At 47.2% G+C, this 144,179-nt stretch overlaps 1 protein-coding gene across 2 annotated transcripts; it reads right to left on the bottom strand.

The window, feature by feature from the left end:
• Positions 1-74,148: 74,148 nt before the first annotated feature.
• On the bottom strand, positions 74,149-112,895 carry JCAD (junctional cadherin 5 associated). Of its 2 annotated transcripts, XM_040248037.1 has the most exons (4): positions 112,753-112,895; positions 98,111-98,452; positions 82,256-85,854; positions 74,149-76,778 (listed from the first exon to the last, which is right to left on the bottom strand). In XM_040248037.1, exons 2-4 carry the CDS (start codon positions 98,392-98,394, stop codon positions 76,744-76,746), a joined length of 3,918 nt encoding a protein of 1,305 aa, XP_040103971.1. In that variant the 5' UTR covers positions 98,395-98,452; positions 112,753-112,895; the 3' UTR covers positions 74,149-76,743. The 2 variants fall into 2 exon arrangements, with proteins under 2 accessions (XP_040103971.1, XP_040103970.1); XM_040248036.1 differs by lacking the exon at positions 74,149-76,778 and having other exon boundaries at positions 81,553-85,854; positions 112,753-112,834.
• Positions 112,896-144,179: the final 31,284 nt, after the last annotated feature.

Genomic DNA, 144,179 nt, shown 5'->3' with positions numbered 1-144,179 from the left:
CCTAAGGATGCCACCAGCTCTTTTCTCTTGGGATTTTATGAAAGGATAACTAAAGGGGTTTGTTGAGTTGAATCAGATCTGCCTTATGAGTATTAGAGAAGCTAAGGCTATTTTGTTCATCTGGTCACTGTTATCTACAATGTACAGAACATTTCAGATACAATAACAGTCCAACAGAGCTCCTGCCCTCAAAACACCTACAGTATGGGGCAGGGATTCCCAAGCTCTGACCCATAAACTCAACCATTTGCTTTTGTAAATGAAATTTTATTAGAAACAGCCATACTGTTCACTGAAGTATTGTCTGTGGCTGCTTTTGCAGTCTTAACAGCAGTTTAGTAGTTGTATCAGAGACTTCAGGGCTCAAAAAGTCTAAGGTATATCTTAGTTGATCTTCCACAGAGGAAAGGCTGCCAACTTCTGGCCTAAGGGCAGAGTCCTATGAGAAGGATTATATAACTGGCATACTATATAACTCATACATTAACCAAGTAGGATTTTGGTATATAACCACAACACAATTTTAAGGTTTATTCGGTGTGGTAAGTTATTTTCTTGTTGCTGGATTAAAATTTGAGCTGGTCTTCTGACTTAAAAAAAAAAATTCTTCTTAAATAATAAAATTCCTCCAGTCATTTTAAGTTGTAAAATACAGTCCCCCTTCTCAATTGCCAAACCCATATAACATTAGAAACTTACAGTTTCATGCCAAGTTGCAATTCCTTTCCAGCCTCTTAGAAAATGGATTCTTTGGTCTTTCTGCCCTAGCTTTTGTCTTTCTGGGGCTGGTGCAGATTCAAGGGTAGGAGTGCAGAGGACAGGTCATGGGAGTAAGGGGGTTTTTATTTAACTGGCACTGTCATGACATGGTTTTGGGCTTCCTGAAAAAGTTGGCTTAAAGCTCAACATTCAGAAAACGAAGATCATGGCATCTGGTCCCATCACTTCATGGGAAATAGATGGGGAAACAGTGGAAACAGTGTCAGACTTTATTTTTTTGGGCTCCAAAATCACTGCAGATGGTGACTGCAGCCATGAAATTAAAAGACGCTTATTCCTTGGAAGAAAAGTTATGACCAACCTAGATAGCATACTCAAAAGCAGAGATATTACCTTGCCAACTAAGGTCCATCTAGTCAAGGCTATGGTTTTTCCAGTAGTCATGTATGGATGTGAGAGTTGGACTGGGAAGAAGGCTGAGCGCTGAAGAATTGATGCTTTTGAACTGTGGTGTTGGAGAAGACTCTTGAGAGTCCCTTGGACTGCAAGGAGATCCAACCAGTCCATTCTGAAGGAGATCAGCCCTGGCATTTCTTTGGAAGGAATGATGCTGAAGCTGAAACTCCAGTACTTTGGCCTCCTCATGGGAAGAGTTGACTCATTGGAAAAGACTCTGATGCTGGGAGGGATTGGGGGCAGGAGGAGAAGGGGACGACAGAGGATGAGATGGCTGGATGGCATCACCGACTCGATGGACTTGAGTCTGAGTGAACTCTGGGAGTTGGTGATGGATAGGGAGGCCTGGTGTGCTGCGATTCATGGGGTCGCAAAGAGTCAGATATGACTGAGCGACTGAACTGAACTGAACTGAACTGAAGGTTGGCAGCTGTTGAAAGCTCTTTATCCTGTGGGGTCCTTGTGAGGGTTGTTTGGAGACCCTGTTTCTCATCCCTCTGTGCCTACTCTGAAATCTCACACCTGGGTGGATGTTCCTCTGGTTCACTGGATCATTTACTCCTTCTGCAGCCATGAAAATGAGGGTTTGACAACTTGTCCTAAGCTGACGTCACTGAGTTGCTTCTGGTCTTGCCCACATCAGGTCCATAGAGAGCCTCTCATTCCATCTGTCCCCACAAACTCCGGACATGCAGGCTGATCCCAGAGCCTCCGCCTCTGTTCTGACTTGCCATCAGCAGCTAGCCAGTCTGTATTCTCTCCTGTTTAGATTCTCAATAGACAGTCAGACACCAGCCTAGTCTCCACCCTCAAATCCAGGGACATGTTGAAATCTCTGGGGAGCCACCTGTTCTCTGCAGGTGATGGGGGCTCATCCCCTACCTATCATGCTTTGCAGGGAGGTCTTCTAGCACAGCTGTCTCCAAAGAAATTGTTTTTACAAATCCTTCTTTGAATCTACTTTTGACTTATTTTGTAGCCTTGAAATTTTGGGTTTCCCTGGTGGCTCAGATGGTAAAGAAGGGCTTCCCTGAATCTACTTTTGACTTATTTTATAGCCTCAAACTGAGAACTGGAACTTGAGAGTTTGACCAGTTTTTTGATTAATTCTCCAGGTGGCGCAGTAGTAAAGAATTTACTTGCCAATACAAGAGACGCAAGAGATGCAGTTTTGATCCCTAGGTTGGGAAGATCCCCTGGAATAGGAAATGGCAACCCCCTCCAATATTCTTGCCTGGAAAATTCCATGGACAGAGGAGCCTGGCAGGCTACAGTACATGGGGTCACAGAGTCAGACACACCTACCCATGCACACTGGTCACTGGTTAATTCTTTCTGTAAGTTCTCACTTGGAAACTGCTATTTACTATATCTTGGTGAGTCAGTAAAAATCTCTAATTTCAAAAACACACACATAAAATAAACAAACAAAAAAAAGCAAACTTACAATTTCATATACTCTACAATTAGATTGCGGAGAAGGTGAAGGCATTCAGACCAAACAAGAAACAGATAAATCAAAGTGAAGTTGGATCCAGGCCTGAGTCAACTTTCTAAGATAAAGAAGAGAAATGGGGTCACTGAGTTTCCATAGCTGTGAGACGGGGGCTGGAGGCATTTTAATCTACAAACCAGAGGTCAGGGTGACATTACTAGTACAGAAAACTTGGGAATATACATCCAAGGTAATTGATACTGGGTTATGTCTTGAGGGCAGGTGTGGGCATATTTGCATTTTTGGAAGTTCACCGTGGCCACAGTCTGAAGGGTGGAATGAAAAGGCAGAGGTTGGAGACCCGGGAGAGGTTATTAGAGTAAACCAGATGGGAAACCATAAAGAGGTAAATCATTGCATTGGCTTTGGAAACAGAGGGGAAAAGGCAGTTTAAGGCAGTTAAGAGGCAATTCCTCCAGTAATTGATGATAGGATGTCCAGGAAGGAGTTAAAGATGATTTCAAGTTTCTGCCTTGGGCAACTGGGAGAACTGTAATTCTATCCACTGAGATGCAAAAGAGCAGATATGTGGGGGAAAGGTGCCTAATTTCTTTGATGGTCAAGGAGGGGATTCTGGAAGAAAGGCAGTGAAAGGATCATGGAATCCATATTTAGACCAAAATACCTAGAAGGGAGGAAATTCTGAGTAAGGTTTAAGTCTTAAACTGGACTCTGTAGTAATTCTTTATACCAATAATTGTCCATTAAAATATGATTGCTTAACTTTCACTGGAGAAGATAAAATTACTGTAGCACCATTAGATTACTGTTAGTTCTATACTATTAATCCTATCTAATTGGAAGTGGAAATGACACTAAAAAGTACAGGTAAAAGAAAAAAGGTGTCAGACTAATCCTTCTACTAAATCTCTTTCTTTGCATTTATTCTATATATGTTTCATCTACAAATTCATCCCTCCTTCACATCTAGCTCCACTGGGAGCTCCCCCGCCCCATACACTCACCCCGCAGGGATAGGCACATGACCCAGGACAGCCAATTAGAATACCCTAGCCCTCTTGGATCCAGTGATTGGTTCAGGAGTAATCCGTGTCCCAAGCAGCCCCAATAAAATTCTTCCTTCTCATGGCTGTAAGGATGTTGGAAAAGAGCATCTATCTCTCTGCCAGGCCTGCTAAGCACCACCTGGGGAGAGTCTGTGGTTGCGGGGTACCATTTTGTCTTCTCGGATGTGAAACTGAAGCAAACAACAGCTCTCAGTTTCCAAGTTATGCTCGTCAGAACACGTCTCCTTCCCCCCTTTAAAATTTTTCTTAATATAGTTTGAGATGTTTTTCACTTGCAAAAGAGCTCTGACAAGGTTCCTTGGTGTCCACAGACAAAGCCCATGGCCCTCCCTTATATGCCCCTACTGCTTTATTGAGATATCATCATACACCATGCCCTTCACCATTTTAAGTACAATTCAGTGAACTTTTTTGTACATTCACAGAACTGTACAACTACCACCATTATCTAATTTTAGAATATTTTCATTGTCCCCAAATGCAATCCCACAAGTATTAGTCATGTCTCACTACTTCCTTTGGTAATCACTAATTTACTCTATGTCTCTATGGATTTTCCTGTTCTGGACATTTTGTGCAAATGGGATCCTACAGTGTATGGCTTTTGTGTCTGGTATCTTTCATAGAGCATGGTGTTTTCAAAGTTTATCCATATTATAGCATGTATCATTATATCATTCTTTTTTATAGCCAAATAATAGTACCCATTTTGGTTATCTATTTATCAGTTGATAGACATTTGGAGTATTTCCACTTTGAGACTACTATTAAAATGCTGCTATATTTGTGTAGATGTTCTTGTGTGGACATATGTTTTTATTCTCGGGTATCCATCGAGGGGTGAAATTGCTGAGTCATGTGGTAATTCTGTTTAAACTTTTGAGGAACTGCCAAGTTATTTTCCAAAATAGATGCATCATTTTATATTCCCACCAGCAATGTATGAGGGTTCAAATTTTTCCACATCCTCACTACACTTCTTATTATCTGTCTTTTTTACTTTGTCATCCAAGTGTGTATGAAGTGGTACCCAATTGTGGTTTTGATTTACATTTCCGTGGGGAAATATTTCATGTGCTTATTGGCCACTTGTAAACCTTTTTTGAAAAATGTTTAAAATTGAGTTATTTGGTGTTTTATTGTTGGGTTGTAATAGTTCCTCATATATTCTGGTTATAAGTCTATTAGCTATAGGATTTGCATATAAATATGGTGACTGCAGCCATGAAATTAAAAGACACTTACTCCTTGGAAGAAAAGTTATGACCAACCTAAATAGTATATTCAAAAGCAGAGACATTACTTTGCCGACTAAGGTCTGTCTAGTCAAGGCTATGGTTTTTCCTGTGGTCATGTAAGGATGTGAGAGTTGGACTGTGAAGAAGGCTGAGTGCTGAAGAATTGATGCTTTTGAACTGTGGTGTTGGAGAAGACTCTTGAGAGTCCCTTGGACTGCAAGGAGATCCAACCCGTCCATTCTGAAGGAGATCAGCCCTGGGATTTCTTTGGAAGGAATGATGCTAAAGCTGAAACTCCAGTACTTTGGCCACCTCATGCGAAGAGTTGACTCATTGGAAAAGACTCTGATGCTGGGAGGGATTGGGGGCAGGAGGAGAAGGGGACGACCCAGAATGAGATGGCTGGATGGCATCATGGACTCAATGGACGTGAGTCTGAGTGAATTCCATGTGATGGTGATGGACAGGGAGGCCCGGCGTGCTGCAATTCATGGGGTCGCAAAGAGTCAGATATGACTGAGCGACTGAACTGAACTGAACTGATGTTCTCTCATTCTGAAAGTTGCTCTTTTACTTTCTTATTGTGTTCCATGAAGGACAAAAACAAAAAATTTTAATGAAGTCCAATTTATTTATTTTTCTTTTGTAACGTGCTTATGGTCTTATATCTAAAAAAAAAAAAAAAAAAAAAAATGGCCTAAGCCAAGAACACAAAGATCTCCACTTAGAATGTTTTCTTGTGAGAGTTTACAGCTTTAGATCTACGACCCATTTTGAGTCAATTTTGTATCCTGTTACTTCTTGCCTCTCTCTCTTTTTGTTCTTGTCCAGTTGCACTATGATTTCTGGTACACGAACATCCTAGGTATATTTTTTAGAGGATGTGAATAAATATGGATCCCCAAGAGGACTTTGAACTTAAATAAGCTTAGAAAAGTTTGCAAAGTATATTTCCCTCTTGAAGATTCATAGTGTATATTTGTTCATTAGAGGCTTAACGTCAGCAGCAGGAGAAGAACCCGTTGTGTTTTGGTTCATCTTGTGCTTACAGATACCGTAGTCTGGTGGTGGAGGCTGTGCTGTGCCTCCCTGATGCCCCTTTGGAAGAGAACTCATTCCAGCTGCTGACAGTGCCCCTGGGGGCCACCCCTCAGCTGTTGGCCCCCTAGGCAATTGGCTCCACTGAGTTTAACTACCTTATCCAAGATCGTGCTTCCTTCCGGGAATAGACCACAGCCAAACCTGATTGGCCTAGGGATGTAAATGCCTGGCTATCTCCCCCCTCCTCAAGACAGATTTGCAGGCTCATTTCATCTTCAGAATCCCTGCTGCCCCAGCTAAGGCTGCCCCTTAGTCAGCTCTCCTCTCTCTGTCTGATCTTGCTTTCAGCCCAGCCCTTCTCTTTCTCAAGTGTTGATCTTAAAAGCATGCCTTCAGAACTGGCTTCCATGCAAAAGAGTATCTCAGCAGCTGCTTCTAGGAGAACCCAACCTGTGACCAAAAAGAATTTCCCAAACACATTGGAGTACCAAATTTTAGTTTTTAGGAAACACTTACTACCAGGGTGGCAGTCAAGAACACCACTTTGGGAAATGTAAATTTAGCAGAAGCAAGACTTGCAACCAAAAGAACTGATGTACATTCAGACTTGTCTGCTGATTGGCTATTTGATCTTTTTAAAAAACACATTTATTTATTTGGATAATGGATCTTTAGTTGCGGCATGGGGGGTCAGGTTCTCTAACCAGTGATCCAACCCGGGCCTCCTGCACGGGCCCCCTGCATTGGGAGCATAGAGTGTTTGGCTATTTGATCTTGATCCAGCTTCCTATTTTGCTGGAGCTTCAGTCTATCCTCAATAAAATGAGCACCATAAAATCCACATCCGGAAATCTGAACAGGCCCACCAGTGCTTAGTTGATCCTTCCAAAGTGAAAGTGTCAGTTGCTCAGTCATGTCTGACTCTGTGACACCATGAACTGTAGCCCGCCAGGCTTCTCTGTCCATGGAATTCTCCAGGCAAGAATACTGGAGTGAGTTGCCAATCCCTTCTCCAGGGAATCTTCCCAACCCAGGGATTGAACCTGGAGTCTCCCATATTGCAGGCAGATTGTCTACTGTTTGAGCCAACAGGCAAGCCCGATCCTTTCCAAAGAGCTCCACAAAGCAGGGGGTTTGTGTAGTTTATATACTACTATGTCCCAAGGGCCTAGAGCTATCTGATACATAGTAAGCATTCTATAAATATTTGAATTCATTAAGTAAATAACACACAACTAACCGTGGAAAGTTTTATTGAGGTATATTTCCTGTCCATATTGTTGAATAGGTCATTTGTGAGAAGGAAAAGTAAAGATTACTTTCACAAGGTCTGCTAGCTGACCTTTCCCATACTCACTAGGAGCCATAAAAACACTGGCACCATTACTATGAGATTTCTTGGGCAACATCCCACAAACCTTTACAGCCACCAATTTAATTTGCTGACCTTTCCTGTAATTTCTGGTGTAGGTCACAGTCTCGAGCAAATAAGCTAAAAAGTCACTTGCATTGACTATTGTATTAGATTAAAGCAAGCCTCATAAAGTCCCAGTGAAATGCATTTTGAAGGCTTATTAATTTGAATTGGAAAACATCTTGAAGCTTCCTGAGAAGAATCAAAATGTCATGCCATGTTTGCCGGCTGTAGCATGAACAGGGTGGAGACATTCTACTTCATTTAGCACATCCCAAGGCTTGGGTTACTGGATTAAGACATGGCAACCCACTCCAGTATCCTTGCCTGGAAAATTCCAGGGACAGAGGCACCTGGTGGGCTACAGTCCATGCGGTCACAAAGAGTCGGACATGACTGACGCAACTGAGCACACGCAGGCGTATGTTGTTAGCAGTTTTTCCTACTGGCAGTGGCACCGAAGAGCAAGAGTGAATAAAATTCCTCAGGGCAGCATTGTTTGTGTTGGATTTTATGCATAATTTTGCTAAAAGACATAGTCTCTTCCCATAGGAAGACTTCAGGGGGACTAACACCCTTCTAGAAGCAGGAAAGGTGTGGGATTTTGCTCTTGACACTCAGGCATGATTTAGGGGGAGGAAAACACACCGCCACAAGCTCCTAGAAGAAGAACAAAGAAAAGACCCATTGGAGAGATTCAATCGGGGAGAAGAGGGGCCCAAGGATGCTGCTCGTTGTAGCTGGAGCTTAGGAAGACATGTTGAAGAAGCTGTCACCTGAATTGTGTCCTGAAGACTAAATATAATTTCTGATGGTGAGGTTGTGAGGGCAGGGCATTCCAGAAATAGTGCAAATGGTACAATCCTAGAAACCGGTCGAGACAGGATACAGGGTGCCAGAGGCTAATGTGATGGGCAGTGAGAATGCACAGATGGCGATGGGAATGAAAGAGTCATGAACATTTTATTACATGTGATTAATCACTGAGTTAGCAATTCTCTTCTCTAGTTCTCACAGTGTATCTCATGCCCCAATTCTTGAAGCAAGTTTTAAACTGTAAAACTACATTGGAAACAACATATCTGAAGGTCAGGCTTCTGAAAAGTTTGTGTCTCTGGAATAACACCTTGAATGTCAAAATAACTGAAACAAAAGAGAATAAGTAAAGAAGAAAAAGATAAAGGAGGAGGAAGAAGAAGAGAGAGAAAAGGGAAAACAGAAAGATCTCCAGGAATCACTAAAACCTTATTGCAAAGGATGGGTTTAGGAGTTCAACAGTCTAGGCTTGAATCCTGATCCTGTCACTTATTAATCCTAAGTGGGACCTCACTAAGGTCCCATGGGACTTCACGAAGCTCCATTTCTGCCTATGCAAGTTGGCATCACAGTCTCACCCATCCTGGAGGTGGGGACCGAATGGAGATAGTCTTAAATCCTCTTATGAGTGACCTCAAGCATGGGGCACTCAGTCTGTCTACCTGCTCAGTGAATCTGCCAGCTGCTCTCACTACCTCCTGGCCCTAAAGCTCAAGGCTTTTCTCAAAAGACAAAGTTCTTCTGTTCTCAATCTACTGTCTGTATTCAAATGAGATTTTTGCTCACCTTGTTTGTTGAGCATTGGGCACTCGGGCAGAGATGTTATCACAGGGGGAGACTCCTGGAAACATACATGATCACCCAAGCCGGCAGCAGAGGGTGGGACCAGCAATGCAGATTGCATGTCTACACTGTGCTTGTTTGGCTATGTCTTAAAGCATCAAAGGGACGTAGTGGGTGTATCCTCGAGTTGGAATGAAAGGCTGAATTCCTTCCTTCAGTCCACGTACCTTCCATTACCAAAGCTTCAGGGCTGATGTGGGGATAATAGAGGGCAAACACGACAGTTGTTTTAAATGGAGCTGGTAACGAACCAGGCAGTCTCTCACATGGCTAGGATATTTGCATTCAAAACAGTCAAAACGAGCAAACGTTTGAGTCATCTGAAAAAAAAATTTTACTTGCAAAGGAAGCTGTAGATGACTCATTTTCCAGGCATGTTTGATAATGAATCGTCAAATCTGCCGAGTGAGGTGAGAAGCAGGTGCTCACAGGTTGTTTGCCGATTGAATGGGTTCTATTTTGCTTTTGCTGTGCACAATGAAACAGATAAAACCACCATTTTTTCCTTCATTGGTGCCTCAACTTCATCCCAAGGGATGAATCCTCCTATCCCAAAATTCCCTGTTCCAACTCATGGCACTGCCATCCTGAGCCTTCCAGACTGGAGACCGGGGGATGTCTTCAAGTCTTCTCTGCCCCTCATCCCTGCATCCAGATGATGGGCCAGTCTACAAACACTTTTCTGTAACATTTTGTCTATTTGTGCCCGTCTCTTGAGTCCTACATAAGCAGGTAATTCTTTTTCACCCTGAGGTTGCAGTACCTTCGAGAAGGCAGCTATCCTTTAAATCCATCCCATTCTACACCCCACATGAAAATAATCATCTGAGAATCTGGCTGAGACTTGACCACAACCTGATCATGAGCACCTCTCCTAAAGCACTTCCAGCCTCTGCTTCTCAGCAGCAGGGTGAACGCATACTTGTTGGAAGCATTGTTGGAAAGGGCAGGGTCACTTTTGGGAGGAGCCCTCCATTGCTGGGATGAGAGACCCTCCAGAGCTTTTCTCTTCCTTCTCCCACAGTGATCAGTGTGTCCCAGACAGTAGCAGCACCAACAGCCTGAGTCCTGGGGTAAGGGCAGTGTCAGGACAGTGTGCAGTGCAGCCTGTAGCTGCCCCATGAATGTAACTAACGTATATGGCAAATCCAACTTGTAGTCTTCCATCATCAGGGTTTAGTTGTATATGGCAAGTCCAGCGTGGTCTTAAGCCATTGGGGTTTAGTGGTTGCTCAGAACTGAGCCCATCTTGACTGATGCATCCCTCCCCAAAGGCTTCAAGGCTCCCCATTATACTGAGTGAGACTCTCTTCCAAGCCCTTTGACATAGCATTGAAGGACCTTTGATGCAAATCTACCCTTCTACTTGCTCTCCTGAGCTGTCCCTTTACACAGTCTGTATCTCAACTGAGCTGGACCAGTTTCTGCTCCCCAAGACTCCACACCCTTCCCTCTCCTCCCACATGTGTGTGGGTGCTAAGTCACTTCAGTCATGTCTCCATGTCTTTGTGACTTTATGGATGATAGAGCACCAGGCTTCTCTGTCCATGGAATTCTCCAGGCAAGAATACTGGAGTAGGTTGCCATGGCCTCCTCCAGGGGATCTTAAAATGCTTTTCCCCATGCTTCCCATCATCAGTCAAAACCTGTGCCTCCCTTAATACCTCCCTCAGACATAATTTTTCAAATGGAGCCTTTCCTGATTCCTCCTGCCCCCACCTTAGTCCCCTGAAGTGTCTCTGTTCTCTGTCACTCTAATCACTCTGTAAGATCCTCGGGTGAGAAACCTGCCACCCTGGGCACTATACCATTATTACCTACAAGCCAAGCTCAGAAACAACACCATTCAGTGTTCCTGGAGGGAATTCCCTGCTGTGGATTTTACAAATAAGACACCTCTAACCAATGAGATGCAGGTTTCTACCGGAAAAGTTCATCATAACTGATTCCTGGACCATAGGGGATCATTTTTTTTCCCCTCTGGTTTGTGTTTTGTTTTTAACAATGGAGCTCTGGTCACAATGAATAAGCCCTTTAGAGGACACTAGTTATTTCCTTCTCTTTCTCACGTCTCCCAAAAAGAAGTGGGTAAAAAGCCCTGCAGGGTGAACGGAAGGTTTACGAAGACATTTAATTTTTCAGAATTTTCTAAAGCAGACTACAAATCAGCCTAACTGATTCCAGTTGTGGGCTGATGTGAGACTAGGCTCACATCTTCTCCGCCAAGCAGACTGGGTAAAGTTTTAGCCAAGTCTCCATATGGCTGGTGTTCGGTACATATTTGTGATGGATTGACTGCATTCTGGGTGCCAGATCCAGGCGTTTCCAAAGTGAAAAGAAATACCGATGGCTCTCTCTTTTCCTGTGTTAAAAAGTACAATGTGTACAGCATTCCGTGGGTCCCTGGGACTGGCCTGAATGTCTTCCAGTGTAATCAAACCCCCGATTGGTCCGCACTCAGAAGATGCAGTGGAAAAGCAGAAAACAGAATTTTTTGATGTCACACTCGGGCACTAATGAGTCTCCATGAATCCCCTGGTTTCTCCTGCCTCTTGGATACCAGCTGCCCTCTTTATCTAGACAGCGAGGTTCTGACCTTCACAAATTAACGTCTATCTTTTCTAAGTCAGTGCTCTTAAAAGGAACTGTGAGAGCAGAAATGGGATTCACCAAAAGTACACCAAGAAGCTGAAAGAATCTGGAAATGCGAGAATCAGATTCAGAGATCTCACTGCCCTCCAGAATCAGCTCATCATGGACCAGCCCAGGGCGAGACTCACCATCTTTCCTGCTGGTCTAGGGTTTAGGCTTCTGTCCTCCTGACTAGAATTGTAGTCACTCTTTCTCTGCCCCTGGAATCTTCTTCAGGGACCTCTGCCTCCAGCTATGGTGTTTGGCTGGTCCAGCTTGGAGAGTATCTGAAGGGTGAGGCCAAGGTCACAGGCCCACACTCTTAGTTGGCACCTGAGGACCTGCCATTCTCGGGGGGCCTCACTACTCACAGTTTGAGCCATGAAGGAAAGTGTGAATTTTGCATCACCTGTCTCCCACCAAGACTCAGGTGGGGGACCTCGCCTTACACAGGCAGGAGCTTAGATGCAAAGTCACAAAGAAGCGTGATGATGGCCACACTTCTTAACCAGACATGTAGCACTCACTGCATTGTGTGTCTGTGTCCATCGGTCTGTGCACTCCTTCTGGAGCAACTGGAAACAGGATGTGAAGGGGGAGGCCGAGGTGACCCTCACACTCATTTTGGGGACTCCCATGCAGTCCCAGCAGCTAAGGCCTCCGAGTGTCCGCACTGTGCCTAGTATGGCCAGAAGACCCTCGTTCTGTGGGACTGTTCGTACCCTGGTTGGTACAAGTCCACCTCTCAAACCAACTGGAGAATTGGGACAGTATCTCAAACTTGGTACCAACCCCCTGGGGACCTTGTTAAGGCACAGATTTAAGGGTTGAGGCTGGGATCCTTCGTTTCTAATAAGCTCCCAGGTGACACTGTTGCTGTGGTTTGTGGATGTACCCAGAAGAGCTAAGAGCAAGAGATCAGCATGCCTGGAGTGCTACAAACCAGGAGAGCACTTTGACGGATCACAGCACCGTGGAGCTTCTCGGTGGGAGGCAAGATCCTAGCCTTGACAAGCTGGCAGGAGTTCATTAGATGGCCTGGCTTGAGCCTGGAGGTATAATAGACCCAGACTGATGCACCATCCTGGTTCACCCAGATCTGTCCTGATTTAAGTGCTGAAGGCCTTGCGTCGCGGGAACAAGTATCGTATTTCTCTGATACTTGCCCAGTCACACCAGCCAAAGGCACACAGCAACCGCGTGCCATTTGCTCAACAGGTTGGCCAAGTTTACCCTCTGGAGGCTGAAGTCACAGGGAGTCTGTTTCATTTCTGGTCTTAGCAAAGCCTTGGAAAGGAAGCAGTGAAGTTCTGGATTGTTTTTTCCTTAACATCTTTGTGATATCAACCTTGACATCACTGTTTTACGGTAATAGTTCTTAAGGCTTTCTTTCATTACGCAGAGAACATTGTGTAGTTGTTATTCAGTCGCTAAGTCATGTCCAACTCTTTGAGACCCCCATGGACTGAAGCAAGCCAGGCTTCCCTGTCCTTCACTATCTCCAGGAACTTCTTCAAACTCATGTCCATTGAAGTCAGCGATGGGGCTTCCCTGGTGGCTCAAACGGTAAAGAATCTGCCTGCAATGCAGGAGACCCAGGTTCAATTCCTGGGTTTGGGAAGATTCCCTGGAGAAGGGAATGGCAACCCACTCCAATATTCTCACCTGGAGAATTCCATGGATAGAGGAGCCTGGCAGGGTCAGGAAGTCCATGGGGTCCATGTGGTCATGGGGTCCATGGGGTCAGGAAAAGTCAGACATGACTGAGCGAGTAACACTTTTCATTTTCAGAAAACTTTACATTCCTATCATGTATTCCAGCCTGCATATGAAGTTTCACTAGCACTATTAGAGGCCCCAGGAAAGCCAGTCTTGGTGCTGCTCAAACCAGGTCACCACATTGCAGCACACCAGCTGTTCCGGGTCACTGTAAAGCGTCTGAATCAGCCACGGCCACGGAGACCTCACCACATCTGGTTGAACCTTAGTGCGCATGTTCAGTAACCCAGCTTGTCCTCACCTGTAGAGTGGACCGTCCCACAGCTGAGACTTTTCCTAAAGAAATGGGTTTATTTGCTTTGATTAGCTTTCTTCTCATTCATAATCATGTTTTTCATTCTTGGTGAGCCAGAAAGATGCTCATTAAATTTGACATCTAGATTCCCTGCCCAAGATACCTGAGCAAAACCCAAAAAGGACAAGCTGCCCCTTTTCACAGAGTGACTCCTCCAGCCAGCTGATGAGCACATTGGCCTGTGGGTGGGTTGGGGAGGAAGCGGGTCACCTGCGCGAACAGCATCCAGGTTCTGATCCTGCAAACGGTCCCCACCTGCCCCAGAGCTTCAGGCCTTTTGCTGGCCTATTGGAACATGGAAGCCTGGGTTCAAGGGCACAAATCAGCCTCTGCTTCCTCTCCTATCCCTCCTCCCCTTTCCTCCTCCTCCTCTCATTCCTCCCATCTCTCCTCCCCCTCTTCTTCCTCCTCTTCCTTCCTCTTCCTCTCCCTCCTCTTTCTCCTCCCCTCCTCTCTGCTCCCTGCCCTTCCTGCCCCTGTCACTGAGTGCAAGCTCACTCTGCTCACCACATGACAGGCCAATAAACCAAGAGACGAGGTGTGGAGGCCAGAAAATATGACTTAATTCAGAAAGCTGGCAGGCCGAGAAGATGGCAGACTAGTGTCTCCAAAAAACCCATCTTATTGGGGTCTGGATGCCAGGTTCTTTTATAGCACAGAGAGGGAGAGGAGGTGAGGAAGTAATGTAAATAAGGCCATTGGTCTTGCAAAATAGGAGGGAATGTGTTCTTTTTTTTCTTTTTTTCCTCTGCAGCCATTCACAGGTGGGCAGGGTCAAGATTATCCCCTAAGAACTGAACAAAGCCACTTTGGTTTAACATTCAGAAGTGAGCCGACTCATTGGAAAAGATTCTGATGTTGGGAAAGATGGAGGGCAAGAGGAGAAGGGGGAGACAGAGGATGAGATGGTGGTTGGATGGTATCACGGACTCAATGGACTTGAGTTTGAGCAAACCCAGGGAGATAGTGAAGGACAGGGAAGCCTGGTGTGCTGTAGTCCATGGGCTCATAAAGAGTCCAGCGCAACTTGGTAACAGGACAACAATAAGAGGGGCAAGGTTCCCTGAGGCAGGCCACTATGTATGGTTATAATAATAAAAGCAACATAAAGCAAGGGTAAAGTCAAAGAAGCAGATTCAACATGGAGTCACAATTGACTTCTCCCTGTTACACCCTCTGCCTCCCTCCCAGCCTCACACACAAGTCTCTCTCTTCCCTTTCCTCCCCCAGAACTTTGAGGCTGTCAGCTCTGGATCTTTCAGTTACCATTATCTTTTCCAAGCGTGACCCCCTAGGAGCTGAGAGACCTGTTTTGGTCCATGCACAGATTTTGGTTTGAATCTTTAACTTTCTGAGCTGTGGCCACACCAAGTCTTAACTGTCGTGGTCTGTGCCCGGGTTGGAAAAGAATTTCCAGACCTGAGGCAGAATGAGAGGAGAACAGAGTTAGAGTGGGAGATGCTGGTAGAACCATGGGCAGGCTCAGGGGAGAGCCAATGTCTTTTGCAGGCTAGTAGATGGGACAAGTGGACTCACTGGAAAAGACCCTGATTCTGGGAAAGATTGAGGGCAGGAGGAGACGGGGGTTACAGAGGATGAGATGGTTGGATGGCATCACTGACTCAGTGGATATGAGTCTGAGCAAATTTCAGGAGATGGATAGTGAAGGACAGGGAGGCCTGGCGCACTACAGTCTATGGTATCACAAAGAGTCAGACATGACTAAGCAACGGAACAAGAAGCCAATTTTTATAGCCTCAAGACAGAGAAAATTCCTACTGGAAGGGTGGCATTAGGTGATTGGTTAGGACACTACAGGGTGGGTAATAGGGTGGTTTTGTTGTTTAGTCACTAAGCTGCGTCTGACCCACAGACCGTGACCCTCCAGGCTCCTCTGTCCATGGGATTTCCCAGGCAAGAATACAGGAGTGGGTTGCCATTACCTTCTCTAGGAACTCTTCCCAACCCAAGGATCAAACCCAGGTGTCCTACATTGCAAGCAGATTCTTTACAGCCTGAGCCACCAGGGAAGCCCAATAGGGTGGGTATTTTATCTAATATGGGGTCAGGGGGCTAGTTGGTTTAGATCAGGAGGCTCATTGCAACAGTTACTATGGGGCTTGGTTAAGTCTGGACAGTTTTGTTCTGTGACCTTGGTATAGAGCTCCACACTAAACTAAACTACAGCCTGATCAGAGAAAATCCCTGTGTCTCCCGTTGGACCTGCTGGTGACCCAAACCCCACAGTTCATTGGACTTTCCTCCCGGGGTTACTCCTCTCAGAGCTACTTAGGGAAGTTTCCCAAATCATTTTCCACTGACTTTTAGAAGATGGTGGGCAAGATTAGGGAGTGAACTGAGGACAAAAGAAATCTACACATCAGAGTTCGTCTGGGGAGACTGTGTGCTTTCGGAGCTGAACACTCAAGAATTTGGGTACATTTGAGAATCAGTGCTCAATACAAAGATTCAACCGTTAGCTCTGCTCAGGCCTCAGCCTTGACCTGGATTCCGTCTCCTATGTGGCCCCTGGCTCTGACCAATATCACAGGAGTGCCATCTTGGCTAATCTTCAGTGACGGGCCCTCGCTGGCCAGGGCAGCCGCTTGCCTCTGTGAGCAGGGACTGTGACCCTCCAGCGGCAGGAGGGACCAGGGTGTAGAGGGAGGGGCCAGTGAGGAAGTGAGCGGTGCGTCCCAAATGTGGGCTGGCTCCAGGCCTTTCTTCCCACCTGAGAGCTGGCGGTTTCTGCTGAGCTTTTTATAAAACATGCAGAGTCGGCTTTCTGTCTGATCTTGTTAGAAGTCACCATTTCCTTCTCTCTGGGGCTGCTTTCACCTTTGTGACTGGGTTTGGGTTCCTGCTCTTTCTGTAGGAAGAATTATGGTTCATTTCACCAAAACCTTGAAGTTGATGGTGGTGCTGCAGCAAGGGAGACCATTCCAGGGCTCGTAAAGGGGACTCTTGTCTAACACTTGGAAATGCATTGTCCAAGGAGACACGCGCTGACAAAGCAAGAGGCTTCTTTGGGAAAGGGCCCCCGGGCCAAGAGCAGGAGGGTGAGGGATCCCAAGAGGACTGCTCTGCTACATGGCTCTCCGTCTTGGGTCTTATGGGATGGGATTAGTTTTCAAATTGTCTGTGGCCAGTCACTCTGACTCAGAGCTCTTTCTGGTGGCGTGCTCATTGCTCAGCCAAGATGGATTCCAACCAGAAGGATTCTGGGAGGTAGTAGGCCACATGGCATCCCCTTTCGACCTTTACTAAACTCTTTTGGTTGGTGGTGGCTTATTGGTTCTGTGTTCTTTACCAGGACTTTCTGTTGTCAAATAACTCACACGAATGATTGCTATGGTGCCTGGCCAAGGTAGGCGGTTTCAGTCAGTGTGAACTGACTTTCCCCTTAACAGTGATGTTGAGCATAAGTACCCAGGAAAGCAGGGTCCTGGGCCAGCAGTGGATTCCCACACCCGGGGCCCGGGGGGCAGGAGTGGCTTGGAGTCCACGAGGCGAGAGTTGGCAATCGGAGAGCACAGCCCTGCCTGGGACTCACAGGCCCTACAGGACACTCTACCAGAGCCATCCCTGCTCTGTTCTGGTGCCCCGGGCCAGCCTGGAAATGCTGTGTGGAGCTGTGCAGGCTTAGAGGAGAAAGGGACATAAGGCCAGACCTCACAGGGCTCCATTCTCGACCTTGACATACACTAGCTGTGCAGCCTCGGTCCAGGTAGGCACTTCTCTGTACCCACATTTCTTTCTTTCTCTCTCCTTCTTCAGGGTGGTTGTGACAATCGGATGACAGCACCTGTACACTTAACCCCGGAAGTGCCCAGTAACTGAGTCTTGGCTTAGGAAACAGAAGGGAGAAAGAGGCAGGAGGCAGTGAGAAGTAACAAGGAGAGTGAGGAAAGAGCAAAAACCTCAGCAGAAGAGGTACAGGAATTAACCTTGACCTTGACCCTTACGTACAATGTTTGCATGACGGATGCAGACAGAAACAGCTGGCTTTAGCACCACTGGGGGTATCAAGAAAACTGCATCTGAGAGCAGAGGCCTCACCACTGACGCTGTGGGAATGAGGGAGCTTGATTTGTACAAAGGTCTCAAGGTCCTATTAGGGGAGATGCCAAGCCCCTTCTGGACATGAGGTTCATGGATGGGCTTCTCTTTTCTCTGAGGCAAGCAGCAGTTTTCTCAGTTTAGAACTTGGAGCTGATAGCCGAGAGTAACAGCGTTCTTTAAACATTTTTCTTGCCCTCCATCTGTCCCCATCTCAACTCACAGGCTCCCCTAGAAGTGCCCGGCCTGCGAGGAATTTCTTGTAACAATTCCAACCATCCCAGCTGTCGCCTCCAAGAACCACTATTTTTGATAACAAGGGTCAGAGTGCTGGGGGGCCTCTTTCAAACTGAGGCCGCACCCTTGTGCTGGTGCTGCCTACACACTGAATCAGGCCTGTGGTGCAGTGTGTGTGTGTGTGTGTGTGTGTGTGTGTGTGGTATTGGGGTATGGGATATCGACCCTCCTGCAGCTTCCAGCACTGTTCACTTCCAAGAAGGTAGGGCTGCATGGCTTTGAGGGGGAGAGTTTGCCTTTGAAAAGCATTTCTGGTCGTTGGTGAAATCTCTCCCACTTCCTCTCTCTGACCAGTGTAACTTTTTGCAACCAATTTCAATCAGGAAGGCTGAGTTTTAAGTCTACACGTTTATTTGCAGACAAATTCCTCTATGGCTGCATCCTCGAGGCTTCAGTTCAGTTCAGTTCACTCAGTTGTGTCTGACTCTTTGCGACCCCGTGGACTGCAGCATGCCAGGCCTCTCTGTCCATCACCAACTCCCAGAGCTTGCTCAAACTCATGTCCATTGAGTCGGTGATGCCATCCAACCATCTCATCCTCTGTCATCCCCTTCTCCTCCTGCCTTCAATCTTTCCCAGCATCAGGGTCTTTTCCAGAGTCAGCTCTTTGCATCAGGTGGCCAAAATATTGGAGTTTCAGCTTCAACATCAGTGGCTTAGAGAAGGTATATTCTTGCTAAAGTGCTGTCTCTGGGCTGGGATGGGGTAAGGGGGCATGTGTGGGCATGGCTGTGTGTTAGCCACTTTCCTCTCCCTTTCCCTTCCGAAAGCTTTAATTATGTATCTTGGAAAGAAGATAGAAGGGGCGTGGTAGACACACACACACACACACACACTCACACTCACACACACACCCAGCATGTCTTCTCTTGAAAATTTCGAGCACAGCACTGCTGTTTTTAAGGGGCACTTGTATCTGTGTGATGGCTGAACAATGCAGGGAGATGTTTATGCCTAGTACTGGCTTAACACAGGCCTGCCCAGGATGCCATCATGTTCAACTCCATCAGGAAAGCATGTGCTGCATCATAGAAGCTTACCCAGGGCCGGGGGGTTGGGGGAGACCTCCAACTGCAGGCGAGTGAACTGTGAGAGCTCCGACCTGCAGTGTTCTCTTGGTAAACGGCAGGCCACAGAGGGTCACTGGGCCCTGCTGCACACTCCTGATGACAATTACAAAAAGGAAGCAGGATGCAACCCATAGGATGGAAGTACTGGGGGCCCTGACAACATCGGACAGTCTTTGTTCCTGCCCTGTTTCCTGCTTCTCCTTCCATCCCAGCCTCTCTGCCCCACCCTGAGTGAGAATGTCTCATAATAGACTGTCTCTCTCGCTTCCCATGGTTCGACCTCCTGGCACACACGTGACTGTGTTAGTCGGCTCCATCTGCCATAACAAAAGACACCAGAGTCTTTTGGAGTCTGGAGACTTGAACCACAGACATTTTCTGCAGGCTGGACATTCAAGGTCAAGGTGTTGGCAGGTTTGGTGTCTGTTGGTCTGGTGTCTGCACCTGGCTCCCTACTGGGCTTGCAGACGGCTGCCTCCTCGCTGTTCTCTCGCAAACTTTTCCCTGTACAGCTACCTACCCTTCCCCTTGCCTCTTCTCAAGAGAACACCAGCCTTACTGGGTTAGGGCCCCACCCGCCCCACCCACCCTTATGACCTCATTCAGTCTTCACCACCGCCTTAAAGGTCACGTCTCCTTACACAGTCACAATAGAGATCAGAGTTTCAACACCTGGGCTTGGGGGGAACATGCCCCAGCTCTGGCACGGGTGTTCCTGAACTCACATGTGGACGCAGCACAACCACAGATGACACACAGATGACATCCCTCCCTGGGTGTGCTCCCGTGCAGGCCACAGCAGGCCAGGACAGAGCCACGTGGGCCCAGGGACATGGCCCACAGTGACACAAGCTGAGCTGGCCAGTGGGGACACAGGTGTAAGATGTCCAGTGACTCCAACTCTGGGCAGGGCCCCGGAAAGGAGACCTTTGCCCTTTAACCGGAACCCAGAATGGCAATGCGGGAGTCAGGGAGAACTGTCAGTGAGCAGATATTCCTGGGCTAATTGGAGCAGGGACAAGGGGTCTCAGCGTCGGGTCATCCAGCCTGGACATGGCCCCTTCCTCCTCCTGAGAACTCTGTCCTGAATGGATGGCTGAAACTCTGAGGGAAGGAGGTCCTCTCCTGGGCTTCAGGTCTGGGCTCCTCACCAGGGCTTCTGGTGCCAGAGCTGCCTTGGGAAGACTCCCTCGTGCCCTCCTTGCAGGAGGGGCATCTAGGAATCAACCCCGGATCCCCAGTTAATCTGTAGGGAAACCAGTGAGAGGGGCTGCCTAGAGTCTATTGTCTGAGACAATTGTCCGGACTTGCCCTGTAGGTCTGATGGTTTCTGGGGGAAGGAATCAGATGGAGAGGAACAGAATCCTGCCACCTCCCAGGCAGTGATGGTTTGGTCACTAAGTCCTGTCCAACTCTTGTGACCCCGTGGACTGTAGCCTGCCAGGCTCCTCTGTCCATGGGGATTCTCCAGGCAAGAATACTGGAGTGGGTTGCCATTTCCTCCTCCAGGGGTTCTTCCCGACTCAAAGACTGAACCCGGATCTCCTGCATTGCAAGCAAATTCTTCAGGGACTGAGCTATGAGGGAAGCCCCTACTGAGCAGGGTACCATCCCCAAGAGAAACGCCTGGCCTGCGTTACCGCCATCGGCCAGCAGGGGGCGGTTCCCGTTTGCCTGAGCGCTTACAGACCTCGATTTTTCCGGTCTTTGTATCATCTCTCTGGAAGGGAAGATAGTGAAGTATTGCAGAACATTGAAACAGGAACAGACTCTGTCTTAAATGCTCCCTTAATTCTCTGAGAATCTCAGGATGCCGCTGACGGTGATGTTCCCTAATTGTTCTTGTTTTCTCCCAGTTTCTACCTCTTTAATTTTCAAAGATGGAGTCCTAACGGGGCTCTAGCCGCTCAGAGTCAATGCCCAAGTCCTCATCACGGCCGCAAAGCACCGCCCTGGGGCCTCTCTGAGCACATCCACAAGGACGCCCTGGCCCACACCATTCTGTTGTTGTTTTGTCGCTAAGTCATGTCTGACTCTTTGCGACCCTGTGGACTGTAGCCCACCGGGCTCCTCTGTCCATGGGGATTCTCCAGTCAAGAATACTGGAGTGGGTCGCCATTTCCTTCTCCAGGGCATCTTCCCAACCCAGGGGTCGAAGCCACGTCTCCTTCATTGGCAGGCGGGTTCTTTACCACTGAGCCGCCTGGGAAGCCCTCACCCCACTCTAGAGCCTCAAAGGTCAGATGTGCCCCACCCCAGGATCTGTGAGCCTGCTCGCTGTGTCCGCTCCCACCTGGAGGCCCCCCACAGATACCCCACGGCTGCCTTCTGCCCCCTCCTCAGGTCAGGCTCAAATGTCTCCCTCTCAGTGGGGCCCCCGGCCACCTGCCTGAGCTCTCACCTAGGCTCCCCCACCCCCAGCCCCTCCGCAGCACTCTCCATCACCTAACGTTTCTGCATTTTACTTATTTATCATGTCCTCCCCACCCCCAACCCCCAATTAGAATATTAACTCCATGCATGGTTGATTCCTTGCAGCATCTCCAGGGCCCAGACTTGCAGCTAGTAGATGTATAAACATTGTTGAATTAAAAACACAGGCCAGTTCACTCCCTGCTTGAAAGTCTTAAGAAATGTCCCAAACCTATAACATGCTAGAATTCGTGCTGCTCTTGCGGTGCCCACTTCTCCCCTCATCTCAGGATACTGGTTTCTCTCATTTACCATCCCGCAGCCCCATCGGTCTTTTTCCTGTTCCTCAAACAGGCCTCAGGGTGTATGTGCAATTTCCACTGCCTGGGGTCCTTGGGCTCCTGCCTCATGATGAATTCTGCCTAAGTTCTCCCTTCGATGCTTGGAATGGTCCCACTCCCGAGAGGCCATCCCCACTGTGGTACCCCCACCATGAGCCGCGTTGTCTGTTTTAGCCTCTCTTTCTCTCCGGTCATTCTGAGAATCACGATTGCTTTGCTTGTTTACATGTTTTTTTCTTCCTCCATCAGAATGTCAGCTCTGTGGGAGTTTCAGAAACTGAAGGATTTGAGTGTTTTTTTTACCCTCCTCACAAGCTCACTGGCTCACCTGTCGCAACTGCGTGGATACTGGCAGAAGACATGAGACTCCTGGGTCAGAAACACGCAATGAAGCAGCTCAGGGGGCAGTGTGAGCTTCAGGCTCCTCCATCAGCTCCCCTCATCTGTCAAGTTCAGGTTGACAGTGCCCACACAGGGCTGGCATCCCAGCTCAGGAACTCTGTGCTTAAGGAACCCCAGTCATTTATCATGGGCTGCTAGCAAACCTGACCTTGGCCTTGGAGGGAGTCATCTTTACTACATGACATAGTACAAACTTCCTTTTTCTCAAAAGGGAGATCCCATCTCTTTTTTCCCAAGCTATTTGCCATACAAACATCCTTGAAAAGAATAGTGCCTCTGCTGGCAAGAGGTACAGAGATGTGAGGGACCATGGAGAACCGTCTCCGTGCAGAGGGCAGAGTTCATGAATGTGCTCATCACTGTCCCAGCCCATCACACCAGCCACCATGCTCTAAGCCACAGAACGGAAGCCACGGGGCTGCATCAGCCAAGCAGAGTTGGTGCCATTTTCAGAAACACTGAACAGGCATACAGACCAGCAGTGGTTCTATGGAGAATGCACCTTCTTTATTGCTTTCTGTATCCTGGAGTTTCATTCTGGAATTTCTCTTGGCTTGCTCCTGTCTGGAAAATGAGATAAAAGCACCATTTAAACCTGACATAGCCATGATGGAACAGAGTTGTCTCTGGGAGATGCTTAAGGACTGTGGTGGAAAATAATAATTTTAAAGATGACTTTGTTTAGGAAACTTCAAGGTTAAGACAGACACTGTGTAAGGCGAGAGGGTGAGCCTCTACAAAAAGAAATAACTGGGGGAGGTGTTTGACAGGCTATAAGAAGAAATTGTTAATCTCTGCTGTCCATATACATTCAGAATCTGGGGTATCTACCTGAACAGATCCTCAGACATGAGACCAGAGGCTGACTGCAAACTTTAGCTGACCCCCACGTCCCACATCCAGTCAGTCACGAAGACTGGTCTTTCCAGATTCCTGGTTCCTTCCTGTCCCATCCCCGTGGCCCCTACCAAGTTCACAACATTCTTGTCAACCTCTGACACCATTTCTTCAGCTTTCTAGTAGATTATCCTCCCTCCAGTCCATTGTCCACACCTCTGCCTTGGAGATCTTTCCAAAATGAAGTTCTGATTGTGTCATTCCCCTTCTTCAAACTTTTTAGTGATTTCCTATTTCCTTTAGGATAAAGCTCTAATTCAAAAGGGCTCATGAGATGAGACCCTTCTTGCATGACTTCTCCCCTTCTGCTTCACTCTCACTGCCTCTCCCCTTCATCCTCTTTGTTTCAGCCACAGTTCAAGAGTTCCCCTGGGCAAGAATGCCTTCTCCACCATTCTTGGGAAAATGTTCAGAGTTCCAAGAAAAAGCAGCCGAGGAATCAGGAAATAATAATCTTAAAAGAATTAAGGCTTAACAATCAGCAGAGGAACATTTTTGCTCCGGAGACATCCAATGCTACCAAGTGGAAAGAGAGAGCAGGAAACGCTGACATGTATTGGGTAAAAAGCTCATTGGGGTTTTTCTGTGAGAGCTTACTTCTGAGAGATTCTTACAATAGAATCCAAAGACAGGGTCAAATCGCTGGGAAATGGGCCCAGAGTGAATAGGAGAGTCGTGATGGAGATTGAGTTGGTCTTGCTGGCAGCTGTGGCCCTGTGAAAAGTGCGCTATGTCTGTGTCTCCTGACAGTTGATTAATTCTTGCAAAATAAAAACAAAATAACTCTATGCATAGTATACTTAATACAAACCTTATGAGTAGCTTTCTGAGAAATAAGGATAAAACGATAGATATCTTTGGCATGCCGCCTGATCCTTCTCCTTTCAGTTAAGGTCTGTTCTTCCAGAAAGTCACCTTGACCTTTAAATCTGAGGTTTGTTGCCCCTCTGGTGTTCTCCTTACTGCTTTCCTACTATTTACTAGACTACATGGAGGATGACTACATTGGTAACCCCGAGAAGAAACACACCTCCTATTTGCATAAATTTACATGACCCCTCCCACACTGACTGTGGGAGTGATCGTGTGACTTGCTTCAACTACCAGGACATTAATCAGAGTGATACAGATAATTGCTAGGACCCGTATCCTGGGGCTTGTTTCCTTGGAACCCTCCTCCTTGGAAGCCAGTCACCACACCTTCAAGAAACCCAGGCTTGGCTACTGAAACATATGAGACCCTGGTGGGATGATGGCCGTCTTGGACCTTCCACCCCTCTCCCTACCAGGCTCCCAGGTGAATGCAGCTGTTTCAGGACGTGAAGCAGAAGAACTGTCCAGCTGAGCCCAATCCACCCACAGACTTTTGAGAAACAAAGCATCGTTTTTGTTTTTAAATTTTTAGCCACGCAGTTTTACGATGGTATTTGACACAGCAATAGGTAACCCAAACACACTGTGCTGTTATTTCTCTCTTTGCACATAAGCTGTAAATTCTCGGAAGGTAAGTTCACGTCTGCCTTATTTTACATAGAGGCTCAGTAAATACTTTTGAAAGGACTTTTTCTGAGTCTTGGTTTAGGTCAAACCCAGCAACTTTGCTGGATTCAAGCTTGGCTCCCATCAAACAGGGGGTGATGGAGAATTTTGTTTCTACTTACATAGAAGTCACTCATGAGAGGAAAGGCACACTCTATGACTTTTCTGTATTTCTCATGCTGAAACTAAGTCTCTCCATCAAGTGAAAAACCTGGATTGCTTTAAGACACTGCTACCTTGTGGTGCTTTCTTGCTGTTCTTTGGAAGCCTGTTTAGACTGACAGTTCTTCTTAACACCTTGCTTAGAAAACACCTTTACTTCTAAACACCCAGAAGTTCTGGAGGGGAGGGGAAATGGAAGGTGGTGAGAGAAGGAAAAAAAAAAAAGTTTGGACTGAATCCAGGCTAACATTTTTCATCAAGTCAACCTCTGACTCAGCACAGAGTGTGAGGCAATTGCTGCTTCTTCTGAACTCCAGGGAGGTTTTTATCTTGACCATCTGGCAATTAATCATGGTGAACAATCCTATCTCTCCCCTTGTCGTCTTGGCATTGGGTCTTGCTGATTCATTTTTCACAGGTTTATGCCTGAGTTCCCCCTGAGCCCAGCATGCAACAAATAGCTGCCAGGGAATGGTTTTGCTCCAAGTAACCCTACCAGAAAGTGGACCAGAAAGGACTTTGAACAGCCCAAGGTGACATTGCAAAGATCCCCAAGGGCAGGAAGGCACTGGTGTTCAGGAAGAATGAGCATCTGCCTGACAGCCCCACCACCAGCCTGGACTTCTGCTCCCTGCCTCTGTTGTTCCCTGGCACTGGGAGAACCAGCCTGATTTGTACCTTGGTCTTTGCAGACGTCCAACCCCAGACTGAGGTTTTCTCGGCTTTAGAATGAGGCATGAACGGTTCACTGTCTGGCTCTGTCTCTTTCTCTCTTATCTGTGAACCCATGAATCATTTTCCCTACCGTCACTGAGGTTACAAAAAGACAACGCTCCAGCTGGAAGGTTTCGGTAAAACAGAGTCTGTCCTGCTGGCTATAAGTACCAATTCATGTAATAGGGCCTCAGGGCAGCAGGAGTCTCTCTCTCTCTCTCTTTTTAAATTTTTTTTGGAGTGTAGTTGATTTACAATGTTGTGTGAGCTTCAGGTGTACAGCAAAGTGATTCAGTTATACATAACATATATCCACTCTTGTTTTGGATTCTTTTCCCGTATAGATCATTAGAGAGTATTGAGCAGAGTTCCCTGTGCTATACAGTAGGCTCTTGTTGATTATCTATTTTATACGACCCCATGGGCTGTAACCTGCCAGGCTCCTCTGTCCATGGGATTCTCCAGGTAAGAATACAGGAGTGGGTAGCCATTTCCTTCTTCAGGGATGTTCCCGACCCAGAGATCGAACCCAGGTCTCCTGCATTGCAGGCGGATTCTTTACCGACTGAGCCACCAGGGAAGCATTTTATAGTGTATATAGTATATAGTATAGTGTATATAGTATATAGTATATAGTATATGTGTCAGTCCTAATATCTTGCTAAGGAGGTCTTCAAAGAAGAACTTTTCTGTCAGCGGGCACAATACCTGCATCCAATTTTTGATTCCTCTGTATCTGATGATGCCACATGTCTCAGAAATAGACACATATGTAAAATCTTTAAAAAAAAAAGATTGAAAAAGTGAATTTATTTGCAAAACAGAAATAGACCCACAGACACAGAAAGCAAATTACCAAAGGGGAAAGAGGGCAAGGATAAATTATGAGTTTGGAATCAACAGATACACACTACTGTATGAAAAATAGATAAAAAATAATGACCTATTGTATACCACAGGGAACTCTACTCGATATCTTTTAATAACCTATAAGGGAAAACATTCTGAAAGATAATATACATGTATAACTGAGTCACTTTGCTGCATGTTTGAAACTAACACCACATTGTAGATCCACTCTTCTTCAGTAAAAATACATAAATAAGTAAAAAGAAAACAGGACCTCCTCCTCCTCCTATAAGGAATGATTCTGCTGACAACCAGTGACCCGAGAAGGTGACCCTGAGCCCCAGAAGAGTTCACAGCCCCTGTGGAACCCTCAGTTTCAGCTTGGGCACACCACAAGTGGAGGCCCTAGATTTGCTGTGTCTGGACTTGTGACCCACAGACCCTGTGAGATGAAATGTGTGTTCTTCTAACCATTGTCTGCACAGAGGCTGAGTTTAACCCCTGCCCCTCATTGCAGCCCCAGCCCGCTTGATCACACAGCGGCCTTGCCCAGTGCTGGGTGACTGAGCAGAGCTTTTGTCCCAGGACACCTGCTTCTGAATGGGAAATGCCTTCATCTCCTCCCCTTTGCACCATCACCTCCACTCTTAGACTCCAGACGTTCAGTGTGCACAGCGATATGACAGGAGTTTTCACACCACAAGCCTTCTGGAGCCTCACAATGATCCTGTCCGTGGGGCCTGGGGCCCTAGACAGTGCCTCCAGAAACAGCCCCTTCCTAAGATCTTAACACCCACACAGAAGGGAGCATGGAGACTGGAGTCTAGGTTTTTCCAGCTCTGAATTCCATGCTGTTTTCACTCTGTACACTGGAATTGTGGGGAATTTTCTGAGGCTTGAGGATGAATGTTGGAAAGGGGTAGTTTCCCAAAATTACAAACTAGACCACAGAGTTAGGACTCTGGGCAGACGGGCTTTGCCCAAGGGAAGCACTAGGGAAGGGGCAAGTGCCTGAAGTTTCTGGCTCTCTGGGGTCCTTATCTGTCTTCAGTCCTCCCCAGAACATCACACACGTAGTACAGGAAATTTGCTTTTGCTCTGGGAAAGGCTCTGAGGCTCCCGAGAATCCTCTGTCCTCTCCTTCCCTTCCTGAGATTCCACCATCAAGTATGACACCCAGAACAGTCCCGCCTCAGGATGTGGTAGTCATCTCCCCATTCCTGGGAAGCAACAAGCCCAAGCAGGAGAATTGGAGAGGAGAAAGTGAGGTGCTTCCTAGCAACCCCTCCCTTCACCACTGATCCCTTCACCACTGGTCCCTTCAAAAAGCAAGGGAAGAGGAGATAAAGGGAACATCGTGGGTGGGAGTGGGGTAAGAAAAGGGGGTTTCTAGCCTAAGCGCCTGTAGGGATGGACTTGAGGGAGTGAAAAAGGCAGGAAATTGCCAATAAGTGATAAATTCCAAACAGCACGAGGTCTTCACTATCCACCAATCACTGTCAGTGTGGGCAAACCATGTGTTTTTTCTTTTTTTTTCTTAGCGATAAGAAGAAATAATATACAAACGGTCACAGTTCAGAACTTGTGGATTCTTCCTGAGAAATGCCAAAAGCAAGTTAATGAAGCTTTAATTCTCAGAGAGATTAGCCTGCAGAGCTGGCCTGGCCTCTATCTTCCTTTAACACGGCTTGTCTGCGCTGATAAGGTGGGCTAATCACATGTGGGGTGGGGGGGTTGCGTTTGTGCTTTTCTCGCTGCATTTTTTTTCAGGTGTTTGTTTTGTCTCCCCCAAAGCTGGCACAGGAAATTGTCTTTTGTTCTCAGGAGTCTTTCTGTCTGTCATTGCTATAGAAATTTCCCTGGGTATCATAACATGGTCCATGGGATGCCCTGATGCCAGCCCTGCGTCTTTGCCACTCTCCAATGTCCAAAGGGTTCTGAATGATGAGGATGCCCGTTCTTTTCTGTTCTGCTCGAACATGGCTTGTCCCACTAATATTTAACTATGGAAATGTCCAAACATACTGCAACAGAGAAAGGATCTTTTAATGGACACCTACCACCTTGATTCTATCAATACAATGAATGTTTTCCTGTACTTGCTTTATGCCATATCTGTCCAACTGTGTATCTACCCACCAAACTTTCTCTTTTTAAATAAAGCACTGCCAAGCAAGCTAGAGTCATCAGTACATGCATGCATGCATGCTTAGTCGCTCAGTTGTGTCTGACTCTTTGTGACCCCATGGACTGTGGCCCACCAAGTTCCTCTGTCTATGGAATTCTCCAGGCAAGAATATTGGAGTGGGTTGCCATTTCCTTCTCCAGGGGATCTTCCAGACCCAGGGATTGAACCAGGGTCTCCTGCATTGCAGGCAGATTCCACTGTACATATGTACCATATCTTCTTTATCCATTCTTCTGTCAATGGACTAATGTTTCTGACTTGGTTGCTGGGACAGAGATCCTTTTTGAAAGAGAAGCAGCAGGGTGAGGTGTCCGAGGCCAGTCTTCGGGGTGAGACAGAGTGGAGAAGTCCTCAAAAAAGCATTGATTTCAAAGCTTCAGGAAGTTATCATTGAGAAACTTCTAAATAGGAACTTGGGCACAATGGGAAGAAGAGACCCAGAACAGTCTGTCCATTTCACATGCTCATTTACTAGATAATTTCCAGACACACTGAAAAATATGTGTAGGACTACTCTTATTGAAACTATTTTAATTGAGGGAGGAGCTTTTAGTCTCATCTGTGCTATGGCACTGCCAACTCAGGGCAGATAAGATCAAGGCTGAGTCCTCTGGGAGACACCCCCCCTCCTGGTGCCCACACTCAGGACCCCACAGGTGGCCAGTGAAGGTAGAAGAACACTGGATGCCACCCCCCTGCCGACGTGCCTTGGTTCCCCCCCAAGATGAGCACCAGCAGGAGTGGCCTGGCAGGGGCCCTGAGGGGGTGCCTGGTTGGTCCTGGGGAGCCAGTGACCAACAGCCCTCCATGGGCTGAGGCCTCCCGGAGCCCCTACTCCTGTGTCCCATCTGACTTCATGTATAAAACACAAATTCCAAGCTAAAATTTAATAGTCAAACTCATTCTAGGAAGAGGCTTAGAACCCAAATGTGGGGCCCTTCTGAGCACCGGGCCCTGGGCACTTGTACTGCTGGCTGGCCCGTGAGACAGCCCGGCCACTTCAGACATTTGATCAGAGCAGGGGTCCCCCAGCATCCAACACCATGCTTTCCCTCTCAACTTGGCCCAGTCCCTGCTCAGCCTCTAGAAGAGTCGGGATTGCAAGCCTTGGGTTCAGCCTCTACAAGGCAGGCACAGTCTCACACCTTGAGTCTTCAGAGTCTGGCCAGGCACTGGCCAGAGTCTCCCAGGCTACAATAATGTCTGCTGTGTTTAATTGGCTCCCACACAAGAGGACTCCAGCTTGCCCTGTCTCTCTGATCCCTTGGTGGGTGGACACCCTCTCCTTCCTGGATCTGCCTACCTGGGCCAGTCCTGGAGTTAGCCTGAGAACCCCCAAGCAAACCAGCCTGTATGCTTTATGGATGAGGAGCTTTAGTCTGTGTTTTCCTGAAAAAGGGAGATTAGGGCTTATCTAGCAGTTTCAGGGGGAGCCCAGTTAAGAGGGCTTCTATCATGGTGGCGAACCCGGCTATAAAAGAAGTAACGAAGGGAGTTCCTTGGGGGTCCAGTAGTCAAAACAGTGCTTTCAGGGCTGTGGGCCCAGATTCGATTCCTGGTCAGGGAACTGAGACTCCCCAGGCCGTGAGGTACAGTCACAATTTTTTCTAAAGTTTAAAAAATAAAAAAGAAAGTAGTGGAAAAAGAGAGTGGGAGGTGCGGGGCTGTTTCTGACCCAGCATCCATACAAGCAGCAGACACACAGCTACAGGTTCTTTTTTTGCCAAACCACTCCAGTTGCACATCAGGTTATCATGGAACCGTTTCCACGAAGCAAGTTATCCAATAAGGCAGGGATGTTGGTCCAAGAGAACCACTCTCCTTGCACATAGGTAGGTTGGTGACATTGCCTTGGTGACACCCCCGCCCCCAGCTGTGACCAGCACTCTTCCGTATGCTCCTCTCATCCCTGGACTTGCTAGATCCCATCTCCTAGCTTCTCTCCTTGGAAGGAAACCCACAGGGTCGGGACAGAATTTTCTGGAGTGACTCTAGTATAGTTTACTACTATACTGGTCAGTGCTCGGTGGAGAGTTGGCCCAGGATTATCTTGGTTTGGGTTTGAACCTAAGTGTGTTCTGAACCCCCGTAAGGGCCTCTTCATCGCATATGCAAAGAACCCCCAACAATATTTCCGTCTGAACATGGAAGCCTTCTGTTCCCAACCCTGCCCCCATCTACCTGTCAGGTCCCCTCCACCCCACCCCCTACAACCTCACGAAGCACTCTTCCTCCTCCAGACACACGACAAGTTACCTTTAATTTCTTAGAAAATAAATCTTTTCCCAGGAGTTACTGCCTGACGGAGTCTGACGAGTGCTTCAGGTAAGCTGCCTTCTCTTAGCAGGATGTTTCTCTTGATGTTCGTGCCTTGGCACCTCCAACATCCAATACTCATGAAATGTTGGTAGTTTCACTTCCTAAGTAGAGGGAATTTTGCTGTCTTCTCTCCACTCCCACGACTTCGCCTTATTCCTATCCCTCTTCACCTCTCATCTGGACCACTGCCAAGGCTCTCAGCTGGTTTCTTTGCCTCTAGACTCTCCTCTCTCCGACCCTTTGTTTAAGAGACTCCAGATACAAATTCGATCATGTCACTTTCCTATTTGAAATCCGTTACAACAAATCCCCAAAGCGCACAGGATGAAGCCAGAGTTCCTCAACCTGGCACACAAGGCCCTGTAAGATCTAGCCTTGCTTTATCTGCAATCGTGTGTCTGAAGCACAAACCACCTGTCTCAACAGGTCCCCCCACCCTGATAGTGATCAACTGCACTCATCCTCTGAGATGGTTTCCAGCATTCATGTTCTTTGTTTGTTTTATTTTTTAATTGGAAGAAAATTGCTTTACAATGTTTTGATGGTTTCTGTCATACAATACACAAATCAGCCATAAGTATACATGTATCCCCTCCCTGCTGAGCCTCTCTCCCCTCTTCCCAGCCCACCCCTCTAGGTCATCACAGAGCGCCTGGCTGGGCTCCCTGGGTCATAGCAGCATCTCACCGGCCATCTGTTCTTACCCATGACAGTAGACATGTCCCTGCTACCGTCTCCACTTGTCCCACTCTCTCCTTCCCCCACTGTGTGCACAAGTCTGTTCTCTATGTCAGCATCCCCATTCCTTCCCTGCAAATAGATTCATCAATATCATGTTTCTAGATCCCATATATACGCGGTAAAATACATCTTCCTTTTCTGAGGAGCCTCCCGCCTATGCCACTCTGTGCTCAGCCGGGACTGTGCCATGATCCGAGTCCCCAGCCACCTGTCTGTCATAGCACCCATCACAGCCGCTGTAACTGCTTTTCTTTCTCTCCTAAGAGATGGTGAATTATCTCTTGTGTCAAGGGCACATTGTGGAAAATACTCCGATTAAAGCTCTTATGAAGAAATATGCATGGAAATGTTGATTGGGACACAATCAGATATTTGAAGACAACCCTAAAATACATATTTCTTAATCTGGCAAGTGGTTTATTTTGATAAAATTGTGAAGTCGAAATTTTTGTTTTTAAAGAGCTTATGCATTGTGAATTAACTATAGTTTACTTCCCCCCAAAATAAAGAACTTATATATAAAAAGCCCCAGAACTATTTTTAAAAACAGATTCACTGCAGTCTATCTCACAGCTTCAGATGTGTGCCAGTTGAAAAAACCACAGTGTTGGGAAGTTTTTCACCTTCTTTAAAAGTGAAAGTGAAAGTCGCTCAGTAGTGTCCAACTCTTTGCACACCCATGGAGGAGCCTGCCAGGCTTCTCTGTCCATGGAATTCTTCAGGCTAGAATACTGGAGTGGCTAGCCTTTCCCTTCCATAGAGGATCTTTCTGACCTAGAGACTAAACCCAGGTCTCCAGCATTGTTGGCAGATTCTTTACCAGCTGAGCCACCAGGGAAGCCCTCACCTTCTCTAAGGATGTCCAGCAAATTCTCTTTGATGGATTTGTTGTTGTTCAGTTGCTCAGGTATGTCCGAATCTTTGAGACCCCATGGACTGCAGCATGCCAAGCTTCCCTGTCCTTCACTGTCTCCCAGAGTTTACTCAAACTCATGTCCATTGACTTGGTGATGCCATCCAATCAGTTCATCCTCTGTCATCCCTTTTTCCTCCTGCCTTCAATCTTTCCCAGCATCAGAGTCTTTTTCAAGAGAGTCAACTCTTCCAGCTTCAGCATTAGTCCTTCCAATGAATATTTAGGGTTGATTTCTTTTAGGATTGACTGGTTTGATCTCCTTGCAGTCCAAGGGACTCTCAAGAATCTTCTCCAGTACCACAGTTCAAAAGCATCAGTTCTTCAGTGCTCAGCCTTCTATAGACACGACTGAGTGACTATCACTTTCTCACATCTGTACATTTAGAAAAACCATAGCTTTGACTAGACGGACCTTTGTCGGCAAAGTAATGTCTCTGCTTTTTAATACGTTGTCTAGGTTTGTCATATCTTTTCTTCTAAGGAGCAAGCGTCTTTTAATTGCATGGCTGCAGTCACCATTGGCAGTGATTTTGTAGCCCGAGAAAATAGAGTTTGTTACTATTTCCATTTTTGCCCCATCTATTTGCCACGAAGTGATGGGACCAGATGCCATGATCTTTATTTTTTGAATGTTGAGTTTTAGGCCAGTCTTTTCACTCCCCTCTTTCACCTTCATCAAGAGGCTCTTTAGTTCCTCTTCATTGGATAGATGCAGGAAAAAATGAACCAGGAGAGGTGGAACATGATTCTCCAGCCTCCTTATCAGTGTAGGGGAAGGAAGATTGGGGACCCCTCTGAGGGTCAGAAATAGAAAAATCCTGGACTTCCCTGGTGGTCCAGTGGTTAAGAATCTGCCTGGCCATGCAGGGGACATGGGTTCAGTCCTGGCCCCGGAAGACCCCACACATCTTGGGACAACTAATCCGGTGTGCCGCTACTACTGAAGCTGGCGTGCCTTGGAGCATGTACTCTGCAACAAGATGAGAAGTCTCCACTCACCACAACTAGAAAAAGCCCATGCACAGCAAGGAAAACCCAGCACAACCTAAAAAATAAAAATAATAATAACAAATCTTTCTGTGGTAAAAGCATGAAAATTTGGGCAAACCCAGATGCAGCATTGTTTTGCCGGGGAAGCCTTAGTGACTGTCAACCTTCCAAGAAGGATGACTCTGTAGGAGTGGGTAGAATTATGTCGTAGTCCTAGAATAGGGCAGCAAAGTTCCTCTGTGGAGCGAAAGTCACTGTGCTGAGATGAGGGAGTCTGTTGGCACAGGACAGAATGTTCCAGCACAGGGATAGCTATGTCAAAGCACTGGTTATGAAATGGGGGATGGGGTGGGGAGCAGTCCTCTTCTACAGGGAAAAGCAACACTAGGCAAAAGGCCACCATGAAAGCTGCCTTACTGAGTCTGGGGTTCCACAGCCTGAGTTTTCCATTAACCAGCATTCTGAGGAATCTTCCTATGACCAGGAATCTCCAAGGCTGGTGGAGGCAAGACAAGCTGGTCAGAGACAGGAGGCTGGCTCCTGCCCTGCAGGTTGCCTGCAGGGTTGGGATGCCAGCTGTTGCCGCCTCATCCATGCCCAGGAGGCATCCGGCATGACTCACCAGGCCTATTTGAAGGAGGTGACCTGTGCCCAGGATTCCTGGGACTCTTGAGGGACAGCTTGCGCTCACTGCTTCCTTCTCCTGCAGCTTCAGGCTAAGAAAAGTCAAGTCTGCAACCACTGCTGGGGCTCCCCAAGAGTATTCCCCCATCCTCTGCTGTCCATCCCACCTCCCGCATCCTCTGGTTTCGACCGTGTTTTACAAACACCAGGCCAGGGACTTGTCAGAACCCCAAGATCAGAGGCTGTGGGAGCTGCCCCCATCTGCAGCTGTGGGTCTGGGAATAAACGTGAGGTCCAGAGGCAGTTCTGGTTCTGGTTCTGGTTAGGGTTAGGCAGAGTGCTTCCTGCCACGGTGGAGTGGGAACCAACCCCTCTGGGTTTGCCCAAGCTTTCCTGGCTTTAGCACTGAAAAACCTTATCTTGGGAAGCCCCTGGGTCCTGGGCAAGTGGGGGTAATGTGTCTCCCTCCCTCCAAGCCCCTGGGGCTGCATGTTGCTCTCCCCACCCCCTACCCTCTCTTCCTGCCCAAATAGTGTGCTTGTCCTCAGATGATGAGCCAACCCTCACTTGTAGGCCTAGTGCCTTAATGGAACTGATAGTAGGTTCCTCTTTGCACTGGTTGTGAGAAATCTTGGCATCTGCCCAGTGGTCTCTCCCTAACAAATACATAGAGGATCAGTTGATGCCTTCAGTGCAATCATCTTTCTCCTGCAACAGCTGGGTTTTGGTTTCCATTCGCCTTATTTTACTATGTATTGTACCACGTCCACTCTTCTGTTTGATGGTCTGCAGCTTTGTAGCCATTTAAAATTGTTTTTGAAAGGCCTCCAAATCATTAGGCTTCTCTCAGACCTCTAGCAGGAGGTCTTTCCTAGCTGCTCCTGGCACTTCTTTGAATTCCCCAGCCCTGGCTGAGGGGCACAGTTATAAAACAATCCATTTTATTGGACATATGGGGAAAAAATCACGTTTTTAAGTGTCTGTTGCTACATATAGAGGTATTTTTAAAAATGTCTGAGCTTATAAAAGATCCTAAATGTCCACTGATGTACAAATGAATGGAAAAAATGAAGCATATATATGTATAAAATAGATATATAAAGGAATATTCCTCAGCCATGAAAAAGGAAACCCCGACATTTGCAACATGCATGGACCTTGAGAGCATTGTGCTAAGTGAGATAAGTCAGATAGAGAAAGACAAATTCCATATGATCTCACTTACACATGGAATCTAAGTAACAACAAAGGCAATAATAATGATAATAATAAATAATAATAAAAAGCATAAAAACAAGCTCATAGGTACATGGAACAGATTGGTGGTTGCCAGAGGCAGGGGTGGGGGAGCTATGGGGGGCAAAATGGGTGAAGGGAATCAAAAGGTATAAACTTCCAGTTATAAAATAAGTAAGTCCAGGGGATGCAATGTACTGTGGGATGACTGCAGTTAATCATACTGTTTTCTATATTTGGAAGTTGCTAAGGGAATGGTTCTTAAAAGCTCTCACCACAAGAAAATAAAAAAAGATTTGTAACTGTGTGTGAAGAGAGATGCTAACTAGATTTATTATAGTGATCATCACAATATATACAAATATGGAGTCATTATGTTTTACGCCTGAAACTAATATAATGTTATGTATCAATCAGATCTTAATAAAAATACATAAAATGTAATGTAAAAATTAAAAAAAAGAAAGGACACCTAGTCCTCCAACGGTGCTCATATTTTGGACATGCCTGGGAATTCGTTTTGTCATAGCAGAAAGGTGAATTGAGTCCAGCTGTTACCCCAGGCTGTTACTAGTGGGGTTTCTGTGTGCTGATTCCTCTCCATTTGGAAGACAGCAGCTCTGTCCACATGGGGAATTCAAGTACAGGACTACTGTTTAGGTTTCTTGGGTTGGGCCAAATGGAAACTATCCCAGGTGGGCTCTGTGAACACCAGGCTGGATCTGGGTGGCCACTGGGGTTGGTCTGACTTTGATGAGGTGTGAGGAACATAATTCCACCAGCCACAATATGGCTTCAAGAATGGGCCTTCCGGACTTCCCTGGTGGTTGAGTGGTTACCCTGATGCTGGGAAAGATTGAGGGCAGGAGGAGAAGGGGATGACAGAGGATGAGATGGTTGGATGACATCACCGACTCAATGGACATGGGTTTGGGTGGACTGCGGGAGTTGGTGATGGACAGGGAGGCCTGGTGTGCTGAGGTTCAAGGGGTCGCAAAGAGTTGGACATGACTGAGTGACTGAACTAAACTGAACTGAGTGGTAAAGTAATCACCTTGGAATGCAGGGGACACGGGTTGGTCCCAAAGCAAGATCCCACATCTCGCAGAGCAGTGAAGCCCGTGCCCCACAGCTACTGAAGCCCATGGTTCCTAGAGCCTGTGCTCCACCACGAGAGAAGCCCGCACGGCAACAAAGAGTAGCCCCAGCTTGAGGCAATTAAAGAAAGCTGAGCGCAGCAACAAAGATGCAGAGCAGTCAAAAATAAACAAATACTTTGAAAAAGAATGGGCCTTCCAGTCAGTGTCTGTTTACAATTCTTTGTCCCTGACTGTTCTGATTCTCAGTCTGAGAGGTTCTCCTGGGCAAATGAGCTTCTCCCTTTGGTTCTTGCAGAACGAATTCAGGCGCCAAAGTGAAAGTGAAAGTTGCTCAGTTGAGTCCGACTCTTTGTGACCCCAAGGACTATAGCCCACTAGGCTCCTCAGTCCATGGGATTCTCCAGGCAAGAATGCTGGAGTGGATGGCCATGCCCTCCTCCAGGGGATCTTCCTGACCCAGGGATCAACCCTCCAGGAACCAAGAGGGAGAGGAATTCAACATCTCTCATCCAAGTAGGATTTGAATATGTGATGAGCGAATCTTGGGAAAATCACTTAGAAAATGTGTCCCAGGTCTGTTAGCGGCCATCAGCCCCTTTTCGCATACCTTCACAAAATTCACTTCCAGTCTCAAACCCATTCAAATGACAAATTCATCTTTAGATCTGAAAAAATGACTAGGATCACTGTGCATTGTTATCTGAATTGTCCAAGTGACCCAAAGAAAAATGGAGGCGCACTTGCCTGAGTCCTCTTACTTCCCAGACAGATGATGATTCATGTGGAAAATGTTCCCTGTGGTTTTAGAGCATTTGCAAGACACACCCCTACTTAAGTGGCCTCTGGCTATGAAGACCAACTTCTGAACAGCTTGTAATAAAAGCTTCTTTGTGAAATCTGAAACCTCAGCTAGCTCTGGGTTCAAGTTAAGCACTTCAGCTGATTTCACCAAAATCTCTCCCAGACCTTTGACCTTTATCAGAAACCATACTATTAGGCCTTTGCCCCACTTACAAAATGTACTTTTATTTTTTTCTTCCTGTGAAACATCGTGATTGCACAGAAAAACTTGGCTGAGGTATTGGGTTTATGTCCAGTTTAAGATAAATGTGCCCAAGGTGATACATTCAACCTGATCTGTGGTTTCCTTTTCTTGAGAAATTTCAGTGACAGGACCTCCTCAATTCTGCAGAGCAACTGAGCCAAACCAGGATCAGTTTTGGGGTTTGATGTTCCACTCTCCTGGTGGTTTGGGAACTGCCTATAACATGATGAGACAAACTCCTATAACCCCCACCAGCGACCCCAGGATGAAAACTGTTCAGTCCAAATATAGACCAGGCTTCTGTCCAATGGAAGCCCATGAAGCTCCGAGACTCTTCACCAGGAAAATGAGAGTATGCCTGGGAGGTCACCTTAACCCTATGTGGGAAAGGCCAGGAGGAGAGCTCCCTGTGATATGCAGAAATCCTGGCCAGTAAACGTGGTCAGCAGAGTTCTCCTCTGGTCCAGGGCTTCATAAAGATCAGGACCCTTCTAGGAAGTGTGGACAGACAGGGTCACCTGCCATGTCAGTAAACAGAGGATGCTGCAGCCAAAAAGCCATCAGCCACCACAGATGCTCTGAAGGTGCAGGGGATTCAGGATGGAGGGGGATTCAGGAAGGAGGGGGAATTCAGAATGGAAGGGGATTCAGGATGGAGGGGGATTCAGGATGGAGGGTGATTCAGAATGGAGGGGGATTCAGGATGGAGGGGATTCTGGATGGAGGGGGATTCAGGATGGAGAAAGATAAGATACTGGCCCTGATAGTTAAGATGCTTATTGAAGGAAAAATCTCAGTAAGCCCAGACTCTTGCCTCTTTCCATACACAGAAAAGCATTGAAATCAACTTAAGAAGTCTATTGTGTGTGTGTGTGTGTATATGTGATTAGCAGTGATCTTTTGATGTTCAACTACCTTTTTTATTTCAGCAAAAACTCCTATATAACCAGATTCTTCCCTTAAACCTCTTTGGAACAAGTCCCTCAGAGTGATCTCAGAGGCTGCCTTCCTGGGCTTTAGTCCTCAGTAAGGTCCCCAAACAAAGCGTAATTCTCAACTTTTAGGTCATGTGTTTTGTTTTGTTTTCAGTTGCCAGAAGAATAAAAAATTAGATTCACTTGGGTAGGAGGCAGTACTACACGCCTACTGCCTTAGGAAGCTGAGTGAAGCGAAAGAGGGGGAATTTAAACATATTTTTGGTGAGTAAATTCCCAGAATTATTCCCCCAGATTTAGAGCAACAATAAGGGGGGAGGAGTTAGAATAGGTGGGAGAAGAATCTGAGAGGGGTTGTTACCCACTTTCAAGATGAAAGAGTCACCATAGCCCAAGGTATTTGAAAGCTCTGCGCAAGACTGATTTTACTGGAAATACTTCACTGCATCTTAATACTATTTCTACACTCTCAGCACCTTCCACATTTCTTTCTAATTCATCCCCAAGCTATAAAATTGTTACAGATTTCATCTGGGATTAGGGAGCAACATCCTTCCCCTTGTGGTTGTTCATTCTCTAAGTCGTGTCTGACTCTTTGTGACCCCATGGACTGTAGCCTGCCAGTCTCCTCTGTCAATGGGATTCTCCAGGCAAGATTGCTGGAGTGGGTTGCCATTTCCTTCTCCAGGGGATTTTCCCGACCCAGTGATCAAATCTGCATCTCCAGCATTGGCAGGTGGATTCTTTATCATCTGAGCCATCAGGGAAACTCCCCAAGCTATGAATTTGTTACATATTTCACCCCTGAGGGGTTAAGGAGGAAGATTCTTTCCACTGTAGAGATAAGTAAGCCAGGGTTCTGTGGATTTTGTTGGTTTGTCTTCTGGAGCACAGAACTCTATTTTCTTAGGTTTATACACTGAAATTCTGTCAGCAATTTGCCCTGCTTGGTATGTAACATGATTTCCTTTTCTTTCCCTTCTTTCTCTTAGAAACGTGGGCCTGATGCTGTCCATCACTGAGTTCTGTTCACAGATGAATATATTGAAAGGTGATGAGTACAAAGTAACTTGGCTGCCAGCCCATCAGTACAGTAAAAACATGAGCCTATGAAATGTGAAAAGATGAGAGTGTGGGAGCTTCTTTCTCTTTTAGAAAAATAAAATCTTATTTTATATTGGAGTATGACCAGTTAGCAATGCTGTGATAGTTTCAGGGGGACAGCAAAGGGACTCAGCCATCCGTATGCGTGTATCCATTGTCCCCCAAACTCCCCTCCCATCTAGGCGGCCACAAAACTTTGAGCAGAGTTCACTGCGCTATAGTGTGGGTCCTTGTTTGTAACTATGTGGGAATTTCTGATCCCTGAATTTGCAGCGTGTTTGCTGTGCAGGGACAAAGCCTTGCCTCCAGAGCCCTTGGTTTCCAGGGTTATTATTGACTGGAGTTGTATTAATACGTCTTTTGTGACCTGGACGTTATTGACTGGAGACCTATCAATACATTTTTAGAGAGTGATAACAATTAGCATCACTGTGGGAAGTTGTTAAGAGCTTTAAATTGATCAAGGGTTCATTATACAGCTTAATGATTTTCATTATCTTCACACTTTGCTCCGTTAGGTTTTTGTTTCCACCTTGTGTATATTATAAAACTAAAATTTTCAAAAATGACACACTGCAAAATTTTGATTGAAGAAGAATTTTTCCGTGAATTTTATGCAGATACTTTCTCTGTCTGAGTGACATATATAGAGGGGTCTCAGAAGATAGTTCTTCAGAATATAATTCTGATTTAGATGGTGTGAATATCAGACCAACAAAAAGACAGAAAATCTTAGTGACTGATGCTGATTGGGAAAGTGAACATGAAACTCACGGTGCTGGAGGATGCTCCTTTGTTTATACAGAAGAATAAACTGATAATAAATATTTCACGAAAATTAGAAGACTATACAGGTGTGTCAGGTGTTACCTATTGAACGTCATATCCACAAAGTGTTAGCAAAATAAAAGAATTAATTTTTGGCTGGCCAAAAGAAAAACTGCCAGCCAAGAGCGTTAGTTTCTGCAAAAACCCCGTGGTCAATGAGTTAATGAATCAATCAGGCTGTGACTGTGTGTTGGGGGCAATCAGAGCCCAGTGTAGACTGAGGCTGTATCTCCTGCCCTCAGTGGGTGCGGACAAGTCCTGGGCCAGCAGCTGTGGCTGCTCTCCGGTGAGGAACAGGGTACTGCTGCAAGGCTAGCAGGCTGCATGGGCCTCGGGCTGTGTCCCTCAGGCCGCCTTGTCCCTCCCCTTTACTGGCATCCTAGGGATGGTGTGTGGTGGCCAAGGAGAAACCAGAACCTCCGGATTCCCTTTTCTATAAGTCTTTGTCCACTTTCTTTAACACACAAGCAGGGTATGGGCAGGCCATCCAGCCCCAGTCTCATATTACACTCCACTCAGCGAGTGTCACCAGCCCAACAAATTCCTGAAACACCAGGTAACGGCAGAAAATATGCCACAATTTCTTTCAGGATAGTCAAGATTAGAAAATATATTTCTAGAGGGGACAGCCAAAAACTTATTTTTCATATAATTATATATAATTATATATAATATAATTATAATTTTATATTTATAATTAGAATAAATTACAAAAGATAATTGTAATAATAAATATATAATCATAATAGATTATCATTATAATTATAATAATTATAAGTTAAATGATAGTTATATTTTATAATCATAATGCATAAGTATTATAAACAATTTCTAAACATAAATTTAGAAAATTATAATAAATATGCATATATTATAGTCATAGCATATGGTATGAATATGTAAATGTATACATATATTTATACTCAATCATTGTTGAATTTATCAGAGCCCAGTTAATGTCCTCACCTCCACCCCAGCCTGAACGCCAAAGAATATGAAAAGAACAAAAAGTTGGGAAAAATCAACAGAAGTGAGGAGTTCATCTTGTTTTGGGAGAGCATGTGCAGTGTGCAGAAACAGATATTAAGTTGACATTAAAATCCTGGGAATTTTTCTTTTTTATTTTATTTTATTTTATTTTATTTATTTATTTATTTTTTTTGGAATTTTTCTTAATATCATTCCACTCAATGGCACTTCAGTCCCCGTAACCCTAAATTTTTTTGTCTTCCAATCTTTTTGCTAACCTATACTCTAAAATTTTTCCAAAAAACTATGTTCTTCCATCCACATTTTTAAGTTGACAGCTGAATTTCTGTCTTCATTAAGTTTAAATATGTGAGGTAGAATTTCCCACATAATGCAAATATCAGCATTTTAAAATAAAGCGGTTCATCCCCCTTTAAAATGTATCTAACAGTAGGGAAACACTATAGTTGTCCTCTGTCCACTATCATCATTTAAAGTGAAAGTTGCTCAGTCACGTCTGACTCTTTGTGACCCCATGGACTATACAGTCCATGGAATTCTCCAGGCCAGAATACTGGAGTGGGTAGCCGTTCTCCTCTCCAGGGGATTGTCCCAACCCAAGGATCGACCCTAGGTCTCCTGCATTGCAGGCAAATTCTTTACCAGCTGAACCACAAGGGAAGCTCATCATCCATTTAAAAAATACAACAAATTCTCTTCTTTGGGTATTGGAAATTTACTATCTTTAAATTGTATTTCCATTTCTCTTCCACACAGGATTTTATGCCAAGAAAAGATATTTTTGTGATTGAAAATCTTTCATTGACTGCCCATCATACTTGGTTACAGAAATAAGAACCAAAGCGGAAATTTAAAAATTATTTCCTCTGGATTTAGTTATCACCTTAATAATAATCACATGTGATCAAACTAAATATTAACACATTGTTATAAGCTTTGATTAAAATAATTATTAAATATAAGAAGTAAACATTTTTGGAAAAGTATCAGATGGTTAGGTGTGTCATCGTGCATTCATTGAAAGACGTCTTGCTTGTATTATTGTGGATAATAATATGGATACATTATTGTATTGTATCCATATACAAAATATATGTATACCAAGGGAGAAGGGGCAACTGACAGGGAGACAGAAAAGCAAATGTTTGGTAAATAAATGTTTGCTGAGCCAGGTAGATACAATGGGACACGGGGAGGAATTTAACCGACTTCGGTGGGCTCCTCCCAGCTACACACCTGGCTCCAGCTGTGATTACCTCTAGTGATTGATGCTTCCCTCCTGGATCAGGCCTTCTGATCCAGTCTTTAGGAGGCTAAGGGGGACAAAGGTCTTCCTGAGTCTTCTGGGCCTTGACTGGTTTCAGCTCAAAGTAATCCATATGCCAAAGGGGTATTTTGGAGGCAGCACATTTTGCTGCCTCTGTGAGAATCTGGAAACTGAGTCCCTTACATCTGGGGTCCTCGTACCTCTTGGGAAGGCTCTGAGTCTTGAGGTTGTTGGTTGGCTCAGTTGGTTGTACCACGTGAGCCTTCTGAATTCTGCACTGAGATGCCTCCTCCCATGTGGAAAGGAGTGACCAGACTCAATGCCCACTCCCCAGCCCCAAGAGCTGGGATCATGGCACTCGGACCCTGCTCCCGCCCAGCCTCTGCCTGCTGGAGTCTGCGGACAGAATACTGATACCCTAGTCAGAGAGGCGGGGAATCCTCTGAGGAGGCCTTTGGGTGATCACACCGCATGCCCCACCATGACCCCCCGAATTCACACGCTATGCACCCCAGCCTAGAACCTGGTCACACGCCAGTTTAGATACTTCACTCCAGCTTCTTCATCATCCGTGTTGTCCTCCTCAACAGACTCCAATGATGCTCCTTGGAAGCTGGAATCACATTTTAAACTAAAAAAATTAGATAGAAAAAAAAAAACCCACAAACCCCATAGTTATAACACTTTAAGTAGCTTTTCATCTGGGCCCCCTTCCAGCATCTTACACAGGCCTGGCCTTAGAAGGTGCTCAGATGCTGGTAGGCCCTAGATTGGGGTTCCACTGCTGGGTACTCCCCCACCCCTCTGTTGCTCCCACCCATGGAAAGCAGGCTGCATACTATAAGTTGCGCATCTGGAACACAAGAGCTCCCCCTCCTCTTTCATCCAGTTTCTTTCCTTTAGGTTTCCTTCCTCCCCTCCCCTCACCCCTCCCTTCCTCCAGCTTGCGGGGTGGGGCTTCCAAGAAATCTCCAGGCACAAAGTGGGGTGGGGGTGGGGGTGGGAGGCTGTAACCTCCCCTGCTAGCCTTTCCAGCTGCTGCTGTCTGGAGATGAACAGGTGCTTAAGCATAATCCCTGGGCATGGCTGGAGAGAGGAAAACTCGGTTCCAACTGGAAAGGTTTCTTTGGAAACCTTGGGACTTCTAGCGTGATCCCACCAGTTACATCTAGTGGCTTTATTTCTTTTCATCTGCTCCACAGTGTGGCCGCTCTGCCCCTGTCCTGGGCACTAAGATGCTTCTCTGGAATCCTCCTATCCCAGGGCTGACAAGGAAGGCAGGATGCTGGGTCACTGCGCCCTCTAGGCAGGCCAAGGCTGCAGCCCATCAGGGACCCAAATCTGACCCCAGGGGGATGCCTCTTGTCTTCATCCTTGCCAAAAAGACCATCCTTTCTCATTTTGTGTTTGCCTGACTCTTTCCTGAGAGTGTCCCTGCGGTAGATCTTATAGGAGGTGAACAGTCTAAGTAAGGAAAACCTTTGAAAGAGAGAATAGTCAGAAGAAGAATGAATGATCTGATTGTGAGCAATGCACACAATGGAGGGCTCTAGAGTCCTTGCTGGAAGCACCCTGGAGACGCTTCTCAGAAATAGCACCCTCAGAGAAGGTTCCAGAAGCTTGTTCCAAGGGATGTTTTCTTCACAGATGTTACTGGTATAAAATGAGCAGTAAATTTGGACACAGCTACAGCTGTGAACACACTGAAAATGGCGGAGGGAGGGGTGTGGTGACATGGGGGGCAATGGAAAGAGTGCTGGTTATCCCAAACCCAATAAAGACATTCACAAATATTTCTTAAGTACCTGCTGTATGCAAAGGCTTCTATTAGGCACCATGGGAGGAGAAGGGGTAGAAAGTCCATCTTTGGGCATCATAATTTGCATGTTGCCATAGCAGAGAGGATGCTTCCAAATTTGGGGGTGCATTTACACACTTATATACAGAGTATATCATGAAAAATCTGGACTGGATGAAGCACAAGCTAGAATCAAGATTGTCAAGAGAAATATCAATGACCTCAGATATGCAGATGACATCACCCTTATGGCAGAAAGCAAAGAACTTGATGAAAGTGAAAGAGGAGAGTGAAAAAATTGGCTTGAAACAACATTTAGAAAACTAAGATTATGGCATCTGGTTCCATCACTTCATGGCAAATAGATGAGGAAACAATGGAAACAGTGACAGACTATTTTTTTGGGCTCCAAAGTCATTGCAAATGGTGACTGCAGCCATGAAATTAAAAGACCCTTGCTTCTTGGAAGAAAAGTTATCACCAATCTAACAGCATATTAAAAAGCAGAGACATTACTTTGCCAACAAAGGTCCATCTAGTCAAAGCTATGGTTTTTTCAGTAGTCATGTATGGATGTGAGAGTTGGACTATAAAGAAAGCTGAGCACTGAAGAATTGATGCTTTTGAGCTGTGGTCTTGGAGAGGACTCTTGAGAGTCGCTTGGACAACAAGGAGATCCAACCAGTCCATCTTAAAGGAAATCAGTCCTGAATATCCACTGGAAGGACTGATGCTGAAGCTGAAATGCCAATACTTTGGTCACCTGATGCAAAGAACTGACTCATTGGAAAAGACCCTGATGCTGGGAAAGATTGAAGGCAGGAGGAGAAGGGGATGACAGAGGATGAGATGGTTGGATGGCATCACTGACTCAATGGACATGAGTTTGAGTAAGCTCTGGGAGCTGGTGATAGACAGGGAGGCCTGGCATGCTGCAGTCCATGGGGTCTCAAAGAGTCGGACATGACTGAGCAACTGAACTGAACTGAACTGAACTTACACATTTTCCTCAATAAATAGAAGGATCCCCTTAGAGTGGTCATACAGACAGAAAGTAGCATGGTTGATCACAGGGACTGAGAGCAACAAGGAATGAGGAGTTATTGTTTAATTAGTATGTGTGTTAAGTCACTTCAGTCATGTCCAACTCTTTGCGACCCCATGGACTGTAGCCTGCCCACCTCCTCTGTCCATGAGAATCTCCAGGCAAGAATACTGGAGTGGGTTGCCATCTCTTTCTCCAGGGGATCTTCCTGACCCAGGGATCAAACCCACATCTCATGTCTCCTGCATTGGCAGGCATATTCTTTACCGCTAGCGCCACCCAGAAAGCCCTTAATTGATATAGGTTTTCAGTTTTGCAAGAGAAAAAAGTTCTGGAGATGGATGAGAGTGATGGTCACACAAAATGTCAGTGTACCTAAGGACACGGAACTTAAAATGACTAAAGCGGTAAATTTTAGGTTATGTATATATTACACAGTTGAAAATACTAAATGCAAAAAAACAGGAAGTATAGGGTTGCAGATCCTGTTGCTGGAGCTCCTACCACCCCGTCAGACCCTGCTGGTCCTGCCCATTCTTCTCTGCTTCCCTCTCAGCCCCTCTCTGCTCTTGCTGGGTCTCCCACAGCCTCCCTGTCTCACTTCTGCCTTGTGATGGGGGAAGGGAACCCCAAGTTTGATTCCAGTTAGAATTCCATGTGCATCATTTGTCTGTCGTGTGACCTCGGGCCAAGTTCTGATTTCTCTTGACCTCAGTTTCCCAGTTTGTCACATCAAGACCGTCTCCTAGTCTGCTTCTTGGGAAGATCAAACATGGAGACCTCAAGGGTAGTGTGTCCGGCCCACCCTAGGGACCCCACCAACAATGATTTCCTTCCACCTTCTGGGTTCTCCAACAACCCCTCCCTGGGCACAAGCGGATGCTTTCCCCTTGTCACTCAGAGATGCTTCAGGGTGGGAAGAACCCCTTATCAGATGATGACTCAATGTGCAAATGTGCAGTTGCTATTTTTAAACTCTGGATCTCTATTTCATTTTTGTCCCAGCAGGATGATTTATGCCATATTCTATTTCTTTCCAGAGAAGAGCAGCTTTTATTATGTCATCAGTTAGAGATGGACGGAGGTCTGTGAGTGTGGCTCCTTCCTGGGAGAGGAGCTCAGCAGGGGTGGGAGGAGGGTGGTACTCAGCTGTTTGCTGATTGCTTGACTCAACCTGAGGCTGTTGTAGATTTCCCATCCTGTGTTCAAAACTGCCAGCAAAGTCACCTGCGTGGAGCTGAATTTGCCCTGGGAAAAAACAAAAAACATCCAGCCTCAGCAAGTTCAGTCACAGCGATAACCAAACAGATTCTGGAAGGATGAATACAGAAGGCAACACTGGTGGTGCCACAGCTGCGAATGCATTCCGCAGCAGACAGCAAAGACAGTCACAGGCCTGGGGAGAATCCACCTGTGGGCTGAATAATGCAGGGCACATTGAGGGTGAAGTCATGCCCAGGGCGAGGTTGGCACTTTCTGGGACTCATCAATAAAGCAAAGCGCTCCTTTGGTCCTGGGGCAGGAAGTTTCTGATTGCTCCCTGGCCCTGGGAATGTCACAACTCAAATGATGAACACAGATGCCCCTGTCCTGAAACAAGGGCCCCAGTTTTCAGCCCATATTGCACGTGAGGGATGTGGGGAGGGGCAGGACACCCTGTGACAGCCAAGGACTCCTTCTCTTGCAAGAGATCAAAGACCTTTGAGCGCTTTCATTTATTTTGCTATGAATGGAGCTGATCTCCCCGAGAGGGTATGGGAGGGAGAGTTCTGGAACATATTCTTGTCTCCTGGGGGTGGTAAACTCTTCCAGAATGTGTCTGGCCTGCCATATGGTAGAGAAACCTAGCCCAGTGGGGCGCTGGCTGACTGGGAGTGCGTGGCTGTCCCTTGCAGACATCCTGGGATAGGAATTCCTAGAGGTAGATCTAATTGGACTGCTCCTTCCCTGCTCTGTACTAATTAGACAAGGAAATAAGGCATTGGTGGAAAGTTTATTTACAATACAGACCAAGCAATGCCAAAGATGCTACAAGGCAGGGGCAGATCCCAGGGAGGGAGCAGGCAGCAGTGCCTGGGGACTTCAGGGGAGGGAGTGGAGGGCTGTGGTGGGGTTAGTATCAGTGGGGTTTCTGGGGTTCAAGGGCAGTTGATAGAGTCGGGTCAGGGCCCCTAACTAACCACAGAGAGCCAGGTCTGTGGAAAGTCAGACTGACTTTTGAGGACACCTTTGAAAGAAGCAGGAATCAGGAAAATGGTTCCAGCCAGAAACTCTAGGATTTCAGCCCAAGGCAGGAGAAGTTCTGGCTACTGGTAAGGCTCTGACTTCTTCCCAGAGGATGGATCTGTTCCCTGAGGTATGGCCGTCAGACCACACTGTAGACCCCTCCATCACAGCTGAGAGAGAAAAGAGGCTGGACAGAGTTTCATGCTCTGGCTTGGAGTGGAGACCAGGTGATAAAGCCTATAACCTGTGGCAGGTGTGACAAATGCTTCCAGGTATGTTATAAGGTCTAGATTTTGTGAACTGACTCTATTTCCAAGCCCCATCCAGTGGCCCCTCCTCAACCCTCTTGAACAGCCTTCCTCATTTTCTGCTCAGTCCTAGCTGTCAGCCCACAGGCCAGGTCTAGTGCCTGACAGGTGATCTGCCTGTGAGGCTGAGCAAATGGATACATTAGATATTGGTGAGGCTTGCAAAGGCGTTAGTAAAGGTGGCCAAAGCCATGTGCCATGACATAGTCAGATATTCTTCCAGAGAAATTCTGGAAAGATTCTTGAAAAAGATCTTTGGAGAATAGCCATTAAGAGTGGACCTAGAGGACTTCCCTAGTGACACAGTGAATAAGAATTTGCCTACCAGTGCAGGGACACAGGTTCAATCCCTGGTCTGGGAAGATCCCATATGCCTCAGTGCAACTAAGTCTGTATACCACACCTACGGAGCCTGTGCTCTAGAGCCTGAGAGCTGCAACTACGGAGCCTATATGCTGCAAATACTATAGCCCTTGGGCCCTAGAGCCTGTACTCCACAACAAGAGAAACCACCGTAATGAGAAGCCTGTGCACCGCAGAGAAGAGCAGCCCCGCTTGCCACAACTAGAGAAAACTTAGACAAAAGCAACAAAGACCCAGTGCAGCCAAAATTTTTTTTTTTAAATAGTAAATCTAGAGGGACTTTCCTCGTGGTACAGGGGATAGGAATCCATCTGCCAATGCAGGGGACACAGGTTCAATTCTTGGTCTGGAAAGATTCCACATACCGTGGAGCAACTACTTCCAGGTACCACAGGAACTGAAGCCTAAGTGCAGTTACAAAGACCCAGCACAGCCAAAAAAAGAGAGAGAGAGAGAGATGTAGAGCATAAAATGCTTTATTCTGTTTCTCCTCTCTGAGTGGAATCCATCCTAATGTTCGTTTATGAGTCCATTATTATGTTCACATATGTATTTCTTCTTACTGTGCACCGAACTTTTTTCAGTGTGACCTGAACTTCATTGGCCTTATGAATATCATAGTCTTATACATTTTATTGGCATTTGTAAGCATTGCAATAAATTAGACATTATAAAAATATGTGCCTCTGAAAGTAATTACTGGAGTTTTGACTAACGGAGTGGTATCCCCGTGAGAAGCATCAATTTCTTTTGTTGGGGAAAAGGCAAACATTTTTATGAAAACAATGCTCACTCCACGTAGGGTAGATGTGGGAGTATACACAAGGGATGATGCAAGTCCTTTTCCCATGCAGCTGAATTGAAAAACAAGACAAATATTTTGAACAGCTCATATGTCAAGGAGACATGTGCAGACCCCACTTGTTAAAATAATAATGGTATCATGGTGCACTGATGTGGTGCTTTTATCTTCAAAGCAATTTATGACTGTTCACTAGTTGACTTGGAACAAAAGATCAGAAATTGGCGGGAGGTTCTGGGTATGTGATTTTAAGAAGAATGGATGGGACAGAGATCAAAGAGACCCCTCCACCCACTAGGCTTTGTTAAGTGTCCCCCTGGAACCTAAAAGGAAGCCTGCAATTCTGCCCTAGGGGGCTGGTTTCTTCTGGACAGTGGAAGCTGACGATTCAATGGCAGAAAGAAAGTTGGGCTTTTTTTTCATCAAATCCCACTCCTCTAGCCTTGTGTGGTCATGGTCCTAGAACCAGGGAAGGCCAGCCGATACATTCCCCACCAGGGTCCCAATGTCCACCTCACACTCAAAAGAGGGGAGACATTTCAGCTCGCTACATGGTCTCTACCCCTCTGCAGGCCTTTTGGGCCAAGGTGGCCCCATAGTCTGAATCCAAAGTCATAATAGTGGTTCTGCAGGAGGGGCGAGGGATAGGGACCTTGGGATTGACAGGTTCACAGTTTCAGGTGTTCAGCAAAATGATTCAATTATACATACGCATATATCTATTTGTTTTCAAATTCTTTTTCCATTTAGGTTATTACAGAATATTGAGCAGAGTTTCCTATGCTACACAGTAAGTCCTTGTTGGTTATCTATTTTAAATATTGATATAGTGTGTGAACCTGTAAATATATATAAATACATATATATATTAAACCTGTAAATATATATATACACACACACATTGGGTACCTCATGCCTGGATTTGCTTCCATGTGTCTTAATGAAGTGTTTCCTGAGTACACACTCTGGACTGGGTTCTCTGTTGGGTGCCGGGGCCATGGCTTGAATAAGACAGTGTTGACATGGCCCTCATGAAGTTTCTGGTCTAAGAGGAGAAAGCATTCAACCCAGGAATGAGCACTAATGTATTGGGTGAAATGCACACTTGTGGATGAAAACTCTAGGGAACCGAATGAGTCAATAGCAGAAAGTCTTGACCTCATCTGGGAGTCAGGAAAGGCTCTACTAAGACAATGTTTGAGGTGGATGCGGGGAAATCAACAGAGAAAAGAGAGGTGGCGTGGGGGGAAATTCCAAGAAGAGACACTGGTTCCTCGGCGGAAGCCAGTGAGCCAGGGGACTTTTAAAAAGGTCAGTGTGGCTAGAATCCCAGGAGAGAGGAGGCAGTGGAGAGGGAAGAGAGGCTGGACCACGGCTTGCAGAGTCTTGGGGCAGGCTTGGGTTTTAATCCTAAAAGCAGTGACAAGTCATCAAAGGGTTTTGTTTTGGCGTGCATGATCTTAGTTCCTTTGCCAGAGATTGAACCTGTGCTCCTGCAGTGGAAGCATGGATTCTTAACCACTGGATCACCAGGGAAGTCCATCCATTACCTTTTTTTAAATGTATCCATCCATCAACCATTTATGACAATGACTGTATTTACATTGTGCAAAGTCACCTCAGCTATGTTCAGCTCTTTGCAATCCTGTGAACTATGGCCCGCCAGCCTTCCCTGTCTGAGAGATTTCCCAGGCAAGAATATACTGGAATGGGTTGCCATTTCCTACTCCAGGGGATCTTCCCAACCCAAGGATCAAACCCTCATGTCAGATGTCTCCTGCACTGCACACGGGTTCTTTACCACTAGCATTACCTGGAAAGCCCTGTACTTACATTAGTAGAGACATATAATTTTTTTTCTTTTATTTTGGTCACACCATGTTGCATGTGGGACCTTAACTCCCTGACTAGGAATCAAACCTGTGCCCTCTTCATTGGCAGCATGGAGTCTTGACCACTAGACTGCCAGGGAAGTCCCCATCCAAAGGTTTCAAGTAGGAGGGTTGTATCTTCCTCCTCCTGATTTTTAAAGGTGACCCTGGCTTCTGTGTAGAAATCAGTGGCACAGAGCCGGGGTGGAGGGAGCGATGTCCAAGTAGGACTCTCTGTGGCCATTAAGTGAGAGAGGATGGGCTTGATGAGGGGGTGTTGGATGAGATGGTGGGGACTGGATGGATGTCAGTTCCACAGGCCCCACAGAGAGTTTTTGCATACGGTCTCCATCAATTATAAATGTTTTTTAGCTGTCAACCATCATCATGACTGTTATCGGTCTGTATATTTGGTTTGGAAATACATAGATAAATTAACATAACCTCGTTAAGGGAAAGAGCGTTCCAGATCAAGAGCTGGCAAACCACAGTCCATCTGTGGGCCAAAACCGGCCCTCCGATACTTTTGTAAATAAGGTTTTATTGGCCCACGGCCACGCCCACTTGTTTCCATATTGTTTATGGCTGCTTTGCCTGGCAAGTTGACTAACTCTAACGAAGACCACATGTCCAGCACAGCTTAAAATACTCCCTGATCTACAGAAAACTTTGCCTACCACTGTTCAGATCTTTATGCTTCCTGTTGATGAAAGCTACACTTCTTAACCCTTTCTCTCTGGCTCTGCCAGTTCTGAGAGCTTCGGGCTCCTCTCTCACTTCTGCCCTTGAGGTAAAGGCAATCTCCAGTCTTCCTGGGTACAAGGAGACCTGATGGCTAAGGTTAAGTCATGAGCTTCTCTGATGGCTCAGTAGATAAAGAATCCTGCAAGGCAGGGGACATGGGAGACGTGGCTTCGATCCCTGGGTCAGAAAGATCTCCTAGAGGAGGGAATGACAACCCACTCCAGTATTCTTGCCTGGAGAATCCCATGGACAGAGGAGCCTGGTGGGCTACAGTCCAAATTGTCACAAAGAGAAATGACTGAGCAAGCAGGTAGGTGCATACTCTATGTCTTCTCATTTTACAGAATAAATAAAAATAAAAATATAGTTAAGACATTGGCCCCAGGAATTTCCCTGATGGTCCAGTGATTAAGACCCCACACTTCCAATGCAAGGGACACAAATTGGATCCCTGGTTAGGGAACTAAGATCTCTTATTCTGTGTGGCATGGCCTAAAAATAAAACAAACAAACAAAAAAAAACCCTTTAGTTTCTCCATTGTAAAATGAGGATAACGACAGCCCTAACCTCAGAGGTTGTTTCAACAAGTTATTTATTGAATAGCTTCTGGAGAAGACAGTGAGTAAATCAGATAACGTCCACGCTCCAGGAGCTTATAGAGTGAGAAGAGGCATCAGTAGCACCCTGCGGGGACAACACGCAGCATAAATGAAGCCGGTACAGACATGAGGGATTATCTACCCACCACATCTTCACCCGTCATCACCCAGAGCTCTCTAGTGACCCAAGCTTCCAGGCTTGTGGCTGTCTTAGAATCAAACACAAACTCAAAGCCAGAATTGGGTGAAGGAGTGAGGCAACCATCTCAGGCGCAAACTTTAAGGCGACCACAAAACACTCCAGCTAATGCGACGTCATCAAAATAAAAACTAACGTGAAAGAATCCACGGTGAACAAATGAGCAACATTTTACGTAAAGACAGAATCACCACTGCTGAATTTTCCTTTTGCTCAGAGTCCTAGACGGCTGGGCGGGAGCTGCACAGACTCGCGCCCACACGTGCAAGTGCATCGCTCGGCCCTAGGGCACGCGCATCCCTGTGCCAGGCACCAGCCCGAGTCTCACTTCTCTCTGAAGTGTGACTGTTAGACCCAACTCGGACGGCTGAGCTAACGTTCAGAAACTCCCTCATCTCGCCTCTCTTTGGATGCCTCGGAAATGGAGTTCCGCTGTTTTGTTTTGTCCACATTTGCCAGAACGTAAACCAGAGAGCGTCCAACTGTTAATGGCAGGGCCTAGGAAAGTTTACATGGCACCCCATCAATCCAGAAACACAGCCTCAGAGGCCTGCGGGCCAGGTTGGGGGAACACGCAGACCTCACAGCGCGGATGGGAAGAACCCAGACTCGAGACCTGAAGAAGAAGAGCCTCCTCTGTCAGTTCCCTGGGATTCCCGGGGGTCTTCCTCATCTGTAATACACACTCACTCACTCTCACAGACACAGGCACACACGCGCACACCCGCTCATACACTCACACACACACACGACACACACACACTCTCACATACGCTCACACTCATACACACCTTCACATACACTCACATGATCCCATACCCTCACACCCTCACACACACTCACACACCAGACACACACCTTTACACACTCACACACATTCACAAACCCTCACGCCCTCTAACACACAAAACACGCACTCACACACATTCATACACCTTCATATACCCTTACACCTTCACATGCTCACACACTCACACACAAGATACACACACTCACACATAAGACACACAAATGCTCACACACAAGACACATACCCTCATATACTCACACTTTCATACACCCTCACACACACTCACACTCACACACAGCACACACACACACACACTCACACACACACACACACCCTCACACACACAGTCACATTCACATAGAGACACTCACATACAGATACTCAGACACACACAGATGTACGTATACACATGCATCTGTGTCTGCCAGGAAACTGACATTGACTCTTTTAGGGAGTTAAAACAACAAAGGCAAATGATTTGCGTCACGTCAAGGGTATGTATAGGTGCAGAAGACTGAACAAGTAAGTTATGTGTGTGTGTGTGATATACAGAAAACCGCCTGGGAGCACTGTGCACCTGTCCGCGTTGTCCGATGGCTATGGCCGCGCAGATGTGGGGTTCAGGGCCATAGCCCAGAGGCCGCCCCCCTGCTCAGTGACAGGGAGCAATCCCACGGGGATGCTGACATATGGAAACATCCTGGATCTGGTTCACTAGAAGGAGGTTGGTGGGTGTCTAGCACTTTGCTCTAGATTCTGTTTCTAGGTACAGAGCCTTCTGTGTTGCAGGCAGGAGAAAGCTTGATGCCTCATGTGCAAGCTGGGTCGCTGATAGAGGACAGTCTAGCAGGTGAGGGGGTGGGAAGAAAGGCCTAGCCAGTCGCTCTTCCAAGGCATCAACCAGTGCACCTTAGGAATCAGGAGAGGTTGAGATGGGCTAGTCCTATCTGGATATTCATGCACATTACTTGTTTGTTACACGTTCATAATAGCCAGGTGTGGTTTGCTGTCCTAGGAGATTCCGGGAAGAGGGATGGGCGACGTGACTCCTGCCTTCCAGGGGCTGCTAGGTTAGTTGACAACTGGTAGGGTAACTGGTTGTGAAATAATGACACTGTTTGGGGAAGGATTTGTGTAATCAGTTCTATGGCTCGACCCCACCCCTGCTATACACAGTGTCATGGACTGGTAGACAGGACTGGGAGCAGAAGGACACGGAGCATCATTCTGCCCAGAAGGCTTGGTTCTACACCTCTGTGACCTCAGGCTGGTGCTTCTCAAAGTGTGAGCCTGATGGGTGGCCCCAGCAGCATCACCATCCTCATGGGAACCTGTGAGCATGCCAGTTCTCAGGCCCCACCACTGACCTATTGAATCAGAAGCTCCAGGAAGGGATCCAGAAAACTGTCTTAACAAGCCTTCCGGGTGTTCCTGAAATTTGCTCACACGTGAGAACACAGCCTTCAAGCACATCGCTTGACCCCTTTGGCCCTATTTCCCTCATCTCCCACCAAGGGAAAGTTACTTGTCCCAGTCCACCCATTTAAGTTATGGGAATCAAGTAAGTTAATCAAAGCACCTAATAATGCTAAGTGAAAGTTGCTCAGTCATGTCCAGCTCTTTGCAACCCCATAGACTATACAGTCCATGAAATTCTCCAGGCCAGAATACTGGAATGGGTAGCCTTTCCGTTCTCCAGGGGATCTTCCCAACCCAGGAACTGAACCCAGGTCTCCTGCATTGCAGGCAGATCCTTTACCAACTGAACTATGAGGGAATGCTAAGGACATCAACAAATTATTACCATAAAGAAGGTGTGGCACATGTAGACAATGGACTATTGTGCTTGTCTAAGTCACTTTAGTCATGTTCGACTCTTTGCGACCCCATGGACTGTAGCCCAACAAGCTCCCCTGTCCATGGGATTCTCCAGGCCAGAATACTGGAGTGGGTTGCCATGCCCTCCTCACAATGGACTATTACTCAACCATAAAAAGAGAATGAACTAACACCATTTGCAGCCACATGGATGGACCCAGAGATTATCATCCTGAGAAAGAGAAAGATAAATATTTATGAAATCACTTACATGTGGAATCAAAAAATAATGAATCTATTTACAAAACAGAAATAGACTCCAGACACAGAAAATAAACTTATGGTACCAGAAGGGAAAGGGAGGTAGGGGTAGAACAAATTAGGAGTTCAGGATTATACACATAGCTATATATAAAGTAGATAAGCAACAGGGACCCACTATACAACACAGGGAACTATATTCAATACCTTCTAATAACCTATAATGAAAAAGAATCTGAAAAATATGTATAAAACAATCACTTTGCTGTATACCTGAAACTAATATAATGTTGTAAATCAGCTATTCTCCAATTTAGAAAATAACAATTATTGCCAATGCAAAGCAGAAAGCTTTAAACAAACAAACAACAAAATCCAGTCACTTCCGGCAGTGAGTAGGACATTCTATTCCAGGAGTGGTCTTCATCAGAGAAAACATCCAAGCTGCTGCTGCTGCTGCTAAGTCGCTTTAGTCGTGTCTGACTCTGTGCGACCCCATAGACAGCAGCCCACCAGGCTCCTCCGTCCCTGGGATTCTCCAGGCAAGAATACTGGAGTGAGTTGCCATTTCCTTCTCCAATGCATGAAAGTGAAAAGTGAAAGTGAAGTCGCTCAGTCATGTCTGATTCCTAGCGACCCCATGGACCACAGCCTACCAGAGGTGCCTCGCATATAAGACCATACTGTAAATACCCACATCACAATAAAACCCATCACTCACCCTCAGCAGGGCTGCTCAAGTTGTTCAACAGCCCCTGAGTGAACTGGATTCCACAGCTTCAGATGCACAGGCCCAGCGGGGGTGGGCACCAGGCCAGGTTGCTTCGGGCCAGACAGGTTGGAACACTTTTCTTCCGAGTTCCTGAGGAGGGAGTGGTAATAAACTCAAGAGAGAAACAGCCAGGAGGGCTTAGGAAAGCTACCCCATCGCCTTAGAGGCAAGTTAAATATATGATGGTGTATAGATGAGAGAAGCTCGCTTCTTATAAGACACAAGGGAAAAGATTACACAGAGGGTTCAGCAACAGCCACTCTCACCATTAAAAAACAGAGTGGTAAATCTACAGGTAAATTTACAGATCCATAAATCTACAGATATGGTGGGGTATAAAAAAAAAAAAAGGAATTTTAACATAGAAATTCTCAAAGGGATAGGATAGTCTATCTTTAACATCGATTTCTCCCATGACAGTACTTTTCTATTGTGGCAATATAAATATTATAGGAGTTACCATTTTAACAATTTAAAAATGCACCAGTTTAGTTTTGGTTGCGCTGGGTGTTCGTTGCTGGGTGCAGGCTTTCTCTAGTTGTGGAAAGTGGGGGCTACTTTTCATTGTGGTGTGCAGGCTTCTCATTGTGGTGATTTGTTGTCAGGAGCCGCGTTAGGCATTACTGACAAAATGGAGGCACGGCCCTAAACCCCCTCCCTTTGTTCCGTAAGCACAGACCCGGAATGAAGGAGTTAGGTTTTGTGATTCTGACTTGTTTTTTCCTTTCCTTGGCTGAGTTGACTGAAGAGAATATTAAGGTGCTTATTGTTTTTGAGAGGAGCATGAGAAGGCATAAAGCCTTCTGCAGCTGTGCTCAAAGAATAATTCATAAAGTTAATCATTGACATTTGTTCAAGGACTTTTACAAAAGAGTGTTCCAGGGTGAGCACAGAGGCTGCAGCTTGAGACTATGGGAGGGATTGCTATCTGAAGCCTATTTGTGAGGAAAGTGTTTATGGCAAAAGAGTTTGCTGAATTTAGGGGTTAGGAATAATTAAAATAGTTAGAAGCTAAAGATTTAAGGGATGCTGTAATGTTAGCACATTCTACTATAGCTTATAGAGATTAGGGACTTTAGAAATATTTATAGCTAGAAGCCCTTTCTTAGAAATAGTGAGCTTAGGATACTAGGGGCAAACAGGACTTAGAAAGATAAGAATTAAAGTGAGGTATGTGGTATGCAGCCCAGACATTAGCAAGAGTTACAGTGTATTCACAAGGACACATGAGAAAAAGTAGATAAGAGAATCGCTGAGGAAGGAACTCCTTTTGAAGGGCAACAGTGATTTTTGGGAGAAAAATAAATCTGGGTCAATGGGAACTAAAAATATCAAACCTCTGACCTAATGCTTTTGTAAAAGTATAAAAGAGAATCATCAGTTCAGTTAGTTCAGTTGCTCAGTCGTGCCCAACTCTTTGTGACCCCATGCATCGCAGCACACCAGGCCTCCCTGTCCATCACCAGCTCCCGGAGTTCACTCAAACTCACGTCCATCGAGTCAGTGATGCCATCCAGCCATCTCATCCTCCGTCGTCCCCTTCTCCTCCTGCCCCCAATCCCTCCCAGCATCAGAGTCTTTTCCAATGAGTCAACTCTTTGCATGAGGTGGCCAAAGTACTGGAGCTGCAGCTTTAGCATCATTCCTTCCAAAGAAATCCCAGGGTTGATCTCCTCAGAATGGACTGGTTGGATCTCCTTGCAGTCCAAGGGACTCTCAAGAGTCTTCTCCAACACCACAGTTCAAAAGCATCAATTCTTCGGCACTCAGCTTTCTTCACAGTCCAACTCTCACATCCACACATGACTACTGGAAAAACCATAGCCTTGACTAGACAGACCTTAGTCGGCAAAGTAATGTCTCTGCTTTTGAATATACTATCTAGGTTGGTCATAACTTTTCTTCCAAGGAGTAAGCGTCTTTTAATTTCATGGCTGCAGTCACCATCTGCAGTGATTTTGGAGCCCAAGAAAATAAAGTCTGACACTGTTTCCGCTGTTTCCCCATCTATTTCCCATGAAGTGATGGGACCAGATGCCATGATCTTCGTTTTCTGAATGTTGAGCTTTAAGCCAACTTTTTCCCTCTCCTCTTTCACTTTCATCAAGAGGCTTTTTAGTTCCTCTTCACTTTCTTCCATAAGGGTGGTGTCATCTGCATATCTGAGGTTATTGATAGTTCTCCCAGCAGTCTTGATTCCAGCTTGTGTTTTTTCCAGTCCAGCGTTTCTCATGATGTACTTTGCATAGAAGTTAAATAAGCAGGGTGACAATATACAGCCTTGACGTACTCATTTTCCTATTTGGAACCAGTCTGTTGTTCCATGTCCAGTTCTAACTGTTGCTTCCTGATCTGCATACAGATTTCTCAAGAGGCAGGTCAGGTGGTCTGGTATTCCCATCTCTTTAAGAATTTTCCACAGTTTATTGTGATCCACACAGTCAAAGGCTTTGGCATTTGAATAAACAGGCAGTCCAAGAAAACTGAGAGGCTGCCTCAGCTCCCCTCTGACGCCGCTCGCCCCTTCAGGCTGAGTCCCTGGCTGCTGGAGCTGGACTCTGGCAACTCGCTGCAGAGCGCAGGCTCTCGCTCTCGGGCTTCAGTAGTTGCAGCTCCCAGACTCTAGATTGCAGGGTCAGGCGTTGTGGGGCACAGACTCAGTTCCTCTGCACACTGTGGAATCTTCCTGGACCAGGGATCAAACCTATGTCCCCTGAATTGGCAGGCAGATTTGTAACCACTGGGCCTCCAGGGAAGTGCCATTTTAACCATCCCTAAGTGTACAGTTCACATTATCATGCAACCATCGCTACCATCCACCTTCAGAACTTTTTCATCTTCTCCAACTGAAGTCTGTACCTGCTCAATATACACTCTCTCCCATCCCTTGGCAACCACCGTTCTACCTTGTCTCTAGAAGTCTGACTATGAATTTGACTAGAATACCTGGGTACATCATATCAAAGAAATCAAGCAACGTGTATCTTTTGTGACTGCCTTATTTCACTTAGCATAATATCTTCAAGTTCATCCAGGTTGTAGCATGTGTCAGAATTCCTTTCTTTTGAAGGCTGAAAAATATTCCATCGTATGTCTATATCACATTTTGCTTATCCATTCGTCTACCGATGGATAGTATTTTGACTTCCAGTCTCCTATGTGCTAACTACCTGGAAAGGTGGAAAATAAATGAGGCATGTGTGAAACACTAGGCACAGCCAGATGGGTGTCATAACCCCAGGCGGTGAGTCAGCAGGCAAGTGCATCTGAGATGTCGCTGCTCACAGCCGGCAGGAGACGTGGACGGAAAATGTGACCTAAATGTCCATTCATAGAAAAACAAATACGATCAGGGTAATGTGGATGGTGACATCAACTCTTCTGTCAAGAAGCTCCCAACAACAGCATTTCGAAATACCAGAAATGAGGGCATCGTGGTATCTGGCCAATGTTTGTACGCATACAAGGAGCCTGTGTCCACTAAAGGTGATGACAGAGGTATTTGGTGTCTGTGTTGATGATTCTATTTTCAAATTAGTACTGTGTTGATTTCAGAGGAGCTGACTTCTTCCTAAGTGTGTATAAATGCTTTCAGGATGGAAATGTTCAAAGTGCTAAGTCACTGGGGACAGAAACAGTGTGTTTGTTCCAATGTCCGCCTTATTAGGGCCCTAGCAAAGAGTTAAATTTTTGTTCCACTAAAAGGGAAGTGGCAGGGAAACAGGAACCACCAACAGGCTGACCATCCGTGGGCTGTGGGTTGAATGTGTGCGTGACGATCAATAAACAAGAAGCATCACCATCTATCGACCTGCGATCCTGACTCTGAAACCTCCCCATTGCGTCCTTTGATAGGAAACAGAGGAAGTGAGGCCCTGCTGCCCCAGCCCTCGCCGCCCTCGGACCCTCACACACCAGCTTCTCTCCCCTTTGGCTCACATTGCAGACTGAATAGGATGCAGGTGTCGTTACTCAGAGTCTGCTTACTAAGCAGAAGGGATAGGGAGAAGGAAAGTTCAGCTGCACATGTGTAAGGCAGCAAATAGCTCTCCAGGGGAAGAGAAAGCCCTGGCCAGCGTTTGTGTAGGAAGAACTGTGTGCTGGGGGAATATTTCATTCTTATGCGCTAGTGAGGCGGCAAGGGGGTGATTAACACATTATTCACCTCAAATCAGGAACCGAAGGGAACCAGGAGAGACGAATCCCTTCCCATCCCTCAAGGGATCCCCCCCAAAATGGGTCTTGTCATTTTCCTTTGTGCATCTATGTTTATTAATAAACAACCAGACCAAGGCAGACCTCTGAGGTGTCTTACTCACATCTGGACTGAGCAGGTGAATCTATTCAGGAACAGTTGTCCCCATCTGGGACAACTTTAAGCACATAACTCATAAAAGTCTACATGTCTCACAAACTGACCCCACACGGATCCTGATGCAATTGCAGTGGGAGGGACGTGCACCGCCGAGGTGGCGTCCTAGTCCCTAGAAGCAAGAGTTGGAAGAAGTCCTCTAGAAAAGTCCGGAGTTGAAGAAAGCCAAATGTCCTGCTTCACTGTAGGGGACCTGAAATTCCCACCCGGCTATGAGGCAATACCTCGCAAGCTGGGTGCTTTCCTGTACACTATACCCTCCTGGGTGAGGTTCTTTCCCCACTGCTGCCCCTAGAGATCACTTGTTCGCTGCTCAAAATGCATCCCAAACTCTCTCCTCCTCTGGGAGGTCTCATTTGTCAAGCAATGAATTGTGTTATCTTCCCTGATTCCAAATCCATTTATTTAGAGATACCTCTATTCTTCTTTCCTTGTGGCTCAGCTGGTAAAGAATCCGCCTGCAAAGCAGGAGATCTGGGTTCAATCCCTGGGCTGGGCAGATCCCCTGGAGAAGGGAAAGGCTACCGACTCCAGTATTCTGGCCTGGAGAATTCCATGGACTGTATAGTCCATAGGGTTGCAAAGATTCGGACAGGACTGACTGATTTTCACTTTCACTACTCTGCTACTTAGAAACTGCTCAGTGCACTGAAATTCTCTCTGTCTGTCCCTGTCTCTGTCTCTCCATCTGTCTCTTTATCTCAGAAGACACTGAGTATCTCTGGCCTGGGGACTGACCAACTGTGTATTTGGCAGGAGGTATGTGTCGAATGAGCGAATAGGCAGATCACTGTATCCATCCAGAAGGCCAAGTGGAACTGCAGAACTGGAACATAGAAAGGAGTAAAGCATTAATCCATCAGCTTATCAGGGTAGTTGGCCATCACCTGGCACAGAGCAGAGGCCTGAAAAAAATGGGATTTAATAAGAAGGGAGGGATTTTAAGCCTCTCAGTGACTGGAGCCCCACTGTGCTCTCCATGTGGCCTGCTCAGATGAGTCTACATTCAGGGTGGTAAGGACACTCAGTCACCTGTTTACATGTGTTCCCAACACATGAACATTTGTACCACGTGTTTGGGGATCAAAACTCAGGAATTTCAGCCATCAGACATCATGCCTCATTTTTTCTTTTTAAAAAAAAATTATTTTAATTCATTAATATATATTTTTTGGCCACACCAGGCAGCAGCATACAGGATCTTAATTCCCCCACCACGGATGGAACCCACACTTCCTGCATTGAAAGCACAGTCTTAACCACTGAACCACCAGGGATGTCCCTTCTTCCTTTTAATAAAAAATGCTTCTACCGTTTTATTTGAAAATCCAACTAGTGAATTATCATTGTTCTTGTCTGTCTCCCTATTGGAGGATCCAGTGGGGCGCCCTGCTCCTCTCTCCCGTTCCTTGCCATAGCAGGGAACATGTGAACTACAATAGACTTGAAGGAGAATTTCCTACTTAAGACTTCCGGTGGCCCGCAGACTACCGCTATTCAGGAATAATTTTTTGTTAGCCAGAGATCAGCGCTGCCCAAGGCTCTTGTGGTACGTGGGGATCCCGGTTTGTAAACAGGGACTCTTTCCTTACTGCTTGAGGATATTTAGACCCAACAACTGCTGCTCGGAAAATGGGAGGAGAGTGACGCTGAGGACCACTGTCAGCTGAGGAGTGTTAAAACAAGCGCTGGTTTGTGCACACGTACCATCACCCATACACACGCATACGCTGTACACAGCAGTAACACGTTCTGACAACAAAACCAGGCATCTCAGCGCTTGAGACCTGGCTGGGCACTTCCACGAATTGGCCAGCAGGGGGTAGCATTGCAAAGGCGTCGGAGGCACCCAGCCTGGAAGGAGGATGATTTAACCTGACAACCCGCATCCTGTGCTACTGGGCCAGGCCCTGCGCTGGGTGCTTCGGAAACCCGCGATGGAGAAAACAGGACCATCTCATTTTCCTCCCAAACCTCCCAGAGCGGGCTTCAGCCAGAGCCGCCTGGCTGGGGCGGTAAGGGGGCCAGGGGCCGCGTCGTCTCGGTTGCAGCCAAGCCTCTAACTAGGTGTGTGATCTGGACGAGTTCGTCATCCCCGCCCATTTCCTGGAGCATGCCGTGGCCGACAGAGCAGTATCACCCCAAAGAAAGACGATGTGAGCCACACACGCAAGCCTCTTTGTTATTGTTATTTAGTCTCTCAGTCGTGTCCGACCGACTCTTTGCAACGCTATGGATGTAGCCCGCCGGGCTCCTCTGCCCTTGAGATTTCCCAGGCAAAAATACTGGAGTGGGTTATCATTTCCTTCTCCAGGGGATATTCTGGACCGAGGGATGGAACCGGCATCTCCTGCATCAGCAGGAGGTTCAGTGGATTCTTTACCACTGAACCACCTGAGAATTTGTCAGTGACTTTCAATTCCCCAGTAGCACCTTTCAAAAAGGAGAAGAGATGAAATTTAGTAATGTGTTATATTTAACCCAGTAAAATAGTATTTCGATGTGTAATATAAAAATATGGAACCACTTTGCATTTGTTTTTTGAAGTCTTCAAACCCGGGGTGCAGTTTACACTTTTACAGTTTCCATCCCTGTGGGGACAGCGGATCACAAGGGTTCTTCTGGGTGAAGCAGGCCTGGTGACTGTGGAAACCAGCTGGGTGTTTACAAAGCCTCAGGGCCAGAGAGGAGTGGGAGCGGCAGACACGTGACCAGGCCCCACAGCCTGAATTTGGTTTTGTCCAAAACTTGAGGTTGTCACCAAAATCCCGAATGCCAGCCAAGCCCACTTCCTCTCCCCTTTCCAGTGTGCATTCCCACCTCCTCTCTTTCCACACACACACAGTGCTTGGAACCTGCAGTTGAAGTTTCCTCAGAGGTCTCTTTCAGGAAAAAATCTGCAACGAAAGGGACAGAAGAGCAACCACTCGGGAGAACAGTATGAAGATTCCTTGAAAACTGAAAATAGAGCTCCCATGTGCAACCCCACTCCTGGGTATATATCTGGAGCAAACGCTAATCCCAAAAGATGCATGCACCCCGATGTTCATTGCAGAACTATTTACAATAGCCATGACAAGGAAGCAACCCAGGTGTTCACCGACAGATGAATGGATAAAGAAGCTGTGGTACACATATACAGTGGACTACTACTCGGCCATAAACTAGGATGAAATAACGCCATTTGTAGCAACAGGGATGGACCTAGAGATGATCAGGCTAAGTGAAGTGGGTCAGAAAGAGGAAGACATATCCCTTACGTGTATCATCTAAAATACAACACAAACGAACTTAACCACAAAGACTCACAGGCATAGACCACAAACATGGTTCCCAAAGGGGAAGGGGGAGGGGTAAACTAAGACTGTGAGATTGACAGATGCACACTGCTATATACAAAAGAAACAAGGCCGTACCATGTAGCACGGGGAACTATGTTCAGTATCTTGCAATAAATTATACTAGAAAAGAATCTGAAAAAGTATATGTTGTTGTTGGTTAGTTGCTAACTCATGCCCAACTCTTTTGCCACCCCATGGAGCCTGCCAGCCTCCTCCATCCCTGGGGATTCTCCAGACCAGAACACTGAAGTGGGTTGCCATGTCCTTCTCCAGGGGCTTTTCCCAACCCCGGGGAATGAAACCAGTCTTCTGCATTGGCAGGCAGACTCTACTGTCTGAGCCCACCAGGGAAGCCCCAGAGTATATGTATGTGTATGTAAATAGAGAGGCATAGCTGAAGCACTTCGCTCTACATCTGAAACTAGCACATCATTGTAAATCAATAGGAAATAAACATGAAATTTGAAAATTACAACAATAAACACAAACTTGGCAATTAAAAAAAACGTTAAAAATCCAGCAACTCCACTGCTGGCTAATTATCCAGAGAGAAAAAACCCAGCGACTTGGAAAGCTGTCTGCACCCATATTCATTGCAACATTACATATATATATACAGAGAGAGAGAGAGGGAGGGAGAGAGAGAGAGGTTGGAGGCAGTACTGTATTTTTCTTCTTAAGTAGCACTAATTTTCAGATGAAGTTTCCCTGGTGGCTCAGTGGTAAAGAATCTGCCTGCCGATGCAGGAGACGCGGGCTCAATCTCTGGGTCCGGAAGATCCCCTGGAGGGGGAAATAGCAACCCACTCCAGTATTCTTGCTTGGAAAGTCCCAGAGGAGCCTGGCAGACTGCAGTCCATGGGATCACAAAGAGTCGGACACCACTTAGGGACTAAACAACAAGTGCAAAAATTTTCAGATTCATCTCCTTTGCCGTGTATAACCTGACCTTGGAAACATCTCTAAACTTCCTGAGCCTCTGTTGCTTCACCTGCAGAAAAGGAATGAAAATATCTGTGTGCCTGGCTGACAAGATGATGGTGAATAAGGGTTTAAACCTTGGCTGAAAGGAGTTCAGAAAGAGAGGGTCCTGAGATTGCACCCACCTTGTAAGTGAGGCCACCTGGGCATCCTGGGCATCCTGGTCGGGGACGGCAGACACAGGAGTCAGGATGGAGGCTGTGTGACATCAGCAAGGGCACTAGGTCAGGGGGCAGTATTGTCTTGCCCTCGATCCAAATCCCTAACCCCCAGTTGGCACAGGGCTCTGTGAAGAGGGCCAGGTGACACCCGCCTGCGGGACAGGAGCCCTGAGCTTTGAAAACCCACAGGGTCAGAGGAGTGATGAGTGCCTGAGCTTTGCCCCAGAGGGAGGCGGTCTTTATCCCACTTGGCCATCCACAAACCTGTTCTTTGCCTTGGTGACGGACACATCTCAGGCTGTTCACTTTGCAAACATCCTTGGAAAGCTGGTTTGGAGCAAAATCTAGAACAAGAGCAGTCAGCAGAAGGGCTGGCGACCCACAGAGAGCTGCCTGAGTTTGTCTCTCAGCTGTCTCCGTCTCTCAATATGTATATATATTTGTTGCTATATATATTGTTATATATATACACACACACATATATATGTGTACGACACTTAGGTTGTGTCCATGTCTTGGCTATTGTGAATAGTGCTACGATGAACATTGGGTGCATGGATCTTTTTGAATTAGTTTTCTCCAGATATATGCTTGGGGTGGGACTGCCGGATCAAACGGTAACTCTATTTGTAACTTGTTAAGGAGCCTCCGCACTGTTCTTCACAGTGGCTGCTCTTTGAAACCAAAAAAGCACCATATGAAAGTGTAAGTGCTGGGGACCCATCTAGTGTTCCCACTGCCCTGATGCTGACAATTGTCCCCTGTGGGGGGGAGGAGCCAAATGACTCCATCGTGCTGCTTATACAGATGGGGAGCCAAGGCACAAAGAGGTGATGTGTTTGCCCCAGGCCACCTGGCTAACTGATGGACTGCTGAGTCTAACACTGAGAAATGTAGACTCCGGGCCTCTGGCAAGATGACCTCTGAGATCGCTCCAGCCCCACCCATCCCCACGACAGCCTACAGATTATAACCCCTGGGAGTTCTCAGCAGTCATCACCCTCAGAAACTTCTGGAGCTTAGGTCCTTTGAAAACAAGTGAAAACATAAAACTATTAGTCACTCAGTCATGTCCGACTCTGCGACCTCTTGGACTGTAGCCTGCCAGGCTCCTCAGTCGATGGGATTCTCCAGGCAAGAGTCCTGGAGTGGGTTGCCATGCCCTCCTCCAGGGATTCTTGAACCTGGGTCTGCTGCATTGCAGGCAGCTTCTTTACCTTCTGAGCCACCAGGGAAACCTGGAAAACAGGTGAGAGGGGTGCAAAATAACTTGGCTTTGTCTCAGGTTATCATGATTGCAGGGGCGGCAGGGGGTTACCAGGGAGCTAAGGACACCCAGAAGCAATTGGACCCAGAGCTGCCCAGGGGGTTGGGCATGGGCAGGGCTGCAGGTGTGGGGGGTGGGTCTGGTGGTCAGCCAGGTACCCCTACACCTGTGTAGCCAATGCTGTTGTCCCCTAAGGATCCATACCCAAGGGGCAATTTCTGTGCAAAATAGATAGGTAGCCAGGCTCCGGAAGTCAGACGGCCTAGGACTGAGGTCCGTCTTTGCGCTTCTGTGGATGTCGAGGAGGGTCTCTTGCCCGGGAGGGGCTCTGCAGGGCGGTGTGTGTGGGGGGGCATCCTGCAAGAGCCCCAGTTCCTGCCCCCTCTTCTCTGGGGGTTGTGCTCAGCATGGGCTTTCCTGGTGGCTCAGACGGTAAAGAATTTGATTGCAATGCAGGAGACCTGGGTTTGATCCCTGGGTTGGGAAGATCCCCTCCAGTATTGTTTCCCAGAGAATCCCATGGAGAGAGGAGCCTGGCAGGCTACAGCCCATGGGGTGGCAAAGAGTTGGACCGAGCGACACAGCACATGTGCCCAGCATGGCTGCTTTTCCAGGCCACAGCATGGCAGCTGATGAACTTTGATTGAACAGGCGCTTTGCTAAGCTCTCTCATGCATTATTTTATCTGACCCTCACGAAACCCTCTCTGTGATAACAGAAGTGACCAGATGCCTGTTTGTCCAAAGCCCCACTGGCTCTAAGGCACATATATGCTTCCCACAAAAAGCTTGTGGGTTATCTGCATATTTTCACAAATCAAGTTTGGGTCCAGGAGCAGAATCCTTGAAGAGCCTTTGTTTCATGCCAACTGATTGCAGCAAAGTACCTTAACCCAGATCTTAGACGAGTAGGTCAGGGGTTCCATTTGCAGGAAAAGCTGCCAGCCTCCCCAGAGCCAGGTGGTACCAGATGCTCTGGACCAGCTCCCTCTTCGGAATGAGCTGATGCTGCCCTCTAGTGTCTGAACACTGGTGGGACACCTCTGCCAAGGATGTGCAGGTTGACAGCCTTGTCATTCTCATCCCTGGAGTCACAGGACAGAGTGTGCACCTCCCCGCTCTGAAAAGTGGGCTTCTTCCCAGTGCCTCTCCACACAGACAGCCAGGCCCCACCCACCAATCTCGAGCATCCTTGGGCTGAATCTCGAGCATTCTAGGGCTGTGCGGAGCTGTCACCACCCTCCTGCAGGCTCAGCTCTGAGGAGGGTTTTTTCCTCTGGAGGGGACTTTGGGACACTCTTTGCCACAGTCGCTCATCCCTGAAGCCGTTTATTCCAACGGCTAGGAGCCAGTGTTGCTATTTGGCAGGAATGCCAACTCGAATTCCGCGAACCTCAGAAGTAGTTCCTTGTTTCTCTCAAGTGACTGTTGCTTTAGAAACCAAGAGTGAGAGTGTTAGTTGCTCAGTCGTGTCTGACTCTTTGCAACCCCATAGACTGTAGCCCACCAGGCTCCTCTGTTGATGGGATTCTTCAGGCAAGAATACTGGAGTGGGTTGCCATTTCTTTCTCCATGGATCTTCCTGATCCAGGGATCAAACCTGGGTCTCCCGCATTGCAGGTGGACTTTTTTTTTTTTTTAACCATTTGAGCTACCAGGGAAGCCAAGGATATTTCCAAAGACATCAATCTGAGCACTGAGAAACACAGCATCTCCTCCTGTGAGGATTTTGGAGAAGTGTTTGAATGTCCAAAAAGCAGAGATGCCTGTAATGATTTTTAGCCTTTGAAGAAGCATCAGAGGAAGGTCAACCTGGCCCTCAGGTATAAACCAGGTGGGTGAGAGGTGAGATTTCCCAAGGCAACCAGCCCAGGTCAATCTAGCCATGTTAGCGGAGGTAGGCATGGGGTCAAAGGGCAGAGAGCTAATCTCTTGAGCACACACATCCCTCTGGGTGATTCTTGATATTCCCAAAGGCCCTGACCTCGGGCATTTGCAAATTATAAAAATTCATGGAGTCCTCCTTGGCTATCCAGTGGTTGGGACTTCACCTTCCAATGCAGGGGGTGCCGGTTCAATTCCTGGCTGGGGAGCTAGGATCCCACATGCTTCATGGTCAAAAAACCAGAACATAAACAGAAGCATTATTGTAACAGATTCAACAAAGGCTTTCAAAAAAATTCATGGATGCCTTGAGAGCACGCAAATCTCCCCATAAACACAACAGCATATAATGAACAATGGAATTAGCCCATATTTCAGTCAGCAGCTTTGTTACTGTATAATGCTGTGTAACAAGCAACCTCAAACATTTCAAGAACATACACAGTAAATATTGGTTTCTCACACATTTGTGGTCAGCTAGGGCAACTCTTCTTCAGGCTACAGGTCTTCGGATTGACTGGGATAAGTGTGTCATTCATTTTTCCAGAATGAGGGGCTGCTGGAGCATATTTTCAAGGCAATGGGAGTAATCCAAACATCATACCCTGTGGACCCCAATGTACCTGTGAACTAATCAGTGGGCGGAAAACAGAGGCACATGCTGGGCTGGCTCCCTGGCCAGGGATGTACTAAGACTCACCAGCTTCAAACTGAAGGATTTATGTGCAGCCTGAGAACAATGACCAATTGCCACGTTTCTTAAACATCACTCAAGAACAAACGAAACTGTGTAGCCAACCTGGCAAAGACTGAGGAGTGGGGGTGAGAGTTTCCACCGGGTCTCCACCATTTGTGTCATCATGGGGTTCCCCGTGGAGATGACCATTCGGTGGGAACCCAGATTGTGATCCCAGAGCTCACTTGAAGCTCACTCTGGGTTGTCCTGCAGAGATTCTTTGCTACACCATGAGCAAGTCTTCTTCAAGAAACCACCTTTTATTTTCATAAGAAGAGGTTTTCTATTGTGTGTGATGGCAGGATCTAGGCAATGCTTCTGTGACTTGAAAAATTAAAAGTGAAAGTCGCTCAGTTGTGTCTGACCCTTTTCGATCCCATGGATGTCCATGGAATTCTCTAGGTCAGAATACTGGTGTGGGTAGCCTTTCCCTTCTCCAGGGGATCTTCCTGACCCGGGAATCGAACTGAAGTCTCCTGTACTGCAGGCGGATTCTTTACCAACTGAGCTATCAGGGAAGCCCCTCTGACTTGAAACTTCTCTGAATAAAGAGAGAAACAAACCCCTTCATAGACACTATCCATTGGAGGTGCTCAAACTTAAAAAAGAAAATCTACTGTGAATGAAATAAAGTCTGCAAGCTTTAGCTTCTTTTTCTTCATGGTACAATCTTATGTACATGAATTGTATCTGAACCAGATATAATATGGGCATGATTGTACCTCTGATAGGGAATCCTCCAAGAGGAACAGACATTTATAATAAAGACAGTAAACTGTGTGGCCTAATATTGGTGTGACTCAAACACAGACTTCTGTCCAAGTTCATGCACGCAGTGCTTCCCAAAGGCAAAAATAACTCTCCTGACAGCTTGTATGAGAAAAAAGGCAGATCCTATGGTAAAATTACAAAGCTCTCAAAATGAATCCTCCCAGGCCCCACTGCACATTTCTTATTCTTTCCCCACTAGCCATTGCAAGTTTCCCTTTTGCTTTCACTAGTAACAGAATTATGATTATATTCAGGTCTGTAATGGTGCCCAACTTAAAGGACTACATTTCCCAACCTCCCTTGTAGCTAGTTTGACTAAGTTCCAGCAAATGGAATATAAGCAGAAGAGTTTAGGACTTCCTGGACATCTCTTTAAAGTAAGCTAACTCATCTGGGAGGAGAATTCTTCCTCCTGTCAGCCACCTGGAAAGTGTCCAAGATGACTGGCACTTTGGCAGCCATCTTGGGCCATGAGGTTACCTTGAGGATGGAGGCCACCATGAGAGGATGCTAGAACAGAAAGATACAAGGAGCCCAGGCTCCCCAGGTACCGTGGAGCGGACATGCTAGCCCCGGACTGTCTGCCCTGAGTTCCTTGGAAGTGTGAGAGACATAAGCTTGCATTTCACTTAAGCTACTGGTTTTTCCAATCTTCAGATAAGCAGTTGAACCTTATTCTAACAGATGCATATAGTGTTGTAAGATGTTACCTTTGAATTTCTTGACTAACTAGAGGATCATTCTCTTGTCCTCCGGGATGCAGCAAGCTAAAATGAACAGCATGACTTTGGGGTATAGAAATAGGTTTGAACCCCTGCCCTTTCACCAGCTGTGAGCTGCATCTGTAAGCAATTATTTATCTTCTCTATACCCATGTGTCTTTTGCAAAGTGTTGTACATTGAATTTATGTTATAACATACCTGGCACACAGTAGGAATCCAACAGTGTTGGTTTCCTTGTTTTCTTTGACGGACTTGCAGAGAGTTGGACATGACTGAGCTAGTAACACACACACACATAGCTGATTAACAATGCTCTGATACCAAACTTCCTAACTATCCCTTCTTCCCCTCTCCCCAGCAACCATAAGTTCATCCTCTAAGTCTGTGAGTCTGCTTTGTAAGAAAGTTCATTTGTATCCATTTCTTTTTATATTCCATATATAAGGGATGTCATACAGTATTTCTCCTTCTCTGACTTCACTCAGAATGACAATCTCTAGGTCCATGCATGTTGCTACTAATGGCATTATTTCATTCTTTTTAATGACTGTGTTAGATTCCATTGCATATATGTACCAATCTTCTTTATCCATTCCTCTGTTGATGGACATTTAGGTTGCTTCCACGTCTTGGCTATTGTAAACAGTGCTGCAATGAACACTGGGGTACATGTATCCTTTCAGACTATGTTTTTCTCTGGGATTATGCCCAAGAGTGGGACTGCAGGATCAGATGGTAGCTCTGTTTTTTAAGGAACCTCCGTACTATTCTCCATAGTGGCTGTACCAATTTACATTCCCACCAACAGTGTAGAAGAGTTCCCTGATTTTACATACTCAGAGGAAATTTCAGGGAAATGCACATCTAGGTTTGTTTCTATACAGGTTGGCTCTGCCATGGTGACCTCTGAAATGCCAGTGGGGTTAGGCAAGATAAAAACAGCCATAGGTAGCAAAGCAGGACGCACAGAAGTAGCCATGAGACGAGACAGCAAACAGAGCCTCTATGTGATTAGGCACAAACCTCTACCTCAAGAGCTGGGTTCTCCCACTGAGTCCAGACCAGACACCAACTGGGCCTGTGCGTCCTGCTTTACTAACCCTAACCCTAACCCTAACCCTTCCCACTGTTGTCCCCAGTGCTGAGCAATGGGGTGATCGACAGCGTTTCCAGTCTGTGAAGTACAAGCTGACTATCTTGGGGGAGATTTATGCTCAGGGTAGAAGCAGAAAGGCCGACTTAGTTGGGGAGAGACAAACTCTCCGAACCTGAGTGCATTTAAATTGTGAGAAAAACAGTCTATACGGACACTGCAGATTAATGCCTTGGACTGACTGCCAGGCTCATAAACACCCCGGTACCCTGTTCTAACCTAAGAAAAATGTTTGGGAGAATTCAATGTTGTCAGTCTCTTGGCTGGTCTGTACTATGGTGGGGGGCGGGGGGGCGGGCAACAAAAGCATGATAAGTTATTGGAAGGGGAAAGGGGACGTGGACCACCCCGGTGAAAGATTAAGTCATGGCAAGATTCCCTACCCCGGGAATGACCCGGTCTTCCGTCATGTACAGCCGCAGTTTTCAAATTATTTTACTCTTGGACTGTTCTGTCAGGGCGAAAGACCCTATGGACTTTCAATTTCACCAAACAACAGTTATTTAATCTTAGAGTTGGAAGAAACCAGCTAACTTAGTTCAGTCCCTTTCCCCCACTTATGAAACGTTTCCAAGTGGGTAGCAGAGGTGGCCACGGTCACAGAGCGTTTAGGCAGAGCTTAAAGCCAATTCCTGGCCCAAGTGCTTCTTCATCCTACAGTATTAATTTGGTCAAGGGACACGTCTTTTCCAATTGTATTCTAATATGTGCATTGAATTACCAACTGGCAGGGAATAGCTCTTCATTTTGGGCCTGCATCTTGACATGATCTGAAATTTCAGACTAGGGAGAGGGCCCTGGAACTCTTGAGCTTTGGGCTCCACACACATGGAGCCAGGAGAAGATGAGGGCAAGTCTGCAAAAGCTGATAGGAAAGAGGTAAAAAGGACTTTTTTTTATACAACTCGGAAACCACCAGGTAGCGTGGTGGTAAAGAAATTGCATGCCAAGCAGGAGACACGAGAGACATGAGCTCAATCCCCGGGTTGGGGGGATCCCCTGGAGTAGGAAACGGCAGCCCACGCCAGTACTCTTGCCTGCAAAATCCCATGGACAGAGGAGCCTGGCGGGCTACAGTCCCTGGGGTCCCAGAGTTGGACACGACTGAGCAACTAACACACAACTCCACAGATGCCCTGTCCCCACCCCCGCTGCCCATGAACCTGAGACTGTTCTGGGGGGCTGAGTTAGACCCCATCCTTTCCCAGAGGCTGAACTGCAGTCTTTACCACTCCTCCCCACCTTTAAAAAAAAAAAAACAAAACACAAAGACGTGCAGGCTGGGGACCATTCTATCTTTCATGTTATTTTATCATCTCCTCCTTCTTGGCTTAAGGGGTCCCTGAGAGGACAAACCCACACTCCTGGAAAAGGACCTCCCACCAGGCAGACTCTTAAAGGTCACTTGGAATCAGTCTCTTAAATCCTGTCCTGAGTAGCAACCCTCCTCCCACAAACAGATGTGCAGAATCAGGAGTTCAAAACAAAACAGAAAGAAAATGCAGAAGTCCCCCAGGCCTGCAACAGCTTCGGCTTAAGAAACGCACTTGCACCCTTCACTCCATCTCTGCCAGGTGGACCTGGCAGAACAGTGGCCACCTAAAGAGCGATGGCACTGCGTCCGGGTCTCTGAGCCCAGATATTTAAAGGCATTCTGCAGTGCTGGCCCGCTTTCAGGGGACGCTAACCTGACATTTAACTGTGTATCGTTTAGTCATTTTAAACAAGACAGAAGACGCACAAGTGTAATCTTGGAAGGTTACAGATGAGATGCCGGGTTCACCTTATCTTTCATCAGCCCTTTCTGCTCAGAGCTGGGAAGTAGCTGTGTCAACTGAGAATCAAACTCATCTTTTCCCCAGAAACCCACAACCAAGGTGCTATCAGAGAAAGTCATTTTGCTGTTGCAAAAAGCAGTCATTTGAGTTTAAGCTCAACAGGGTCACTTGGGTTTAGACACTTGGACTTCTGTGAACAACAGACAGCCCTTCACAAACCACCATGTGAAACAGACAAGGATCTACTTAGAATTTCCACAGGAATCAAACCTCAACCTACAACTCTCAGAAGGGAATCAGGATCTCACAGTACATACGTTTTTAAGGGATGTTAAAAACAGGGACCCAAATAGCTATGTACAAACACGGAAAAGGATTCTAAAGATGTAGTCAGGGACAGTGCATCCTTCAGAGGGAGTTTTCTGTAGTTTGCAGAAACTGAAGGTTCAAAACAATAAAGATGTTTGGTTTTCAATGGTCCAGGAATTTTCTTCAAAGAAAGGTGATTAGAGCTATATTATCAATATTTTACCCCTTCTTTTGCAAATCAAGAGATACAAATACATTTCAATTGTGATTCCTCACATTTTTAAAGTCCAAATAGTCAAAATCAGAACTTTTAATCTTATAAACCCCCAATTATTAAACACCAACAGTAAATCATATGAATGAGAAAAAGAATGACAAGTACAAAATATGAATACTTCCTTTCCAGCCACAAATGATAAGAGAGAGCTGTGTATGTGTGAGAAATAGAAATAATAAAAGAATAATTAGCAAAAGTTCAAAACCTCTGGACAAGCTATTTTATAGGATTAGAAACCGTTATTTACCTCAGAAAATGCAAGTTTAAAAGTCACATTTGCAGTTACCTCTCCTCCCAAAAACTTATGTACAGGCTAGAATCTAGATATTAAGGTTAAAGGGATAAATACTGATAATTTCCCCTAAATTTTTAGAATAGTTTCAGAGTGATATGATACAAGGATTTAGAAGAAAACAGAGTGTCATATTCTGGTTTGTGATTTCTTCCCTTTAGGATCCTTCTCTTTCTCTTGAGGAATAAGCTGATTGAACTCTTTTGATTAAAAGACGTTTTAGATGGAATCAAAGACTGTAACGGGAAAGTCAGAACCGGTAATATGTATGTACATACACGACACACACAAGTATACATGTGTGTCTGTAAGTGTACATACCCGACACATGCATGTGTCTATACGCATGTTTATATACACACATGATGCGTGCGTGTGTGTATATACATATACCCTCTCTCATCTGCACCTGAGAGAGATGTGCACCCCCTCACAAGGACCCCCGAGGTGGCTGCTCCCAGCGGTACCAGATGACTCCACTGATTTTCCCGGCAGAGGCCCGGCCCATCATCCCCACGGGCTGTGAGAAGCAAAGCCTCTAATTTCACAGGAACCAAAATCTGGAAAGGAGTGACCATGAGAAACAGGGAAGAAGCAAGGCTGCGAGGTGGGTTTGAAAAGACTTCTCAGAACTGCTTAGACTCCGTGTTGTTTATTACTGTCCAAATGCATGAAGTTCTGATGAAATACAATCATATGGGACAGATAAAAGCAGGCCATGAGAGCCCAGAGCTGTTTTAGGGCCAAATGGCAGACCACTCAGCAGTTCACATCTTAGGAATTCAAAATGCTTAGAAATTGATAAGGTGGTTTCTGAAAAAGAAAGAGAAAGAGAAGGAAAAAAAGACGAAAAGGAGGGAGGGAGGGAGGAGACAGAAACCATTGAGGAAATGTTAGCTCACAAGAAAGCCTGACTTAGAAAGAAGTGACAAACACATTAAAAAAAAATGCATAAACTTTGTGCAGATTAATGCAATAGTAAACAGCAGAATACATAGGCCTCATAATACTTCTGTAATGGCGTACATATAATGTCTCTAGCACTTTTGGAAAATAGGCAGATGCTAATTAAAGATCATTCTAGATAAAAATACACATTTCTTTAAAGGGACAATGGGGGTGAGGGGAGGGGGCTCTGGTCTCAGGGCACATCCCCGCAGATGAACAAAGATGAAACTATGGGGTTTTTTTGGTAATTCTAGTGAATATGGCAGCAAAAATTTGTTGTAAGGATGTTGTTGGCTGGTTTTAAGAGGGTTATTTTCAAATATAACCTTATAGCTGCATTTGTAAAAAAAAAAAAAAAAACTTTGTGAAAAGTTAATTTTATTAACCCTGAAAAATGTCTCTATTGACATCTCTTTCTAAGATAAACTAAGAGTAGCAAGAGTTGTGAATGGGTGAGGGGTTTATGCTTTAAAGCAAATGTGAACCCTCTCTGGGTTCCTCTCACACAAAGGGATACAGACTCTTAAATACAATAAACTTCCTTAAAAATCTGCCACCTAACAACTGTTTACATCATAGAAAAATAGCATTTTTTTGGTAAAAAGAAATATAGTTACTTTGTTAAAATGGTCTATTTTACCAGCAATTATTTCTCATATAAAGAATTTCTAGACATCCATACAGGAAATAAAAATAGATAATACTGAGTGCAAAGCAGACGATGGCATGTTTGGAAAAGATCAGAGTGTCTCATTGCCGATAAATAATACTCTTGTCCATCATGGTACAAGAAAGGTTTCATCTTTTGGAAACTTACAAGCTACCGCTTTCATTTGCTGATGGCAAGTTACTTAATAGGTAAAGTGACTTCAGCAGCAGAAGGCCAAATTGATGAGAAATGGATCATACATAGGTGTTCACATTTCCCGGAAACTCAAAGTGCTGAAACACTAGCAATGGCCTACATCCCCCAAACTCCCGAAAGTGAGCATAGGCAGCAGGCCACAGGGATGCGAAGGGGGATTTATGACATTCTTGCTCCTTTCAAAATCATTCATTAAACCACCCACATTTGAGTTTTCACATATAGCCAGATTAACACCAAACGCTCTATCAGCTGGGCTAAATCCATCATTAAGGAGGGTCCTTGTGACTCTTTTCTAAATATAGGTATTAACCCTTCGTGCTATAAAAACAGATGCTTTCAACAGACTACTGCTTTATTTCCACAGAGTGGCTCTGTGGAGTCGATGTGTGTCCTGGCCATGGGGAAGGGTGGCCCAGTGGGGTTCCTCCCAGGTGGCGGGGCTGAGGCCAGCTTGGGGCATCACCCATCAGCAAAAGACGCGGCCCCACACTCCAGCGGCGTGCCATCACACCCTCTCCACCCTGCTTGGGTCATAGGAATCTGCAGAAAAAGGAAACAAAAGAAAATGAGTAGCATATTCCGCTGGTCTCCTTTCTATTTAATCCTCAGGCCAGAAATAAATGTGTAGGGAGCCAGGCCCACAGGTGTCAAGATGTTAATTTTCAGACATCTCATCGACCTTATTTTTCACCAAGGAGTAAACGGCTATCATCTAAAAACTGTTTTGAAGGAACGGGTATGACCCATGCCTAATCACAGATGGGAAATGGGGGCAGCTTAGTATTTTGACCGTCCCTTCCTGTTGTTCACAGGGAACATAATTCACTTTAACTGCAACTCTGGTAAAGCAGTAGCGACACTTTCAGCTGACGCTAAGCAGGATATTGTGTGCATGTACGTTGCAACTCTAAGGAAAGCTTGCCGTGGGACCAGTGATGTCCCAGGGGGGCCTGAAACCCTGAGAACTGGGCCTGGTGATGGCAGGCCTCCTGTCTCTGATCCCACAGCCAGCACGCAGGCCCCAGGCTGCAGGCTCACCCGCCAGCCTTCTACACACAGGAGTGCGTGTGAGTGAGTTGTCATGCTGATCCACTCTACAGCTACACACACGGGGCCCAAACAGCCCCGGTTTCCAAAAAGGGACGCCGTACATCAGGACAATGGTCCTAGATCATCACTTGGGCTGTGGCTGGGCCCCTTGGGCATCACAGATCTCTGGGGTCCACGCAAACCTGAGGCTCACATGTGTACCTCCCACGGTCAGAATCTCCTCCCATGGCAGCTCAAAGGGCTCCTAAGTTCTTAAGAGCAAATACATAAGAAGTCTAGCAGGATGGTACAATTCAACAGGTATTAAAACTATCAGAGCCATCTCTTCTTCAACCCATCTGGACGACAGTGCATTCTGAAGGCCATGCAGAGTCCCACTTCTCTGGCAGCAAGATATCTTGCTGTGTCCTCTGCACACCTTGACAACGGAGGAGGAAATGGCAACCCACTCCAGTATTCTTGCCTGGAGAATCCCCTGGACAGAGGAGCCTGGAGGGTTACCATCCATGGGATCACAAAGAGTCGGACACGACTGAGCAACTTTGGGCTTCCCTGGTAGCTCAGCTGGTAAAGAATCCGCCTGCAATGCAGAAGACCTGGCTTAGATTCCTGGGTTGGGAAGATCCCCTGGAGGAGGGCATGGCCACCCACTCCAGTATTCTGGCCTGGAGAATCCCCTGGACAGAGGAGCCTGGTGGGCTACAGTCCATGGGGTCGCAGAGTCGGATACAACTGAACGACTGACACTTAAACCACACACCTTCTTGACTCCTTGGGATGTACTTATGATGAGACGCCACATCTGCGACAACTAAGAGTGTTTGTCGCACTTGGGGCAGGCTCTGCTTTTAGGAAGGGGTCTGCTGTTGCTGCTGCTAAGTCGCTTCAGTCGTGTCCAACTCTGTGCGACCCCATAGATGGCAGCCCACCAGGCTCCCCCGTCCCTGGGATTCTCCAGGCAAGAACACTAGAGTGGGTTGCCACTTCCTTCTCCAATGTGTGAAAAGGAAAAGTGAAGGGGTCTGCTGCTCCTCAAACGCTTACAGCACCGAGTGTTCATCTCGTTGGAAGCAGGCAGATCCCATGAACAAGCTGCCTTCTGCAGGTCTGCACTTAACACCCACGGTGACAACATGGGTCTTAGCGGCTGAGCCCCTCTGTGCTCAGTTGGCCTCATTCAGTGCTGATTCTGGGGGACCCCCATGAGCGAAGATGAGATGGAAGCAGGTGGTCACGAACGGATGAAAGGCGTGCTGGCGGCAGGGAGAGGCCTCCAGAGGCTGAGCCTCCAGGGACACAGAGCCCGGCCCTCAGCAGCCCACCTGAGGGCAAGTACGTGGAGACCGACCTACAGGGCATGCCTGCAGCCCGACCCCCACTGCTGAAGCTGAGGGCCCAGAGACAGAACCACAGAGAGAAATCAGTACAACCAAGGACTCCTTCTTTAGACCATGGAGGGTCGAGGTTCAATAAAAATACAATGTGAGCTGCAGTATGTTAAAGTTTTTAGTAGCCATGTTAGGGCAAACAAAAGGAAGCAGGTGAAAATAGTTTCAATGGTGCATTTTATGTCACCAAATATATCCAAAATGTTATCATTTCAACAGGTAATCAATAAAAATTATTGGGACATTTTAGACTTTTTTTTTTTTTTTTTGGTGATGTCTTTGAACTCTGGCATGCGTATCACACATTTATAGCCCATCTCAATTGGGACAAGCCATGTTTCAAGCGCTCGGGAGCCACGTGACCAGGGGCCACCACACTGGCCAGCAGAGGTGCCAGAGAACAGGGAAGTCGTGCCCCTCCTGGTTCCTGTGGGCACTGTGTTGGGGGAAGACAGATCAACAAGGCCCACCCCGGTGGGTATTTCACATATGAACACCCTTGAAGGCTACTGCCTGTGAGGATGTGCTGACGCCCAGCCTTCTAATGGCATCATGTGTCTCCCCTCAAGCTTGCCCTGGTTATCCCCACCCCAGGCCCGAAGAGGACAGGTTGTCCCCCTCCTGAACATGTACCAGGAGAGTGGCCAGCAGAGGTGGACGGGACCAGACCAGCAGGCTCAGACACTGATGCACCCGGATTAGGCTTATGACATAATCCATCCAGCAGAGATGGGAATGCTGTGACCTGAATTAGTTTTGAGCTGCTGATTTCTTAGCCAGAGCTCCCCTCGACCGAAAAACACTAAAACAATGTTAGCTGAAACGACTGTCTTTAAGCTGAAGGCAAGTCTTTATGATATGATGGGTACATAACACAGATAATAAAGTTCTAGAAGGATGTGTGTGTTGGGGGGCAGTGGTTTACAGATATATGAGGTACAATATTGCTTGAAAATTCCAGAACAAAATTTGAATCTAAGTGGGCTGTGAGTCTGGGGCAGTGAAGCGGGTCCCATACCCTGAGGTGACAGAGGCAGGGGTCGGGCGAGGATGGAGATGATGACTTTTGCGTTTAAAATGATAAAAATACATCAAAAGGAAAGAGTCCAAAAGCTTATGAGCAACAAGGCTTTCCTACCTCGATTAAGGCCTCTCAGAAGGACTGGCTTTGCAGTGAGACCTGGTGACCAGCATGTGGAAGGCTGAAGCGGGTACCTGAGCAGCTGCACACGCGAGGAACTGCCCTCACGGGTCTCACTATGTGGCCACTTCCGGAAGCCATCACCTCAAGGAGCTCTCTGCCTTGAGATTTTTGTCATCTTATTGTGTATTAAATAGCAAATGCACCACACGGAGTGGCAAAAAAGTAGTTAGAAATTTCTAATGGTTGGAAACCACAGCTACAAAATAGATGATAAGTCACAGGTGAGGGCGTCTGAATGGCTGGTTAAAATGGAAACTGACATTATCTGGGGGATTTCAGATACCCGTCTGACCCCATTCACATGCCGGATGCTCAGGCTGAGAATTGAGGGAGAGCTGAATGGAACTAGAAATTTTATAACACATTCCCCAAAATACGTGGCCACGGATGGAGGCATGGAAATCTCTACAAACTGATGTTTTTCTTTTAACAGGATGCATCTCCCTTTAAAATTCTTGTAATTCTCAGGAGGACTAACACTTTCAGCCTGATTTACTTTACAGATAAGAAACTCACTTTAAAAGCCTACGGCATAGGGGACATTCGTACATCTATGGCTGATTCACATTGATAGTCTGACAGAAAACAACACAATTCTGTAAACTAATTATCCTTCGATTAAAAGAAAAAGCCTATGATGGCTTTCGAACCAGCATTTAGAAGCCAGGGGGTCTATTTTTGGTGGGGGTTGGGGGAGGTCTCCTGCTGCAGCCTCACGACGGCTCACAGATGGGCCACGGAGCTCTTTCCACGTAGCGGCAGAGGCTCCACACCCCCGCTGTTCTCTCCCGCAGCAAAGACCAACGTGGTCACTCAGATGACCCAGGAGGGCCCTGACAGACGGCTTCTGTCGATCCTGGATTCTGTGAGAGGGTGGGAGCATTAAGGATCTCTCTGCATTTGGGAGAAAACTGAAAAAATGCAAAGGAGATTTTTTTTTTTTCAACTGAACAAAAATTTCGGGATTCTTCCAGCTGAAACAAGTGATCTTTTCCATCTCCTTTTAAACCCGATTTCAAAACAGGAAGCAGAGCGGCAGGGGTGGGGAGGACCACCCAGTCAGGGTAGCTAGGCAGATGGAAGGGCCTGGCTGCCAGGATGGGCTGCGATGGAGGCAGAGCCAGACCACTGAGGACCCTTGCCCCTCCCGGCAAAAAGGCCCCTTCCAGTTGATAGTTCTGAGGACCCTTGCTCCTCGCGGCAAAAAGGCCCCTTCCAGCCGATAGTTCAAGATGGATGCCTCCCCTCCCTGAACCATGTCTAGGGAATATAACTGGTAATATCATTGATAACCCCCAGGCCTGGACCAGAAATTCCCAAGGCTCTCTCTCCTGCTCTTGTCAGAGCTGGGAGAATGAACTGGTGTGTGGGGGGGCACCATGTCCCTGCTGTGAGAACCTGCCCTGTGGTCTATACAATGAAGAAGTCTGGAGAGGCCTGCGAACATGAGAATACGCGGGGCTTCGGGTCTGCAGGAGGCTGTTGCCAGAACCGGCTCCCCTGGGCTGAGTGATCAGAGCTGAGGGGCTGGAAGAAACAGGGTGGACCCATGAGCTTCGAAGGGCGCGTGGGCTGCTGCTGAGAAAGTGCAAACTGCTAATTCTGTCTAAACCTCTCAAGTCTTTCATGAATGGTGTGGTGGCGAAAAGAGATAACAATCGAGGACAAAGGATTCGGTAAGAATCCCAGGGCAGGAAGTTTATTGAATCACTTGGGTACGTCTTTTCTCATTAGGCTAACCAAGCAATGCAGGTTATTTGCTTCTTGCTTCGTGTCTGACTCTTTGCAACCCCATGGACTGTAACCTCCAGGCTCCTCTGTCCATGGGATTCTCTAGGCAAGAATACTGGTGTGGGTTATCATGTCCTCTGGAGAGTCTTCCCGACTCAAGGATCAAACTCACACCTCTCATGTCTCCTGCATTTGCAGGCGGGTTCTTTACCACTAGAGCCGCCTGGGAAGTCCGAGGGTTATCTGGGGGAATGTCTATTATCTGGGGAGAGAACAGAATACAAACGCCCTAGTCTCCTAGGAGACCAATCAAGGTGCCTACACCCTGGCTGGCATAGCTTACTGACGTACCTCTTCAGAGTTAGGGGCCCCAAGGGTGTTTATAAAGGTAATTTTATCTAGTCACTTACATAGATAATATCTATGAAGACTGGATCATTTAAAATACACTGCAAGGTCTTACTATTAAGAGAAGCTTCTGGATAATTCTTGGGTAGAATGAAGACTCTTTGGGCACCATAATTCACAGAGTCGATCTGATCTTTTGTGAATCTGCAGGTTTCATCATCTACCCACTAAGCATTTTGATGCTCTCAGGACGTCAAACGCAACCTGAACGCCCGGCCCTCTGCTTGACTCCTCACCTGGGCACCAGAAGTCCCGGCCGCCGTTCTCCCTTCGTGCTGCTGGATGCCCGTCTACTTCCAGTGACAGAGCACCTTGGGGGTTGGAGAGCTCGTGCCCGGTGCTGGGAGCCACCAGGCCTCCCGGCCACACCCCGGGGTCCCTCTCGGCCTTGGGCTCCTCCTCGGAGTCCGCGCCCCGGGACGTCAGGAGCCTCATCCGAGACACAGAGCTCACCTCCTTCATCCTCATCAGGCGGTCGGGGTCCGCCTTCCTGGGCGGGGAAACCAGCTTCTCCTGTAAACTTTCGATCACTCTGGAAGTGCTTCGGAGCTTCTTTTCTGAGAATGCCAAGTTTGGGGTCCTTTCTATAAAGTGGAACAAGGTGGACCTGAAGGGTGGCTTTGTCTCCACGTCCTTGGGAAGGAAAGGCTGGGACTCCGGGGGGCTGGGCAGAGGTTCGGGGGCCTTGCTGGGGACGGCCCCGTCCACACCCGTGGGCTCAGAGGCCCGGGGAGCCTGCCGGGTGCTGTCCCTCTCACCTACGAACAGAGGGCTCTTGGTCCAGCCACACTTCCTCCTGCCATAGAAGGCGTCGGCGGGTGTGGTGGACTCACTGGGCTGGGCCAAGCTGGCCACTGCTTCCTGTCTGGGGGACTCAGGCCTGAGGGCACTTCCATCCGGCTCGGGGTGCCGGCTCTGCCCTGCCCTCTGGGTGCCTGGAAGCAGGGACTCCACAGCCACCTCGATGCCCAGGATCCTGGCAGCCCTGGCTTCGAGGGACTCATTTGGTGGGATTTCTATTGCATTGGCATCACCCGGAGACCCCGCTAGCTGGCTGGTACTGTGCTCCTGCACCAGCGTCAGCCCCACAGACCTCAAGTCTGGTGCAGACAGGCCTCGGGATTTGCCGGCAAGAGAGAGGGGCGCCCTTGTGCTCCCTTGCTCCCCACCGCCCGCCTTTGGAGGGCCGGCTGCACTCAGCTCCACAGCTCCGAGACTGCCAGGGAGCTCCTGGCTGGGCGGGGGCTCCTTCCGTGTCGCTGGATCGGGTGGGGACTCGGGTTTTGCATCATTCAACCCAGAAGATATTGCTCGTTTCACAGGCCTTGGGCTGACTGCCAGCTGGGCCACCCTGTCCTCAACCTCTCGGTCCCCGTCTTCGGCTATCCAGCTCCCAGGGGGCGACAACCACGCAGAACCTCTGCCTTCTGCCTGCCAGGGTCTGGGGGACCGAGGCCTCCCCTCCTCGCTCCAGCTCTCGGACTTGCTCTTAACTCTGCCTGGCCTGGTCCTGGGGTCCTCAGGCGCTACGTCCTTCAGGAGGCCCGGCCGCTGGGGTGCTGGGCGGGCACAGCTCCCCCAGGGCAGCCCCGTGTCACTGTCCTCACCGCCACTGCTACCACTGCTGCTGCCACTGCTCCCTTCCTCCTCCTGAAGCTCCTTGTTGAAACTTTCTAACTGGCTGATCAAGTCCCAGGGGCGGCGGCTCACGGGCTTCAGGAGGAACTGCCCGAACAGCTGTCTACTGTTGCAGGGGCCTGTGGTCTCCCCCTTGATCACCTCGGCCCTGGACACGGGGCTGGCTCGGCGCCCAGGGCCGTCAGAGCCCTGCTGACCCAGGCTGGCCCTCGGCGTGGGGCCCTGGTTCTGGGGCCAGGAAGACCCAGAGAAGGCGCTGTTGCTGGATGGGCTGAGGGATCCTTGACTTTTCGGGGAATGAGCCCCGGGCCTCTGGTTCGGGTCACTGGACGCCAACGCCATGTGCATCTGAACCTCGAAGGGTGCGGGGTCCAAACACCTTGGAGGCAGCACGGGGTTGGGGGAGCCCCCTGGCCTCTCCCCTGGGAGGGGCTGCAGGCTCTGAGGTTCATGAGCGAAGCTGGTTTGTGTTTGCTGGTCTCGGAAGTGGTGCCCAGGCCACGGGCCGGGCCATGCAAGCGCACGGTGCTTTGTGGGGTTGGGGAATCTGAGGTCGTCTGCTTGCCGGCCCCGTCCTGGGCCCCCCGGGTCTGGTCTTGGCAGCTCTGTCCTCGTGGCCATGCTGCCTGTGAGCGCCTGGAGCTCCAGGTCGGTGGAGGATAAGCTGAGCACACTCTGTTCTTGCAACGCAGCGTTCTGCTTCAGGTCATTGTTGTTTGTGTCCGTACCTGGCAGCTGGGACTCCGATTTCAACGGGATGGAAACCAAACAAAAGATTGTTTCGCCCGTTTTTTTCTTTGAGCTTCTCTTGGGCTGCAGCCCTGTCTCAAACTTTCTGAGCTGGGTCTGCATCTCGCAGGAACTCTCGCCCTGGGGGCTCGGGGAGGACACCAGGCTTTCTGGATATTCGCGTGGGCTGCCGCTCACGTCGGGCCACTTTCTCTGTGTGACAATGCAGGGGTCTCTTTGGTCAGGAGAGCTGCCGTCTTCTCCATTCCTGGGGGGCTGGCCCCACAGCCAGGGGGCGCTGGGATCAGCAGGGGCGGGACCCCTCTCCTTCCCTGATGGGCGCCACACGGCCCCCTCCTGCTGCAGGCTTCTTGGGTCAGGGGCAGGGACCACACCATCCAGTTTCACATCTTCCCAGAATCCATGGGGTCGGGGTAGTTTAATGTGTCGTATCCGTGGGTCGTCGAAGGGAATTATCAGGATGGAGCCGTCGTAAGCCGTGGTGGGGTGGGGCTGTGGGGGGACGCCAACAGGAGAGCATGGGCTGGCCCCCCACTCACTCCCAGCTCCCAGGGAGCCAGAAAGAGGCTGACCGCCAGCAGCGGGCTTCTCCATCAGATGCTGCGGTACACGGCGGCCTCCGCCCTCATGCCTGGGCACCGCCTCCTCGGGGCAGGGGTGTGCGGCGGGCTGCGGTGGCGACTTATACGAGGGTGGGGGCACGTACACTGGGGGCTCCAGACTGGGGTCAGGCCCGTAGAGGTCCTGCCTGGCACTGTTCGTCCTGGCTGAGTGGGCAGCACCTGGGTCCGGCTGCCGGCTGTCTGTGTAGCTGCCATTTTCTGCTCCGGCCCTGGAGTGTGGCTGGGAGCCGTAAGACGGGGGCTTGAGGGGTCTCCCAAACCTGGGCTGGGGCAAGGGGGCCGAGGTGCCAGCCTTCTTGGGGTTCCTGGTGGGTTCCAAATTGGAAGCACAATTTGGAGGCTGAAGTGGCACTTTAGGGACACCTGGTAAATGGCCATCGCTCAAAGGGATGGGGACCTCCACGCAACTCAGGCTCTCGGGGGAAAGGACTCGAGGCAGTGATTGGGACTTCCCTTTGCTCTGGGAGGTCAGCCCGTGCTCCCCAAGCATGAATGGGTACAGGTCCTGAAACAACTTCTCGCCAACACCGTCTGACATCTGCCTCCCTAGTCTCGGGGGCTGGTTCCAGCTTCCAACACTGACGTCCTGCCATCTGGCAGGACCCGCCATTCCCAGCTCGTCTTCCCAAACAGCCTTCTTGATCACGTGCTCAGACCTTCCTCCAACTTCCCAGGGACCCTCCCTTGGGTGCGCGGGCAAGCTGGGGACCGGGCCTCGGCCCCCTGGGTTCTCCCGGGTCTCCTGCTCTCTTCTCCTCCAGTAGGCGTGGCTGCGGCCGGTCAGGGGCTGCGAGGACCACGCGAGCACCGGCTGATGGTAGAACCTGCGAGATAGAGGGCCACAGGTTACACCTGGAGGAAGCCCACAGGAGCAGCGCGCACCTCTCTGCCTATGGGACCGTGTGCCGAGTCAAACTCAGGTCAGAACCTTTGAAAGACACATTTCCAACCACAGTACTCATTCACTTGAAAGAAACCGTGGCCCAGGAATTACAGCTGGAAGGCAGCCACATGTTTTGCCATCGCAGACTTAAGAGTGGCAGGGACATGCTGCCCACAAGAGCGTTAGGACTAGACTTGTACCTGAGTGGCGCCTGAAATGTCCAAGAGACATGGGTGAGCCCAGAGCAGGGCTTCGCAAGTGTGATCCTGGGCCTCTGGGGTCCACCCCCAGCTCACACTGGAAGACCTTGCTTTCTGGGAGCAAGTCCGGGCACCTGCTTCCAGCAGGTGTAGTAATCCCACCCCTGATTCTGACTCTGAGGCCTGGGGGGACTCTGTAAAGGGCACTCCTAACAGGTCCCAGGTGCTGTGGCTACTGCTGATCCCAGTGACCCCTGAGGACCATTAAGGCTGGGAGGCATCAACCATGACTACACAGCAATCTGGGGACCCTGCCACTCCCGACGCCCAGGCAGTATCCCAGCTCCGACCTGTCAGAGTCTCGGGCAGGTGGAGTGCTCGGGGGGCCCCAGGCTCTTCCCAGCATGTGACTGGGACGGCCCCTCGGCTCTAGCAGAGCAGAGTTCCCACACCTCTGTGATGGTGGGAGCCACCCAGGGGGCTCATTAACTATACACATTACCAAGTCCCTGCCCCCAAAGTTCCAATTCAGTAGGTCTGGGTTAGGGTCTGGGTGTTTCCCTGGTGGCTCAGATGGTAAAGAATCCGCCTGCCATGCGGGAGACCTGGTTTTGATCCCTGGGTCGGGAAGGTCCCCAAAAGGAGGAAATGGCACCCCACTCCAGCATTCTTGCCTGGAGAATCCCAAGGACAGTAGAGCCTGGTGGGTTATAGTTTATGGGGTTGCAAAGAGTTGGACACGACTGAGGGACTAACACGTCTATTTTAAGCAGGCTGTCGAGCATCTTTTCTTCAGGGCGATGGGGGAAACACCGTTCGGACTGACTTTTGAGACTGACAGAGGAAGCAGGGTCTTGCTCGTGGGCAGAGCTCTCTGCCAGGTGAGGAAGGGCAGCACCAGCAGCACCCGAGGATAGCCGACCCCAGGCTGCCACACGCCACCTGGCTGTGCATCGAGATTTCCTTGTGAGCCCAGGTCCCTCCCACCCCAGATGGAGGATTTAATCTTTCTAGCCAGGAGCCTGGTACCTCCTTGAATGACTCTAACACACACCCTGAGCTGAAAAATCACCCTTCTAATGGAGCTGAAGAAACAGCCTGAAGAACCCTGGCATACTGTGTAGAAATGTTAAGCTACTGACCACAGGGAGCAGAGACTAGGGCTACAACCCAGAAAACCCACTGGGCAGAGGGAAGCCTAGGGCACTCCATGAGCTCGATTGGCCACGGGCTAATCTAGAAAGGGTTCAACTTTTCTTGAAACTGGAAAAGGTTTCAAGCAGCTAACAGTGCTGCTTGCTTTTCACATTATAGAAGAACTACACATTCTGTCGTTTTCTGCCACCTATCAACACATAAAGCAATTATCCTTCCATTAAAAATAAGTAAATAAATAAAAATAAAAGTAATATGTAATTTATTGCTGAAATTTTGGAAAAATACAGGAAAGAACAGAAATCAAACGTCACTGGCAGTCCTACCCAGAGGTAGTCACTGTGATTTACAGCTTCTAATGTTTGTGTGACGACGTGGGCTTTTAAAACAGCCTTAGTGTCATTCTACTAGGATCTGGCTTTACATGAATGTTTCCCAACAACTGTGTCAAACAACAGCTGACGCTCACAAAGCGGTGCCAGCCCTCCAGATCCTCACTAAGCTCCACCAGCACCCCTCTAAGGTAGGAGGAAATAGGCACAGAGACGTTCAATGACTCTCTCAAGTCACACAGCTTGTAAGTGGTAGGAGAAGAGTTCAAACCCAATGAAGGTGACCATAAAGCCCATCAGCCACCACATTCTACTTCTTCCAGCATAATGACAGATTCCTCAGGTGCACAGCTTCAGTGGGAGAATAGTCTCTTATGAGTCATGCTTTATTTAACCATCTCCCTGCTGTTGGACATCCTTGCTCTTGTTGTTCAATTGCTAAGTCATGTCCAACTCTTTTGCGACCCTAAGGACTGTAGCCCACCAGGCTCCTCTGTCCATGGGACTTCCCAAGCAGGAATACTAGTGTGGGTTGCCGTTTCCCTCTCCTGGGAATCTTCCTGGACCAGGGATCAAACCCACGCCTCCTGCATTGGCAGGTGGATTTTTTTTACCACTAAGCCACCAGGAAGATTTGGATATCTGTGTCGCTTAGTTCTCAAACACTTCGGAGAAATGCTATTTGCCATCACTAATCGTGTCTCAGGCTCTGGAGAATCAATCCTGAGAGAAGGCATCAGCAGGTCAGGGGATCAGGTTCTCCCTGCTGTGCGATCTGCCCGCAGCTTGGAGGAGAGCTGGTCCTGCTGCAACTGTGCCCACATCTGATCATCAGGACTCATTTGTTTCTGCACTAGAGAAATGAAAGTAATCTCTCATTGCTCTCCATTTGCATTTCTGTGATTACTAGTGAGGATTACTGTTTTATGCGCGTAGGTGCCATTAAACCACATTCTGTGGTTTGGAATGATTCCTATGCCACAGTCCACTTTCCAGTTGACAGGATGGTACAGAAAGCAGGGAGGATGCCCACCCCTGCAGCCACAGCAGGTGACGGCCTGGGGACAAGGCACTGTGGGGGATGGGCTGAAGGTGGGATCCCCCCACCCCCACCCCCGCAACACACAGGCAGAAAGAAGGGCTGTTCTACAGGAGCTAGACGGTACATAAATGGTAAAAAGCTATTACTGTCATTATTATTTTAGAATTCACTTCTTTGCCTTAAAAAGTGAAGGCAGCTTCTCACATCCTGCATCCCGCCCCCTGCCCCCCAATAACTTCAGCAGCCACTTAGTAAAGCTGAGTCATGGATTGAAAAAGCAGAAAATGTCTGAAAGGGATTGGAGGTAAAGTGTTTGCCAGAACTGCCTAACTGCGTCTGCATTTACTGCACACACACAGTGCAAGCTGTCTTAACCCTGCCCACAGCTGAAGGTCAAGTTCTTTGTTGACTTTGTCGTCATCACAGGGTGTTTGGGGGCATTTAGGTGTTGAATACTGACAGAGCCTTTCTCGGGTCGGGTTCTATGAGGACTGGTCCCTGTGGAAGCCACCTCACTGGCCTCTGCATGAGTCGTCCCCACCCTCACCCTCAGCCGAGCCAGCACAGGGCATCCAGAGCTCAGAAGCTAATGTTTCTGTCCGTAGGGACACCCTCTGGCTGCCTGACCCAAGTCTGATACTGACCATGAACCATGGTGCACCTACTGGCTTCAGGGTCTTAGACTCTGTGCCAAGTCCAAGGGTAAGACTCAAAAGTGCAGCTTAATAAGACGCTACAATCATTGCAAACCTAATTAAGAGAGTAAAACAAACCATCCAGAGTGTGTGGTCGATGCCCAGCATGGGAATCTCCTTTCTTGCCTGTTCTATAGCTGACGGTGAGCGGGCTTCACCCTCCACACCCACTGACTGGCTTCTTTCAGACCCCTGAATGTCTGTGGCACTTGGCTTCACAGAAGAGACCATGCTGTCTAGCTTTTGCTCACTTGCTCGACAGACATTCTGGTTTCCTGGTAAATGCGTGATCTGTTAAATACCAAGAGGGGCTGAAATCCCAAGGTGCGATCTTCCCACGTTTGGGCCACGAGCACTACTGGAGACTAACAAAGGATGACAGAAACAGGACAAGCACATAAACAGGCTGCAGCTACCTACACCAGGAAGGGGGCCAGTTTCCTTCCCGCTGAAAATTGTGACACCACCTTAACTTCATCCAAGCTGCCATGTGTAATTAATCAAGATGGCCAAGCATTCTGAGCTAAAGTTTTTCGATTTGCACCATACACCAAAATCCCAGTTTAAGGAAAACACAGGGCCACTTGGAGAACTTTAAATAATCTATTTTACAACATAGAAAACTATAAAGCGATTAGTTCACCAACATCTAGTGTGTGCCTAGTTTGTCAGTCATTCGGTCACGTCGGACTCTTTTTCGACCCTGTGAACTGCAGCCTGCCAGGTTCCTCTGTCCATGGGATTCTCCACGCAAGAATACTGGAGCTGGTTGCTATGCCCTTCTCCAGGGGATCTTCCCCACCCAAGGATTGAACCTGGGTCTCCCGCATTGCAGGCAGATTCTTTACAGTCTGAGCCACCAGGGAAACCCCACATTTACATTCACAAAATGTTAACAACGGGACATTCCACAAAAACATGCTGAATGCATTCAAACAGGGTGGGAAAAAGATAAGGAAGCCAAGTGGAGTTTGTGAGGCCAAATAAATAGTGTCAGCAAGGTCAGGGAGACGAGCAGGGTCTTTGTGCAGAATTCCTGGGAGAAGAGGTCAGAGAAAAGACCGAAGCTACACTTGCGAGAAGCTCCCTGATCTATCAGCAGTGACACGGCGATGACAAAATCACCGATCCAGGGTGTTTAGAAAACCTTTGAAACATGAACATGCGGCAAACAACATGTCTACTGGAAAAAAGGCAAATCTAGTTGTTGAAGGTATAAAAGCTGATGATGAAAAACATGGGACCTGTCTGTTCACATGATATTTTCCATGGCAACAGAAAATCCCACCATCCTTTTAGAAAGGAAAAGCCGACTTAGAAGGGCAGCAACGCCGTGACTTTTAACCACGGTTCCACCTGTGGCAGGACTATCCCTACCAGGATCCCTAGACCATGGAATCGACACAGCACAGGCTGTGTCACCCGGGCACAACACAGCCCAGCTGGGGGCCCGCTGCCCCATGGGTCAGGGGAGACGCCCTCCTTCCTCCACCAACAAAATCCTGAAGTGGGTCCCCAGGGGGCCTCTGGAGTCTGGTTTTCCCTGTAAAGATCAGGGTGGAGGGAGAAGGCCCCACTGAAGAAGTCCCCGGTCCAGCAACTTCTTCCCATCAGCAGGGCCGCCAATCTAGCAGCTGCCAGCACCACCCATCATAACCTTGAAACCCTGGGGCCATGTCCTTCAGAAGCCATACCCTCCTCCAGGTGGCCAGCCAGTCTTACCCAGGACCACAGTCTGAGCAGAAACGTGGAATGTGTCACTTAAAGAACCTCCCACCCCTTAAAGGAGAAGCTCTCTCTTTCTGCAGGGGCACTAGGGTATCTCTTTAGAGTGACACAGAGTTATCAGTCCACTGTTAGGTGTTTCTGGGGTGGGGTCAGCCATCTCATGCTACGGAACTTGCTCTCAACGCTCTCTGGCCTGGAAGCCTGCAATTTTACTTTTCAGCCAACTGTGGTATACTCAACATACTACACGGAGAAGGCAATGGCACCCCACTCCAGTACTCTTGCCTGGAAAATTCCATGGACGGAGGAGCCTGGTGGGCTGCAGTCCATGGGGTCGCTAAGAGTTGGGCACGACTGAGCGACTTCACTTTCACTTTTCTCTTTCACGCATTGGAGAAGGAAATGGCAACCCACTCCAGTGTTCTTGCCTAGAGAATCCCAGGGACGGGGGAGCCTGGTGGGCTGCCGTCTATGGGGTTGCACAGAGTCGGACATGACTGAAGTGACTTAGCAGCAGCAGCAACATACTACAACTGAGTGAATGGCCCTCTGACTCAGAGTAATAGACTAATTTTGGAAAAGGGAGCTATAAGGTCAAGAGGAGATCATGACAGAGGTTAAAAGGATAGCACAAATTAAAATCCATCAGAAAGGATAAAGCTGGTCTGAGAACATACTGCATGAAGATCACTATGCAGCCAAGTTCAATTTGAACAAGAATTGCTAGTTGCACTGGCATAGATATAACTAGGAGACACACAACTGCTGGGTCACATGACTAGCAAACCATTAGGCCTGCTTTTCACAATGTCTTGATGAAGTGAAAAAAGTGAAAGTTGCTCAGTCCTGTCTGACTCTTTGCCACCCCATGGACTGTAGCCCACCAGGCTCCTCTGTCCATGGAATTCTCCAGGCCAGAATACTGGGGTGGGTAGCTGTTCCCTTCTCCAGGGGATCTTCCTAACCCAAGGATCAAACCCAGGTCTCCTGCATTGCAGGTGGATTCTTACCATCTGAGCCAGGAGGGAAGCCGCTATGTCATGCTAAGTGAGTGCAAATGATTCCAGCTGAGATCAAGGAGCAGGGAGACTATTTCAGGAGGTTACTGTTTGATTATCTTTTTTTCAATACACACACTGAACAATGGGAATAGGAAGCATAATGAATGACTGGACTGATGAATGATGGTAACTTTAGCATATGGGGGGTGGGGGTAGGGTAGGAAGACAGTCTAGAGCACTCACTGCACACAGGTGACCAAGCAGATCCACCTGGGAAACCTGCCTGCTGACACTGGAGACGGAAGGCTCTGAGTCTGTGTCCCCCACGTGGGGGTCTGCATAACCGAGCCTGAGTCCAGTTCTACAGAGATGGGTTCTGGGCAGCCTCCTGGGGAGGCGATGATGCCAGGGGGCCAGCCTGCTCTGCTGCACAACCGTGAAATCAGATGTTGCTGGAAGTGGACACAGATTCCTCCTGTGGGGGCCGGCAGCTTTCCACATCATTGCTGGGGTAGGACTTCAAAAGCCTTTTGATGCTTTGAGGTCTGGCAACCCACTCCAGTGTTCTTGCCTGGAGAATCCCAGGGACGGGGGCGCCTGGTGGGCTGTCGTCCATGGGGTTGCACAGTCGGACACAACTGAAGCGACTTAGCAGCAGTAGCAGCAGCAGCAGCAGCAGCAGCAGCAGCAGCAAAGACCTAAGTCAGAGGCCCTGACCCAGGAGGGAGGGTGTTTGGGGTCATTACTTGCTTTTTATAAATCACTGCCCAGCGCTGTAGTTCTGGGATCCATGAGAGCCCCCCTCCTCTCCCAGATGTGGAGCCCAGCCCCCGTCCCCAGTGACTGGGCAGCTGCCCCTGCACTTACTGCAGGTGATCTGGCACCTTCTGACGGGTTTCCAGGCTTCAGGGAGAAAGGGCTCAAAACAGAGAAGAGAGGGATGAGAAGATGGTGCCTGTGGTCAGGCTACTGGGAAACTTGCAGCCAGTCCCCAGAGAGGGCTGCCCACTGGCAACAGGGCTGTGAACCACGGGGCAGCTGCCCAGGGCCGAGGGGACCACCCCCGGTAATGCCACCAGAGAGCAGGGTGGCCAACCTGCCAGGACTGTGTGTGCATCTTGACGAGGGGGACCTGGCTTTGTCATCAGTATCCTCAGCAACACGCTTCACCCCCGCTGGCCTCAGACTCCTCATCGCTACTGAGTGGGTGGTCCTAATGTCTTCCTTCTCAAGTGTGTTGGGAGGGATTCATGAGATAATACATGTCACCTGATTGGCAGAGGGTCTAATATACTAATCCCTTGTTTTCAGCTATCAGTACTATCTGAACCCAATTAATATCAATTCTCAGTGGAGTAGGATCCATTTCAAAGCTCTTGCCTCACATCGTCCAAGGAAGAGGGTGAGGGCCATGCAGGAAAGAGAGAAAGAGTGAGTGTTTGTCTTTGTGCAGGCTTATTTTAGACTGGGATTGTCCCCTCCTCAGCTGTGATCAATGGGCCTTCACAATAGCAGGAAGCCACGATGTCCTGACTGTCATAACAAGACCCTGCCCCTCCGGCCGGTCTCTAAGGGAGGATCCATAATGATGATGTCCAGTCATCCAGTGTTTAGTTTATTCAAACAAAGCAGGAAGAGCAAGCTGGGACCCAGTAAACCAATAAGTAAGGCAGATTACTCCAGAAGTTTCCTATTTTCTCTGTAATAAGCATATATCCTTATGGATACAGGCTTCCCATATCCATATGGGAAAAGAATCTGCCTGCAATGCAGGAGACCTGGTTTTGATTCATGGGTTGGGAAGATCCCCTGGAGAAGGGAATGGCTACCCACTCCAGTATTCCTTCCTAGAGAATTCCATGGACAGATGATCCTGGCAAGCTACAGTCCATGGGGTTGCAAAGAGTTGGACACAGCTGAGCGACTAACACACTTAAGGATATATACAGGGTTTTCTTAGCTTGTTAACTAACCTAGTTCTCTAGTTAAAGAAGAAACTCATCTCCAACAAGTCTCCTCTTGGTGGTAATGTGGCTCAGGCAAATGGAGCTCTAGGCTGCACTTTGCTGTCTTCCCACTAATTCTGGAAGCGCCACCCTCCCATCACTGTTTTCTCTGAAGTCTTCCTGGTAATTCTGAAACACCTGTTCATGCTGTTCTTCCTGAAATCTCATGTTCAAACAGTCCAACCTGCTTCTTCTTGGGAAAATACGGTGACAGAAGAGCAACACGGGAATGTGTGCAGAAAGAGGACCAGCGTCCAGGCTTCTGGAAGCTTACACTGCTGACGAACAAGAACAAAGTGCCCCAGGAGAAGAGTTTACAAGACAGCGGGGAAACAGAAGGTCTGAATCCTCATGTGTGTGGCTGAGACACCAGCTCACACAACTCATACTTTGCTCAGTGAAGAGGTCAAATTAACAAGGCCTCAGTTCAGTTCAGTTCAGTCGCTCAGTCGTGTCCGACTCTTTGCGACCCTAACACTTAGGAAATGAAGCAAGGAGATGAAACAAGACCAGTGATGTTTGTGGAAGTGTCATTCTGTACAGAGAAAGAGATACATGGAACCAGATGTTAAACTCGAGACATCCCTTTTTAGGAAAGCCATTATAAGCAAGATGGGATTTGAGAGAAGCTTAAAAAGCCTCCAAAAAGGAACTGTTTACTAAATCCAGTAGCACCACCTAAAACAATGTTCACTGAGCAGATGGAAGCCTCCCCAGACCCCACATCAGAGACCCTCCCAGACTGCGGAGTCTCTAATCAGTCACGACTGCTGATGAGAGCAGATAATTACAAGCTAGTCTCATGGGTTAACTAGCACAAACTTCAGCCAGGATTTCTGGGGTAAGCAGAGAAGAGTTTATTATGGTACAACTTTCAGATTCAAACTTCTGCTATGTTACGTTATTTTACAGCTTCCTCCAATTATAACATTTGAAAGGGAACACAGTAAGGAAACAGAGAATGCCTGATAACAGTGCTTTACAAGTTTCACAGAAGCAAGCTGTTCTGTGTCCCTGGTTTTATTTTCCTTAAGCGTTTTCCTGGATACAACCAGCTCATACGTGAGAAACTCTAAGGCGATGGTACTTATCAGTCTTATCCTCCTCCCTCAGGAATTCTGAAGTTCCAGCCATGCCCCAGAAGACAGAGATGGTGCCCCCACCCGTGTGGCCTAGCATCACTGCCCGGCTCTGGTCTGGGAGCACAGATGTGGTCCTTGTGCAGCTCCTTAGACAGGAAGGGGCACGGCCGTGCTGTGAGCTGATCCCCCACCTGCGAGCAGTGGGAGGGGACGAGGAAGTGAGGATGGTCCAGCCTGGGGACGGCCCCGCCAGCGAGGGTGTGGCCAGGTCCAGTGTCTCTGGAGCCAGAGCCTGGCTTCCCTCCACGGAAGCACTGAGCGAGTGGCCCTTGCAGAGTCACTGACATTCCCTGGGTTCCATGCTCTTGGCTATAATGACATTGCTAACGTGCCTGCCAGAATAAAATAAAACAGCCCAGTCCCCTTCCAGCCCCTATGGCCTTCCAAGCCGTCTGTAGGAGGTCCACGGGGTGCTGAGGGACACAGTGCAGGACCTCACGAGAAACTGGTTAGGGGTCCTCATGATGCCTTCAGGTCACCCTGATGCCCAGGAGTTGGGTAGCACCTCCTGAGCCCTATCTCCCGACTCCTCCCCGACCAGACCTGGAGGCTAGGCCAGTGGGGTCACTGTGGGGACCAGTGACTGAAGGCTGGGATGAGGCCAAGCACCGCTGATCCATGCAGATTCAGAATTCCCAGAAGCCAGAGAATTTGGCTTCACAGGTTGAAGCCTTAACTATTTATTTCCTATTTATTTATTTCCCCTCAGAGCATGTTTCTCCTGAAAGGGAAAAATAACTCTCCTCCCGCCTACCTTTCCATTTGCCTCTTGTTTCCAGCTCTCTAACGACCACTGAAAAAGAAAATGTCTTTTCATTTCAGCCCGGGAAGCCCAGCAGCAGGTCTCCGAGGTGCTGGGCGCTGGTATGGGTCTTTGCCAACATGTGTGCACTGTCTCTCTCTACCCTACAAGACAACCTTCAACCCCAAAGCTCAATACCTCCCAAGTTGACCAGCTGACCTCAGAACTGGGAGGGAATGGCCGGATCTGTCAGAACTCCGTGGAGGGACAAAGCCATGCCGGCGATGCTCTCAAACCAGCTGAGGCCCTCATTCGAGACAGGAGGAAAGGCACCTGAGGGTCGGACAGAGGCTGGGCTGCAGGGCCTTGCAGTCCTCAGGCCCCATGACTACAGGGGGATGGGGAGTCCTGGGCAAGCTGTGGACGGGGCGGGTGCCTCACTGCCCTCAGAGAATCCTAAAGGGGATTCTGTTGCCCCCACCACCCAGGACCCAACCTGATCTCTGATTCAGCCCTTCAGGACTGAGAGGACCCCACATGTGGCACGTTCATAGGGATTCCATGGCCACCATCTTTTCACCTCATTAGAAACTGAGCCTTCGGCTCCTCGATGGTTGTCAGGAGGGTGGAAGGATGAACTGAACCTCAGGGCTTATCCTGAGTACCCTGTGTGTGCAGCACTGGAGTGAGCTCTGTGGGACACATGGGGCAGGGGGGTAGGGGGCAACCTCGGCGCCCCGAAATCCAGGGTGGGAGGTACAGGTACACTCTGCAGAGAACCGGAAGCCCAGGAGGCAGAGTAACACCCAGCATTTGTGTGGTAGAAACGAAGGCTGTCCTGACCCTCGGCCAATGCACCCACAAGTGCCCTCTTCCAAAGTCCATGGCGGGCAGGCTTTTCAGGGACTGTGGCTGTCAAGACCGGGGCCCAAGTCAGCAGTAGACACAAGTGCAAGTTCTGAAGGACACGGTTAAACAGAAGCAGCTTCAATTCCTTCTCCATCCCTCCTGAACCTGCCCCATCGGCGACAACACTAGCCCTCCCTGAAGAGGTGGGTCTGGGTAGTAACGCAAACCTGTGTCAGCTCCATAGGGCGTGAAGAGGCGCCCTCCCCTTGGGGAGTACTCCATGACCAAGGGGTTGACCACTCTGACTTGGAAAAGCAAGACCCCTCCCCTTTTTGCCTGAAGGCTGTCGACCAACAAGAAAGATTCTCCCTGTGGACAGACAGGTATCTTGAAACCATAGGAGGCCATTCATCGCCTTTGGACTGTCCTGTTTGCATGTTGGTTTGTTGCCTTAAACATAGGCCTCTGCTTCCACTTGTAGACAGAGGCCCCCCACCAGCCTAAGCCTAGTCCCCACGTAGCATTAAAGACAAACACAGCTTTAGGAAGCGATGACAAAGGTTCCTCCAGGTTAAAACTGCTGGCTGTGGGCTACAGGGTTTGTGGCGAGCTGCCCAAATTCCCTCCTATTTACCTCCCTCTCCATCCCCTGGCCAGTCCACCCTCTTTTTCAGTTGTAAGAAAACACCCACAAAAAAAAGAAAGAAAGAAAGAAAACACCCACAGATGCAGCAGTATTGAGACAAGATGCCCACCTCAGGGCCTGAGTGTTGGGAAGAGATGGGTTGGAGGCCAGTGGAATGACATGAATATGAGAGAAGAGAGGATTTGCTTTTGCCCAAATGGAGGGGAGCACGGGCGTCTCGTAATGCTGTATTGGAACGCATCTGTATTTCAGGTACGTACAGGTGCTTCAACTCTGTAAGGTATTGGAATGTGTCAACAAGGAGGCTGGATGTGCTTGGAGTGTGTGCCTGACATAAACTGGCCTTTCTAGAGTTTTTAAATGATTCCTGGCTGGGGAGACATGAAGAAACTCTGAGGGAACGAGGAGGCTGAGGATTAAAATGCCGCATTGGCAGGAGAGAATCCGCTCACTCGTCACTGTGCTGAAGGCTTCACACATCTGACCCTGCACTGGGTGCCACTGAGCATCCCGGATGCTCCGGGGAAGATGCAGCCCTGCCACTCAGCTCCCCTCCCTCCCAGGCCCCGGCCACACAGAAATGGCGGCCAGGATGCATGCGTACATCTGCTACCAGACCCCCGGGGCCAAGGGAGCTGGCGGGTCCTGGTGGAGCTTACCCAGCCTCGGAGATCCTGGCAGCGGCAGCAGCGCTGGGGCGCTCCCCGTGGCCCCTTGGCCCGAGGCGGCGGCTCTCGGGGTTGCTCAGGAGGCCAGTCCCCGGAGAGGCCTTGCCCCGGGGGAGGGCGGTGGGGCCATCGTCGCAGCCGTTTAGCAGGCTGGGACCTGCGGGTGCTGTGGTCCTCGCGGGCTGGCGCCCCGCGCCATCATCCTCGCGCGGGGCTGGCACCTTCCTCGACAGCTTGTAGCCGTGGGAGATCAGCAGGTCTTCAACACTGTACATAGTGCTCTGGCCACATCAAAGCGCCACCGTGGTGACCGTCGTGGTGGCAGGGCCCACGCTGTGGGGACAAGGAGAGTGTCTTGTAAGCTGTGGACGATGCCCCCAGCGCTCCGGTACCCCCTCCCTCCCAGACCCTGACCACACGGCACGCTGGTCACCGTGCCTGCAGTGACAGAGAAGAGGAGGGGGCTTCTCCGTCTCACTCAGACAGAAGGTGGAGGCAGGAGGGCTGCCCTCCCGGGGTTGGATGAGATGGTCCCTTCTGGACCAGAGAGGGAGCATTTGATCTTGGATTCCACAGAGCCAGGATGGGAGACTGACTCTGGAGACCCCTCCCCAGACGGCCACCACTTGCAGGAGAGTCCAGAACAGCATTTAAGCCACGGAATGATGACCAGTGTCCCCTGCCCCAGACCTCTAAAGACAACACACACAGGAGAGAGGTCAAAATAAAGAGACTCGGAAGCCGCAATTACTACTCCACCCTGCTAAAAAGAGAAACCCCCAGCGGCCAGCTCCATCTTATTATCTTCCCCGCTTTCATCTCGCAGACACACCTTTTGGTCCAAAAGGGCAAGGCAAGATCTTTAATCAACCCAGGGTTATGATGCACTTTGGCGGAAGCAATCTGGGTGGGTAATGAGCCACCAAAAATAGATCTTAAGTCTTTCAGCTCATAATGAGAAACGCTAACTAAGCCTACACAGCCTGTGCACTACACAATTCCAAACTTCTTCCCACACCGAACTTTGAAGAATCTGATTTCTCTCCAGTTTATCTTGGGGAGACAGTCTGCATCTCTGAAGCCATGGGTGTCCACATCCGAGTCTTGCCAGGGTGCATGAATTCAACAGCAGCAACGACTCAGAAACACAGTCCTAAGATAATGGCGCCAGCCAAGAAGAATGAAAGTGAACAGGGAACCTACATGAAAGTGCCTGTGTGTGCAGAAGTGGGGCTGCTGCGTTTATTTTCACAAGGGAGCATCTCTTCTCCCAAGACCTCCTGTTGCTAACGGGGTGGGAGGCAGTTTGGTCAGTCCTGCCGCTGGAGGCAGGCCTGGGTGAGCTCCACAGGAGAGGCGGGCCTGGAAGAACACGGCTGCTCCAGCCCCTCTTGGCTGCTGGACGGAAATAGCAACTATCAGCAGCGGCAGCCCCTGCAAACAATGGCCAGGAAATGCCTGCCCCCGAGTGCAGGTGAAAGGGGGGCCCCTGTGCTTCCTGCCGGTGGGGCCTCTCCCCGGAGCTCATCACAGGATCCTGCTGACTGTGCTGGCCCTCGGCACACACTGGGCTCCAGCAGCAGCCAAATTGCAGCCAGCATGGAGAGGGCAGGAAAGATCAGGCTCTGGAAGCCTGTGGTTCTCCATCAGGTCCCCACGTTATGGAAAATCCACATGCTCCTGCAGGGACTGTAGTAGGAGAAGCATCTCCACAGCAACTCGGCTAGTCTCAGTGCTGCGCTCAAGCTCCATGTCTTCTAGGGGCTGGCACAAAACGGACGGAGAAATGGCAGGACCAGAGGGGCGAGCATTTGTTCTCTGAGTTCACTGTTCTGATCCCCAGGCTGGGCCTGCAGAGGACAGGGACCTCATCACAAACCCAAGGCTGCGGGAACATCAAGGCAAGGTCTGCTTTGTTCAATGCTAGGCCCCCAGCATCCGGCACATAGTATGTGCTCAATAAATCACTGTCGAATGACAGCACAGTGGGAGAAAGGAATGTTTGAGCTAGGTTTTGAAGAATGATTAGGAGCTCACTGAATAAACCGCACGTGCACATGTGTATGAGATGGGCAATTCACATTTAAAATAGATTCAGGGTACAATCATCCCAGGGGGAAAGAAATGACACGGCAACAGAATCCTGCAGGTGAGACCGTGGGTTCCCAGACTCAGTGTCACACACACAGTTGGCACCATGGTCAGAGTTCAGGTCTGAGGACACTCAGCTTCTTCCTGTTACTACATCAGGCTCTTTAAAAGCCAAGCAAAGTTCACAGCACCCTAGCTGGCCACCCATTACACAGAGGAGCAGGCCAGCATCAATGACAGAATCCACTATGAGGGTGGTAAGAAGCAATGACCTTCCAGAAAAACGCCTGAGGGTCTCTGTCCTCCTGGGGATAGGTGAGCTGGTCCATGCTGCCTCTGTCTGCAAGGTAAGTACACTTTGCAAACCCTTAAATGGTACAACAGATCAGGCCCAACCATGAATATCTTTCCTACAGACTCGTAAGAACTGTCCTTGACCTTACAGGTCTGAGGTCAAACGTGCATTGATGTAGGGGGACTCTTAACTTGGTCTCACAGAGGCCAGCAGCCTGTGGGGGGCAGGAGGACGAAGCACACCAGCTTCAGCACTCGGGGTGCAGGCCTCACGAGAGGGGATGACCCACAGCACAGGCCCCATGGCCCAGATGAGGGGTGCCCCCAATCCCCAGAGGACTCCTTCCTTTGGCCGACACCCACCACCTCTTGGACCCTAGCTCAGAGCCTGGCCATTTCCAGCCCCATGTCAAACATCGTTGCTCCCAGCAGACAGACTTCTCAACAGCCTCGTGGCCCATCCAGTCCTTTTGTATTCAGCATCCTTCCTGTAATATCCTTCCCTGCCATGGATGGACCAGCGCATCTCTAACACATCAGTCCCACGGCCACCAGGAGGGGATGCCAAGGAGCTGAGGAGGAGAGGAGTCCTTTCAAAGTCCCCGCCCAGCCCTGAGGCAGCAGCCTTCCAAATCAAAGGTATTCGAGGCCACCCACCACCCACCACCCGAAGGGCTGCTGTTCAGAGAAGCACACAACAAAATTGGACCTAAGTGTAAATTATTAGAACATGGTATTTCACAACTTGGAAAGGTGTGTGATATGATGGGCCCTCGTGGCCCCGACACCCGGGTCATCATAAATCTGAGGGTAAACTTTTCAGTCAGGCCTCTGTATACAGGGTCCCTCCGTATGCGTATCTGAGGTTCCTCGGCCACAGGTTCAACCAAGCCTCAGCCAGGCCGGCTTATACCCCGTAAGCAGGCGCTTACTGAAAAGAATCTGGCCCCACGCAGGTCAAACCCAAATTGTTCAAGGGCCACTCGAGTTAAAACAGCACGGGCTTGGAATGAACCCTTTCATCCCCAAGTGGTGCTGACACCAGCCCCGGCTGTGGTCCCAGGAGCAAGTCATTAGCTGCACGAAACCTCAGTTTTCCAATCTGCAAAATGGCAGGGCCACTCACACCTGTCTTCCCAGACTGTTCCAAGGGCCACACCTTGTTGTTCAGTTGCCAAGTGGTGTCTGACTCTTTGCACCCCCGGAACTGAAGCACGGCCAGGCTTCCCAAGGGCTATGTGAGTACATGTAAAAGCATGAATCACACACAATCTGAGACAGCATTTATCATGCAGCAATGGCACGTCCGTCTCTGAATGGCTACCTGTCCCCATGGAAAGCTTTCCCCATAGTTATCTGCTGTGACCACTGGACCGTTCCCTGATTCCTCATGTATCACTTGGACTGTGACTTGATTCCCAAAGTCAAGCCCACTTTCTATCTCCCAGACATCTGTCTTCCAGGAGGGGGTACTTCTGTCACCATCCGAGTCACCCAGGACAGCAAAAGTTATTTCACAGACTCCAGAACCTGCACACGTACATTCCGAGGGCTTGGGATACACGACGCACTTACACTGTAATGATGAACGAGACCCATTCTTTGCTCTTGAGAAGTTTACTGCAGCGACAGCAGGAGAACAGGCCAAGGAAACACGGCACATGCGTGTGTTAGTGACAGGAGCTTGCCTGCTCCCCGTAGTGTCAGCACTGCGATGGGGACAAGGACAGGAGGAGAACACGGGACCTTCCCCCAGTCTCAGGGAGTCAGGACGGCCTCTGGAAGAGCGTGTCAAAGCCAAACAAACCCTTCAGGGAGAAGCTGTGCTGTGAGGTCACCCTGAAAGGATGCTTCTCCAGCCAGTTCACATAAGAAGTGTCTTCCTTTGCTACTTTGTCATCTTGCATCAAATACTCAGAGTGGAACATCTAAGAAGAGTGGAACATCTAAGAAGAGCGGCCAAGGCAGTGCTGGTGCCCAGATATGTTCTCAGGGACAGACTCCTGAGAACACAAGGACCAGAGACTAAGGAGCCCACTTCCAGTAACTCATTCATTCTATGACTAAATGCAGGTCAGACAATTAAGATAAGGATACACATGTTGGGCTTTCCTGGTGGCTTGGCGGTAAAGAATCTGCCTGCCAACGCAGGAGACACGCGTTCGATCCCTGGTCTAGGAAGATCCCAGGTGCCTTAGAACAACTAAGCCTGTGCGCCACATCTATTGAGCCTGTGCTCTAGAGGCTGGGAGCCACAACCACCCGCACAACCTGGAGCCTGTGCTCTGCAACAAGAGAAGCCACCGCAACAAGAAGCCTGCACACCACAATGAAGAGCAGCCCCTGCTCGCCTTAATTAGAGAAAGGCCCTCACGGCAATGAAGACAGCACAGCCAAAAATAAATAAAATTATTAAAAAAAAATACTCATGTCAACAGAACAGTCCATCAAGGCCTGTAGTGAGGAGTTCCCGGCTGGGAGAGTCTTAAGTGGAGGTCAAGGCAATGAATTTGCAAATTCTATTGTTTTTACAGCCACCCACTGAAGGTGTGCACACATATTTACCCTCACATCCTGAGGGGCACTGTAATATTTTCTATTCTGTTTCACTTTTGAAAAATGCTGGTCACTACATACTAAATTTGATGTCACAGTAATTGATCAGAACCCAGCGTTTGGAAAGCATTAATGAAGAAATCAATCCTGTGCTGGTCAGGACGCTGGGCTAGATGACCCCTGAAATTCTGTCCAGTTCAACGATCCCATCAATTGATGAGAAATTCCTTAACAAGTTCCTTGCTTTGTTCTCAACAGCAAAATACAGCTGTTCTATCTGATCAAAAATTTCCTTTCCAAGAAAAGTCACAGCAACTAAGTGAAGCTGCTTTCCCACTCTTAAGAGCATAAGATGAAAAGAAAGAAATCTTCTGAAGGGAAAGTCCTGGCTCCTGCTTCCTTCCTCTACCTGTGATCCACCTGGGGCTTGAGACCCGAGGCCTCGGAACACAGCATCACTGCTTGACAGATAAAGCCAGCATTGTGGAAGGCACCAAGGAACCCTCAGGATGAACTGTACCTACAGTACTGCCACTTGTATTCTCTTTTTGGTTTGAAAGAGCCAGGAAGCAGACTTTTGTCTCTTTTGAGTCCACTACGGCTCTTTTCATCTTTTCCTATACTATTCTCTGCCCCATATATTCCTGGAGTAAGCCCATCATTTCAAAGACAAAACGGAGAAAGCAGTTTAAAAACCCTACCACCCTAATAAAAATCCTGACAGGCTGGCAGAAGGGACATGTGTCCTGGTGAGTCTCCTTCCCTGGGTGGCATGTGTTCAGCTGTTTCTTCTCATCTCAGGTGGAACCTGCCTGCAGACTTCCTCCCACCTGATCTGAGTGAAAACGGAGCAGATCAGTGTGCTTTCTTGATAGAAAGGCTTCCTTCTATCAAGCTTCTGCTTGGTAGATGGCTGTTACCAAGGGACTTAACTTCCAAGCCTCAGTTTTCTAAATGGATCGTCACTTACTCCAAAGACAAGTATGTGGTATCTAGTAGCTATTAGGATGTCAGGCTGGTAATTCCTACTGGACTTGGTGGCACTGTTCGATGATACCAAAGAGAAACCCGGCCCGACCCAGCAGCGGGGCTTCCCAGGTGGCTCAGTGATAAAGAACCTGCCTACCAATGCAGGAGACACAAGAGACATGGGTTTGAGCTCTGGGTTGGGAAGATCCCAGAGAAGGAAATGGCAACCCACTCCAGTATTCTTGCCTGGGAAATCCCTTGGACAGAGGAGCCTGGTGGGATACAGTCCATGGGCTCGCAAAGAGCTGGACACAACTTAGCGACTAAACACAACAACAGATCCAGACCCCTGGCTCACAGAACGTCTCCCCTGGTTATACAACTTGAGTTGAGCGACACAATCATTCGATGGGAGCAAACTCTGTAGACAGTGTACAGAAAGAAGGCAAACTGGATTTACAAGTCTCTTTATATAGGAGAAAACTTTTGTGCTCAGTGTATAACAACAATACAAAAGACAGTTAGGCGAAATGCAAACTTCAGCTTTTCCCCCTCTGTTCTGTTATGAAAATGCATACTTAAAAGCGCCAAAACTAACATAATGGGAGAAATGGTGAAGGAAACAAAGCACGAGGAACACGGAGCTGGGTGAGAAGTCTGCGTTCAGCCTACAGTTCTCTTGTTCACCTGGACAGGACTGGTTTAAATTAGATTAAAGTCACGAGAGGAGATCCAAAGAGAAATGCTTATGGCATGCAGGCTCTAAGTTAGGTGGTTTAAAGGGGAACCAAGGGAGAGGAATCACGAATGCTGAATGGCTGAGCTTCCCAGGCTGGGTTTTTTTCTATTGATTCATTACATCACTAGATTTATAGTCGATCATTTTTTTCCCTCTTGAGGACACTTGGGATAAGTGGTAAGATGCTCAAATGCCCTCCAGGAGATGCATAAGGAACATCTTCCAATTTGTGGTTAATTTATACCCCCACCCAGCCACTACCCTCATTAACTCTCCCTATAGACAGAGAAGGAAGAGCCTGTTCTCTAAGCTCAGAATAGCAGCACACGAGAGATAACAACATCATCCATCCCCCGAGCATCTGTGATGTGCCAGCCACTCTGCTGGCTGCCTGGCATTCTTTGTTTTCCACTCCCAGGAACTGTCCTGCTGTAAATATGAACATCTCCATTTTACAGACAAGAAAACCGAGGCTGAGAGTCCAAGGTTTCAGTTTGCAGGCGCAGATCCAAGGGTCAAACCAAGGTCTGTCTAGCTTCAAAGCTCATGCTACTATTTTAGGCTCTAAATTTCCTTCCTTAATAGCAACAGAAGTTTCCCAGTTTACCAAATAATGCATAAAATATAAATAAGAAAGGATAGAAGGCGTAGTAGCATGAAGATGAAATACAATAATAAAAACGAGAAAACTCCTTTACTCTCTTGGGCTAGGATGGCTCTTTGAGGTGACCCTTGCCAAGTACACACCAAGCGCACACACAGCAATGCACACACACACGTACATGTACCCACACAAGGTTGACGCTTCACTTCACTGCAATGTCTTGATGGCAATACTAACACTGACTTCTAAACATGCAAATAACATGATTCATTCACAAATACACCACGTGATACTCTGTGACCTTCAGCAGACCTCTTCAATTATTTGGGGTTCCAGACTCTCCACCAGGGACCTGGAGTTCTCATGAAACCTGCTGTGTGAAGCTGAAAAGCAGACAAACTACATCTATGAGAAATGGGAGGGGAGCTTGTAACTTTTGTAAAAAACGAAGTTCTAAGAGAAAAAAAATTATTTACATAGTAATATCCACTGTTCTCTGCAGTGTTAATACGATCCGGACTTAAATGAGTGGACTGTGGGAAACCACCACAGGGTCTGGGCAGATAAAGGAAAGGCGCTTTACAGTGACTCTGGCAGGAGAGCAAAGGAATAACGTGGGCAGAACAGGACAGATGTGTGGACAAATAGTCACAAGTCTCTTCTATTGTAATGTGCATGGGTGGATGGGAGGGCGGGAGATAAGAAAAAAGAAAAGTAATGAGTGTAACTTTCCAGGGAAGAAGTACAGTGAATTTTGGTCTTGGTGACTAAAGTAATCGTCCTCTTGTTATGAGAAACACAGAAATCGGAAACAACGCTCAGCTGGAGATGATGATGGGTCATTTGATTTTGATTTTACCAACTTATTCCTGCAAAATTTTCTTGTGCCCAGATCATTCTTCAATGGCTTTTCATCAGAATTCTTGTCCTTTCCAGAGAACCCAAATGAGACCACAGTAAGCCATCTTCCTGTGTGGTGGGCTTCTAAGTTCTGTCCCTATCAGCCGTATCCTTTCTATTCAGGCTGAAGGGATGCTGATAACAGCTCATAGCATTTGGGCATGGACTGGAATTGTCCACCCCCTCGCTGTAGGGGTGAATTTCCATCCCGCCACGGTGGCTTAATACACAACTGAGCCTAAAACAGTGCCTAGGAGAACCTATGGGTTTCAGTCTTCTTCCCAAAAAGTGCATTAAGAAGGCTGAACTAGAGGATCTTCTGGGTCCTTCCAGCTCTAGAGACGGCCCCCCTCTCTGGCCTCTTCTTCCCTGTGATGAGCAGCATGCATTTTTCAGTCAGTTAGCTCGGTGGAGAGAATACAGCTTATGTCCGTGACACAGAACAAAGCTAACTGGGTCACAGGAAGATAGACCCTCTGACCTTGGCCTGGTTAGCAGCACCCATACAGAGGCCAGCCCAGAGAGCAGAGCTAAGCAGCCACACAGTGAGAGAAGAGGGTAGTGGGGAGGGCTAGGGGAGTCCACCACCCAGGATCGCCCACCCCAAGAGACCTGGAGCGCAGCCACGCCCACTGACTGCAACTTGCTTTGCACCAAGTGTGCAGGCCCTGGGCTCTGAAGACATGGAGATACAGAAGAAGCCCCCAACAACGCCCTCCCCTGTGAAGCTTCTAAGCTGGGAGGCATTACTGAAGTCACAGGCGCCCTCATCACTAGAGGTCGAGCCTCGCAAATGAATGTTATCTACACAGGCTCCACTGCCCACTCCCTTCCCATCTGTAAAAATATGTTTTCTTTTCATATTGGTGGTTCTCAGGCTCCTCAAGACAGTGAAATGAAACAAAATATTAATAAACTCACGAAATCAACCAGCACTTTTCTTCCTTTTAAACATCTGCCTAGAACCGCAAACTAAGAAAGAGACAAATACTCAATTAAAAATATCAAACAAATGTTCACCCTCACCTGAGATGAAAGATATGCAAATTAAACCCAAAAGCCACTATTCACTTCTCACATTACTGAAGTTTCTAGAAAGCAATAGCTTTTGTTGAGGGCATGGTGAATGAGCTGTCAGGGTTCTCCCATTTGTGAGTGTATGAATGGGGTTGGTGGGGGGGTGGGGGGGGAATAGGTCTGTATGTAAATGGCTATTTCCTTTCTTAAAAATGATTAATGCTATAAAATCTTTAAAAATCTGAAACCCTATAGACTAATAATCTCACTTCTTGGGATCCATCCTAATGAAATAATCAGAGATACATACAAAGTTTTATATAAGGATACTTACCCAAGTTTTAATTATGATAATAATTTTTTTAAAAGCTAGATTAAACAGTCATTTAAGGGACAGCTAAAAAATTCTGGTACCTCCATGTGGAAGATTATAATATGCACACATGTGTATAAAATTATGTTTTTAGATATTGAATGGTACAGGGAGAAAATGCTCATGGCACCATGTTAAATAATAAAGACAGGATACAAAAGCCTAGATTCAGTGTATATAATACCAATTCCATCTAAATACATACAAATACAGTATGGGGAGAAACACAGAGAGGAAACATACCAAAATAGCAACAGTGGTACTGGATTCTAAGGTTTGTTTTAAATGCCCTTATTTATACTTTCCTGTATTTATGATATTCAGTCATGAAATATATTAGATCAAACCATATGAAGCTGCCATTTTACAGGTAAAAAATGGTCAAATAGTGGCATTTTCTTATACTTACTATTTCATCATCAGGGGAAAAGGAACTTAACAAAAAGCTACATATAGGAAAGATTAAGAGAAAATATCTTCAAAAACATATTGCATATTTCAAGACTCAATGAGAATAAGAGAGACACAGAAGAGAAGAATAAATGAAAAGTAAATTACATAAGGTTTGAAGAGTTTAGGATATGGTATTTATGTCTTATCTGCTACCAAGAGATACTTAACCTGAATCTAGCAGGCTTAAAATCCCAATCTGCTGATAAAATTGAATACAAGATCCCAAGTAGCATTCTAAAGGTCCTGATGAGACGTTGGTACTAGAAAACCTAAGGCTTCTCTCTTGTATTCATTGACATTCCACCCTTAAGATGTAATTAGTCCTTCAAATTGTTGGCAGTTGACTATAAATATTTCTTCAACTGACAATTTTTCGGTCTAATGTTGTGATTAACATACAACAAAGTACTTTCTTTAAACAAGAGGTAAATAGCCAAGATACAAAACAAACCAGACTGAGGCAGGCTGCTAATTGATGCACAGATTTTTAATACTCTCTACAGCTTTTTTTCTTTTCTTGGATGGCAGAGTCATGGATTTTATTATGAGCAATAGGATTGCCATTTCCCTTTCCAGTCTTAATAATTAAATAAAGACACTGTCGTCACCACACCACAGAGGGATGACCACCTCTGCCAGGGCCCTCAAGTGGTCACAATCTCCTAAGATATAAAAAGCATATTGAATCTGTGAAGTTGTGGTTTTAGTGGGGCAGCCATCTCGGAGTTAAGTTTCTTTAAGGTGGCAAAAACAAAACAAACAAACAAACAAAACAAAACAAGAGATGGAAATCTTGGTTCTAAGATCAAGAGTTTCTTGGAAGCTAACTTTGCTGGGTTGGGTTGGTATTAAGGCACTGATTCAAAAAGAGAAGAAAGTACAGTGTCAAACATTATGGAGTTCTTTTTTTTTTTTTTGGTAAATATTACCTTTTTAAGCTTTGTCTCTTCCCCTACCACCTGTATGAACACACACACATACACATTTCACACATATACACTCACACACACTCACGCTGTGCTATCTTCTTTCATCTCTAAATTCTATCACACAATTACTGCTTTGGAGACCTCAACCATTTTTAAGAGACTCTAAGTATCTCATTAATGTTTCTGAAAGATTAGCAGTCATTAAGAAAAGAGGACTGCAATTGGATAACATTTTCTAAATCTTCTGGAATTGTGGCCTATCCGCAAAAACAACTGTAAAACTTATAATAGGTTAGAATTAAATTCCACTATCATCACAGATGTCAAGTTCCACACATAAAGATTCCTAAAATAATCTCTTAAACTTACAACACACTAGTTTTGCTGTTAAATATCTTTAGAGTGAAACAGCCAAGGTTTTATAAAAATGTCAAAGTTTAAATGAACTTGTATAATTCTTACATTATTCATTTTCTAATTATGAAAGTCATATAATATTATTCCAGAAGTAAACACTGAAAAATTCAGTATTTAACTAGAAAGTAAAAGTTGCCTCAAACTCCACTGTGTCAAGAGATAACCATCTGGTTTCTATTTCTCCAACTAGTCTTCCTCTGTATAGTTGCTTTCTTTCACTCCCTTTTCCCCCCCTTTCCTCTTTGAAATATTTATCTTGGTGTCTTCATAATAGTATCTAAATTCTTATATTTCCATACAGAAAAAAAGCAAGCTGAATAGGCAACTCCAGAGAGAGAGCCAGAAAGCAACAAACCACGAGGCTATTTAGTGGTCTGATAATAAGGTTTTGTCATTTCGGCCAGGCTGTTCTCAACTATATTATCTATAGACAGTTTCTAGGAAATATATTTGGTCAAAGAAAGTTAAGGTAAAAAGTCAAATTTTAAACAAAATACCACAAATTCAAATCAAGGTAATTGAGGTTTTAGCATCTGGGTGGTTCCTGTATTCAGTGACAATGAAAGGTTTAAAGGCTGTATCAAAGCATTGGAGACTGTTCTCAGCCTGCTGGCTTTAGCAACTGAGTGCCCCTCAGCATTCCTGAAGTCGGCCAGCCCTCATAACAAAGACCAACAGCAAAGTTTCAGTGAATGAGATAACCCTTGCCATCCAAAAGGTGAAAAACAACATCTGCTGAAAAACCAAATGAACTGCAGTGATGGGTTCAGCAATCGGCCTGGAGGATTTCAGAGACATGGTCTTTGCCTCTGGAAAGAAAAACCACAACAGAACAATTGTCTCAATCCCACGCTCTGTGTTCTAAACTCTCTTTAGATCAATTAGGCTGAAGTCCCGCCAAGCTCATTATTAGAGAAACTCTGGGCTCCTACAGCCCCATGGTGTTAAACTGTCCTCCAAACTAGAGGGCTCTGCAGCAAGGACAATGAATGAGGACTTGATGGGGGCGCAGACTCCTTGGGTTTCCTTTGCTGATAGCCGTTTCTAGGATTTATTTTTAAACCGCATTAAAAAAAAATTAGACTCCAAGCATCTTTTCAAAGATTTTTTTTTTGATTGAAAAACTGGTCCTTATTTATTCTCCTGTGTACCTCCAATCTCCAGTTACCTTTTATAGCTAAAATTTTACAGCCAAATGTTTCTGGAATCTGTGACTTACTCAGATCCCTTATTAGATAATGGTGATTAGCTGTCAAGACCTCCAGAGCATGTGGACACCCCGGCATCTTAAGTTATGTTCTAAGGAGGTGGGAAGACAGAATTTTTTTTCTTTCTGGCACAGGCTTCCTCCACCCACCCAATCCCCCTAAATCTCTTGGGCCTGCCAAGGGCCTGACCTTCTGATCTCTGCAGCAGAGGGTGAAGTTTGGCGGGAGGAAGGCCCAGTAGATGAAGGCCTCTGTTCAACAAATATTTGCTCACCCCTCCAGTGGGAAGGAAACCATTTTCTATAAGCTGCCTGCCTTGAGTAACACTTGGAGCCCTTCAGGAGGCTTGTTCAGCTGGTGGCCTAGAATTAGACACCTAATATCAAGGTAAACATAAAGTCCAAACCCACAGAACATTATGGAAAACCAAACGAATTTACCACACTTCCCAGGTCACATCAAAGCCAACACAAGTTCCTGGAAATAAAATCTGCGTGAAACTTCCAAAAAAACTTTTCACCCGCCTCTGCCTTGCTGGACAGTCTTAGTCCAGTTATCTTAAATTCTAAAACTACCTGACCTAGGACACTTCCCTGAAGTTTTGCCCACTCAAACTACTGAGTCTGCAATTTTTGTCCACGCATTTCTGGCTGCCTGAATCCCCGTTCCACTCCCCCTCCCATCTTCCAACCCCCCACTCAAACCCTCACCCTTCCCACCCCCCCACCCCTGTGTCTATTTGCAAATCTGAAAAGACAAAAAAGCCAGGGAAGGGAGAAAACCTCCTAGTTGTGTGGTCCTCACCGCTCCACCCTCTCCCCAAGACAGGCCAGGCGACCAGATCTGGGGAGGGAGATGCTGATGCGGGTGGGAAGGGAAGCAGGGGATGGGAGACTGGGTGGCAGGGTGTGGGTGTGGGCGGCTGGGGCTGGGGACCTGCCTAAGCTCATTCCCCAAAGTCCTCGCTCCTAGAGAGTGCGGATGGGCAAGGGCTAGGGTGTAACCAGGTGGCGCTGGCATAAAGTTCCCGGGTTTTTTTTTTTTGTTTTTTTTTTTTTTGTGGTGAAAACCCACAGCTTCTTTTTCAAACCCCTGGAAGAATCCGGGGCGCCAGTGACAAGGGGCCAAAGCGGCGCTCTCAGCTGTAAGTGCTGAGGTCATTGCGGTCGGGTCTTCTAGGAAATCCCTGGTTTTCGGGGTGAACTGATGGCGACTGGGGGTGTGGACACGCAGGGTGCGCGCGGAGACCCAGGACCGGCGGGCGGGCTCCAGATCCCAGAAGTGGGCTTATTAACGGATTTACAGCGCTCTCGGGCGGGGCTCTTTCCTTTCTCCCACCCTGTTTTCCTTTTTCTCTCTTTGGCTTCAGCGCCAGCCGCCCTGGGGAGGGCCGGGCCGCCGCGCGCACGGCTGCGAGGCAGCGGCGATTAGCACCCTAATCCCGGCCCTGACCCCCAGGCGGTGGGCGCGCGGGCCGGGCGGAGACGGGGCGGGGCGGGGGCGCGGCCGCCGGCTCCCTGCGTCCCGCGGGCAGGTCCCAGCAGCCGCGGGTGGGGGCGCCAGTGGGAACTGGGGGCCCCGGGGACCCCACGCAGCGGCTGTCAGTTCCCCGCGGTGGAGATGCCCGGGAAGTCGGAGGGCGCAGGCGAAGAAGCGGGTGGGCTGGACCCGGGCGGTGGCCCGGGCGCCGGGAGCTGGGCAGCGACCTCCGCCTCCCGACCCCCCGCCGCCTCGACCCCGCATGGAGGGGCGAGGGGAGCGCCAACGCCCGCCGCGGCCCTCGGCACCTACAGGTTAGCGCGAGCCCGGGGCCGGGCACCTGAGGGCGGGGACTCGTCCCCCCCGACCCAGCAGAGGGGCGCCCCCCGCCCGAGGCTGCGGGGCTGGGCGCCACGCCGGGGGCTCCGGACTGGGGGCGGACATCCCCCCGCCCCGCTCTGGGGAGGGCGCCGACCCGACCCACGTCCGGGCTGGAGAAGTTGGGGGGCGAGCGCGGGAGGCTGGGGCGAGGCCCACGGGGTGCCGAGGGAGCGGACCAGATAGACGAAGGGAGTCAGGAGGGGCGACAGACGCCGGGACTTACCGAGCGGCTCCCTCATGCTTGCCCTGCGCTGTCGCCGCAGCTCCGGCCGGCCGGGGAACAGCGCGACCCGCCCCACTCGCAGCCTCTGCGGCCGAGCATGCCCGGAGCCGCCGCCGCCGCCACCGCCCCGCTCTCCGCGGCCCCGCCCATCACCCCGCCCTCCGCGACCCAGCACCCCGCCCATAGCCCCGCCTCCATGGCCTCGCGATCTCCGCCCCGCCCATCGCTCCACCCCGCGCGCTCCGCCCCGCCGTGTCCGACGAGCGGCCTCCAGGCTCTGCTCTCTGGCGGGAGGGCGGCACCCGAGCAGGGGGCGGACAGGTAGCCAAAGGCAAAGGCCTGCTCCGGCCCCGCCTACGGCACAGGTGAATTGGTCACCTTTCCTTCTTTCCGGTCACTTGGGTTTGGGCAGCTTCAACGCTCTATGAATGTCCACACACACGTATGCATACGTACACTGCCACACAGAGATGCACAGCCACACACATACACACACACTTTCACAAAAACATACACTGAGGGAAGATGTGAAGCGCAGAAGAGAGTGACAACAGCTTAGTGCTTGGAATCTCCTAAAGCAGACGGCTGAGTATCTTAGCTAGAGGCTTGGGGAACATTTACAGGTCAGCTGCTCAGTCCTGTCTCTTGGTGGATGAGGAAACGGGAAGCCAGGAGAAGGCAGAGGTCAGGCAGAGTGAACACATACTGCTCCCGCCTCTCCGCCTCCCTCAGCCGCGATCAGACTGCTGCCAGGTCTGCTCACGGGCAAAAGTCCTTGTACTTTGGAGGGCAGAGAAAAGACAAAACATTCAACTGCTGATGAGTCATGGAGAGGGCGATGGTATTGGCTAAGTTCAGTTCACAGAGGCAGAGGCATGGAGCAGCCCCTGGTCACTGCAGAAGGATAACTTTTCAACTGGACTTCCCTGGAGGCCCAGCGGTTAAAAATCTGCCTTGCAAGGCAGAGGATTTGGGTTTGAGCTCTCCTTGGGGAACTAAGACCCTACATGGCTCAGAGCTACTGAGAAAGTGAATTCTCAGGTAGGCTGTTAAGAAACCCGGAGTCCCCAAGGAGGAGAAAGGGGTCTGGGGCTCTCGAGGGGGAGAAAGGGACAAACGTTTTTTCTACATCACTTTGTCTTAGTCACATAAGACGTTTTTTCTTAAACTCTGAGTTACTGTGGCAACAATTTTTAAGAATAAGTTTCTTTAAGCCCAGAGCTAATGATTACACAACAAAACAACTCATCTTGGTCAAGGGTATGTTTTTCCTTAAGCTCTATACTAATGATTATATATCCAGATAACCACGATGGTGTGATCTCTCACCTAGAGCCAGACGTCCCAGAGTGCTAAGTAAAGTGGGCCTTACGACCTTGGCCCATCACTATGAACAAAGCTACTGGAAGTGATGGAATTCCAGTTGAGCTATTTCAAATCCTAAAAGATGATGCTGTTAAAGTGCTGCACTCAATAGACCAGCAAATTTGGAAAACTCAGCAGTGGCCACAGGACTGGAAAAGGTCAGTTTTCATTCCAATCCAAAGAAAGGCAATGCCAAAGAATGTTTAAACTACCACATAATTGCACTCATCTCACACACTAGCAAAGTAATGCTCAAAATTCTCCAAGCCAGGCTATAACAGTACATGAACAAAGAACTTTCAGATGTTCAAGCTGGATTTAGAAAAGGCCAAGGAACCAGAGATCAAATTGCCAACATCTGTTGGATCATAGGAAAAGCAAAGAGAGTTTCAGAAAAACATTTACTTCTGCTTGATTGACTACGCCAAAGCCTTTGTGTGGATCACAACAAACTGTGGAAAATTCAAGAGATGGGAATACCCCACCACTTACCTGCCTCCTGAGAAATCTGTATGCAGGTCAAGAAGCAACAGTTAGAACTGGACATGGAACAATGGACTGGTTCCAAATTGGGAAAGGAGTGCGTCAAGGCTGTATATTGTCACCCTGCTTATTTAACTTATATGCAGAGTACACCATGCAAAATGCCGGGCTGGATGAACACAAGCTGGAATCAAGATTGCAGGGGGAAATATCAATAATCTCAGATATGCAGATGACACCACCCTTATGGCAGAAAGTGAAGAAGAACTAAAGAGCCTCTTGATGAAAGTGAAAGAGGAGAGTGAAAAAGTTGGCTTAAAGCTCAACATTCAGAAAACGAAGATCATGGCATCTGATCCCACCACTTCATGGCAAATAGATGGGGAAACAATGGAAACAGTGACAGACTTTATTTTGGGGGGCCCCAAAATCACTGTAGATGGTGACTGCTGCTATGAAATTAAAAGATGCTTGCTCCTTAGAAAAAAAGCTATGACTAACCTAGACAGCATATTAAAAGCAGAGACATTACTTTGCCAAAAAAGGTCCATTTAGTCAAAGCTATTGTTTTCCCAGTAGTCATATGTGAATGTGAGAGTTGGACTGTGAAGAAAGCTGAGTGCCGAAGAATTGATGCTTTTGAACTGTGGTGTTGGAGAAGACTCTTAAGAGTCCCTTGGACTGCAAGGAGATCAAACCAGTCAGTCCTAATGGGAATCAGCCCTGAATATTCATTGGAAGGATTGATGCTGAAGCTGAAACTCCAATACTTTGGCTATCTGAAGTGAAGAACTGACTCAGGATCAGGAAAAGACCCTGATCCTGGGAAAGAGTGAAGGCAGGAGGAGAAGGGAATGACAGAGGATGAGATGGTTGTATGGCATCACTGACTCTATGGACATGAGTTTGAGCAAGCTCTGGGAGTTGGTAATAGACAGGGAAGCCTGGCCTGCTGCAGTCCATGAAGTGGCAAAGAGGGAATGAACTGAACTGAACTGAATGATTATGTAACAACAATGTATCTTGCTGGAGGACATGTTTCTCCTTCTTAACAAGAAACTTCTGACTAATCTTGTTATATTAAGACATATGTTTTGGGAGTGGGTCTGGTAAGACCTTCCTATTGCTAGTCCTAATCTTGTTAATTTAAGATGTATGTTCTGGCAGTGGATCTGGTACAGTATATAAGGCCTTGATTAGACTAGTGAGTGGAGCAGTCTCTGTCCCCCTTCTGATGTCTATGTCAGAAGCTTTCTGTCCTTTTTCGCTGTAATAGAACTTCTGCCACATGAAGTTCTGAGTATCTGAAGCCTGGTCTCTGGTCCTGAAGCAAAACCTTCTTTGGAGATCACAAATCTGACATCATTCACTGTAAGCTATCACTACAGAGCCTGCATGCCACAACTAGAGAGTCCATGTGCTGTAGCGAAGATCTGGGGAGCCATAGCTAAGACCTGATGCAGCCAAATAAATAAATATTTTTAAAAAGAAGAAAACTGTTCAGTCACATTACTGATTTCTGGCTGTGCTCTTTGCCATCACACCAATAATCTCTAAAGTCATTGCACCGTCACTGCAGGGAGTCCCAGGATGAGCCCTTCAAGTGCATTATTTTGTTTCAGTCCTCACCATTGTCCTATGAGATGGTGCCACTGGGAACTGGGGCTCTGAGAGGCCCTGCAGGTAGGCAATTGCAGAATCTGGCCCAAGACTCTCATTCTGAGCCCTAAACACAAGGCGTGTGCAGTCTAAGAGAGCATAAAAAGCCAAACACACTTGTGCTGGGAAAGAAAGGTGATATGATCAAGGGCCATGTGGTGAAATCATCTTTCTTGTATCCCAGGAAACCAGGCGGGGAAGATGGGAGCAGGTAGCTTGCTCTGGAGCTCAAGGGACAGATGGCTTGTGTACTTAATCTTGGGTATTCCTGCCACTTTCTAGGGGCTTCCCAGATGTTGTAGTAGTAAAGAATCCACCTGCTAGTGCAGAAGAGGCAAGAGATGCAGGTTCGATCCGTGGGTCCGGAAGATACCTTGGAGGAGGAAATGACAACCCACTCCAGTATTCTTGCCTGGATAATTCCGTGGACAGAGAAGCCTGGTGGGCTACAGTCCATGGGATCACAAAGAGTCAGATACAACTGAGCATATGCTACTTTCTAGATGTGTGACTTCTGTGAGCCTCAGTTTCTTGCCTAATACAATGAGGACAACAACAGTGCTCACCTTGTAGGGAAGCCCTGAGCATTAAGTGAGATGAGACCTCTTTAGCAACCAGCGTAGTGCTGGCACAAGGTAAGAAGGCAGAAATATCAGCTCCTACCACTAACACCTGTTCTAATGGTGCTCTGTTGTCAGGAAGGCTTCATGGGAAACGCCTCAAAGGCCTGGTAGGTTGCACTTAAGCAGAGGAAGGCTGGGAAAACAAGAAAAAAGCAAAGAAAATGATATGCAGAAGTTTTCCTGGGAAATAGTTATATACAGCAGTGACATGACTTCTTGTTATGAAAGCGTGTCTCAGGGATAGACTGCTTCAGTGACACACCATTCCCATCTGTACTCAATTTGTCAACTCAATGAAATAAATTTTTTTTTTTCTGCTTTGGAGCATCTATGTGCCCAGCAGTATGCACACACATGGAGCCAAATGTTCCCACGAGATCATTTATCAACCAGCACGTTGAGATCAGGACACGGTTTTCCACAGAACAAAGTTATATTGTTGGGTTTCTGGGTCAACCCTGCAGAAGTTTCCTAATGCAGCTGAACTGCTGTGTATTTGCAGCAGAAGACAACGCTGAAGCAAAGGGAGAAACAAGCTAAACCAACCCACATAAAGCCTCTGTAATAAGAAACTGTTGGGGCAGAAAGGTGGGTGAAGGCAGCTTTCTTTAGAGGAAGGTGACAAGATTGCACTATCACAGATTCCGGAGAAGATGACTTCATGATTTCCTAGATTGTTGTGGTTTCCTGACACCAGCTCTCTAACATGACAACCTCATTCCAAACTGTTTGCCTTTCTGCTTTCTCCAGCACAGATACATCCCCGGCCCAGCTCTCATGCCTTCCAGCCATGACCAAGATCATTTCAGATGAACAAGGAGAATGAAAAAAATGACGATTGGGCAGAGTGGGGGCAGGGGGTGGGAGGCAAGGAAAAAGATGGGAGCCTTTTCTGCAGATTTGGGGCTACAATTGTGAAGAAGAAGAAGGGCAAGAGAAAAAAGGCAATGAGAATGAGAGGGTGACTGTCTAAAGAGCACAAAGAGGGGGCATGGTGTTTCCCCAAATGAAGGTGGAAGCTGAGGAGGAAAAAACCCATTGCACACTGGTTTACAGTACTTGGACCTGGGGTGGTGGGCATGAGAGATGAGAACCAACTGTGTATACATGTATATGCCTGTGGTCTTCTGCCTTTTGTATACATACACATATGGGTATATGGGGCTTCCAAGATGGCTCAGTGGTAAAGAACCCACCTGCCAGTGCAGGAGACACAAGAGACATGGGTTTGATCCTTGTAGAAGGAAAATCCCCTGGAAGAGGAAATAGCAACCCACTCCAGTATTCCTGCCTGGGAAACTCCACAGACAGAGGAGCCTGGTGGGCTATAGTCCTTGGGCTTGCAAAAAGTTTTACACAACTGAGCACACATGTATACATATGCTTGTTATTATGTTTTTAGGCAAAAAGGGCATTTCTTCATCAGGCAGGTCTCTGTAACTCAGAAAGCACCTGCATAGGTTTTATTTTGCCCATAAGAGGAATCCCACTCCTTCACCACTTCGCCTCCAAATCTCCCAATTATAAGGTAACTTCACCCCTCTGTCTCTCACCTACTTGATTTTGGGAGACCTCAACACAGGAAAAATATCTATCACCTGCTTATGTAATTGTGAGGAAACAGAAAATGTGGTTTAAAGCAACTCTGAGCATGATGCTGCCCAGGACCCTGAGCCAGGATGCCTCACTGGCTGCCTCCACGACCCCGCCTCCCTGCGGGTTCTGGAGAAGGGATTTCAGAGACTCAGAAAGGAACTGGATTACTGAGCCATCAGGACAGATGTGCGATGACCAGAGCAAGGATGCTTAACGGTCTTCTTCAGGAAAAATAAAAATTAAAAAAAATTTAAAAGACCAAACCCTTGTTTCTTTGATTTGCTGCTTTTTTTCAAGGACCCAGTGGAAAAAAAAACAACGCTCTCCTTGCTTTAGGGCCTCAGGGATGACCTACCACAAGGTTTCCTTTAACTGCAATATCCTTTGATGTTTTTCTCAGTCTGTAAAAACACTACCAGTTCTTATTCTCTGGAAAGATTAATGTTCTCGATAAGATCTCAAAGTCCCTCTTGTTGGCTTGTTCTGGAAAGTCAGACAATAGTACTTATACAAAAACTAGAAAGGGTTTTATGTTCATAGGTGCTAAAAAAACCTGTTTTTAGATATCGATATTTCTATTAATTCAGAGGCTTTGCTGCATAATCACTTTTGGCCATGAACTAGGAACTAGGCATGTTCTCATGCTTCATGGATCACTCGCTTCAGGATCAACTCGGGGGGGTTTGAATAAAAGCCAGATTCCTGGACCTCATTGGACACCATCAGAATTTCTAATTCCTACAGTCAAGAGCCTGAAATCTCTATTTTAAGTACATGCCCAGACAATTCGTACACACGGGCAAGTTTGAGAAGCAGAGAAAGAGTACAAGAGGAAGAACTCGTGTGTGGAGGGCCTAACAGAATGATTGGCACATGATAAACATTCCCAGAACGGTAGCCATCAACGTCACTCCGTGATGCTGGAAGATGCCCCTGGGAAATAAAGTGCATTAGGGGTGTGTTAACTGTTGCCTTAGAGATTTGGCACCAACCCAAACAGAAAATTTACAACCATGGGGATTAAGAAAAAGGATGACAAATACATTTCAGTACTATACTTTCACTCTAAGGAGACAGATCTGCATGGTTATTGCATGAGAAAAATCATTTTTCATCATTTGCTGTCTCTTTCTCCACTTTCTCCTCCATCAGGCTACACCTTCAAGGCCTCCTCCAGCCACCACCACCGAGCACATCACCACCCACTGGAGCAGAATTATGATTCATTCCAAGCATCCCCCTGCCTGCAGACTGTGGTGCTTTGCCAGACTCATAAGGAAAACCCAATTCTCCTGTTTTCCAGGGAATGACAGTGGCTGGCTAGAATTGCCTGGGACAAAGGAGATACAGATGTGGCTTCTGGAGGACAGTTAGCGCTGGCATGTCCACACACAGGCACTTCCGGCCTCCTCTCCTGCCATCTCACACCAGCTGATTGAGAATCCACCAGAATTAAGCTGAGTATTTTCTTTTTTCTTTCATTTTTTTAAAAAATATTTATTGGCTGGGCCGGGTCTTAGTTGTGGCATGTGGGATCTAGTTCCCTTGCCAAGGATTGAACTTGGGCCCCCTGCATTAGGAGTGTGTAACCTTAAACACTGGACTACCAGTGAAGTCCTAAACATTGAGTATTTTCTTTACCCCTGTGTGACTTTTTTTTTTAAATGGGAGATATGTGAACAACTATGAAACAGGTTGGTTATCAACATTAATTGGGGAAAAAAAAAAAAAAAGAGCCTGGTCTCCTGTATTGGAGGTGTATTCTTTACCATCTGAGCCACGAGGGAAACCTTCCACGGGGGGAGAGAATAACATTATCAGGCTTTTATTGGGTCTGTGATAGCAAGTGATACAAAGATGACACCAAGGCCAGGGGGAGAGGCAAGAACTTCCTTTCATGTTTGCTGTGTGCCAGGCATATGGCTAGGCCTTGACTTAAATTTTCCCACAGTTCAGTCATAGGGCACCAGGCTCCTCTGTCCATGGGATTCTCCAGGCAGGAATACTGGAGTGGGTTGCCATACCCTTCTCCAGGGGATCTTCCCAACCCAGGGAACGAACCCGGGTCTCCAGCACTGCAGACAGATTCTTTACTGTCTGAACCACCAGGGAAGCCCAAGGCTAGATGATTTGAGTTGAGTGCTGGAGAGGCTATGAATCCCCCATATAAAGAGAGTTTTCTACATCTTTGATTGTTTGCATTCATAAAACACCCACAGCAATTGGTTTAAGCTGCTAGGATTGAGTGTATCATGATATATCTTGGATTTGCTGTTATCAGCCTGCGTGTTTAGTTTAGCTGCTGGATTTTGAGTTCTGGATTGTTCGTCTCTGTCCTGTGTTTTCTTAGGCTCCATGTTTATCTCTTTGGCGTCCACTAATCACAAAGCCAGAGCAGTGGCCTGGTTGTTTACAAGTCTCCTGTGATCAGGGGCCCAGGCTGGAAACTACCTCCTTATCTAACCCTCACACCCTAAGCCGGTATTGTCCCTTCCCTAAAGCCCCCCCAGGCAACCAGGGAAAGCCCTGATGCCCCAGAGCCCCCCTGCTACTGCTACACTTCAGGTCGTGTCTGACTCTGTGCGACCCCTTGGACTACAGCCACCCAGGTTCCTCCATCCATGGGATTTTCCAGGCAAAAGTACTGGAGTGGGTTGCCATTGCCTTCTCCTGTAACAGAGTCATGATGCCCAGCCGGTCTCCCTCCGGTGCCGAGCGGTGCTGCCTCCTCCTGGGCTTGGGCAGGGGTGGGCAGGAGCCGGCACCTTGAGGAGGCGGGGCGCAGGTTGAGGGAGCTCACTGATTTAAAACGACAGAGGTGGCCTAAGCTCCCCCTGCCCTCCCTGCTCTCAGTCTCCTCGGCCCGCTGCTCTGTGTTCTCCTTCTCTTCTTCGATCAACCGGATCTTTTCGTTCATGGCGTCCAGCTGCTCCTGCAGCATCACAGTCAGAGTCTCGGCATCGCCCTGCCCGCTGGGTGACAGCTGAGTGGCCGAGCTGAAGAGGGTGACCCTGTCGCCCTCGCCGTCAGACACGCCCTTGTCACTCTCAAGTGCCTGGGCCACGTTGGCCGGCACGCTGGCTTGCTGCGCGCGCTCCCAGTCCTGCTCCTTCAGGGTCTGCACCTTCTCATCCAGGGCCTTGTGGTGCTCAGACAGCAATTTCAGCGCCCTGAGCACCTCCACCTCACTGGTCATGCTGGCTGGGGACTTTGCCTGTCACTTGCCCACTGTCATCCGGAGGGACGGCACGTACCGGGAAACCAGGCTCTCCAGGGGCTCCAGCAGCATCCTGGTGTTGTTTCTTTCTGCTTTCAGCTCTGCAATTTCTTCTTCTCTTTTAAGAAGTTGCTCCCTACATATTTGTATTTCTTCCGAAGGAGTTGGAAACTCCCCAGAGCCACTCCAACCAGCCGGTTCCAAGCTGGTTCCCTAGCCCTGCCTTGCCCTTTTCCACAAGGACTGCAGTAGAGGCTGCGGCCCGTGCAGACCACTTGTTCTTCTCTGGCCCCTGGTGGACACTGGTGCACCCCCCACCCCACGGCCCTGCATGCCTCTCCTTTCTAGGGGAACTGGGAGCCACACTAAACCTTTCCATCAAAACCACTGGCCTCTCTGAATTTTCCCTCGTGCACGTGTGCTTAGTCGCTGCAGTCTTGTCCAGCTCTTTGTGACCCTATGGACTGCAGCCCGCCAGGCTCCTCTGATTATGGGGTTCTCCAGGCAAGAATACTGGAGTGGGTTGCCATGCTCCCCTCCAGGGGATCTTCCCGACTCAGGCATTGAACCCACATCTCTTATGTCTCCTGCATTGGCAGGCAGGTTCTTTACCACTAGCACCACCTGGGAAGCCCAAATTGTCACCCACCTCTATAAATTAAGACCCAAATCAACCCCTCTGTTCACTGCCACCTCGAACCACACCTCTCAACAGGTAGATGAAACAACTGCTTGTTCCACTGAATTATTGAATGTATCTGAAGTGAAAAATGGCCATCTAAACTGACATTGTGCAAATCCTGAGTTATAAATCCTCACAATATGCACACAGTAAAGACAGTAAGCAGAGGGCTGAGGGTCACCAAAGGAAAAATGACCAACACGTTTAGAAAATGCCTGAGTTTTCCTGAATTTTTGGTCTATTTGTTTTAAATCTGTTTTGAGCTTTACTTCTGCTTTTTCTGTATTCTATCATAAACTCAGCTTAGTGTTCTCAAACTTTATTAGCCTCTTAAGTTCCTGGTGATTGATTGACCATATATATATGGTGTATACGGTGGTGTTGTGTCTGACTCTTGTGACCCCACAGACATCCCACGCCCATGGGATTCTCCAGGTGGGAATACTGGAGCGGGTTGCCATTTCCTTCTCAGGGGACCTTCCCGACCCAAGAATTGAACCCGGGTCTCCTTCACTGCAGGCAGATACTTTACCAACTGAGCTATGAGGGAAGCCCCATATATATCTGTAGATATAGATATAGATATAGATGGTCAATCTGATATATACCTATGTATCAGATTGCTTGCCTTTTGGTTAAATCCAACAAAATTACATTCTCTAAAAGCAAATAATATAAAACATGCAAACAAGAGAGCCAAGGAGAAGAATTAACGGTTTGTCAGAAGCTAACTAACAGACATGAAATGTAAGTCTGAGAAAAGAAAATAAATCATTAGGGAACGTCAGCTTTTCATCAGCAGTGGTTACAAAATAACAGTGAAAGTGCAATCCCACTGTCTCACTTGGTTGGAACACTTGGTTAGGAAGCGCCTGGATAACTCCTTGACTCCTGCCGTGTTCCTTTTGTCAGCCACTGTCCTCTGGATACGTGGAAACTTAGTCATTTGGGGGGGTCACCACTAATAAGGTCCAGTGACTCCCCATCTCAGTATCTGGGGTGGCCAGAGCCTCTGTCCCCACGTGGGAACCTGCACACACCTCCCATGGGAGAGGAGAAATTGAGTGCAGCTCTCAAGTCAGCAGGCAGCCATGTGTATTTCCTAGTGTTCTCAAACTAGTGAATGTATTCATCTTTGTCTCCGTATTTGTACAGCCTTCCCTGTAGTTCTTCATGCCTGGAATGTATATTAGAACTTCTGCTGAAACCACCAAATACCTGGAGGTTACCATAACTAACTAGTCACAGATGTCGTATTAAGTTCATCCCTATTTTTTTCCCTCTCTACATGGTATACGCTGGAGCCATAATATCATACATTCTTGAACAGATGCTATTCATAAACAAAACTAATATCTTTTCCAGAGAACAGTGCCTGATTTGTGGTCAGGGCCCACCTGCTTATCAGTGAGCAAATCTGTAAATGAGGTTATGATAGATTTTATATGTTGAAGGGGTAATTTAAAATTTCCTAGTTACTGATTCTCTGCTGCTAACTCATAATAAATTGTTTCATTGTTATTATTTAGTTTTTATTTTTACTTTCCCCACCTTTGCTAATGAACTGCAGTGTGAACAGGACACCATATGGGAGCAGAGATGGAGGATATGAGGATAAAATATTCTCATATTGAAGCAATTGCAGGATGGTAAAACTGACTTTCAGTCATTTGATATAAAATGACAAGGTCTTTTTTTATCGAAGTATAGTTGATTTACAATGTTGTGTTAGTTTCAGATGTACAGCAGTGATTCAGATATATATATATATGCATGTGTGTGTTCAGTTGCTCAGTCGTGTCCTACTCTTTGCAACCCCACGAGTTGCAGACCGCAAGGCTCCTCTGTCCATGGAATTTTCCAGGCAAAAATACTGGGTTGCTATTTCCCACTCCAGGGGATCTTCGTGACCCAGGGATCGAACCCGCGTCTCCTACATCTCCTGCATTAGCAGTCAGATTCTTTACCCCTGAGCCACCTGGGAAGCCTGTATATATATATATTCAAATAAATATTCTTTTTTAGATTATTTTCCATTATATGCTATTATAAGATATTGAATACAGTTCCCTGTGCTGTACAGTAAGTCCTTGTTGTTTGTTGATTTCATATATAGTACTGTATATATTTTAACCCCAAACTCCTAATTTATCCCTTCCCCGCTTCCCCATTGGTGACTATAATTTTGTTTTGTATGTCTGTGTGTCTATTTCTGTTTTGTAAATAAGTTTATTTGTATTGTTTGCTTTTAGAGTCCACATATAAGTAATAGCATATGGTATTTGTCTGACTTACTTCACTTAATATGATCATCTCTTGATTTTAGAGGCTTAATACCAATGTTTAAGGGAATATATTTAAAAATTAAAAGATAGGTAGGTTTTCTTAGCTGCAGGTTTGAAATACTCATATAAGGACAATAAGAGGAACCCTACAGATGCCAACACATCATTGCTTTGGGAAAAGAAAATCCTCTCCATTTTTTCATAAAAGGGGGTGACCAGAGGTTAGTATCACATAAACGTACCTGGCATTTAAATTAAAGTCCATGAAACAGCTTTAGTGCACAGTTAACTGCTGTTGCTACTTAGTAAAGTACATTTATTGAACACTCCCATTCTCTGGATTATGTGCTCTGTTTTATGTCCCATGCTATGTGAAAGTGTTAGTCACTCAGTTGTGTCCGACTCTTTGCAAGTCCGTGGACTGTAGCCCTCCAGGCTCCTCTGTCCATGGAATTCTCTAGGTAAGAATAGTGGAATGGGTAGCCAATCCCTTCTCCAGGGGATCTTCCTGACCCAGGGATAGAATCACGGTCTCCTGCATTGCAGGCAGATTCTTTACTCTCTGAGCCACCAGGGAAGCCACTATTTTTACTAATATTTCAAAATAAGAGTGTATTTTCCTGCAGGACCTACATGCACAAGTCCTCTTCCATCTCACAGATTGTAAGCTTCTTAAAGACAAGACACCCAGTGACAACCTACCATTCACAACAGAGACCATTAAGGCTGGAAATGCCAGCTGATTTTATTAAATTTGGGGGCCATTTGAGAAAAAAAAAAAAATACAGAGACAGGGCTCGAAAATCTGCATTTTAAACAAGTTCCCTGGCTCAAATGAGCAGCAAAGTTCAAGGGCCATGGTTTGTGACAGATCGTGGTCTTAACTTGCTACTGGCGGGTCCTCCTTGTGAGGCTTCTTCATTTGCCTTGTAGACCTTGTTAACTACAAAGCCATCGGCTGCCCAGGGTGGGGAATGAAACACTCATGCGAGGCCTACCTCCCCATCCCCCTGCTTGTCAGGCAGTGACATAACCTGAAGAAGCACTGAGACTCTGCAGTCAGACAGGTCTGGGTTGGGTGTCCAGGGTGTCATTCATTGACCGTGTGTCTTTAGGGAAATCACTTTGTTCTCTGAACCTCAGTTTCCTTATAGGATAACAAACCACAGTGTGGCTACGAGGATCAAATGAGACCTTTTATGAAAGCATTCAGAATAGAGTTGGCATTCCATAAATGTTAGCTGTTACAAATGTTAAACGTTGTGCCTTTCCAGGGGTTCACATGAGAATGAGTGAGAGTGATGTGAACTCCTGGTCATCACATGTTCTCCGAGCTCCCAGTGTCTTCATGTTCTGGGGACAACATGTAACTTCTGAGCGCCATTTTCTCATTTGAGAACCAAGAGAGAAAATTATTTCTCTCCAGGCAGACCTTGTTTTAGTGTATTTTGCTTTAATGTGCCTCCCAGATAGTGTGTTTTTGACGAATGGAAGGTTCATGGCAACCCTGTGCTGAGTAGGTCTATGGGTGTCATTTTTCCAACAATATTTGCTTGCTGTGTCTCTGCATCACATTTGGATAATCCTCACAGTATTTCAGATGTTTTCATGATTATATTTATTATGATGATCTGTGATCATTGTTACTACAACTCACTAAAAAGCCTCAGGTGGTGGTTAGTATTTTTACCAATAAAATGTTTTTTAGACATAATGCTATTACACACATCAGAGACTACAGCATAGTATGGGCATGGCTTTTATACGCATTAGGAAACAAAAACATTTATGTGACTTGCTTTGTGTCTGGCTTCACTTTATCGAGGTGGTCTGGAGCTGAACCCATAATATCTGTGTGGCCTGCTTGGATTCATTCACTTTTTGCAGGAAAAATGTTACAGAGATATTAGGTGATTAACAGATTGTAAGAAGGACTGTTCCACTTAGCCTCTTAATTGAAAACCAAGGCTGATTTCCTTCCTTCCTTCCTTCTCTGCAGATGAGAGAATGGTATCACGAAGACCATGTGCATTTTCAAGTTATAACAAAGGGTCAGAGCTTCTGAAAGCTACTTAAACGTCATAATGCATTCAGATAAGAGACCGAATAAGGCAGGATGCTAAGAGCTCCCTACATTCCTCCAGGAATCCCAGGTATCACAAGATCCCAAGAGAACATTTAATGAGAGGACTCAGGTAATGTGAGATATGACGGCTCAGAGCTTAATCCGAGCGCATGGCTTTGTGTATGTGTGTGTGTCTGTGGGGTGTGTATGTGGTGTGTGTCTCTGTATATGTGTGTGTGTGTGTGTGTGTGTGTGTGTGTGTGAGACAAGAGGGCAGTAAAAGGGCTAGCTTTCAGGATTTAGAAGAGTAGTTTTAGCCCAATGATGAGAGGATGCAGATATGTGTTAGGAATCTTGACAAAAACACTGCGGACCAAGTAACCACCTGACCCTAACTCAGGTGTGCCCTGAAGCGTCCCTGAGTGGGTAAATCAGCGGGACTTCCTCTGGATGTTACACACAGTGTACCTGCTGCCAGGACACTACTGCACTGACTTGCACCCTTTTCTTTCAGATTTAATGGGAGGATACCAAATAGGCAACTAGCCAAAGGAACAGAGTGTGCCCATGTTATAACCCACTGAGGAAGTTCCCTGGCAGTCCAGTGGTTAGGACTCCATGCGCTCACTGCCGAGGACCCGAGTTCAATCCCCAGTTGGGGAACTAAGATCCCACACGCCACAGGGCATGCCCACCACCAAAAAAAAAAAAAAAAATTCACTGAAAGTTTGAGTGATTTCAAGCTCAAGTGTTGCTGTGTGTCCTGAGCCAGATTCTCTGACCTAGACGTTCTGAAGAGCCAGCCTGACTGTCTGGCCTGGCTTCTAAATGTCCCCAGGAGGATCGTGTCTCAGTTCCTCATGTGTGAGTGTGTCACGGCAGGTGTAGGGCTCATGGCCACAGCTCTGCATCCATCCGGACACACGTCGGCCGTGATTTCCAGGGATCTGAAGCTGCCATGACGCCCGCAGGGGGCAGGAACCCACAAAGCGAGCAGGGGTGTGGTGGAAGGTGACGGGGCAGATGTCGGCTGTGTCACACCCCCCAGTGCCTGTCCTGTATCCACCCGTCCCATCACATGATGCTTTCAATACCTGCTGAGTCCTGGAAGGCAGGAACCGCCTCCCCTTTTTTTCATTTCCTACATCCAACTAGTTTTGAGAAACTTCAATTATTTTATTTCAGTCTAGATTACACAAGCAGGAGATCTCTATAGACATCTTTTCCCCTGGGACAAAAGCCTCTGGAATCCAGAGGGTAGTGGGCCAGGGTAGTCCTCCTCTCTGAAGGGAATAGACAGGCTTTAAGGATGGAGGGTCCAACACAATCACAGTTCCCTCTGAGTCCAAGAAAAAGCCCACGACACAGACTCTGTGACATGCTGCTTTCAATCTGCTTTCAGTAGGAGTCCTTAGGAATAAGTCCTCTCCTCGTTAAACCCATTAGCCTAGTGACTTTCACACAGCTTTATCCCAACTCCAGGGAATGGCATCATTGATCTAATCTTCCTGTCAGCAGCAATGACACTGGGTAATTGTTATATAACAAGTGAGCTAAGCAGAAAGGGTGCCCAAGGTTGGTTCCAACTTGGGTGGATTTTGAGACAAAGCTTTCCCCTTAACCCATTCTAGGAACTTACACTGATGCCAGAGAAAAATGCCTTGCATCCAGTGAAGTCAGTGCCACATCAGAAATGCCAAACACCAAACACTGGCAGATGCCAGCCTGTCAGAACCATGCCATCAGATTATGGAGCAGCACGGTGGAAAAACCCAGAGCAAGTGGGGAGGGAAAAATGCACTCGAAATGAGGGCAGTTTGTCTTTGTTTCAGTAATATCTGCTAAAGGGGGAAAAAGCATCTTGGAAGACTTGGAGTAAAAAAGCCAAGAGCTGTCACACCTCTGCTTGCCCAGCCTGCCACTCCTGTATCCTCATTTCATGATAACATGTGCTTCCCAGCTCTGTCATTTGTTCCAAATCTTCTCCACTGAGATGACGAATGGAGTTAGCCTGATGTTTCCTGGGGCAGGCGTGTTTTCACTTCTCATTTAGAAATATGGTTCATGCAGGGACTTTTTGAGCGTTTGGTACCCACTCAGAAATCTGACAGAGGGATTCCTTTCTTGAGTTTGCACACTAGTGTTTTATCAAAATAGTTACACAGCCCAGGTGGTCCTGGAAGGCAAGAACCACAGCTGGGGCTGGATTTCAAAGTGGGATGCTCCAAGACTGTGGGGCTCACTCCACCAGATAGAGAGGTGGGGCTGCCCCATTCACCAAGGGACTGCATCCCATTGTCCGGGCTATGCCTTCTCTAGTTGTGGGCTTGGATTGTGAATGGCTATCTCTGGGGGGGAGGACAGTAATCCACACGTGTAGTCCTGGGGAGCATGGCCTTGCTAGTCCATCTAAATTGGACTTTCGGGCTTCCCTGGTGGTCCAGTGGTTAAGAATCCCCCTGCCAATGCAAGGGATACAAGTTCAGTCCCTGCTCCAGTAAGATCCCATTTGCTGTGTGGCAGCTAAGCCCATGGACCACAACTACTGAGCTGCCACAACTCAAGGCACAACTACTGAGGCCCCTGTGCTTCTGCTCCACAACAAGAGAGGCCATTGCGATGAGAAGCTTGCGTGTCGAAACAAAGAGTGGCCCCCACTCGCTGCAACCAGAGAACACCACAGTGCAGCAACAAAGACCCAGCACAGCCAAAAATTAAAAAATAAATGCGTAAGTCTTTTGAAAAATAAGCAATTTAATTGGACTCTGGTGTGATGGGACTGAAAGATGCCTGCCAGCCTCTGCTTCCCAGAAATCAAAATCAGCATGAGCCATCATACTTGTTGAGGATGGAAGGAAACAAAAGCCACACTATACGCCTGCAAGAACCAGCTGCAAAGGCTGAATTGCCTGGGTCCATGTTTTATTCAGAGAAGAGTTGCTTGAGGGAGAGGAGAAGGGACATTCCCCAGCAGAATTCACTTGGCCAGAATGGCAGGCAGAAAAAATGGACATGTAGGTGACTGAACTGGGGAAGATGGGAAAAACATTTGGCATCACAGAAAATATTAACGATGTTGTTGCAAGGCACCAGGAACAGTCCAGTGCCATCTACACCAGGGAGAGAGCTCCCAGGATTCTCTGTGGCGAGGTGACACACAGGTATGGGCAGAAGGTGGTACCTGGGACTGAGGTGTATACACCATTGGCAAGGAATTGAACAACAAAATTTACTTTTCCGTACCTTTTTTTTTAACCATTTCTAAGTGTACAGTTCAGTGACACTAAGTACATTCATGATGTTGTACAACCGCCATCACTATATCCATTTCCAGAAATTTTTCATCATCCGTGATAGAAGTTCTCCCCCTTAAATAGTAAGTCCTCATTCTTCCTCCCTTCAGCCCCTAGTAACCTCAATTTTATTTTCTGCCTATAAATTTACCTATTCTATGTTTTCTCATTTTCCGTCTGGTTTTATGTCCTCAAGGTTCATCCATGTTTTAGCATTAGTTGGAATGTCCTTCCTTTTAAGGGCTGAATAATATTCCATTGTTTGTATATGTCACATCTTGTTTATCCATTTGTCTATAGATCAATAGATGCTTGTGTTGTTTATACCTTTTGGCAATTGTGAATAATACTTTGGGGAACTTTGGTGCAGAAATGCCCCTGCTTTCAATTCTTTTGAGTATGTACCTGGGAGTGAAATTACAGCTCATACAGTAACTCTATGTTTAACTTTCTGAGGAACTTTCAAACAATTTCCTACACTAACTGTGCCATTTCACATCCCACTAACAATGAATGATGGTTCTAATTTCTACACGGGCTTCCCTGGTGGCTCAGTGCTAAAGAATCTGCCTGTCAAAGCAGGAGATGCAGATTCCATCCCTGGGTCTGGAAGATCCCCTGAGAAGGAAACAGCAACCCACTACAGTATTCTTGCCTGGGAAATCCCATGGACAGAGGATCCTGGCAGGCTACAGTCCATGGGGTTGCAAAAGAGTCGGATACGACTTAGTGACTAAACCACCACCACCACCACCATAATATTATTACCTCCAGCACTGCTTATAATTTTGGTGCAAAAAGATTTTCTGTTAGTTTTTAGGGCTATCAATCAAATGTGTATATAAGTAGGAGGTCTACAGGTATATCAATTTCTTTTATTTGCTGCTGAGTGTAAACTAACTGTAAACTTAGTGGCATTTGTATAAATGGTATATACTCTGAAGCCTAGGCATAACTGTTTTTACCTCTTTCTTATAAATGAATAATTTTGAATATATATCTCACACATAATGGTGATGATGGGACCTTTTAAAGTGCCTTGGAACAGATAGTAGTTTTAGTACAAAACAGACCCATTAGCTGTCAAATTCAGCTTCCCGTGGGAAGAAAAATAGAGTCAGTTCTCAGATAGTGCTAAGAAAAGCTTTCACTTTTTCTAATACCTTAGGATGTGAATTCTTTTGTAAAAAAAAATTGCCGTGGGAAGACTATGACAGCTCACTGTTAATGAAGGTCACAAACTGGAAGAAAAAAAAAAAGCTTCTTTGATCAAATGATGTGAAACCCAAATCAAAGTGATGCCATTGATTCCAGACTAAAAGTGCACATTTCCAGAGTTTTCAAATATGCATGAGTTCTCTGACTTCACTTTGTATGATCTCTAGGTCCATCCATGCTGCTTCAAATGGCATTATTTCATTCTAATAACAGAGTAATACTCCATTGTATACGTGTACCACATATTCTTTATGCATTCATCTCTTGTGGACATTTAGGTAGTGTCCATGTCTTGGCTATTGTGAATAGTGCTTATTTGCCACTCTTTTTATGTGACCTTGCATTGGTCTTTACTTTCCAGAGCTTCCCTGGTGGCTCAGATGGTAAAATTGCCTGCTTGCAATGCCGGAGACCCAGGTTCAATCCCTGGGTTGGGAAGATCCCCTGGAGAAGGAAATGGCAACCCATTCCAGTACTCTTGCCTGGAAAATTCCATGGATGGAGGAACCTCATAGGCTACAGTCCATGGGGTCACAAAGAGTCGGACTTTGCTTTCACTTTCACTTTCAATATCTCTATATTTGTCCTTTAGTCTGTAAGATTCCCTGTAGCTCAAGAATTCTGTAATGAATCAAAGTCATAATTTTGCTTTCAATAAATTTAATGTCAAGTTAGACCAAAGATGAGAAGGGATAGTTAGGGAGTTTGAGATTGACATGTGTATACTGCTGTATTTAAAATGGATAACCAATAAGGACCTACCATATAGCACAGGGAACTCTGCTCAATGTTATATGGCAGCCTGCATAGGAAAGGAGTTTGGGAGAGAATAGATACATGTATACTTATGGCTGAGTCCCTTCACTATCCACCTGAAACTATCACAACATTGATAATTGGCTGTACTCCAATACAAAATAAAAAGTTTAATAATTAAAAAAGAAAGAGCTGTGCTGGACTGCAATGTGGAACACAGATTTTGTGGAAAATCTGAGAAGATGGGCCAGTCAGAGCTATGCATTCACAGAAGGGTACTTGAAGGAGATGAGATAACTTACAGGATAGGAAGAAGGAAGGGCTCCCAAGTAATGGACAATAGGAGTTATGAGCCAAAGATCAGAGCAGTTTCAAGAACCACAGGGGTGTGTTGGAAAGTGTGTGTGAGTGAGGAATGATGGGCTGACCCCCAAGATGCTCTTCGGTTGCTTTGCAGCTGTGCTGAGAACTCATCTCTAGCGTCATCCATGCCTCAGTTTACTTGTTCTGTTTAAGAGTGCCCATGGTCTCAGGGTGATGTTGTCCAATCCATGGGGTTCTAACTGCCTGCCCTTCTCATCAGCACAGCAGAAATCTATGGCATCAGAGAGAATTTTGTTTAACCAGATTCTAACATCAATCTAGTCCTTCCTCTGGAAAGTCTACTTGTTTAAATGAACTCCAGTAAAATGTTCAAAATTGAAATTACATGACAAATTTTATAGACAAAAATGACAAAACTCTGTATCTCTACTAACTCTTGAAAAATGGGCAATTTAGAATTATTTTTAGCATTAAACTGTCACCAAAAAATAAAACTGTACATGAAATTTTATAAAAAGGGATTTTTCTCATGGAAAAATGAACATGTACGAAGCACAGTAAAGATTAACTGCCCAGGAAAACAAAGCTTACTTATTGTCTGCCTCTTTTTGGATATTAAACTTTTTCCCTCCACAAAGGCCTGGTTTGTCCCTTTGGCAGACAAGTCTGTTGTGTTTTTTACTGACAGGGCAGAAAATAGAGTCTGCTACCCAGTTTGAAATGAGCTGCCTTCAACAACGCAATGAAGAGCTCACTTGTTTTTGTTTGCCTGCAGGATGGTGTCAGTAGGCCCAAGGTAGAACGTTCTGTCTGTATTTCAACCTTAGCAACTGTCTTAGTGCTGAACTTTCAACAGTGAATTCTTCATACTGAGAGACATGTTGCAAATCTAGATCATTAATTACTATCTAGGTTGGGTGGAAATCCAATTCCACTATTGGAAAAAGTCATTCAGTGCTTTCTTCCAACAGACAAAAGGCCTTGCCTCACTTTTGTGACCCTGGGCCTTCTTGCAGCTTATACTCTGGATCAAGAGATGGGCAATGTCTATCTGGCTTTTTCCAGCCAGCAGATATGAATTCTTGCCAATCTGAGGCATATGATCTGAATGTGTTCACCTACTTCTTGTATATGAAGAAGCTAGGTCTTCCTGATAAGTCAGAAATAGTATTTCTAAAAGGTACACTGATAAATAAATGTCCCTCATATTTGGAAAGTGTGAAATGCGTGTCTTAGTTTTGGGAGATTTTTATCTCTTGCTAAAGAAGTTCCAATGTAACCTGTCAGAACAGCAGGATAGGACTTCCCTGGTGGTCCAGTGGTTAAGAATCCACCTGTCAATGGAGAGGACGTGGGTTCGATACCTGGTCTGGGAAGATGCCACAAGCCATGAGGCAACTAAGCCTGCACACCACAACTGCTGAGACTGCTCACCCTAGAGCCCTTGCTCACCGCAATGAGAAGCCAGAGTACTGTAACTAGAGAAGAGCCCCTGCTCACCACAACTAGAGGAAGCCTGCTCACAGCAAGGAAAACCCAGGGCAGCAAAAAAAAAAAGAATAGCAGGATAGACATAGAGGATGAACTCCAGATTGGGGGTTGGAGCCAAGGGTGGGAGTCCCGGTTCTTCTGAGTTAGGAATAGCTGTGTGGTGGAGGCAGACCTGTTCCCCCAATCAGCCTCTCATAACTGCACATTCTGTACCCCAGGCAGGAAGCCAACTTAGTATCTGATTGTCAAGTTGGGGAAGAACATTGTCCAACATCATTTTGACAGTAATACAATTGCCTGGCTTAACCAGTTCCCAGTGTGGGAGGGGAAGTTTAGTAGGAGAGGTTGTTTCTCTATCTCTAGTCAAAAAGACCTAGCATGGACCCTGGAACCCTGCTGGAATTGTCAATTTTGGCTTAAAATGAATGAAAGTAGAGAGAGTGGATCTGGTAGGAAAAAAACCCAAGCAGGTTGAGTGTGAAGATTATACACAGGCAGTTGGAAGTAGTTGATGTGACTTCCAACTCCCAAAGATAGATCATCAGCATTCTAAGAGCAAACAGCAGTCTTTCTCCTTGTGGAAAGTTCAGGAGAGAATGGTCACCCTTAGGACTTCCAGAACACACGACCTTTCTGAGTCTGGGGTCTCAGCCAACACTGGAGGAACTCAGAGAAGTCCCCCACCCCAACTCCAAGATTTATGTGTTGACTTAGAACAAAGGGAGATGTTTGCCAGCTCAGGGTTCAGGTTTTAAATCAAAGAGTTGAGGAGATAGCAAGATAAAGGGCCTGATTGCATTTCAGTTTCTTTCTCTTTTAAAAATAATAAGGGTCAGGAACACAGTGACCCCAAAGCAGGAGCTAGACGAAGTCCATTTGGTTTCCAAGCCTTGATGTGGGAAGAAAAGACATGACACGGACCATTGATCTCGATCCCAAGAAGGATGATGATGTACAAACAGTAATGCTCATGAATCAAATGGAGGTTTTTATTTTCCCTCTTTGGGGTAAATTTTGAGAAGCCATTGTTGGTGAGGGTGGGACTTCTGCCTCCAGCTGTCTCTGCCTGGTGGAGGAACTGAACTGCAGAGGTGTCGATGGGAGCATGGCTACCTGAGAGTGAGCAGGACTCAGAGACCAGCATCTGTCTCCCAGAATCTCTTGCTCCCCTGCCTGTCTGCCTGCCCCATTTGGCAGTCAATCGCAAAACGACTGCTGTGCCTCCATCTGGGGAATCTCTGAGGAACATCAGGGATGTGGGCTGTGAAACGTGGATGCGCCTTCCAGATTTTTTATTTGTCACTAATGTCTTTCTAGGGACAGAAATGTTGGAAGACCCTTTTGGAACTAGTGCTCACTGGACAGTTGTTTCCTAGGATATGGGATGGCCACCGCCATTTTTGTAGCCAGTGATGCTGATTTATCCAGGGTGGTGAGGAATCACATAGGTGAGTTAATCACTCGGAAGAGAACAGCTGATGCCAGCTGTCTAGTGAACAGTGAGGCTTTACTGTATTTTGAGGCTTTTACAGTACACACACACACACACATACACACACACACACACACTCCCATCAACTCTGCTGTATGTATAAAGTGTTAGTCGCTCAGTCACGTCTGACTTTTACAACCGCATGGGCTGTAGCCTGCCAGGCTGCTCCATCCATGGAATTCTCCAGGCAAAAATACTGGAGTGTGTAGCCATTCCCTTCTCCAGAGGAACTTCCCCATCCAGGAAAAATCCAACCCAGGTCTCCCACACTGCAGGCAGATTGTTTACCATCTCAGCCACCAGGGAAGCCCGTAAGTATAAAAGCTATTTGCAATTCATGAAAATGTGATTGTGTCAAAATGAGTTCAAAATGTGTTTCGTTCTCAATTATGGTCATGAAAATAGTCCACAAAGGTCCTTGTGTCCCACTAGTGAACTTCGATGACCTGGTTACTCTCACCTTCTCAACCTAATGGTGCTAATCTGTTACCATCTTTCATGTAGGACAGGGGTCCCCAGACTCCAGGATCTGGTGCCTGGTGATCTGAGGTCAAGCTGATATAATAATAATAGAAATAAAGTGCACAATAAATGTAATGCACTTGAATCATCCTGAAACCACCCCTGGAAAAATTATCTTCCATAAAACCAGTTACTGGTGCCAAAAAAATTGGGACCGCTGATGCAAGGGTATCACCCAGAAAGTTGCAGAGCCCAGCTATGGGATAATGGTGTTCTACACAGTCCTTTGTATCCAGAGCTAATTTGACTAAAGATCCCCTGAGTACATCAAGGTCCCAGACTCATCATAGATACTACCTACTTCCTTGCTGATGTCTTGAGGCTCTGTTTAGGAGAAAAATTTGCACGGGTGATAAGTAGTCACAGAGGAGGGGAGTTGGGGTGAGGGGGATGAGTAAAAGAGGTGATTAAGAGGAGGAAAATGTGAACCTTCTAGATCTTTCCATTGCCTATTCCTAAACCCCTTTCCATACTCAGCTGAAGCTCCCCAGTATGGAAACCATGAGCAGCAGGAACCCAGAAACTGAAAGTCAAGGTGGAGGCAGCTCAAGAATGGTGGAACATTTCGGCCTCTGGGCAGGGCTGTCCTCTCACAGCGGAGGCCTGGGCCCTGTCAGCTCACTGTTGGGTGACTTCTGCTCTAATGCACAGGTTATTGATTTATCGGGTCGAGGGAGCAGACGGGAAGTGACCCCATGGCAAGATTAGTAGCCAGATGCAGACCCAGCCTCGGAAACGGTGAGCACTGGTCTCATAGCCACCCCCATCACCCCATCTCCCTGCCGCGCGCACGAATCTCCTGGTCTGACTTCTCCTTCCGGATCTGACTTCTCCTTCTGGGCCTGACCCTCTGCCCACAGGCGCCCAGGCATCTGTCCTTGTCCTCATGGCTAAATAAACCCGTTCAGACCCTGGAGGATGAACGACAGGACAAGTTAACGGCAACTGACGGTCCGTTGGTGAGAAGCTCTGTCTGCAACATGATTTCTGACAAGTCGTTTGGCATAATTAAAAAATCGCTAAACAGAGCTAAGAAAAAACTCCTCAAAAATAGATGTGATTCTGGATGAGATTCTAATGGCATAATGGACTCTCGGTTTAAATTTATCTGTAAAAGAAGTTCCTGTCAGAAGCAGGGTGGAGAGGGTGGTTAAAGTTGGCAGCAGGAACACATGGTGACTGACGTCAGATTTTCTCGGAGGGCTGTGGGAGTTAGAAAAGGGGGAGATGGGAGAAGATGACTTTATCAGCTGTTTGAGTTTCCTCGGAGTGGCAATAACTATATTTTAAACTCTATTCAAATTCTTTAATGTCAACCTACTTTAGGCATCAAACCAAAAATATGTTTTCTATGACATAATAGGGATCCTCTAGAGAAAGAAGACTAGGAAGTGGGGTGGGTGGGCCAGAGGGTTGAGCCCCTGCGTGGTGTCTGGGGGGTGCAAGTAGAACTGTAGCAGCAGGGAGACACGTATTGCACGGTAGCCCCTGGCATATGGGCACAGGCCATGCAGAATACTAGGGGTTTACAATTGTCAAAACCCTCCCAGCCAAATTGAGAGAGTAGCTTTGGCATACAGACACTGCTGCTGCTAAGTCGGTTCAGTCGTGGCCGACTCTGTGCAACCCCTTAGGCGGCAGCCCACCAGGCTCCCCCATCCCTGGGACTCTACTGGCAAGAACACTGGAGTGGGTTGCCATTTCCTTCTCCAATGCATGAAAGTCAAAAGTGAAAGTGAAGTCGCTCAGTCATGTCCGACTCTTAGCGACCCCACGGACTGCAGCCCACCAGCCTCCTTCGTCCATGGGATTTTCCAGGCAAGAGTACTGGAGTTGGGTGCCATTGCCTTCTCCGACAGACACTACCATGTGTAAAATAAATAGCTAGTGGGAAGTTGCTGTATAGCACACGGCGCTCAGCTGGGTGCTCTGTGATGACACAGAGGGGTGGGATGTGGAGAAGGGTTGGTGGGAGGGGGTATATGCATTCCTATAGTTGGTTTACGTTGTTGTACAGCAGAAACTAACACAACATTGTAAAGTGATTATCCTCCAATTAAAACAAAAGTCATCCCAGCCAACCCACCTCCACCATCCATTTAAACAGGAGCCGGCAAGCCGGCAGGTCCTAGCTCACCAAGCTTGGGGGAAGGGGCCCCTTGATGATCTCAGGGACAACACCCCAGTCAGAAACTTGCCTGCTGAGCACACAGCTCAGGGTCCTTGAAACAGCTTAGAAGCTTCGAGAAGGAAGCATTTTTCCGTCTGCATGTGGTGTCAGCAGCAGCACCTGAGCCAGGACGTTGGCTGCCTGGTATTTGAAGCTTGGACCGTCCTGGTCTATTTGTGAACAACCCCCAGAGCCTGTCATATGATCACTTGTTTCTGCAGAGGCCCAGAGTGGAATTAGCAGGAGAGTGGAGTATGGGGTGAGAGCGAGCCATGTAGCTGGTGAATGAGCTTTGCTTATGGCTTAGCGTCCACATTTCAATCAGGTTTTTCTGTTTCTCTCCTCAGTACCTCTTGTGAGTTGCTAGAAACAGAAAATGTTGTGTTGTGGGGAAGTGTTCATAAAGAGAGACTATTAAGTACACAAATTTTGAAAATGAAAAGGATACAAAATGCTCCAAGGGAGCTGTGGGTTTTAGCCAGAGAATAGACATTTTGGATAAATTAGAAAATAGCAGAAAGGAGATACCATAGACAGACTTCAAAATCTGCAGCTTCACCAGGGCTCTGGATGTTGACTCTAGTGTACTTTCTGATTTTGAGATGTGAAGGAGCTGCAGATCCTGAAACCAAGTAATAAAAGGAACATGTTGTTGTTCAGGCTCTCAGTCATGTTCGACTCTTTGCGACCCCATGGACTGCAGCATGCCAGGCTTCTCTGTTCTTCATCTCCGGGAGCTTGCTCAAGCTCATGGAAGGAATCTACTGTCAGCCAAACCACATATTGATGTCACTCAAGTTGGGCGTGGTTTAAACGTTGATAAAACCCGGTTTTCTAGTTTTCCCAGGTGAATCCCAATGGCATACTCTTTCTAGGAGCGGTTTCTGGTATCTGTATTACAGTCACAAGTCCACTGTTTTCCTTCATCTGGGCACCCACGTAGGTTGGATCATTGGGAACTGGTGAAATTGGTGGTGCATTCAAGCTTCCTTGGAGAAGTGGATGAGAGAGTGGCCTAAAGCTGCCCCTCCCAAGACTGCTGCTGCTAAGTCGGGTCAGCCATGTCTGACTCTTAGAGACCCCACAGACTGTAGCCTTCCAGGCTCCTCCGTCCATGGATTCTCTAGGCAAGAGTATTGGAGTGGGTTGCCATTGCCTTCTCCTCCCAAGATTGCAGAACAAACAAAAAGAGGCTGAGGGTTTACCGAGCCAATGATGAGGATCTGCTTATAGCATGGCTCGGTGCCTTATGTCCCTGAATAGCTGCAAATATGCCCTGAACCCCAGACTCTTATATTATCAGGGCAGCATCTGATATTCAGGCCTTAACTCCAATCAGCAGCACCGAAGCTAGGGGAACCCCAGGGACAGAAAAGAGCTTAGAGACTCAGCAAGTTTTTGGAGGGCAAGTTTCTTCAATGAGCATCTCCAAAGTAAGCTCTAAACTCTTTGGTTTTGGAGAATACTGGTTCAGTGATATTGTTTGCAGTAAATGAAGCCCTCACCTGAGGTCTTGGACATCTTTATTAGAAAGAGCTGCGGACTCTGTCAGATTCTTTCTTGCCCAGCATTTTGCTAGGCCCCTAAGGACTCCCTGAGATGGTTTCTGCCACGCACAAGGAAGGGGCATGAATGTTTCTTTTGTAAGTGCTTTGGGAAGTCATTGGGAACTTGCCTCCCTGCTTTATTGTTTCTTGTACCAAAGTCAAGATGAAAATCCATGAACTGTGTTCTGGGGGCTACTGTGAAATATGGCCATGGGGTTGCTGTGAGAGGGGCCATATAGAATAGTTACCTTCTCACTGAAGGCAGAGGACCTTTCCCACTGCCTGCATGACTCTGTGCAGCCCTGGGGAAGGTGGGTGCTGGTCTTTGGGAAGAAATCTGTCCTATTATTGCTCAAAACTGAAGAAGCAACATTCCTGCCTTTGTAGAGGGCAGCCAGCCACTCCCACATTTTTTCTTCTTGCCCGTGCACCTCACAGAGTCAGCCTACCAGTCCTCTGTCATCCTCGTCACCTGGTCTCCTGCCTGGCTTTCTCTCTCCCTGACCTTTCTGGGGTGTGGCATGGTTTCCCATCTTTGCCTATTTCCACACTCTCTCTGAAATGGGCATGCTGAGTCCCTCATTCAAAAGAGCAGAAAAGAACATCTAGTTCTCAGCGGAAATTAGTTCCATTCAAATGGCCTGAGTAGGATGTTTGACCCAGGGATGCATCTCTCGGTCTGGGGTGGGTTCAGGCTGGTCTGGTTGATGCCTTTATCCTTTTCCCTAACATTACCTGTGGCCCTGGGACAAACTTCATGTCCATCAATTGCGCCCTGGAACTCTGGGTCCTTCTGTGGTCCATGCCCCGATTTTTGTACGTCTTAAACTTGTAGTTTCCAATTTTGCCCCTGATGTATAATCCACAACTCTCATCACTTGAAGTTACTTTCTGATGCCTGATTAATTTCTTCACTTCTGCTATTCCTTATAGATATTTACTAGTTGGTGATTAAAGCTAATTCCATCCCTGGGTGAATCATGGCTTTTACAACTTTTGTTCTAAATTAAGCCCTGGGCCAGTCTTACCAGTAGCCCCATGGCCTCAGTAAAGGACACCCAGTGTCCCAGGTGCCTTGTCTGCATTGCCTCATCTCTAATCAGAGCTTATAGCCTGTGCTTTGTCTTACCCCATTTCTGAGCTTGCCTCCGTGTCTGACCTACTATAATTCAGAAGTTTTGCTCGGAAGTGTGCATCTCGTTCTCCACTCGTTTACACGTCATCAGTCCTGGTTTCATAGCACTTATCGTGCTGTATTTTAACTACCAGCAGACCTCAGAGATATCATGGGTTTGGTTCAAGACCACCACAGTAAACTGAATATCAGACTAAAGCAAGTCTCAGGAATTTTTTGGTAGGCTGCAGTCCATGGCGTCGCTAAGAGTCCGACACAACTTAATGACTTCACTTTCAATGTTGACTTTCATGCATTGGAGAAGGAAATGGCAACCCACTCCAGTGTTCTTGCCTGGAGAATCCCAGGGATGGGGGAGCCTGGTGGGCTGCTGTCTATGGGGTTGGACAGAGTCGGAGATGACTGAAGCGACTTAGCAGCAGCAGCAGCAACAGTGCATATATAAGTTATGTTTACACTGAAGTCTATTAAGTATGTGATAACAGCATTATGTCTAAAAGATAATATACATATCTTAATTTTAAAATAAAAAAGGCTAACCATCATGTGAACCTTCAGTGAATTATCATCTTTTTACTGGTGAAGGGTTTGAAATATGGTGAGAATGATCAAAATGTGACCCAGAGACATGAAGTGAGTAAACACTGTTGGAAAGGTGGCGCCAATAGACTTACTCAACACAGGGTTGCCATAAACTTTTGATTTGTAAAAAATGCAATATCTATGGAGCACAATACAGAGAAGTGTGCCTATATTTGCTCACCCATTGGTCTCTTAGACCTCTCTGTGAGCTCCTCTTGGGCAAGAACTGCACCTCATTCATCTTTGGGAGACAAGACAGGTGCTCAGAAAATATTTACAAGCCACTCAGGTTCTCAAGGGAGAGACCTTATGGAATCCTCAAACTTTAGCCTCGTTGCAGTCAGTACTTTATCCTGAAAGCAGTGGGAAGAACAAATGACCGATAACAAATGCTGGAGAGGGTGTGGGGAAAAGAGAACCCTCCTACACTGTTCATGAGAATGTAAGTTGGCACAGTCACTATGGAGAACGGTATGGAGGTTTCTCAAAAAAATTAAAAATAGAGCTACTGTATGATCAATCCAGCAATCCCACTCCTGGGCATATATCTGGAGAAAACTATAATTCAAAAAGCTACCTGCACCCCAATGTTCATAGCAGCACTATTCACAACAGCCAAGATGTGGCTAAATGTCCATTGACAGATGACTGGATAAAGAAAATGTGGTATATACGTATATACAATGGAATACTACTCAGCCATAAAAAAGAAATAATGTCACTTGCAGCAACATGGATGGACCTAGAGATTATACTCAATGAAGACAGAAAGAGCAAGACAAATATCCTATGATCTCACTTATATGTGAAATCTATACTATGACACAAATGAACTTATTTACAAGACAGAAACATACTTACAGGCATAGAGACAGACTTGTGGTTGCCAAGGAGGCTGGGCGGGGATGGAGTGGGACTTTGGGATTAGCAGATGTGAACTATTATATATAAGGTGAATAAATAACAAAGTCCTACTGTATAGCACAGAGAACTATACTCAATATCCTTTGATAAACCATAATGGAAAAGAATGAAAAAAAAAAAAGAGGAACAAATGACCAAATTATCAAGAGACAGTCTGTCCTCATTCATCCTAGAGACTTTCTTAGTTAGACTTTCTTAGTTCTGTCTGTCTGTTTTTATTTGTTTATATGCTCCTTTTTAAACAGAATGGAATTCTTTCTGAAACTCAGGTCATGTTGAGTCAGCTGACCACAACAGTTGGGAAAATATTTGCTGCATTCCATTTTTTTTTTTTTTTAATTGTCAGTAAAAGCCAAGGTTCAAAGCACACATGCTACAACATCGTCTATCGCGAGAGGGCATAGAAGCTTCCAGAAAGATGTGATCAGCTTGGACTGTTAAGACCTCCTCTCCCCATCTCTCTGTCTTGTCATGTCTTCCTGACCCACCTGTCCAGCCTTCCTCACCTCCAGAGGCACCAGGAGACAGAAGCATGTGCATCTGAGAGCAGAGGGCGGGGGCAGGTCTGGGGATACAAAATCACATGACAGAGAGCTGGCCTCCTCTTGTGTCTCAGCCTCACTCCCGAGCCTCAGTTTCCTCATCTGTAAGATGTGGGAGATGCCACCCACCTTACAGAGTTGTTACAAGGATGAGGAATGTCTGAGTGCTATGATTATTGTGGTGATTATGGAAACCTCTAGGCTCAGATGACATTCTCAAGCTGCCACATCACGAAAATCAAGGAGTTGCTTATGCATTATTCATCACACCTTGACATGACTTTTATATAACATTCAGCCAGAATATCTTCGATCTGTTTCTTGTTTCATTTGCAATTCTGAGCCAGACCACAGGATAACTAGCTCAGCAGTTCAACAAACTGCTTTTTTTTTTTTCCCCCAGAAAATGAGCATCTGTTTGTGCCAAGGTCTCAGGTTCCTGAAGTACCTGGTTGAGATATGGATGGAGGAAGGTTCAGGCGGGTGTCTTGAAATTTCTCAGCTAGATTAAAAGGCTGCGTGACATGTGTGCGACAGGGATCTATTTGGAGACACTGTGGGAAGGTGAATCAAGCTCAGATTTTCCAGGGAGCAACTGTCGAATTTTAATTAGCTTTGAGTCTTTCTCTGCTGGAAATAGCAGATCCCTGAGTGCTTTTTTCAATAGCATTACAGTAATTATAACAATTCTGAAAGGAATAATTTACACATTGTATTTTTGTACACTTGGAGAAACCAGAAAGGCTGGTACATGCTTGGAGTGACTGTCAGAGAGATGTTTAAAAAATATGAATGACAATAGTGTACACCATTTGGTTTATGGTCTCCACCAACACTCTGAGACAGTGCTGTGCAATTGAACTTCCTGGGATAATACAAGCATTCACATCGGTGTGGTCTCATATGGTGGCCACTGGCCACATGTGACCATCAAGCACTTGACATGTGGCTACTGCGACTAAGATCTAAATTTTTTAACTTTATTTCATTTTGATGAATTGAAATGTAAAATAGTGCCTGTGACCAGTGGCTACCATGTTGGACAGTGCAACTCCAATGCACCAATTAGAGCTCCCTGTAGCCGCCTTGCCATCTGAAGAAGCACTGGGGCAGAGGAGGAAACCCACGAGGTAGCTGGGGAGCTGCAAAGACCATGAACTTCAGCTCAGCTGGAGCCTCTCGATTTGGTTCTCTGGTTTTTCGTTCCACAATAGATTGGAAGCATCCAATTAGAGTGAGAGGCAGGCATGATGGAAGAGTTGAAATCCTTTTCCAAAAGAGAAAAACAGTCTAGGATCACTGAACACAGGACAAGCAGCCTTTATACCTTAAAAGTATGGTATTTTGGTGCCTTGGACCACTGAAAAAATGTTAAGGGTTCAGGGATGTAAGAATGGACAGAAAGGATAAGAGCCAGCCTCATCCAGGTCTTCGTCCTTCAAAAGAAGTAAAAATA

Source organism: Oryx dammah, unplaced genomic scaffold (genome assembly GCF_014754425.2).
Source record: "Oryx dammah isolate SB20612 unplaced genomic scaffold, SCBI_Odam_1.1 HiC_scaffold_10, whole genome shotgun sequence".
Lineage (NCBI taxonomy): Eukaryota > Metazoa > Chordata > Mammalia > Artiodactyla > Bovidae > Oryx > Oryx dammah.
This window is presented reverse-complemented; position numbering and strand designations above follow the sequence as displayed.

Excerpts from the sequence above, each read along its gene's own strand:
- JCAD (XM_040248036.1), bottom strand. The coding sequence starts at position 98,394 with ATGTACAGTGTTGAAGACCTGCTGATCTCCCACGGCTACAAGCTGTCG. Across the intron at positions 85,855-98,110 it reads GCCAGGATCTCCGAGGCTGG|GTTCTACCATCAGCCGGTGC; the intron begins GTAAGCTCCACC and ends TCTATCTCGCAG.